Source organism: Coturnix japonica, unplaced genomic scaffold (assembly GCF_054131305.1).
Source record: "Coturnix japonica strain WE unplaced genomic scaffold, WE-NBRP24 Scf041, whole genome shotgun sequence".
NCBI lineage: Eukaryota > Metazoa > Chordata > Aves > Galliformes > Phasianidae > Coturnix > Coturnix japonica.
The window spans coordinates 4,333,044-4,477,222 of record NW_028188944.1 but is presented as its reverse complement, the minus strand read 5'-3'; the positions used below and the strand labels follow the sequence as shown (position 1 = coordinate 4,477,222).

Genomic DNA, 144,179 nt, shown 5'->3' with positions numbered 1-144,179 from the left:
CCATAAGAGTTAGACAGCCTTGCAGAAGAGACACATCATCCCATCCTAACACAGAGACAAATGCTGTCAGAGCCTTCATTAGCACTCTGCTTTGTTCTTCACTAATCAAGTCAGTGTGAATGATGCTGCTCATGATTGTGCTTGATTGTATTAGTGTTACCGATTGAACAGTCCATTTTTTAATCTGCAGAAAGCAGCATTATTGCTGAACTATATTTAGAAATTTTATAGATAGCATGCTCTGTTCTCTTACTGCTTCCTTGTAATAGGATATTACATGTAGAGCCCCAGGGAAAAGGAAATGTGCCCTACACAGGTGGCTGCGAGGTAATTTTGCATGATGAGCATGTACATTTCTGAGTCATCAGTCATTTCACATCTTCCTGTCTGACCAAAGACCATGATGGTTCCATACAAAAACACTGTCACCTCGAATGTTGGTACAGATCCTGCACAGTGGTGGGGGTTGAGGCAGAGCCTGGCAGATGCTAAAGCCCAGAACCCTCTTCTGGAGATTGGTAAAGCCAGGTCAATAACGCAAAGGAGAAGGGAAATTTTATGATTTCTGGTGTAACTTCTAATAGTTTTATTAAACTGCGGGCAGTTTCAATGTCAGAAGGACGGAAGATTCAGTATGCTCTCAACTCCTACATCCCCCACAAAGGTGATGAGAAGATTCTCTTAGTCCCACCTTTGTCAGGTGTCAGCAAGAAATAAGGTCAGTAACTGTGAAGAGAATAACCCTACTCTCATTTTAAAACTACTGTTATTTCTAATGGTACTTTCAGTTTGGTATTTTTGGATTCCTAAAATAAAATTAGGTAAGGTTGATAAGGAATGCACTCATAGGCTGCACAATCGCTGATAGAGGAAAAGATAATGCTCACCTCCATCACACTCTGACTTCAGTGCTGCTAAATAAAACCCAGAGGTGACACTATAGTTTTAAACCTCATAGACAAAATCACATTTTGTAAATCACATCCGCCTTGCCTGCACTTATACTATATCAAAATTAATGGAGACATTTTCTGCTCCAGCAGTAAAAAGTAATTTATACGTCAGGCCTGAAGTTATAATTGCAGGCAAAAAATACGTGAGCACGGGAAGCAGATTTCTATGTAGCTTTAATCACCAGCCATGGTCCTTCGAGGCCACAGAGGCTTGAAGGTGATGGTGCAGCACCATTGCAGCCATAGCAGGATTTATGGGCAGCTCCACATGGTTTCCGAGAGTGGGGAGCAGAGCCCTGGCAGCCCCCTGGGGCACAACTGGAGCATCGGGGCCCCCACCCCATTCTGGCCCAGAGCTCTGGCCAGGGCTGCAGTGTCCCATGGGGAGGGCCTGGAGTGGAGGCACTTCTTTGTGGGAGGGATGGCTCTGACATCTCTCCTTCACTGATGGCCCTTTGGGGGGCTGCCAGGACAAGAACCCCACTGACATGGCTCTGTGGGACCCCCTGCACTGACCACCAAGCACCTGCACCACATCTGTATCACATCCTGCCCTAACACCAACAGTGTGTAGAGGTACAGGTGCCATGGGATGCAGAGCCATACCTAATGCAGCCATGAAGAGAGGGAAATGGAGCGTTTGCCTCACTTTTACAAGGCTCCAGCTGATCCCTTTACACTGAGTAAATTGGTATGTTTGATTCCTCCACAGGAAGGAGCCGATAAGGAGACAAACAAAATCAAAACAAATATGCACAGCCAGAGCAGTAGATTTGTTTGCTTTAAAGAATGGAGACCATGGTTAAGATTCTAGACTATGAAGCTACAGGATGCTTGCAATGACATTAGTTGAATGGTTCATACATTTGCTCCAGTGAGAGGTGGGTACTGACATGTGTGACTCCGGAAGGATGAAGGAAGATCTGGATCCTGCAGCTCAGCAGTGGAGTGGGGGGGGACAGACCCTCCTCAGCAGAACCTGCACACCCACCCACTGCCACTCTGCTCTGCTCAGGCTGTGGCACTTCTCAGCCAAAAAGGGCCATGCAACCATTCTCTAAACATCTTTGTACTCATTTACTAATCCATTTCTGTCAAATATTCTTGCCTGATGTCAAAAGCACAGTTTCTATTACTCTGCTCCTCACATTCACTTTACCTTAATGCTGTCTGTAAATACAGAATTTGCATAATGAATGGTATTTATGAAAACCAATTGCACTCTGTGCGGGTGACTCTGTGACTTCATCACCTCTGAATGCAGAGGTCTGCAGTTACACAACAGTGGAAGGGAGTAAGTGCTGCCAGCACACAGATGGGGCTGCGAGGTGGTGGGGAGGGTGTGACAGACACTAACGGGCTGTGGGAGCTGAATGCACAAAGCCAGTGCCGAAACAACACACAGCTGATGGGATGGGAAAGCACAGTCAGAGACCCACTTCTCAGCGACAGGCAGTTTGTTGCATTGCTACAGCAATTGAAAAGCCATTATTAGAGGATGATGCTTACAGACTTGTGTAACATTCAAGTATTAATGATGCCACACAGAGAAAAGTCATCCAATTTTGCCTCTTTTTCAGAAAAAATGAATTTAGTTGCAAACCGCATTCTGGGCCTAAGACTTTATTCATGCATTCTCTAATTATCTCAAAGTTTGTGAAATCAAGCTTTCTCCATTCATATGCTCATATTTCCTATTACCCACATTTCTTTCTGTCTTTGTCATGCTACAAAAGCCTCAGTCCATCTTTATGAAGTCTCTGAAATAGAAAAAAAAAATGAAAACACCAATGGAGAGGGACTGCACTGGAGTTGGGGATCAGCACTGAACCAGAGGGTCATTTGAGGGGTGGGAAATGGGAGCCAGGACCAGGCCAGGGGCTGAGGTCCCATTGCCTGAAGGCAGTTAATCACAGGGAAATCATCGTATTCTCAGCCCAGGCTCAGTCTTTCAGTGAGAAAGATGTGAGATAAAAATAAATTAAAAACAAAACAAAAAACTAACCAACCAAATAAAAAAACCCACCATAATGGCAGGTTTGGGTTCCTAGTAACTGCTTAGTGGTACCTGCCAAGAGCAATACGCATCTCCTTCATTAAGCTGATCACCTCTGGACTGCACCACAGAACGCTCACAGAGAAGCAGTGGGAGGTGGCAGGAAGGGCAGCCCCCAGCACTGCCCAGACCCAACCCCCTACAAGGTCTAGGAGAAGGAACAAGGCAGCTCAGGGAAGGCAGAGGTCTACCCCCAGTCCCCCCGCTTGTGCCACAGGACCCCAACTCAACCTTCACCCCCTCCCCCCGTTGCCTCTGCAGAAAAGTTCCACAGGAGTCCTTGGGTTGCCCCACCAGGTGTTTCGGATGAGTTTTGCAAGGCTGGGGGCTGCTGTCCTGGAGTGACATCGGGACATGCTCAGCCAACAGGCCTCTATGCGCTGTGCTGCTGCACAACGTCCTTTCCATTTGAAATGCAATCAACTTGCTCTCCCAGTGAAGCAAGAGGGAAGTACAAAGGAAACAGTAAATGTGCACTACTTGTGACACATAAATCACTGAACAATCCTGCAATTATTGTTCTTTCAGATAAGTCATAAATAATATAGCAGAAGGAACGAGGCCTAATGAGAGAAAAGGAATCCGCACTGAGATTGAATTTCCAGGCAAGCAGCAGAGACTGCTTCAAGAAGTGCTGCTGCTGGTCTGCTTTGTTCATGTGCTGCAAGATGCAGTGCAGAATGTTTCTCAATTGTTTTCCTTCCCTCTTCCCATACCTTATCTTTTGCATAGACACCTCTTCCTTGTGCTGAAGAACTCCATTACATTTTGGTTATGTCCTTTGTGAAGTTCACCACCACATTTTCCAGCTTGGCAGGATCATGGCTGCACAGAGCAGGGCAGAGGCCAAACCAGACAGCGCTGCCTCAAACTCTGAGTATTCAATTTGCCTCTTGCTGTCTCCAAGACCTGATTCAATATCAGATATTTGCAGTGATGACATTTCATTTGCTTCTTGCAGAAATACCAGATACCTAGTTATGCACTGTGAACAGTTCACTATAAACCCCTGCCTTTTGTTTCAGCAGTATAAACTTCATCAGTGATTTTATACCTGATTATTTAAAGCTGACACCAAAGGCCTGAAAGAAGGACCTCACACAACTAAGTATCAAGAGAGAAAGTGATGAAGTCCACTAGCAATGGAAGTTTTTCAGCATAGGCTGAATCATCTGCAGGCTTTGTGTTCCCACTGTGTACTGAGTTTTCCAGGTTATCTATTGAAGGAGAAACAAGAATGAAGTGTCCTTGCAAAATAAAATTTGGGAAGGATATGGGGTCCCCACAAAACAAGACATAGAAAAAGCTGAAAAGAAGAATTTCAGTCTCAAGGATCTGGTTAAGCAATCTTATCTTGTAAATATATGGCAGGAAATGCTAGCTTAGCACCTGCAAGTAAATCTTGTTTGCAAGAGCGAGACTTTACAGGATACAAATATGGTTCTAGTTGGGCAAAGCAACAAACTGGTGAATCAAGGAGAACGTGAACCCTGAGTAGCTCAGCCAATGGAGAAAGGGGAAGGGCTCATTAGTGTCCGGGCTCAGGGGACTGTGCTCCCCAGAACCTTGAGGCCCCACAGGGATACAAATACAGAAAGATGAAGGCTCTCTTCAGTCTCTTTCTGGGATTAAAAGACAACTGAGCAAAATGTTTGGAGCTGAAATTTTCCCAACATCTATGAACAATATATACTGAATATATTACGTAGAAACAAAAGACAACAAATGCTCTCTCCACACATCCCACAGCACTGTTACTTTGCAGAGAACATTTGGTGAGAACTTTATAAAAAACTTCTGGAAATCCAAATATGCTACAGGAACCAGGCATCCCTGGGAACATTTATTATTATTATTATTATTTTAATCAGTAAAGGTAAGAGACAGCAGTGCTGCTTCCTGCAGCTCCCAACACACCTCACCCACAGCAAAACACTGACTGTGCTACAGGGCACAGCCTAGGGGAAAGAGTGATGCTAGGACACTGCTAGGACACCACTGGGAGCAAGCAGCACCGTTTGCTACGAACAGACCGCAGGGAAGAACCCAGACCCAAAGCACAGGACAATGAAGAGTGGAGAGCAGAAAGTACACAGATCCCGAAGCACCAGCTAAGCAGAGAGGAGAGTAACAATTAAGGTAACATTATAATATAACATAATTAAGTAACAGCAACAATTAAGGGTTTTATAGCTGCAACTAGCAGGAGCAGGTGTTGTCCATGGGGTCAGGGGATGGCATTAGATTGGGTGGGATCCCAAGCAACAAGGGTTTCCCTGGGCAGCAGCAGCACAGGGTGGGGGAAGCACCACGTGGAAATGGGCAACATTTCTGTGGGGAACTGCATCACAACGATCAGAACTGTGTAAAGTCCATTAAGTGTTACACTTAAAAACTGAGTTTAATTACCACCTTTCAAAATGAAGAACACTCCACATGTGAGTACCAACTTCAGAGGAGAAAATCATGGTTTGTGTTACAACAGAAACACGATAGACAGTGCAGTAATAACAGCACTGTAGGCTGTAACAAAGAGAGATATGCTCAAACAGAGCAGCTGTGTACACAGAAAAAAAAGATAAGAATCTGCCTACTCTTTCAAAGCCTCAACTACACAGCGATCTCCAACAAGAAATACTCACCTCCACTGCCAACCCGTTAATGAGGTCTGGGAAGGGGAGGATCCTAGTTCCACCTCTTTCAGTCAGAGCTCCCCTGGGTTGGCTCTGCATTCCCACCATGTGCTCCATCATTGCTTCAGGCCACTACAGCATTTCCACTACAGCAACAAGTATTATTGAAGTAATACAACTTGTGTATGAGATAATGTTATTTGTTTGCTGTAGTCTTATGGTTCCCAGCAATGTTTTTGCACATGTAGCTGCAGTGGGCATCCTGCCTTTTCCCATGAGTAGTGGGAATGAGCAGGTGAGCGCCTGCTGCAGCCATGAGATCTGGATTATCATGAATCTGATTCCTAAGATTTCAATAATGCTCGGTAATGCCATGGTTTTGGTTATATATGAGGTGTGCCCATGTAAGTACAGTGCACAGCTGGGCTCCAGTAACTTGTGTGACCCTAAGAGCCCTGGCAAGAGCAGCCTTGCCCCAGGGATGGCTCAGGCTACATACACTTACTGCACTTAGTACTCAGGAAACATCACATCTAAATCCCACAAAACTCAGGGGTGAAAACATCATGCCATCTTTGTGTCTTTCTGTTTCAGCAACGATGAACAGTTTCTCAGTTCAGTTAGTGCCTTAATTCTGACAGGACACAGAACTATAATGCTCTTTTGCTCTTTTACTAATGGAGGACAGCTCACTAGCAATTTCTGTCTGATCAGCTGTCTACCTTTACTGCTTTCATGACAGCTGTAAGAAAGTGCTCTTAAATGACAATCAACAGATGATGATTCCCCCCTGACAATGCAGCATAATGAAAGGAAATAATTCTTTTCAGTTTTACTCAGGGCAGTTACACTGTAAAACAGACACCCATGCTATCTTTGGGCCAGACCCTTCTGTCCTAAAAAAGGCAGAAATGGAGAGATGGTGACACTCGGTGAAGCTAGTGTAACTTCTGTGAGGTCAGGGAGAGAGGAAATGGGTTATGGTCCAGGGGATTGGGTGATGATGGGAAGGGGCATCAGCACACAGGGGTTCGTCCAGCTGGACGGCAGTGGCAGAACCAGCTTGAGATAGCCATCATCAGGACATTATGTTGTATAAAAAATAGACTCACAGAATCATTAAGGTTGGAAAAGACCTTTAAGGTCATCAAGTCAACTGTCAACCCATCACACCATGCCCACTACACCACATTCCTACGATAAATACTAAGAAAAGAAAAAGAGAGAGAGAAGAGAAGAGAAGAGAAGAGAAGAGAAGAGAAGAGAAGAGAAGAGAAGAGAAGAGAAGAGAAGAGAAGAGAAGAGAAGAGAAGAGAAGAGGAAGAGAAAGTTGGAGGAAAGGATTCCTCAGTGAGTTTCCACTTCTAGTAAAAGAAAGCTTAAATCAATCAATATTTTTGTTCTGTGTTCTGTTCCTTCCATTTTCTTTTCATCCCTTTTCCATTATGGAAAGATGGAAATGAACTGGGAGAAGCAGGAAATGGTGACCTGAAATTGCAGATGAGAAGGGGATTAGAACTGAAACATTTTCCAAAAAAAGAGAAAATTCTTCCCAAACTCTTGATTCTTATTTAAGCAAAATTTGAGGGAAAAAAAAAAAAAAAAGAAATATGTTATGCTTCATTTTGCTGAATTATTTATTTATCCTGCAGGAAAAAAAATAGTGTGTATTTCTGAGTGGCCGTGGTGGCTTAGGACTTTCAAGGCAACCATGAGACAAATGGGGCCTCCAGACTGCTCAGTGCTGCCAAGCAGAGTTCATGGCATGTGGAGCAGTGATAAATAGTAACTGCTATACAGTGCAGACTGAATAAATGCATACAAATTGGGAAAATAAATAAAGCACAAAGGGGACACCCGAATGGGAAAAACACACAACTTGGAGGCTCATAAAGTGGATTGTGAGCCTTGGGAAAATATGGAGGACAAGTTTTCAGTAATAGTTTATGCGATGTCTGTAATACATCAGATCTTCTTTGATGCATTATTAACTGTACCCACAACCGAAAGCTTGAATTAACACCTGTGCAGCAGTAAGTGTTGGTTCCTGGGCCATGATGCTCCCTGAGCTTCACCCACAGCCACTCTGCCATTCTGTGTGCAATGTGCTGCTGTTTTCATTTGGCACACCCTATGTTAGAGCACAGCAAAGCTCTGCTTATGGAGCTGTTCTGAAAATCACAGGAACATTTTGTATTTTTGGCCTTTTTACTTTTCATTCTGGCTTGCAATTAAAAAGTGTGAAGCACGTAATTAGCCAGAGCAATCCCTTACATGTTTAAGGCTTAGATGCATTATCAGCAGCTCAGCTCAGGGTGAAAGGAACTTCTTCCTGGATGCATTGTTTTGCAATTCTAAAGCAAGAGAACGCAAATGTTTCTGTCTTACAAAGGATTTTTATTATTATTATATTTTTTAATCAAATTGACACTTGCAGAAGAGTCAGCTTTGTGAGGCAGTTGTAGAAACCACTGACTGGGATTCCCCACTGGCTGTGCCCTTCCTCAGGACAGAAGCACCGCTGCCCATGTGAAGCACAGCACTGGGGCTGTGGTGCTATGAGGACAGAGGTGCTGAATGTTCACAGCAGAGGCAGGATCCTGTGCTTTGCTGCCTAATGCACTGGAAGAACACTGGCAATGTTTCAGAAACAAAAGCTCTTCAGATCTGAAACTTCACCAACCGTATCAGTGGTTCTATTAAGAAATAAAATCTCTCAACACATCCTTTATCATCTTTAGTGTTTAGATGAGGGCTGCCATTGCTTTACTTCTGCAACATGGAAAACTAATCACATTTTATGTGTTGCGAGATGCAGCAGATGATGCAATTGGTTCTAATCAAAAGCCCACTAACATCTATCCACTGTGAGCTGAGTCTGAATCGTAGAATAACAAAGTCACAGAAAGGCCTGGGTTTGAAAGGACCATAATGATTATCTAGTTTCAATCCCCCCACCACATGCAGAGCCGCCAGCCTCTAAACCAGGCTGCCCAGAGCCACATCCAGGGATGGGGCATCCACGACCTCCATGGGCAACCTGTTCCAGTGCATCACCACCCTCTGGGTGAAAAACTTTCTCCTGATCTCTAATCTAAACCTCCCCTGTCTTAGTTTAAAAACATTCCCTCTTGCCCTATCCCTATTCATCCTCATAAACAGGCATTCCCCCTCCTAAGTGCTCCCTTCTAGTACTGGAAGACTGCAATGAGGTCTCCCTGGAGCCTTCTCTTCTCTAAGCTAAACAAGCCCAGTTCCCCCAACCTTTCCTCATAGAAGAGGTGCTCCAGCCCTCTGACCATCCTAGTGGCCTCCTCTGGACCTGCTCCAAGAGCTCCATGTCCTTCCTGTATTGAGGGCCCCAGGCCTGGACTCAGCACTCCAGATGGGGCCTCACAAGTGCCAAGCAGAGGAAGGACAAACCTCCCTCTCCCTTCTGGCCACCCCTTTTTTAATGCAGCCCAAAATACAGCTGGCCTTCTGGGCTGCAAGTGCACACTGCTGGCTCATATCCAGCTTCTCATCCACCAGGACCCCCAGGTCCCTCTCCGCAGGGCTGCTCTCAAGGAGATCTTACCTCAGTTTGTATAAATACCTGGGGCTGCCCTGACCCAAGTGCAGCACCCTGCACTTGGCCTTACTGAACCTCATTAATTTTACACAGGCCCACTTCTCCAGCCTGTCCAGGTCCTTCTGGATGGCTTCCTTTCCTTTCAATGTATCGATGGCACCACTCAGCTTGGTATCATCTGCAAACTTGCTGAGGTTGCACTTGATGCCACCGTCTGTCATTGAGGTGTTGAAGAGCACCAGTCCCAGGACTGACCCCTGAGGGATGCCACTTGTGACCGGCTTTTTCAACCTTGAAGATTTTTCAAACTGTATCTGAGAAAACAACCAGAAAATGACTTCAGGTGTTCTCACCACCTCCCAGAATGTTGATGCCACACTCAGCAAGCAGTGCCAGCTCTGTCTGGGAATTGGGTGCTGGGGACTGTGGAAAGGGGCACATTCCCCTCATATGAGTCAGATGGAGAGCAGGGAGGATAGGAAACTCCTGAGGCTGCTTGTTTTCTGCAGCATCTCCCCACATCCCTCCCCTACAGAAGGAGATCCTATCCTCCTGGCCGTACTCAGGTACCAGAGACTCACACAGCTTCCCCTTTGCCCCCACTTTCACAGCTGCAGCTGGAGCTGCTGTTTCCTGGCCTTTACCTGCTTGGCCCTTGGGCTGGGCAGAGGGACCAACACTGTCCAAACAACCTGGTTGCTGATGGCAGGCTGGTGTGCAGCCTGTGCTTAGAGAGCAGACATGATCCTTTGTCACGGTTTGAACTAAAAATCCACCTGCGTCCGTGACAGGGGCCGTGGGCCCCGGAGGGGCCCTGGGCCGAAAGGAAAAAGTTAATTAGGAAAAGAAAACAGCGGCAACGATCTAAGGAGGCACACTTATTTACTAAATACTATATCGAAATACAGGATAATAAAATATAATATAATTGAAAATTGAGCTAACGAATCAGACAAAATAAGAGAGAGAATGAGTCCCGTAACCGAGAGGCCTACTGTGAAATTTAGGCGAGACGGTGAAGGCTCCCACACACTCCCCTGAACGCCAGAACTCGAAAGACGTCAGTCTGTTCTGCGACAGAGTTAATATAGAGTCCAGGTCCCGTGACCCATCGTGTTGTTCCCTGGGAGATGTAGTCTTCTTCTGTAAGTTGCAGATTCAGTAAAATTATTCATGCTTTAAATGATGTTATGATGTGGAATACTGATAGCAAAAATTACAAAATTATTAAACCATGACATTCCACCCCTTATTCTACATCATTACATTATGTTTATACATACATACACACTCATATGTATAATTGTGAATAATCAGCAACCTTATTTTCCTCAACAATTTATATTTATTCCATACAAATCCCTAAGTTGAGAACAAAACTCTATAACCTAACCTACTATTTATTAATTTTGAGAAAATGGCAAAACTGCCAGAAAAGGAAAACACGTCAGCGGTAGAGGGGAAAGGCAGCGCTAGTAGGGCGTCCCCCACATCAAGGTGCACTCATCCTTTCCCAGCCACCACAGCAGATTCCCTTTTGACTTATACTTCTTCCCATGTGTGCTCTACACATGCATGGCCAGTGCAGGATATAGAGTCCAGATGGAAAACTTGCTTACAGAATGCCTAATTAAGGTATATAGAGAAAAGTGTTTCCTTAACATTAATCCACTCTATCTTAAGTCCTATACCTAATTGAACTATTCTGTACCTAATTGAAATATTTTCTGAGACTCTACCTATATATCTACAGGAAAAATCATTGGCTGCACTCCCCCAACATCAAATTCCCTTGTGGTACACATTGGACATTCCCATTTTTGTCCATCACCCACCACGTGCACCCAGGTCCCTGGGCAAAGACAGTACCCCGGAGAGGTTTGCCCTTTCCAGACGCTGGAAGGACCCAAACTGTTTTTCCCAACACACTTTTTATGTGTACTACAGGAACCTTATCTCCCTCCACGGTACGTAGGGAGCTGGATTGGTTAGGACCATTATGATTACTAGATCCTCGAGTGTTGACCAACCAGGTGGCTTCTGCTAAATGGTTCTCCCAGTTTTTGTACGTTCCACCACCCATTGCTTTCAACATAGTTTTCAACAACCCATTGAATCGTTCAATCTTACCAGAAGCTGGTGCATGATAGGGAATATGGTAAATCCACTCAATGCCATGATTTTTGGCCCAAGTGGTTACAAGAGAATTTTTGAAATGAGTCCCATTATCTGATTCAATTCTTTCTGGAGTGCCATGCCGCCACAGGATTTGCTTTTCCAACCCTAATATGGTGCTTCGGGCGGTAGCATGGGGTACTGCGTATGTTTCAAGCCACCCAGTGGTTGCTTCCACCATGGTGAGTACATAACGCTTACCATTGCGAGATCGTGGCAAGGTGATATAATCAACCTGCCATGCCTCTCCATATTTATACTTTTGCCATCGCCCTTCCCCCCAAAAAGGTTTCATCCTCTTGGCTTGTTTAATTATGGCACATGTTTCACAGTCATGAATAACTTGAGCAATAGCGTCCATAGTTAAGTCCACCCCTCGGTCTCTGGCCCACTTGTATGTCGCATCCCTTCCTTGATGACCTGAAGTCTCGTGGGCCCACCGAGCTAGGAATAATTCACCCTTGTTCTGCCAGTCCAAGTCTATTTGAGCCACCTCAATTTTGGCAGCTCGATCAACCTGATGGTTATTTTTATGTTCTTCAGTAGCCTTACTTTTAGGCACATGAGCATCTACATGGCGCACCTTTACAACAATGTTCCTTATTCGGGCAGCAATGTCTTTCCACAGTTCAGCAGCCCAAACAGGTTTACCCTTTCGTTGCCAATTATCATCTTCCCACTGTTGCAACCACCCCCATAAGGCATTTGCCACCATCCATGAATCAGTATAAAGATGAAGCATTGGCCACCTCTCCCGTTCAGCCACATCTAAAGCCAGCTGAACAGCTTTTACCTCTGCAAATTGACTTGATTCTCCTTTACCTTCAGTGGCCTCTGCAACTTGTCGTGTGGGGCTCCATACAGCAGCTTTCCATCTGCGATGCTTCCCTACAATACGACATGATCCATCTGTGAATAGGGCAAATTTCTTTTCGTTTTCTGGTAGCTCATTGTATGGTGGTGCCTCTTTAGCACGTGATACCTCTTCTGTAGGTGGTTTTTTCAATTTTTTTACTCTCAGGCCAGTCCATGATCACTTCTAGAATTCCAGGACGGCTGAGTTTTCCCATTCGAGCTCGTTGAGTAATTAATGAAATCCACTTACTCCAAGTGGCATCAGTAGCATGATGGGTGGAGGGAACCTGTCCTTTAAACATCCAGTTTATTACTGGCAAGCGAGGTGCTAGAAGAAGCTGAACCTCTGTCCCAACTACTTCAGAAGCAGCCCGAACCCCCTCATACACGGCTAAGATCTCCTTCTCAGTCGGAGTGTAGCGCTCCTCAGACCCTTTATATGCTCGACTCCAGAATCCCAGGGGTCGGCCTCGGGTCTCTCCTGAGGCTCTTTGCCACAAACTCCAAGTGGGACCTTTCTCTCCAGCAGCAGTGTAGAGGATGTTCTTCACATCCTGTCCCGTCCGTACTGGCCCCAAGGCCACGGCACGGGCTATCTCTTGTTTTACCTGCTCAAAAGCCTGCTGCTGCTCAGGACCCCATGAGAAATTATTCTTCTTCCGTGTTACCTGATAGAGGGGGCTCACTATGTGGCTGTAGTTTGGGACATGCATTCTCCAAAAGCCCACTACTCCCAGAAAAGATTGGGTCTCTGTTTTGTTGTTGGGCGGAGACATAGCAATGATTTTGTCAATCACATCTGCTGGGATGTGACGACGTCCATCTTGCCATTTTATACCTAAGAACTGGATTTCCTGGGCAGGCCCCTTCACCTTGCTGCTCTTAATGGCAAAACCAGCTTTCAAAAGAATTTGGATTATCTGTTTTCCTTTCTGGAAAACCTCTGCTGCTGTATGGCCCCACACTACAATATCATCAATATACTGCAAGTGCTCAGGAGCATTACCCTGTTCCAAAACAGCTTGGATCAATCCATGGCAAATTGTTGGGCTGTGCTTCCACCCCTGAGGTAAACGGTTCCAGGTATACTGAATACCTCTCCAGGTAAAAGCAAACTGTGGCCTACATTTTGCAGCCAATGGAATGGAAAAGAAGGCATTAGCAATGTCAATGGTGGCATACCACCTAGCTTCTTTTGACTCCAGTTCATACTGGAGTTCTAGCATGTCTGGTACAGCAGCACTTAATGGAGGTGTGACTTCATTCAGGCCACGGTAATCTACCGTCAGCCTCCATTCCCCACTGGTTTTACGCACTGGCCATATGGGGCTGTTAAAAGGCGAGTGAGTTTTGCTAATCACTCCCTGATTTTCTAATTGGCGAATTAGCTTGTGAATGGGGAGCAATGAGTCCCTATTGGTGCGGTACTGCCGTCTGTGAACCACTTTGGTGGCAATTGGTACCACTTGGTCTTTTACCTGGAGCAACCCCACAGCAGAAGGATCATCTGACAGACCAGGTAAAGTTGACAGCTGCTTAACACCGTTTGTGTTAACAGCAGCTATCCCAAAGGCCCATCGATACCCCTTGGGATCCTTAAAATGTCCCATCCTAAGGTAATCGATTCCCAGTATACATGGAGCCTCTGGACCAGTCACAATAGGGTGTTTTTGCCAGTTTTTACCAGTGAGGCTTATTTCGGCCTCCAACATAGTCAATTCTTGAGAACCCCCAGTCACTCCATGGATATATATTGGTTTTGTCCCTTGGTGACTTGAGGGCATTAGGGTGCACTGTGCACCAGTGTCCACCAAGGCTTTATATTTCTGTGGTTGAGATGTGCCAGGCCACTTAATCCACACAGTCCAGTATACACTGTTGTCCCTTTCCCCCCCCTGGCTGGGGGCAGGGCCCCTCTATTGTTTACCTCGGTGGCTTGCAGCAACTGGAACTTTCCCCCTTTTGGAAGAGTTCGCCTTGGTGGTTGTTTTGTACTGTAATTCTTTCACTCGTGCCTGAAGTGCAGAAGTGGATGAATTATACCACCTCTTTATATCCTCCCCATGATTACTCAAGAAATACAACAAAGCAAAACGTATGGTCTTATCGTTGTCATTTGCTTGAATATGAGGACCTCTCTTTTTTATGGTTGAGATTTTCGATGATACGGGTCGAGAGGAACTCATGTTGTTTAGCTTTTTCAATAGGCAATCGTGGGAATCCTGGTCCCCATCATCTGGTACCACCATGGATCCATCTACATCAGGCATGTTAGTCAACATGTCAATAATTTCATTTTGTGTTCCCTCCATTCTGTTTAACCTTTCAGCTATTTTGACAATGGCTGAAGTATAACGATTAACTTCTGTAGTGCTTATAAATAATTCAAGCTCCTGAAGTTTAGCAATTAGTTCATTAACAAGGGGTTTCCTTTCCCCTTGGCCATATACTAATGCAAGTGCACTGGCATGCTTTTCTGGAGCAGCCCTTGTAAAGTCACGCCACATTTGTCGTGGTACACGGACTATCTCAGGATCATGTAATTGGTTCGGGTCATTGCGGTTGAAGTGGGAGCTGTATAGCATTTCCACCAGAGCACTTTCTCTCAAAGTTTGGATGCCTTTCTCTATATCAGTCCATTTCCTTTTCTCAGGCTCCAAGTCCCGTTTAAAGGGGAATCTATCTCTTACCGCTATCAACATCCGCTTCCAGAGGGTGTAGGACTGATCTTGGCATGTGCCAATACCTCTGTCCACACGTGCATCTCTGGAAATGCTACCCAGTTGGCGAGCTTCATTGCCATCAAGCCACACACTGCTGGCACCATTGTCCCAGCATCGAAGTAACCAAGTGACCATATGTTCTTTTGGTTGACGTGTGTAATCCTTTCTTAGATCCCGAATTTCACTCAGTTTTAAAGATCTATCAATAATGGTCGTAATACTTTGCTCACCTTTTGCTCTATCAAGAGTCCCAGGTGTTGATGGTGGTAACTGTGTTGATGAGGCTGCCCCATCTATAAGTTTGGACTCGAGAAATTCTCGTAAAGAAAATCTAACTTTTGGCTCCTCTTCATCTGACTCTGACTCTTGTATTATTTCCTCTAGGTAACCCTCCTTCTTTTTCCTCTCTCCTAACTTCCTCTGCTCCTCATACTTCTTCTGCTCCTCTATCATCTTCTTATACCCCTCTAACATCCTCTGCTCCTCCAACTTCTTCTGGTCTTCTGACTCCCCCTGCTCTCCTGAGTCCCCCTGCTCTCCTGAGTCCCCCTGCTCTCCTGAGTCCTGCTCTCCTAACTCCCTCCGCTCTTCTAACTCCTTCTGCATTTTCTCTAACTGAGTTGAAAATTGTTTTACTTTTCGCCCTCTTACAGGGGCAACCAACATTGTATCTGGTGCCCCTGGTAGTTGGTCAAGGTGTGGTACATACGGTTCAGACTTGGGGATGTTCCCCTTGGACTGGAGGGTGCATAGCTTGGATCGGAGGAGATCGCGCTCGAACTCCAGGGTGTCGAACTCAGCCCTGAGGGCGTTGTACTTGGACTGAATTGTGTCGAACCCGGACTCGAGCGCGTCGTGTTTGAACTGGAGAGTGTTGCGCTCAGATTGGACGGCATCGTACATGGTCTGGAGGTTGTTACGATCGATCTTGATAGCATCGAACTGAACCTTGAGGTCGCTGTACATGGACCGGAGGACATCTCGCTCAGATCGGATGGTGTTACACTCAGACTGGAGGATGTTGTGCTCAGACTGGAGGGCGTTGTAATCAGTCTGGAGGGTGTCACGCTCCGACGGGAGAATGTCGCGCTCAGACTGGGGGCAGCTATTCTCAGTCTGGAGGGCGTTGTGCTCGGACTGGAGAGTGCCGTGCTCGGACTGGAGAGCATTGTGCTCGGACCGGAGAGCGTTGTGCTCGGACTGGAGAGCATTGTGCTCGGACCGGAGAGCGTTGTGCTCGGACTGGAGAGCGTTGTGCTTGGACCGGAGAGCGTTGTGCTCGGACTGGAGAGCGTTGTGCTCGGACTGGAGGGTGTCGTGCTCGGACCGGAGAGCGTTGTGCTCGGACTGGAGAGCGTTGTGCTTGGACCGGAGAGTGTCGTGCTCGGACCGGAGAGCGTTGTGCTCGGACTGGAGGGTGCCGTGCCCGGACTGGAGAGCGTTGTGCTCGGACTGAAGAGTGTTGAGTTTGGATTGCAGGGATTCTTTCTCATACCAATATGTGTCTCGTTGATGTAGGAGGTCTTCTCTCTCAGCTCTGAGACTCTCTTTCTCATACCAGAATGAGTCTCGTTGTTGTAGGAGGTTATTTCTCTCATCAAGGAGACTCTCATTCTCAGCCCTGAGACTCCCTCTCTCAGCATCAAAAACTTCCCTCTCAGAAATGGTATTAAATAAGGCCCGATAAGCATTAGCTAGGCCCCAAGTCATTTGTGCCTCCTGAGATCTGCCTGAGCCACAACATTCCTGTCTCAAATATGCGGTCAAACTCTTGGGATTCTTTAAGTGTTCAGGAGTAAAGCTCCATGACACTAAAGATGTCTGTCTTCTAAAAGTCTCTCCAAAGTCTCTCCACACTCCCTGCCACTCAGTATTCTCTAATTCTAGGGAAGACTTCCTCCTGAGGTTATAAATCCAGATACTGAGTGAGATCACTACAATAACCAACAGTAAATTCAGGGAGATTAATAAGATTGACAGTGTGGTCCACTGGGACAACTGGTCAGCCGAAGACTGCTTAAAGGATGCAAAGAAAAAAGGAAGAGCACGCTCAAAAACCACCATTTCCGTACTATTAGTTGCATTAGTTGCATTAGTTGCTCCCTCTGGAGCTGCATGCAGATACCAAGTAAGCGTTGATAACCATGCTTTCAAATCATTATACATGTTTACAATTCCATAGGAAAAAGTGGCTAGCTTAAACATGCTCCAATATGTTTGGAGCATCACAAAAGAGGAACTAATGAAATGCAGTCCCTGGTAGAACAAACTTACTAGAGGGAACATTTTTTTTCTTTTTTTTTTTTTTCAATAGAGAGAAAAAAAAGTAAAAGAAAACAAAGCTCAGCAGTGTTTATAAAATATACCGGAGTATTGGCAGTCCGCCTGGACTTTCAAGGTCAAGCTCACAGGCGCAGAATCGCAAACCTAAGATAGCTCCTTAACAAAGAAAAACAACTTGTAGCTCTGTTAAAAGCTAAAAGAGCAACAGAAGAAAACACAGAAAAACAGCAACTCAATATGCCCGCATTCTCCACCAAAAATCTGTCACGGTTTGAACTAAAAATCCACCTGCGTCCGTGACAGGGGCCGTGGGCCCCGGAGGGGCCCTGGGCCGAAAGGAAAAAGTTAATTAGGAAAAGAAAACAGCGGCAACGATCTAAGGAGGCACACTTATTTACTAAATACTATATCGAAATACAGGATAATAAAATATAATATAATTGAAAATTGAGCTAACGAATCAGACAAAATAAGAGAGAGAATGAGTCCCGTAACCGAGAGGCCTACTGTGAAATTTAGGCGAGACGGTGAAGGCTCCCACACACTCCCCTGAACGCCAGAACTCGAAAGACGTCAGTCTGTTCTGCGACAGAGTTAATATAGAGTCCAGGTCCCGTGACCTATCGTGTTGTTCCCTGGGAGATGTAGTCTTCTTCTGTAAGTTGCAGATTCAGTAAAATTATTCATGCTTTAAATGATGTTATGATGTGGAATACTGATAGCAAAAATTACAAAATTATTAAACCATGACATCCTTCCAGGAGGAATCCAAGCACTTGAGAGCTATTGCACAAGCCTAAAATTCATTATTAACAATGTAGAATTGCTAATTGTAGAATTGTGATGTAGAATTTGGTAATTGCTTACTATACAAACACTTGAGCAATTTAAAGAACACATCTAATTACTGGCTTTCAACATAATGCAGGCTTGTAATAACACCAGAGCTGCGGAAGAGCACGGCTCAGCATCCCAGCGGACTCTGCAGGTGAAGTCAAGATGAAGTGGATCCGTGCTGAACTAAGAATCCTTCCTCACCCTCCTCTTTCTCAGCCCACTCACACACAGTCTGTGCTGCACAGCAGGATGGGGCAGCCGCATGTCTCCCAGCAGGGCACCTGTACATGTTTTGTGTGAAATCCATGTGTGGTATGGACCTATATCAGAAATGAGACCAGGTGTTTTGTGTGGGTTCTCTTTTGTGTGTTTTGGTGCCCATCATGTTTGAAGATAAAACCAGGAATGGCAAAACTCTCCTCTGCTTTTCTGCTGGAAATATACACAGACTTACTGAGTTGCAATGGTAAATTTATTTTTTAAAAATGATTCTAAAATCGGATAGAGCTAATAAAATCTCTAGGAATGTGGTTAAAGATAATTCTTTCTTCTCTTGTTGTTGTTTGTTTTTGAGAAAGCAAACAGCTGTGTGGATCAGTCCCTGGGTGATGTGTGGCTCTGCAGCAGGGAGCAGGAAAAGCTTTGCCTGCAGTGAGTGGGGCCCACATGCTCAGAGCCTTGGGGATGGGCTCTGAACCAACTACACAGGACACACATTTTTGGGTGTGCTGACTGAGAACATCTTGTCCGTGAGTATCTGCACTTCTCCAGGAGGTGAAAAGCTTTTCTGGCAGCACACCCTTTTGCTATCCAGCCTGAAATCTGAGAGTGGAGTCATAAGAGAATGGACTAAATGGAGACAGTAGTACTTATTTCTTTACTGTACATAGACAGCCCCACTTTGATTTAAAAAAAAACCCTTCCTACTAACATGTAGCTGTGTGCAGCACATTCAGGCTCCTCCACAAAAGGGAAAATTTGAGTGATGGTGCCTCAAATGGATGAATGTTTTAAAGAGGCCATAAGAAATGAGAAAACTTGCAAGAACTGGGGAAAAAAGCTTATTGACCATAGGGAAATGCGTCCAGGATTCAATGAAAATCACAGAGGAAACGAAGGTTTCTAAAAGAAAAGTAAGAAGAGGTTTTGATGGAGCGTGTGAAGTACTATGAGAGAAGTGGAACAGCAAAGCAGGAGTGGAAGAGGGCTAGGGAACATGTTTCAGGTCAGCACCAAAGGGCTGGTGCTGCTACAGCAGAAAAAAGTGAATTTCTGATGTCCACTTTTAACAATAAAAATAATAAAGTCACCTGGGTTTTAGCAAGAGGGTGGGCTGAGGGAGCTTCACACGTCCCTTTCCACCCCTGTGGTTCTGATTTTGTGACATACGTATTCCCCATAGACTGCCCCATGGCAGCCATGAGTAGAAAATAGTTCCAAATAGGCTTTAAAATGTGCTTGCTGCCTGACTACGTGGGAGTGAATCCTCCATTGGAAACACTGCCACAGCTAAACTCAGTAATTCAAGAGTGTTCGGAAATTGCATAGTATCATCTTTATTAGATTTATCTCACAGCTCTTCCTTCCTCCTCTGTAGGGTCCTTTATTCAGAATTTGCTCAAATATTTTTCTTCAGAAGATTTAATATCTCAAAGTGCAAATATCCAAACCTTGTATCATTTTGTAATTTCATACTCCATGGTTCTTTCATATGCATATCACTCATTTGCTATCCCTTTGAAGAATGCAGCTTGAGTAATGGAAGTGAAAGAAAACCCATTCAGTGTTGATTTTAATTGAACAAGCTTGGAAGCTATGGGGATCCATACCAGATTCCAGCTCCCTCTCTTTTGAAGAATTATTACAAGACTTCTTTTGCCCATGTGCCTCTGCATTATTTTTTTTTCCCCATTGGCAAATTCCTGACAATATTAGTTACCCCAGCATCTTTCCATTTCTACTTGTTTGGGATGTTTCTGCCTAAGTCATTCTATCTAACTCCTTTTCCTGCCCAGTGGAATATTCCTTCTCTGGTCAGAAAATCATCAGACAGAATTAGACCCTGCCAGTACCTGTGAGTAAAATTTTGGAGTAACAATTGATTTGCTTTGATGCAACTTTGTCACTGAAGTGTGGTTATGCCAGTGATTAAATTCTGTAATGAAATTCTGCTTTAAGCTGTGACCACAAAGACTGTAAACCGAGTGATTATTATTTATTTTTTTTAAACTTGTGTGCATAAATGGTTCTTCATCCTCCCACTCATCAGTTAATTGAGAGCCTTCAGCTGATTGGGTGGGTATAATAGATAGGACATGCAGAAGGAAGATGGAGCAAGCGGCTCAAATTTCTCTTCTCCACTTAAGTCTTGGCCTAAGGTAAATACTTGAATCAGCAGCTGGGAGACAAGCAAACCATTTTCAGTTCATGCTGTAAACCAGCCCTTCACCTGGCTGCTTCAGAAGCAGCAAGGATGCTCAGGCAGTTCATGCAGGCTGATGATGCTGACTTTGCTACTTCCTATAGAGATGTCATCTCCACAAGGATAAGTCACATAAGGAATAATGTGAATAAGAAAGCATTAAAAAAATAAAAACAACCAAGCAAACAGCAACATGAAAAGAGTGCAAGTGTTAAGGGAGCTCATTAATAACTGCCAAGGGCACACCTAAGTACTGCCAGAAGAAGGGAAAAGGAGATGGGCAATGGAGCACATCCTTAACCCAGATGCTTGGTTTTATTTCATGAGCACAGGGGTGGCTGCAGTGTGTGGGACAGAGGCACTTCACTACAGCTGGGTGCAGCCCGTCCCATCCCATGCACCCCTCACCCAGCAGCTCTGCCTGCCTGAATGCAGTGGGAGTGCACTGACCCTGTGGTGAGCAGGCTGGAAAGATGGACAGTGCTGACGGAGGCACTTGGAGTGGTGCTCTGTGTTCCTCCCCATCCTCCCCGTCCCCCATGCAGCCTGGTGCTGGGGCCACGCTGCTGTCCAACAGGCCTTGTGCTGGTAGTGATCTGCTGGGTGGCATCTGTTAGATAAAAGAGAGATATAAACCACCATTTTGAAAGTCAGGTGCCAATTGGTAGAAATCATTTTATCGCAGACGAGATTTAGAAATCAACCCAAAAGGTGTCAGTGCTTTGTTTTACTTCTTTCTCAGAAAGCGAGGCTGTTAGAGAACAAACAGTATAATACTGTAATCATGAATGTAAATCTAGGCTGAAAAGATTTGTAAAAGATTAAAAAACAAAACAAAACAACAACAAAAAAGCCCAAAACAACCCACAATCAAACAAACCAACAAACCCATAAACTAAGAATCCCAAGGTGCACATCAGCAACCAAGCATCTATTTCACCTGGCTTAGTTTCAGCCAGGGAACCAAGCTGACCTGAGGACCAGCCTGCTTCACCGTCACCCAGCAGTGAAGCACATCCAGGGGCAATAAATGAGTCCGTGCTGCTGCTCGCGAACACGTGTACTGTGGGCTTCCATGCAACGCCAGTCCACTTTACATAGCGTTAGAGCTATTAAAGTAAGGAAGAGGCTTATCCAGCAATCCCTTCCGTGGGCCAGGCTCCCGCGGAGCCATGGCCGGTGATGGATCGGGTGAGCCCGGCCCGGGAGGCTCTCACCGCGTGGAACCGGGAGGAGCAGCCTGCGCGGTTCTTGTGCAATGCAACAGCTCCCCCATCTTACAGACCGCAGAACTGAAACTAAAATAATTTAAACCGTGGGAAACCAACACCGATGAACCTGACGTACCGCGCTGCCGCCGCCGGACAGAGCGTCCCCTGTGCCCGATAACCGCAGTGCTCCCATTGCCCGGCCCTCAGGGGAGGACACACTGCATGCAGCGCTGCCCCGACATTTCCGTCACTGAGGCATTGAGCTTCTTGTAAAAATGAGTAAAAACCGCAGTTCCCAAACGCTTCTTGATTAGCCACAACAGACTACCATAAAAAGAAGCATTTACTCCCTCTTGCTTCAGAGTTCCAACAGGGATGCTAAACCTTGCAGCCACCCATCCATTGCTGTTCTACCTCCCTGCACTGCTGTTGGTCTCCTTTAGGGTGTGTACATAGCACACTGCATTAGCACTCAGAGGTGGTTTTGGTTTGTTTTTAAGCATTTGGCTCAATCCAGACTGTCTCCCTAATCTGTCACTTCCCCAGGCTTGCACACAACACCTTAGGAAAGTATTTCTCCTTCCTTTCCCCAAGAAAAACGCCTGCGTGCCCAGCTGCTGGGCAGCACTTCTAACTGATGGCATCTTCCCCAGCTGCAAGGCCAGCAAGGGGTTATGGTGTGAAGCAGGTGGGGACAAGCAGCCACTGTGCCTAGGGCTGAGTGGGGCACATGGCTCTGGGGGGCAGGAAGCACTTGGGCAGCATGACAGGTACAGCACGTAGCTGCAGCCTTCCATCTTTATTTCAGCCAAAAGAGACCAAAGTGATGTCCGTGAGCCAGTAATGTGCCCTCACAGCCCAGAAAGACAACTGTATCACAGAATCACAGAACTGTAGGGGTTGGAAGGGACCTCTAGAGATCATTGAGTCCAACTGTACCCTGGGCTGCACAAAAAACAGTGTGGTCAGAGACTGAGGGAGGTGATCCCACCCCTCTGCTCTGCTCTGCGAGACCTCACCTGGAGCACTGCTCCATATGTGGAGTCCTCAGTTCAGGGGAGACACAGACCTGATGGTGTGTTCATCCAGAGGAAAATGGTTAAATGGTTTCAAACTGAAAGATGGGATATTTAAATTGGACATAAGTTTTCACAATAAGGGTGGTGTTGGCACTGCACAGTTTGCCCAAAGAGGTGGTGGTGCCCCATCCCTGCAGGTCCTCAAGGTCAGGAAATGGGTTCTGAGCTCCTGACGGAGCTGTGGGTGTCTCTGTGCATTGTAGGGGAGGTGGATGGGATGACTTTCAATGGTTCCTTTCAACTCAAGCCACTCAGTGATTCTATCAAATAATTCTTGAATGATACCTATGAAGGGAGAATATAGGCTAACAAGTGGTCTTCTGCCAGAAAGAAGGCATTTATCCTGTTCCTGAAGGCTGCAGTAAGACAAAGCTCCCTCAAGGGCTCGTGGGGAAGGGTGGGAGTGCAGGTACAGTGGCTGAGCTGTGGCACAGCGGGTGCTCCCCATGGCCACCTGCCTCTCAGCGCTCCCAGACCCTCTGGAAAAGAGCATTTTTCCCTGGGGATGTTACCAAAGCAGCAGGGCCATTTCAGGCCCATGCCCAACATGAATTTTGAGCTGGCAGTAGCCCCTGCACAGCCCTGAGAGCAGAGGGTGCAGGATGTTCCTGAACCTGCCTGTGAGGAGGCAGCTGCTGGGAGGTGCTGTCACAGTACCTGTTCAGAGTGATTCTGACCCAGTCCTGGTGTTTGTGTTGGATGGCAGCAAAGCAGTGCAGCCTCCACTATGAGCCTGACTTGGAACAAGCTTCTCCTGTCACCAAGAAAGTCATACCCAAACATTTGCTTCCTTTCCTCGCACCAGAACACAGCTGGCACCGCTGCTGTGCCCGCCCTGCTGCTCCTGGGCCAGAACGGAGTGCCAAGGCAGCAAATGCTGGGAATGAGAGGCCTGAGGAGGCTGCTCCATGTGGCAGAGGTCAGCCAAGACTGCAGATGCATTACCACAGAGCGCCTTCCTGTCTGTCTGCTCCCCCCAGGGAGCACACTGCTAATGCTGAGCAGGGACAAGCATGGGACTGAGGAACACCAAACACACTCCCTCCAGTTCTAAAAGACAGCAGTGATAGAACTGAAAATTAGGGATGCACAAGAAAACCCCGGCAAAGCCAACTTTCTGACGTGGCTTTTCTCTTAGGGGAGCAGAGGAATCAGTCGCTCCCTTCCTTCATCACTTGGGCCTCTCTGCCCTTGTAACAGCCTGATCCTGATCCATGGAGCAGTGGGCTTGAAAATGGATAGAGGAGAGCTGCCCTCAGTGCCAATCCTCAGTTCCCAGCCCCAGGCAGCAGTTGCTGATAGGGCAGAGGTGGCCACTGCTCTGGGAAGGGCAGTTTTGATGGTCCACAGGCACAAGCTGTGGTGCTGATCTCAAAACAATGCTCCTTTTCCCCCTTAGAGGTTGCAAGAACTGTGTCCTCAGGCTGCACAGAGATGGGTCTGGGAGCAAAGCCGCATTCCCTTTCCTTGCTCACACTGACCCCAGGCGCTGGATCCCAGGGCAGGAAGGTTTCCAGGAGGAAGGTGTGAGGTGCAGCGCTGCAGCTTTCTTCTTCTTCTGGGGCTGTGCTCCCCCCACGTGCGCACCCAGCACAACGCCCAGCACAAGGTATCCAGAAGCATTGCATCCATCCCGGCACAACGATGGGCTGTACCCACCTGCTCCACAGTAACCCTGGCCCCGCGCTCCTCCAGCTGCAGGCAGCATGAGAGTGGGGACAGCCCCAGCCAAGCGGCACCACTGCTGTCCCCACGGGAGGGTGGCCGAGGGGCCAGGGTTCATGGCCAGTGGTGGGGGCCTCTTTCCAGGCGCAGGGTTGCTGCATGTTGGCAAGGTACGGCAGCTCCTCTCCGGGCAGGCAGTGTTTGTCGCGGTGCTCTGCTCGCCGTGCTGTAACATCGCTGTCATTTTCTGAGAAAACCGGACCAAGGTTTCAAAATGTCAGAGCTTCACACTGCTAGGAGTCCTGGAGACAGGAAACAACCTCTAAAACCCTGACGCCTACAGAATTTATTGACCCCGGAGACAACGTAACCTCTCATTTCCGCGCCGGGCTCATCTCCTCCACCCAGCCGCGTGTCGGGGCCGGGGCCGGGCCGGCAGGAGCCCGTTCCGTTCCGCTCCGCGCAGCTCCGCGCTCGGCTTCCAACGCCGCCTCGAATCCGTGCGTGGCTCCTCCTGGCGCCGCAGCCGTTTCTGCCGGTTCCCTCAGCGGAAAAGCCGCTGGAAAGCCGAAAACGCTCCTGAGCGGTGGCAGCAGCATTCCTCTCCGCTCCTCTCCTCTCCTCTCCTCTCCTCTCCTCTCCTCTCCTCTCCTCTCCTCTCCTCTCCTCTCCTCTCCTCTCCTCTCCGCTCCTCTCCTCTCCTCTCCGCTCCGCTCCTCACGCACCCGCCTCCCCACGGGGCCCGGGGTCCCGCGTCCCTCCCGCATCCCGACCCGAGCGTTGGTCAGACTCGTGGCTCCGTGCTCCCTGTCGGCGCTGCCCCGCCCGGTGCGCGGCTGCCCGGCCCGCGACACGTCTGCGCGCGGTCGGGCGGCTGCGGCTCAGCCGTGCGTGCGGGGCGGGGAGCGCCCGCATCCCGTGCCCGCCCCGGCGCGGCGGCGCGGTGCGGGGGAGGCGGCGGCCGCCTCCGTGCTGCATCGCGCGGCGCCGCTGGCGGGGGCCGGGGCCGGGCGGCAGCGCTCGGTGCGGAGGATGGGCGCAGCGAAGGGCCGGGCCGAGCACCCCGCCCTGCCCCACCGCACCGCGCGGCGCCGCGGCTGCTCCGCCTGAGCGCGGAGCCGCATGGCCCTGCCGCCCGCCGCGCCGTAGGTGCCCCCGGGGAGGCTCCGCGCCCCCCCCCCCCCCCTCCAAGCTCCGTCGTTCCGCAGCGAAGCGCGGACACGCAGCGCTCGGCGAGGATTCACCCGGCTCGGCTCCACCGCGAGGTCGGCGGGCGCGGAGCGGAGCGGCGCGGGCTGCCCGCGGCGGGGCGATGCGAGCGGGCTCGGAGGGCTGCGCCGCTGCGTGCCCCGCGCCCGCGCCGCCCCCCCGCCTCCCGCCCGCCCGGCGCGGTGTGCGCGTGTGTGCATGTGCGCTGCCGCTGCCCGCGCCGGAGCCGGAGCCGGAGCCGGAGCCGGAGCCGGAGCCGGAGCCGATCCGCCGCGCTCCATGGGGCCGTCCGTGCGGGCTGCCCTTCCCTCCGCGGCCGCCGGCAGCCGCCACCGCGGAGCCGGTCTAGGATGCGGCTGCTGAGCCATGGCACAGGGCAGAGAGGCGGCCAGCCTGCCTGCTGCGAGAGTCTGAAGCCCCGCCGGAGCCCGGCCGCGGCCGCCGCTGCAGGGGAAGCGCTCCGGACGCCGTCTTTCCCCGAGAGGCACCAGGTAATCGCGGAGCTGGCGGCCGTCGCCCGGCTCCCGCCGCATTGCAGCCGCCGTTACTTATTCATGGGGGAAGGGGCGCGGGAGGGCGCCAGCGGCGCGGTCCCGCCCGGCTCCGTGCAGGGCTCGCCCCGCATCGCACCGGGACGGGACGGGACGGGACGGGGTGTCCGCCGGCGCCTGGGACTCCCCTCCGCTCCTTGGCGCGGTGCTGCCGCCGTCTGGGGAGCGCCGGCACCGCCGGGCCGGGCCGGGGCTGCGCGGTGCCGCCCGAGCCCTGCGCTGCCGGGGTCGCGGCCGTGCCCGCGGTCCTGCCGGGCGCTCGCTCGGGGGCACGGCTCGGCTCCTCCGGCTGCGGGGGGTTCCTGAGCTCCTCCGCAGGGAACGCACCGGGTGTGCGGAGATGCGGCTCCCGGCTCCCTCCTGCCGCCTGCCCTCACCGCGGGAGGCTCCCGTCAGCCGCGCCGTCCCGCTGCCCTCGCCCGGCACACGCCTCTCATTGCACCTCTGTCCTGGGAGGCTGTCGCTTGTCCCCGGGATCCCAGGATTTGTGTTAAGTGCCGTCCCTTCCCCTCCCCTCCTTTTTGTGTGTAGTGAGCGCTCCTCGTCTGCGGGAAAGCAAATGTAGGACACAATCAACCTTTTTTTTTTTTTTTTTTTCTGATGGAAGGTTCCCGTTAGGGGAGACAGCACGGCAGTTGTTGAGGAGCCAGCCGAAACCTTGCAGCCATGTTGATGTCAGGAACAAACAAACCTCCCTGCAGGGATCGGCTGCAGCTGAGGAGGGAGCCACGGAGGGCGGCTACACGGAGGGGCAGTTCAGTGCTGCCACACCTGGGGAGCCCGGGCAGAGGTGGGCGAGGAGCTGTCACAGCCCTTCCTGCTGTTGCTGCTTGCCAGGCGCTGGCTTGGCATCAGCATGGCATCTGCAGATCACGGCCACTGCCCTCTGTCATTTTCTTCTGTGATACAGGGCAGCAGTATTTCCTCTCCTGTGCTGTTGTCTTCTCTCTCTAGCCTGGTCTGTCATGTCTCCAGGGCAGGCAATTTTCATTGCATTGAGCAACTGGAACAGGAGGGTGTGTTGGCTTTAGCTGCTGGTGTGAACATCATCTGACCAGCCCCCAAACCAAGGAGGGGAAAGCTGGGAGCCTTTAGCTGGGGCTGTCCCTGCACGGTCTCTGGCTGTCTCCTACAGAGCTTGACAGCCCAGGATACCTATGCCTTTCTCGTCATGTTGCTGGTTACTGATCTTTCCCATTCACGTTTACATGTCCCCAGAGTAAGGTGGTGTCTGCTCATTCCTTCTGAGAATCCTTGTCTGAATGCTGCATGTCCAGCCCTTTTCAAGTGAAGGTCGACAGACAACAAAGCAGTGGGATGGATGGATCCTCCCTGGGTTGTTGGAGCCTTTTGGTGATAACTGTGTGTCAAAGGGTTTCTACTTCCTTGGGAGGGCTGGGCTGGTTCTGGCAGCACCCATCCTACCTGCAGCCATCGGCAGGAGCACAGTGCCCAGGGCTGTTGGGGCAGTGTGTGCCTCGTGGTGTGGTGGGGCCTCTGCCTGGTTCCATTAGCTTGGAGTCATCCCCTGGAGCCGTGGGCTGTGTGTGGGTCTCCCCTTGGTGTCAGCCCACTGCTGTGTTTTACTGCTGGAATCTGTCCTGGTGGGGTGGAGCCGCTGTGCTCCAAAACGTGGAGCAGCGATTCCTCTCTGTTGGTCTGAGAGTCAGGTTCAATTCTGCAGGAAGAACCATACCAGAAACTGAATGCTCTCAGTGCCCAAACACCTTTCTGATCTACATTTCTAAATATAAGCTGTTCTCAAGGGATTATGCATTTGTTTAAATGCATAATAAATGCATTTTAATGCATTAAGGCTGTATCAAAATGCACACCCAAGCTTGCCAGCTAGGCCTCCAGTCACAAAGCTTACTAAGAAGCTTCCCATGGTATATTAGCTTGCATTTCTTCTTTCAGAAAAAGCAGTTACCAGTTTTCTCATGGCAATGCAGTCAGTGGAAATAAATCCTGGCTATTTGAAGAGTCCCGCATGAGTTAGAAGCTGAGCTGGTCTACCAGTTTTGTGGCTTACTAAAACCTACACAAGTCCAGGAATGGACTCCTTGCACTCATCAATCTCATCTTTGGTTTATGCTCAAGGAGGTGCAGTGTTATTCAGATGGTTTCTTGGGTGCTGTCTTTGAATTTGTTGTACAAATCTTTTGCCTGAAGAGATTTGTATTTGGCTGCATCATTATGAACATTGGTAGATGTTGACCATGAGGTAGAGGAAGAAGGTAAGGTGTTGTCCAACCTAAGAATGGGACTGATGAGGTATGTGGGGCAAAACAGGTGGGAACCCAAAAACAAATGTGTCAGAACAGCACAGAAAGAGGGAAACGGAGCTTCCCCAGGCCAATCTGTAACTGAGCTCCCCACGCAGCTGCCTTGGTGTACATTTTTTTCCAAAAATTTCAGAAGATGGGGATGGTGTTCCCGCTGGTGTGGTCTGGGCAAGCAAAGGTGCCTGCAAGCAGTGGGGAGATGGAGCGTCCGAAGGTACCTGGAGAGCTTGTCGGTCTGTGGGGGCGCATTGGGATATGTTAAATGCTGAAAGGCTAATGGCTTTCCATTGTTGATCAATATTTCCTATGCTTTCAGATGTGGGAACGGGTTTAGTTTATTAGAACAATCTTTGAATATTCTCTAAGCAAGCAACCCATCCAGAAAATCATGCTAATAGCTTTGTTATTAACAGGCCTGGCAGAATTTGAGCCAAGTAGAAAAGGCTTGTCTAAGTGCTGTTGCAGTGTTTGGGGCCAGGCAAATTCCATGCATTAGGAAAGATTTGTACTCCTTTGACCAGACATCACCGACTGTTGTCTATTTATATGCATCTAAATATATCCTCTGCAGACTTCAGACTCTTAGATAGTAGTAAAATTACTTTTCGATATTATGCTATTAAAATGTGCTTGCTGACACTATTTGATGAGTTTTATGCTAAGAGATGTGTGTGTATGTTTAAAATAAAAATTGTTCTTCAAGTTGTTACCTGAAATGCTTTGGAAGTGAAAGCGTGTTATGGTGCAGATGGAGAGCAAAAAGAAATACGGTTGAATTGAAGCAGTACTGGAGACATACTCAAGCCTCTAAGGCCAAATCCAAACAACTACAGGCTTTTGTTGCTTAAAAGTGAGCCATTCCCTCCATAAATATATATAAAATAATTGTTTACTTTGTGATACAATGGGAAGATTTGCTTCTGATTAGTCAGATATACCTTCTGACTACATGGTTCCTGCATGCTGAATACTGTGAAGTTTGAGACATCATTTTGGAAACAAATCCTGGAAGAAGCACCTTCTTGTCTGTTGTAGGTGTGCATGAGGCCCAGGCAGCCAGCCAATGTTCTTCAGTGGTGCTCCTGCTGGGGCCACCCCTCATCCACAACAGCGCTAATGTGGGTACCCACCTGTGCTTGGCAGCAGGGGAGCTGACAGAGAGGAGCATGAGGTTCTCCTGACCAGGTTAACTGATCTGTCAGCTCCTGAGCTCTGGGTGAGTGGGAGCTGTGCTGTATGCTGCCCCAAAGGGACACACCAGGAAGTAATTGCAGGTGGAGGGGCTGATCTCACTGCATGCTGTGGTGCAATAGTAATTGCTGTCCAGGTAGTGTTTTGGAACTGGCAGTACAGATCCAGGGGTAAAAGATGATACTCTAGTTCCAAGCTTTCATAAATGTTCCCAGTTAACGCTGCTGCAAAAGTGGTTGCGTTGGTGATTCTGTGTCTGACTGGCCTTCAGACTATGATGGAATGGTAATAATAGTAATTTTCTGTGGCATCTCTTGCTTATGGTTCTTGAAGTAAGAAAACCTGTAGAGGAATTGAGAGCAATTGGTATCTGTAGGATGTTGAGACGGGCCACAGAGAAGTTAAATGTATGGTTCTCAGAAAAGGTCTCAAGTCTGGTATTTGGTCCCCTGATGCTCAGGGACAGGTACTGTGCCATCTTCAGCTCCTTGAATCATAGGATGGTATGGGTTGGAAAAGCTCTTAGTCATCATCTAGTTCTAATGCTTACATCTTTCTCTAGATCAGGTTACCCAAAGCCCCATCCAGCCTGGCCTTGAACAACTCCAGGGATGGGGCATCCATAGCTTCTCTGAACACCCTGTGCAGTGCCCTTACTACAATCATAGGTGGACAATCTGAGATCCAGACTGTTAGTCAGAGGAGTCCATTGCCCTGCCATGAACTGGGGTCATGGATTTCAGTGACAGCTGTCCTAGCTGCCAAATAGTCCTGTCATTTAGAAGGGTGTAGTGAAGTCTGTGATGCCTAAAGGGAGTAAGACCTAGGGGAAGGTCTGTGTCTGAGTGCACATTGACGTAGTGCCTGGTGCAGAGGAGGGTGGCAGCGCTGGCCACAGGGCTCCATTCCCCCGTGCCTGCCTTGCTGGCTGCCTGCTGCCTGTGGCTTGGGGCTGGAGCTGTTCTGCTGGCCTAAGCCAGTGTAGCAGTTCTCATGTTCTTGTGGGTTAAATCACTCTACAGATAATGTTTGTCCTGAGCAGGCTGAATAATGCAAAAGGTGATTTGTCAAATGGCTAATTCAGTGGCTAATGGGAAACCTCAGTAAAGGCCTCTTTAATTGCATAGCATGGGACTGGCAAACTGAGTGCTTGTATCTGGTTCCCAGTGCTGCAAAACCGTGTCTCATGCTTTATTTTTGAGGTTGCTCTTCCTGCTGAGTTTCTCAACAAGAACTCCTATAAGATCATTGACATGAGAACACACGATTAGCTGACTTGAAAGTTGAATGCCTGTTTTTTCCCTTGAAGTTTTTTGTTGTTGTTGTTCAAGTTTCTCTGTCAATGTCATGTTGGATTGTTGTTTTTGTTTTGTTTTGGTTTGGTTTATTACAGAGATGAATAAAGCTGTTTTCATTGCCAAAGCATTGTTACGTTGCCAGGTATCTGGTATTCCAGTTTATAATTCCTCATTGTCACGGAGTTCTCTCTAGAGCTCACTCCGGGACAGTGGGCACAACCCGGGGCAGCAGGAACAAAAGCCCCCCCCCCTTTTTCTCTAGCGGCACGGCGGCGCGGCCCGGCCACGTGCGTTTAGGGAGACGGGGAAGGGAAGGGAGATTGCGATTAGGTCTAACAAAAAGTAAGGGAGAAAAAAGGTGATCTGAGAACGAATGGCAGTTTAATAACCCAATAATGCTAAACAGCAACAAGAGAGTTTCAACAAAGAGAATACCAAGTCCCAGATCTCACCGATGGAGCTGTGGAAGGCAGGAAGGTCTGACCACGTTGTCTCCTCGCAGGGAGCCGGTCCAGCAACGCCGTCCCCTTCCTCACTTCCCTTCCGGTGCCCCACCCCACATGCTCATTAAGGTAGTTCACAGAAAAAAAAAGTTGTCCCCTTTACTCCCATTATTAGCATGGTGTTCTGATGTGGAATACCAACACCAACCAAATTGCAAAACCATAACATTCCACCCCTTATTACACATCATCACATCATGCCTAACTTTTATCAACATATAAACAGAACAGTAGTTAACATGCATTACATATGTACATACAAATATATATATATATACACACATGGAATCACAGGCTGCACTCCCCCAGCATCAGATTTCCCTGTGGCACACACTGAACATCCCCATCCTTCTGCATCACCCACCAGGTGCACCCAGGTCCCTGTGCAAAGACAGTTCCACGGAGGGGCCTCCCCTTTTCCAGAGGCTGGAAGGACCCAAACCGCTTTTCCCAGCATATTCTTTACATGCACCACAGGAACCTTGTCTCCCTCCACGGTACGCAGGGAGTTGGACTGTGTAGGGCTGTCTCAGTTGGCTGATCCTCGGGTGTTTACCAGCCAGGTGGCTTCTGCTAGATGTTTCTCCCAGTTCTTAAATGTTCCACCACCCATTGCTTTCAGCGTGGTTTTCAGCAAACCGTTGTGGCGCTCGATCTTACCAGCGGCTGGTGCGTGATAGGGGATGTGATAGATCCACTCGATGCCATGTTCTTTGGCCCAAGTGCTCACCAGTGAATTTTTGAAATGAGTCCCATTGTCTGATTCAATCCTCTCTGGGGTGCCATGTCGCCACAGGATTTGTGTCTCTAGGCCTAATATGGTGTTTCTGGCAGTGGCATGGGGTACCGCATATGTCTCAAGCCACCCAGTGGTTACCTCCACCATGGTGAGTACATAATGCTTACCATTACGAGTCTTTGGCAGGGTGATATAATCAATCTGCCATGCCTCCCCATATTTATACTTTTCCCATCGCCCTTCCCCCCAGAGAGGTCTCATCCTCTTGGCCTGTTTGATCATGGCACAGGTGTCACAATCATGGATGATCTGCGCAATAGCATCCATAGTTATGTCCACCCCTCGGTCTCTAGCCCACTTATGTGTTCCATCTCTGCCTTGATGGCCTGAGGTCTCATGGGCCCACCGAGCTAGGAATAACTCTCCCTTATTCTGCCAATCCAGGTCTATCTCAGCCACCTCAATTCTGGCAGCTCGATCTACCTGGTGGTTATTTTGTTGCTCCTCTGTTGCTCGACTCTTGGGCACGTGGGCATCTACGTGACGCACCTTTAGGACCATGTTCTTTATTCGGGCAGCAATGTTCTTCCATAGTTCAGCGGCCCAAATAGGTTTACCTTTCCGCTGCCAGTTGTTTTGTTCCCATTGCTGCAACCACCCCCATAAGGCATTGGCCACCATCCATGAGTCAGTATAGAGGTAAAGCACTGGCCATTTCTCCCACTCAGCAATGTCTAGGGCCAGCTGGACAGCCTTTACCTCCGCAAATTGACTCGATTCTCCTCTTCCTTCCGTGGCCTCTGCAACTTGTCGTGTGGGGCTCCACACTGCAGCCTTCCATCTGCGATGTTTCCCAACAATGCGGCACGATCCATCAGTGAACAGGGCAAACTTCTTTTCATTTTCCAGAAGTTCATTGTATGGGGGAGCCTCTTTGGCGCGTGACACCTCTTCTGCTGGTGGTGCTTCAAACTTTTTACCTTCGGGCCAGTCCATGATCACTTCTAGGATCCCTGGACGGCTGAGGTTCCCCATCCGGGCCCGCTGTGTGATTAGTGCAACCCACTTACTCCATGTGGCATCTGTGGCATGGTGAGTGGAGGGAACCTGCCCTTTAAACATCCAATTCAGCACTGGAAGTCGAGGTGCCAGGAGAAGCTGCGTTTCGGTGCCAATTACCTCAGAGGCAGCCCGGACCCCTTCATATGCGGCTAAGATCTCCTTCTCAGTTGGAGTGTAGCCCTCTTCCGACCCCCTATATGCTCTACTCCAGAATCCTAGGGGTCGGCCTCGGGTCTCATCTGAGGTTCTCTGCCACAAGCTCCAAGTGGGACCTTTCTCCCCAGCAGCCGTGTAAAGGATGTTCTTCACATCCTGTCCCATCCGTACTGGCCCCAGGGCCACAGCACGGGCTATCTCTTGCTTGATTTGCTCAAAGGCCTGCTGCTGTTCAGGGCCCCACGCGAAGCTATTCTTCTTTCGGGTCACCTGATAGAGGGGGCTCACAATGAGGCTATAATTTGGGATGTGCATCCTCCAGAAGCCTACCACACCCAGGAAGGACTGTGTCTCTTTTTTGTCAGTGGGCGCAGACATTGCAGTAATTTTGTTGATCACGTCTATTGGGATGTGGCGACGCCCATCTTGCCATTTCACCCCAAGAAACTGGATTTCTTGGGCAGGGCCCTTCACTTTGTCTCGCTTAATAGCGAAACCAGCAGACAGGAGGATCTGGATTATCCGTTCTCCTTTTTTAAAAACCTCCGTCGCTGTATCACCCCACACAACGATATCATCTATATACTGCAGGTGCTCTGGAGCACCGCCCTGTTCCAATGTGGCTTGGATCAGCCCATGGCAGATGGTCGGGCTGTGTTTCCACCCCTGGGGCAAACGATTCCAAGTGTACTGAACACCCCTCCAAGTAAAAGCAAACTGTGGCCTACACTCTGTGGCCAAAGGGACAGAGAAGAATGCATTGGCAATATCAATGGTGGCATACCATTTTGCCTCTTTTGATTCCAGTTCATACTGGAGTTCCAACATGTCTGGCACTGCAGCACTCAATGGGGGTGTGACCTCATTAAGGCCACGATAGTCTACTGTCAGCCTCCATTCTCCACTGGCTTTGCGCACTGGCCATATGGGGCTATTGAAGGGTGAATGGGTCTTACTAATTACTCCCTGAATTTCTAGTTGTTGAATGAGCTTATGGATAGGGAGCAAGGAATCCCTATTAGTACGGTACTGTCGTCTGTGTACTGTTCTCGTGGCAATTGGTACCCGTTGTTCTTCCACCCGTAGTAACCCCACAGCAGACGGGTCCCCTGATAGGCCAGGCAAATCAGACAGCTGCTTAATATTGTCTGTTTCTATAGCAGCTATTCCAAAAGCCCATCTGTATCCTTTGGGGTCCTTGAAATGTCCCCTTCTTAGGTAATCTATTCCAAGTATGCAAGGAGCCCCCTGGCCAGTCACTATGCGATGTTTCTGCCAGTCTCTACCAGTGAGGCTTATCTCGGGCTCCAATACAGACAGTTCCTGCGAACCCCCAGTCACCCCATGTATATGTATCCGTTCTGTCCCTTCGAAACCTGAGGGTATCAGAGTGCACTGTGCACCGGTATCCACTAGTGCTTTATATTTTTGTGGTTCTGATGTGCCAGGCCACCGAATCCACACAGTCCAATACACTCTATTATCCCTTTCCCCCCCCTGGCTGAGGGCAGGGCCCCTCTATTGGTTGTCTACAGCGGTAGAGGCAACCTCAGTAGTGGCTGACCTCTTTTGTAATTTTCTTACCCGAGCTCGCAGTACAAAATTGGGTTCGTCATGCCACTTCTTCATATCCTCTCCATGGTCACGCAGGTAGTTCCACATGGCACCACGTGACATAGGCTCACTGCGGTCCTTCACTCGGACAGGTGTGCGTTTGCGTCTGACAGCTGAGACTGCCACAGGTTCACTGTGGTTCCTTGCCGCAGACCAGCTCTTCTGCATGTTGTCCTGTCTTCTCTCCATTTGGTCCATTCTATCCACCATTTTACAGATGGCTGCGATGGTGGTACGGTGTGGCAGTAGTGAGTATTCAATATTTTGCAGTGAAAGGATGAGCTCAAAAATTTCAGGTCTCCTATCCAGCTCATCATACCTGTTAGAGTTCGTTAATAGTACACTGGAATACTTCACTGGTGCTGACCGTATGAGTTTCTTGCATATTTCCGGAGTACCGCTCACCTTTTCTGGGTCATGGTAATCCTCTGGGTCCCCAGGGACAAACGTGGGATCGAACAGCATTTCTGCCACAGCCATTTCTCTCAGGTACTGGATACCTTCCTCAGCTGTACTCCATTTTTCCAGTACAGGCTCCAAATCACTTTTGAGAAGACAGGTTGCCTTTACAGCTGATAGAATCCTCTCCCAGAGATTGGCGACTCCATCGAGACATCTGCTGATCCCTCTATCAATAGATGAGTCTCGAGCAATGTTTCCTAATTGACGAGCCTCATCGCAGCTTAGAGACATGCAGGAGGCCCCATTGTCCCAACACCGGAGCAGCCAAGTGACAAGGCGTTCACCTGGGAGTCGGGCAAACTCCTTTCTCGCACTTTGGATTTCAGTAATTTTCAGAGGTTTACGAGTAGAGGAAGCAGTGACTTTTCCCTCATCATCACTATCTTCTCCGCGTCTGTTAGTCTTCTGGGTTGCCTTTCTCAGTGGTTTTGGGGAGGGTCCCTCACCAGGATCTTCCTCTACTTCCTCCATCCGTTCCAGACGTGAGGGCACACGCTCCCATCTCTGGCCTTCATCGTCACTATCTTCTCCATGTCTGTTAGTCTTCTGAGTTGCCTTCCTTGGTGGTTTTGGGGAGGGTCCCTCGCCCGGATCTTCCTCTACTTCCTCCATCCGTTCCAGACGTGAGGACACACGTCCCAACTCTGGCCTTCCACTGGGGCGACTGACACTGATGCTGGTGCTTCCTGTGGTCGGCTGGGATTAACTTGTTGCCTTCCCCTTAGGATTTGGATCTCATTCTCGAGACTCTCTATCTTTTTCATAAGCCATTCGTTCTGAGATCCCCCTGATCTCCCACACTCACTCAGGGGTTCTATTAATTTCCCAAGGTCCCTCTGGTGTTCAGGGGTGAGATTACCTGATACTGGGGGTCCCGATGCTTCTGGCCCTTTTCCTGAGTCTCTCTGCACTATTCTTTGCAAGTCTCTCTGCAATTTATAGTAAACTACTACAATTAGAGAGACTAACAACACAGTATTCCAATTGACACCCCAGTCATACTTAAGGAATTCAGAGCATTCGTGAGCCAGTTCAAGCACGGTGCCTGTGATGTTCGTTAGTCTGGAAGGGAGCCAGGCAGATATCTCTATCCCTGCCAGCCATCGGCTTAATAAATCTACCCCTACCCCCAACATCAGGAAGTCCTTAAGCCAGGACCACAGGAACCTAGGGACTATCAGTCCTACATACAGGGCTGCTGAAAAAGACCACCTAATTACTGCCCAAAACATTGCCCTGAGCTGTGCCCGCATTCTCCACCAAAAATGTCACGGAGTTCTCTCTAGAGCTCACTCCGGGACAGTGGGCACAACCCGGGGCAGCAGGAACAAAAGCCCTCCCCCTTTTCTCTAGCGGCAATGCGGGGCGGCCCGGCCACGTGCGTTTAGGGAGACGGGGAAGGGAAGGGAGATTGCGATTAGGTCTAACCAAAAATGAGGGAGGAAAAAGGTGATCTGAGAACGAATGGCAGTTTAATAACCTAATAACACTAAACAACAACAAGAGAGTCTCAACAAAGAGAATACCAAGTCCCCAATCTCACCGATGGAGCTGTGGAAGGCAGGAAGCTCTGACCACGTTGTCTCCTCGCAGGGAGCCGGTCCAGCAACCCCGTCCCCTTCCTCACTTCCCTTCCGGTGCCCCACCCCACATGCTCATTAAGGCAGTTCACAGGAAAAAAACTTGTCCCCTTTACTCCCATTATTAGCATGGTGTTCTGATGTGGAATACCAACACCAACCAAATTGCAAAACCATAACAAGTGCCTTTTCAGTGCTGCCCATCCCAAGCACAGCCCGAGTGCCCCAGCAGCAGCACCACCATGCAGGAGCAGGTCAGCATCAGTGAGGTGAAGCTGAGCATCTTAGATGGGGACTTAGAGTCAGGCTGCCAGTCCCAGGCACCAGGCAGCAGCACCAGCTCTGAGCCACTCTCATCTTGACAAGAGGGGTCCCATCTTCACCCCTGACCTCTCAAGCCCTCCTGTCTTTTATTGAATAAAGTCACTCATGCTCAATTATCGCCTTGACTGCATTCTGAGTCTTCATTCACAGTGATTGCGATGAATGCAACAAACAGCAAGGCAGCTCAGCTTGCAACACTCTGGCTGTGGGGTTCGTGCAGGCAGAGCTCTGGGTTCCCATTTTGCCTGGCTTTGGGATGTCTGCAGCAAGATCTCTACCATTTTGTATGGGAGCAAATAATCTCTAGCACCAGGTTGCTGCTCATGATAATCCCAGTCTTCCTGGCTGTCACTTTGTGATACTTTTCAAAGCCTTTTGATACTCTTTGATGCCTTGGCTGCTCCCTAACACCTCTGTCCTCCTGCCATGTTGACTCACGTCTCCCACTTTTAAGCTGGCTTTGCAGATCATCTCCAGCCCTGTCATCATCACGCTGCAGCAGGAGGTGCTCACCTGGCCCAGTGTCTGGCAGTACTGCTTGTTCTGCAGATGAGCAGCTGCCTCCTCATCTCTTCAGCTACAGTAGTTTTTCTCAGGGCAGTTAGATGCAGTCATGCTCCTCTGGATTTGGTGTGTTAAATCCATGCTGCATGGCAGCAGTCAGTGCAATACAAAGGTGTTCTGTGTGCCATAGCATTTCTCCAGGGGCTGCCAAAGGTAGAAGCACAACACAGCACCATCCTTCTGACAGTAATGTCTGTGAGTGTTAGACATGTGAGCACTGCATCATCCCCAGCGTGTCAGTGCTTTTCCACACCAACCTGACTCTCACACTCTGCACTGAATGTAACTCTGCTCTTGTGGACACAAATGCTTTCTGTCACATCCTCCATCCCTGCAACCATTTGCCGGTAGGCAGCTCTTGCAGAAGAATCAAGCAGCAGAACCTTGTGCTCACCCTACAGCATGCAAATGCTATGAAAGCAGAAATAACCTGGCATGCTCTGGGTCTGCAAGGCTGCACAGATGGGAGAGGTAGATTGTGTTTTTGCAGTGGAAGTTTCCAGTATTTTCAGTACATAGTGTAGGCCCTAACTGAATGTATAACCCTCTTGTAAAACAGCTGTATAAGTAGTTTTTCCACCAAGAAAGTTGCTGAACAGAATTAAGTTCAGACTGGGGGCATTCTGACATGGGGAGAATTGAGACAAGCACAAGATAAATACACAGGGTGGGTAGAGCCCAGCACAGGACAGAATGAATGTACTGACTTTTGGAAACATTGCCCTTCTCTGTCCGCAGAAAAGTACAAGGCAGACCTAAAAACAAGAGGTTGGTAATTGACCTTATATGGAAATGAAACCTAGCAACAGTCTGGAGGAGTCTGTGAGCCTGAGATGCTCAACCAATGAGAGCCATGAGAGCATCACCTGCATTGGGTTTAGGGCATAGAACAGAATTGATTTCACTGACTGGTGTGCAGTTTCTCCCTTGCCAACAGGGGATGTGCGCGCAGTATTGCAATAATGAATAAGCACTGCTGCTATCGCTGCCATCTTTGCCTAACTAGAAATCTTTGACTTTGAGAGTTTCTCACACAAGGGGAGGGGGTAAGAAAGTAAAGAGGCACAGAAAACTAAGGGAAACTGCTCTTCTTTATCTTATCTATAAAAATTGATACAATTGATGCTGTCGTGCATTTATTTATTTATTTTTAATTTTTTGCCAATGTCAGTTAGATTGTTTTAAAATATCCACACACCAAAATCTGACTACCAAGCAAATGTAATGAAAATGAAATGAAGGTGAGTTAGCGGAAAGCACAAGGCCATATTATATTAGGCTCTAGCAAATTTACAGGCACTCACTGCACAAAGAGGTAGATCTGAGTTGCACATTATATGATTCCCACAAAGATTAAGGAAATCTGAAGCTTTCAATATATTTTTTTTATTCTTTTCTCATTTCATTTTTTAAACACCTGACCCAGACCCCAACCCTCACAGGAGCTGTAAAGATAACAGCAATAACCCGCAATGTAACTCTAATCCTAACCCTTACCCTGATTCTAAAATCGTCCCTAACTCCAAATGCAACAACAAAAATGATGCTAGAAGTTTGTAGCAAAAGGAACCTTTAACCTGATCATAATCCAAAAAACAATCATTAAGGTAACAATAATCTTTACCTTAAAAGTAATATTAATCAGAGCCCAGATGATGCCTGCATCCAATCAGAAGCATGCTTTGTATTATTTAAGAGTTGTATTTTTTCCAATGAACTCTCTCTATTATCACTTTTATAAAGTAACAGAGTCTGTTCTTTTTCTCCTGACACTGTGCCTTACTCCTGACATCCCCTGGAAATGACCCAGATAGGGCACCATTAAAGTAATGCTAATAGTAATGTCAATCCTAAGGGTATCTCTAGCCTCAGTGTTAATGGGACGCTAACAACAATCCCAACAGCCTTAAACATTCTGGTGGTGTGAAAGAGGTGCTGCCTTGCACATGCTGGGCAGTCCCATTGCCTGTTAAATGCAGGCGGCAGCGTAGAAACATGATGCCCGTGGTCAGAATGCCCTGTGGCAGATCCTGGCACCGGAGAACTGGCCGGAGAACCATGAGAGAACTGACAACAAATCACTCGACATCAGAACCGACCCAGTGGTTATTTACAAGCCTTGGGAGACCCAGACAGGATCTCAGAGTGGTGAATGTAGGTACAGAAGTTGTTACTACTCTGTTTTCTTCTAAAAGCTGCTCAGCTGCTTTGCGTTTCAGACCATCCCTGGCTTCACTGTGTGCATCTGTCCAATTGATACCAGGTGTTTCTTCATCTCGGAAGTTGAGGGGGGCGGGGGAGAGTGGAAACAGAAATCAATTCAATTACTCATTTATTTATTGACAGACATTCACGTTTGCTACATTTGGAGAAGTTTTTATTTGTTTGCTGTGGTTTGTTTTTTTCTTTTTTTCTTTTTTTTTTTCCCCCTTCCCTCCTCTTCCATCTTTGTGTTCTTCCCCTATAATCAAAAGAGAACGGATCCCCAGGGTCTGTCCCGCAGACGTTCTTTCCGTGGTCTCTGCTGCCACCTGCTGGCCAATACACGGAACTGCCACTGTTGGGCGTTTGGTGCCGCAGGAAGCACAATGCAGATCTGAGTTCTGACCGGTCTACGCAGCAAATCCGCCAATCTTTATTGTGATAAGCCCTCCACATGGCATTGCGCATGCACTCGAACACGCAACAGGCATAGATTTCTCCTAACTCCTTGAGGAGCAGGCAAGCAGAACAACTGAGCGCAGCACTGCTTGTGATTGGGCCACCCCCATCATAGAGATGTGTGTTAGATCTTTTACCCACCCCTGGACTGGCCTTGTTGTTTAACGATAACCTCTGAAATCTGAGTTACTGGTTCTACCACCTGTAGTGTAGAATAGGTAGCCAATAAATGCTTTTCAACTGTGATGTATCTTTATTCTGCTCCATGCCAAACCTGTGGCCAAAACCTCATAGGGGTTCACAAAGAACTCTGGCTCTGCCAGAGCCCCCATCCAGACCCTTCTTGAGTTACATTCATATCTAGTTTGGCTGAAAAGGTTGGACTATAAATACTCAGTGCTTGGGCCTGTTTAACAGATATTTTTTCCTGATTATGCTGTCCATCGATCTTTTTAAACTGAACTCCTGCTCTAATCTGGTCTTTAAACATTGGTTGTCTCAAGACCCTAATGGGTCCAGACTGGATTACCTTAGGGGCTGGACGCCTAAGTCATGGCAGCAGATGGTTCTCTGACCTTTCCACCACCATTCAGAGACTGCATCTGGCTGCAGGCACTCTTGTCTCCCCATCAATTGGGCAGCCTGTTGTATTACAGCACCTGAGGGCCACTGGGGGCTTCAGTATGGATAACATAGACCCATCCTGATGTAAAGGTGATGGCTGTAGGATGAGATCCCTCGTTCCTGATGAAAAATTTATTGACTGGGCTCTCAAAATCATCTTCATAGATTGCCTCTTTCATGCCTAATTCTCTAATATAATTTTGTTAGTCCTCCATAGAGGACCACAGGCTGATATTTAATGGTGTGTCATTCTTATTTGGCCATGTTATATGACACACAGCCATAAATCATTCACTGATCAAATGGCTATCCTCATTATGTTGGACAGAACATACAGTCTTTGCCTGAGGGCAGGGTGAGTAGTAATGGATGTCAGTTTTGAAATTTCCAGTCCGTTCACCACAGCGCTTTCTGCCTCCATGTCCCATAACCAGAGCAGCTATGCTGGCATGCTCTCTTGGTTTCTGTCTAAACCACTGTACTATATCCATCAGTTCAGCTGCTGTATTATGGGCAGCAGGGTTTGGGGGGTTGGACACTGGTCAGGGCACTCCCACCAGCCTATCCTGCATTTTTTTTTTTTCATTTTAGGGTTACAATCAGTCAGATCTCAAATAGATCTAGTCCAAAGGGAACCTCAAAATCTGACCTTTTAGTGCCTTCATTTACAGAGTCCATTTTATACAGATTCCCTTGTACAGGTTCCCCATGGTCTTCCAGAAAGATGTTCCTGATCTTCCATAGGAGAATGATTGAATTAGGTTTTTTCCCCATCAAAACTGCCACCTGTCTTTCCAGTTTTTCAACACTGTCATTCAATAGCTGATTTGCATCAGCCTGAGCCTCTTCAGTTATGTTCAGACAGTTCAAGGCCATCAGCAGTGGCCATGCCACCATGAACACAGCTAACTGTCATTCTCAAGTTGTACGTATGTCTTTGCTAAGACCATGGAAAGACTCAGTCAGGTGGGCCAGGGACTCATGGACCCTCCCTCCAATCCACACAGGGCCCCATTTTTCAGTGACAGAAGCAATGCTGCATTTTGAGGATCGTAGGAATCCCAGGACATGCCCTGACAAAAGGTCATTCAAAGGGGTAGTCTTTCCTCATCCAAACCACCCCATGATATTCACAGAATCACAGAATTGTAGGGGTTGGAAGGGACCTCCAGAGACCATTGAGTCCAACCCCCTGCCAAAGCAGGTTCCCTACACCACGTTGCACAGCTCGGCATCCAGGCAGGTCTTGAATATCTCCAGAGAAGGAGATTCCACAACCACCCTGGGCAGCCTGTTCCAGTGCTCTGTCACTCTCACCATAAAGAAGTTATTGCACACATTAGTGCAGAATTTCCTATGGTCCAGTTTCTGTCTGTTTCCCCTTGTCACTCCTCCACACACTGCTGACAAGAGTCTGGCCTCACCACTTTGCCCCTCACACCTCAAATATTTATAGACCTGGATCAGGTCCCCTCTCAGCCTTCTTTTCTCAAGGCTAAACAGACCCAGTTCCCTCAGTCTCTCCTCACTGGGGAGATGCTCCAGGCCCTTCACCATCTTTGTGGCCCTCCGCTGGACTCTTTCCAAGAGATCCCTGTCTTTTTTGTACTGGGGAGCCCAGAACTGGACACAATATTCCAGATGAGGCCTCACCAGGGCAGAGTAGAGGGGGAGGATCACCTCCTTCGACCTGCTGGACACGCTCTTTTTAATACACCCCAGTATGCCATTGGCTTTTTTGGCTACAAGGGCACACTGCTGGCTCATGGCCAATCTGTCGTCCACCAGGACGCCCAGGTCCCTCTCAGCAGAGCTCCTCTCCAGCAGCTCTTCCCCCAGCCTGTACTGGTGCATGCAATTATTTCTACCCAGGTGCAAGACTCTACACTTGCTTTTGTTAAACCTCATCCGGTTTCTTACTGCCCAGCTCTCCAGCCTGTCCAGGTCTCGCTGAATGGCAGCACAGCCTTCAGGCGTGTCAGCCAATCCTCCCAACTTCGTGTCTTCAGCAAACTTGCTGAGGGTGGTCATTGATGAAGATGTTGAACAAGACCGGACCCAGCACAGACCCCTGGGGGACGCCGCTAGTTACAGCCCTGCAGTCAGACACTGCACCGCCAACGACAACACTCTGCACTCTGCCAGTCAGCCAATTCTCGACCCACTTCACTGTCCACTCACCTATCTCATACTTCCTCAACTCTGGTATAAGTATGTCATGGGAGACTGTATCAGTTATAGAGGTTATAGAGTTCAATTCCTGTAGTCAATGTGGCGGCCCAGGTGGGACCAGCTCTGTTCGCTGCAGGACCAGCTGAGAGGGAGACACTTTTGGCGCACCCTGAGATTTCTCTGAAGGACTCCCTTCCTCACCTGATCACTGCAGGGACAGACAAGGACCACCCATAGGTGGACCAGGTATGTGTATGGTAAGTGGAGCCCATATGTCTTGAGGAGACATCCTACACAGTTTACAGCCATATGTGCTGCTCCCAGGGAGGTGAGCTCATGGCTTTGGTTGCCAGCTGGGGTAGGAAGACTCCTTGGGTGAGTTCCTATGAAAGGGAACTGTATGTCATATGAATGGAAACAAGAACAAATACTCTCTCCCAGGTAGTTGACAATAGGAGGGACCTAGGTTGGTCTCTCCTACAGGTATGGGATATAGTGGATAGCCTGTCAAATGGTAGCCTGGGTTCTCCAAGTTGTAATCACGGGGCTTATAGGTTGTATGTTCAATATTATCATCTGCTTTAAGTGTTTGGTACCGTGTGTCAAGCCGACTCTGGGAAAAACATTAACGTTTGCAACTGGTCGACCAGAGTATGAGTGTTATTAAGATTCCAGCTAGAAAACGTTGTCAGCATTGTGTAGTATGAATAAACCATGGTTTTTGATCTAAATGTCAGAGTGAGTGTGGTGTGAGTGAGACACAGAACAGCTGCAGGGTGAGTGCCGAGTCCCGATCCATGTTTCCTTCCTCCTGTGAGGGAAATGGCCAGACACGGACAAAGTGAAAGACTGTGTTGTCTGTCCACTCATAAGTACTTTCTGCTTGTATGTAAGAAGACAGGAGTTTGTACTCTGTAGATTAGTAAGATTGTCCTGAGGAGAGGTGTACATTCCACCTGACCAATGAATGTCAACCCATTTATGTAATACTATGTACTTCTTGTGAGGAAGTGTGTGAGGGAGGTGGTTCAATCAGTGCTGGTTCTGTGGCACAGTGTTTATAACTGAAGAATACAGACTGTATTAAGGGAGTTTATGTGAACTGAAGAACTGTACTGTTTGACAAACTGTTTTGATGGTATAAGAAAGTGTAATTGTTAATGATGTTTGCCTTTTGGTACCATGGCAATCACCTAACAGACTATAACTAGTGATTGAAGGGAAAATGAAGGAAAAAGGGTTGATGGATAGGATGGCAGAAAGTCCTTAAATACACTGTCGGTCAGGTTGCACCTTCAGGAAATAAAAATGCAGAGAGGCTTTTATTGTAAAAGTGAGGCTGTAGGGATAATATAACAGAAACTATCAGTGCCTTGATTTGTTTCCTTTGTACTTGCTGTGCTGGAGTCATTTCTGAAAAAAAAAAAATGATGTCTTTTATTTTTATAGCATTCCCTTCCCTTGTAGCCTGGTGTAAAAGGTGCAGCCAACACCAAGGTCATCCCTTCCCCTTCTTGACCAGCAGCAGACAGGGTAGACTGTAACAAGATTAGTGTCTCAGCTGCTCTGTCATTTTGTAGTGTTGCAGGTCACCCCATCGGAGCTGGGGAATTTGTATTGCGGCAGAGTAGGAGTGTGTTTGGTAGAGCAGGCGTTGAAGGCCGTTCTTGAAACGCAGTCCTGTAAATCCTGGCCTCTGGCAGCCCAAGCTGTTTAGTTATGTTTTATGAATCAGGTCATATCGTGTCTGTCACAGCTTCCAGATGCCGAACTCCTTCTGTGACAGCTTTGTCAAGTGTTTTGAAAGGGCAAAAAAAAAAAAAACAGCTCGAGGGTCACCGTGGAGGGTAATGCAACGTGCAGGAATTGTTTTTCACAAAGAGCGACTGGCCAGGGGCAAAAGAAGAGTGAGAAATATGAAGAAAGAGGGGGCCTCGGTGGCTGTGGTGCCCTCACTATCCATCATCTCCCGTGTTTAGCACTAACAGACTGTGAATGAGCAATCCACGTAGTGACGTGGAGTCTCTGTACTAACATAGGTGGCGGGCCTGCAAGCAATGCAGAATGTGGATAGACTTGAAACAGCATCCCTGCTCTTAAGTGGTGACTTGCTGCTTAATTTCCTTTACATCTTCCCCTTGCAATCAGAACGCTCTCTGGGCCCACCTTCAAGCTTGTCAAGTGTCTTTCCCACCAGTTGGGATATTACTTGCAATGCAGATACTGTGACCTTATTTGTTAGCTTGTCAAGATATAACTTGAAATTGGGCTCAGCTAAGATACAATAATTGCTGTTTGCACAGGGGGTGATGCTGGCGAGATGCTCCCCATGAGGCCATCTGCTAACCTGTCTCAAATGTAATTTAATAGAAGTCAAATAAAATAAATCAAATTAAAGCATGCAGCTAATGCATGCAAGCTCTGAAATGAATTTGGATTACAAGCAGGCAGTGAGACTAAATAGTTGGTTTCTTCATCCATGAAGAAGGCATGCTGGATAAGACAGTAAACAGAAATAATTGAAGGAGACTCTCAGATTTTGAGGTTGATGGGATATTAGATGACAGGGAGAGATTACTGATATAAGAAGGTTTTTGTTACTAGTATATTCTTGTAGTTAGAAATCGTGAGTTAGAAGTCTTTACAAACAATGTGTTGATGTGCGAAGCTTTGTTAGATGTAGCAGGAAGATAAATCATCTTTGCAGTGCTTGCTGTTAGCTTGTCACGACTGTGATTTACAGGGATTTTCTTTTATTTAAATAAGTGTTTCCTTTAAAAGCATTCCGATAGTTTACAGAGCGGAAGATGAAGTGGCAGCGAATGCTCTGAAATAGAACTGTTTCATTGCAAGTGCTTCATTTCAAGTAAGGATTTGTTCAGACTGTGAAGAATGGCTGAGCTGCAGTGGAAGGATTCCTTGGCAACATAAATTGGAAGAGTTCTGCTAGGAAAATGTTGGGTTGAATATACAAGGAGGCACCAGAATTGGAGAAACATATCAGGCAGTATCAGCTTCACAAACATATAGTGTAAGTCTGCATTGTTTGTAGTAGGCATCAGAAATTCAAACTGATCAGCAGCCATCATTCATGCTGTTAAATTATTTGACAAAAAAGAACCTTCTGGAGATTGTATTCAAAACAGAATATCACTTATGAAGATAGGAATTAAAGAACAAACTGATCTCTTGTGTGAAAACTCCCACTTTAATGATACATAGCGTGTTATTAAGGAAAAGCAATTGGGTGCTGGACATTGTGTTCACTTCTGTTAGTTTTCCTTCTGGAGCTGATAAGACTGTTTCACAACCTGACTCCTTTATTCAGGTATACCTTTATTCCATGCTTTGTAGCAACTTCTGGGGCAAAAAATTATATATATATATATATATATTTCATTTGTCCAACCTTCCTACTAGTAGACCTAAGAGGAGACAGTTTTCCTCTGCCCAGTAGTCTTCCTGGCTTGATGTTCCACTCCCAATAGTGATTGATGTAGAAAGGTGTGATTCATCAGAAATCTCTTCACTGAATGGAAGATCTTCCTGATCTCATGGTGGCTGCACAGTGTCTTGGCATACACACACTGGTTGAAATTTCCTCATGCTATCTACTTTATTGCAATGGCGAATCTTGCTTTATCTATCTTTCTGCCAAGTATGCTGAGATTCTGATTATGCCATAGGATCTCAGTTGCCTGATCATCTTGATGATATGTAAGTATTGCTTAGTTCTGAGCTTGCCTGTGAGCTCCAAGGTTCATCCGTGTTCTCTTGGAAAACTGATGTTCTGTCCATGATCTAAACAGCTACTGAGGAGCCTTTGATTTGAGGGTTTGAACACAAGCTGTTAAAACACTGCAGTGTTTCCAAGTCGCTCTTTAGCCAGGGGAATACAGATTAGGAGCAGCCACTAACATTGAATTGACAGTTCTCCTAAACACTTTTTTTTTTTACGTGCGTGATCAAGTTCCATTAATCATGTTTTAGACACAAACACTGGCTCATTCCACTTAATTCTTTATCAAGACAACACTGTATATCTAGAAGTAAGCTTGTCCAGGCTGAAGGATACATCAGTCCTCACCATTGGAGGGTGGGCAGCAGGACTCCCTGAAAGACCTTCTACGTTATTCCCCTACTTTCAATTTCTTACTCAATTCTCTGAGTTCATCTGAGCTCTTGCTGTCAAGATAAGATTAATTGTTATGAACTGGGAGACAGTTCTTGCTTATTAGTCTCTTTATATGGGAAGAGAGAATTGCTTTTGGGATATTCTACAATATGGGGTAGGTAGACTTGGACAGCAGTGATTCCCCAATTGAGGTCCTTTATTGAGAAGCTCTTGGTGAAATGAAGTGTTAGAAGGTGTATTTTCTAGACTTTGTTTTCTTTCCTTTTTCTCTTTTCCTATGAGTTTTTTAGGTGTAACAAGACACACAAGTTCATACTCTCCCAGCTTGCTAACTGAGGAGAAATGCAGGATAATATTTTAAGAAACATTCCCTGTCAGAATATTTCTAGAGCGGTGGAGTGATAAATATCAAATCAACTGAAGACCAAGAATTTAATTTTTCCCATCTGAGCCAATCTACGATGCTTTTTATCTTGACAAAAAATTGATATTTTATTCCTTTGATAATGGGAGGCTCTGATTTCACTTCCTTTTAATATATCTCATTTCTTATGAGCCATTCCCTGAGGAAGACCTCAAGTCAGAGGCAGAGATGGATCTGTACCTCTTAAAGACACAACCCATGTTTAAGAATGAGCACTGCTTTATGCTGCTGGTGGGATTAGGTGGGTTTAAATTCTTCTCTTTACTACAGAATGTGTCTCACGTAGAGCAGAAGAGCTCGAGGGACTACACAACACAGCTTGTTTCCCTGTTAAATTTGGCTGGTAGTCCCAATGGTGAAAGAAATAGTGACAGGTGCTCTGTTTTCCACGCCCATCGTAGGGCCAACAGGTATCATTTCATGTCCCACGCTGATCTTAGCTTCATGGAGTAAAGAAACACTGGGCAAAACATTGAATCATTTGCACACCGTTCCTCACCTGCCCAGATTCCCACAAGGTGCTTTTCCAGAAAAAAATAAGGGCTTCAGGGGTAGATCCATAGGAATGAGTAAGAAAACAAATGCCTGTCGGGTTATCTCTGTCTCCAGCCTCTGTGAGGCTGTTATGTACAGAATGGCTTCTAGTGCTCAGGGCAATGTATATTTAATGTTAACTTCTACTTCTCCACGGGGGAAACTCTTCCATATAATTCACTGATATTCAACTTCTGCAAAGTTTCGTCCTGTTAACCCTGGCTTCGCCATAGTTGAGTGTTCTAAGCAACTACTTTTGGTACTGTGCCTGTTCTCTGAGTGATGGCAATGAAGGACAGGGGAATGCTGCACTGGGGTGAAGGCTGTCTCTCATAAGGAGAAGAAATGGGTTGAGGTGTAAGTCAGCGTGAGAGACGTTTACTCCTGGAGTGTGCCCTGGGTGCATCCTATTGTTTGTGATCGCTACTGCAGACTGTCCATCTGCTACCCTTGATTTCTACAGAGAAGCTATTAATGACATCCACAGAGCTGGGGATGTGGCCCATGGGCAGCTTATGGCTCAGAATTCAAAGCTCTGCTGCTCTGCCCTGAAGATGCAAAGTCAGCTTGATCCCTTTAGGGATCTCAGATAGGCAGAGGTTTCTCTAGCTGAGAATGTCACCAGAAAGTGCAGAGGAGTTGTTGTTCTCACAATATAGAAATATGCCCTGCAAATGAGATAGATGGGCTATGAGTGAGCAGTGTATGTGTAGGATAAAATGCAAAATAAAGGGTGAAAATATTGCTGTTTTGAGGCTGAAACCTTATTAAAGTCCTGTCTGTCCGATTTGGGCAAATTCTTTCTAAAGTATCATGTGTCACCAAAATCCCATTAAACTGTCACATAAATTATCAGAGTTTCCTTTTCCCATCAGCGTGGATTACCCAGGGAGATATTTTTATGACAATGGAAACTTTCTCAGTCTGCTTCTCCTGCCTGATTTCATTTCAGATGAAATCCTTCTCTCAGAAAATAGCCAGTGGATTTCATAGCTCTGTGGATTTCTTTGCTTTGCCTTTGCAGCACTTATCCTGCAGGTCTCTGCTGCTCTCGTGTCCTGCCTATACTTCATTTTACGTATGGGACAGTTTAGGGCAATGGTTCCACTGCTTTGCTCATCCTGAATGAGCATATTGTTGCAGTCTGTTTTATGGATCTCCAGTGTCTTCTGCATCTGCTGACTGCATCTTCTACTGTTTCTACAAGGCAATCTATGTTTTTCTCACATAGACTGAAAAACATATGGACTGATGATTAGTAGTAGAAAATACATGCTAGTAGGAAATACTTGGATACCTGAAATTACCTGGTGCTGCAGGAAAAAAAATAATCTCAAGCCAATCTCAGGATCCAAGAGTTGGTTTCAGTGGTATAGAGGGCATTCTTGGACCTAATTTCTAAACCTGTAGCTAGGATGACCTATGTGATAATAGACTTAGCACTGATTCTACTCTGAGCTCTGTGGTGGAGTATCTTCATACAGAACTTTTATAGACAAAGACTAGCGGGAGGGTAGTGTAAATATGGAGGCACACATGAATGCAGTCAAGTTACTGTAGATAGGTTTAGCAGATAGACAATAACACTGTTGTTTCTTCTCTGTTCATCTTTCCTTTTCTAGCTTAAAATCCATTTTCCCTAATTTTCTTAATACACTGTTAACACCAAACATGTTATCGTTCCTTAATGGCTTTTTCACCAGTTTAAATTTTTAAACTTTGGTGGCCAGCAGTAGACACCATACTTAAGCAAGTTGTTTTTGTTCATTGGGTTGAACAAGGTGGGGAAAAAAAGACCAATAGAACAGCATTACTTGTGTTAGCTGAGACATTGATGTTAGTGTGTCCCAGAAGGAGAAATGTCATTTTTGGGAATTTATTTACATCATCAGCTCATCCAGTATAATCCCCAGTTGTTTTTGGCAGTAATCCTTGCTAGCCAGCTGTCCTCCGTCTTAATTTGATTCCGATGGAATTTGTCTCAATACTCTGTCTCTGGATATTGCCGCCAGGCTAGACTGAGAATGTGTGGCATACAATCGTGGATGGGAACGTTCTTACCCTACAGTAAATGCAAGGTTAGTTTGTGATGAGTACCTGTGAAGCTAACATTAGCAGCAATATAATAGGTATGCAGTTTAAATTTTGAAACTCAGTTGTATATGCATAGCTCAGAGGACTGGCAGAGTGAGATAAAGAATGCCAATGAATGTTGAGTTGCATATCTGGTTCAAAATGCAGTGGTTGTAATATCATGCTATACTAATGCAGATGCAACTGCTTAGATGGAGATGTTAGTTAAAAACTTAAACAGTATTCAAAGCATTGAGGACTTTAAGCACTGTGGTTTCTCAGCAATGAGGTTCCTAAGCATTGAGGTTTCTAACCAATGAGGATTCTAAGCTAAGCATTGAGGATTCTACGCATTGTGGTTTCTAAGCATTGAGGATTCTAAGTTAAGCATTGAGTATGCTGAGCATTGAGTATGCTAAGCATTGAGGATTCTAAGTATTGAGGTTTCTAAGTGTTGAGGATTCTAAGCTAAATATTGAGGAATCTAAGTACTGAGTATTCTAATCATTAAGGATTCTAAACATTGAGGATTCTAAGCTAAGCATAGAGAATGCTAAGCGTTGAGGTTTCTAAGCATTGAGGATTTGAAGCTAAGCATTGAGGATGCTAAGCATTGAGGATGCAAAGCACTGAAGATTCTAAGCTAAGCATTGAGGATTCTAAGTATTCTGTATTCTAATCATTAAGGTTTCTAACCATTGAGGATTTTAACCACATAGGTTTCTAAGCAATGAGGTTCCTAAGCATTGAGAATTCTAAGCAAAGCATTGAAGATTTTAAGCATTGAGGTTTCTAAGCAATGAGGATTCTAAGCATTGAGGTTTCTAAGAATTAAGGTTTCTAAGCAAGGAGGATGCTAAGCATTAATGTTTGTAAGCATTGAGGATGCAAATCATTGAGGATGCAAAGCATTGCGGTTTCTAAGCAGGGAAGTTTCTAAGCATTGAGGTTTTTTAGCTAAGAAAACAGGATGCTAAGCATTGAGCTTTCTAAGCATTAAGGATTCTAAGCATTGAGGATTCTAAGCTAAGCATTGAGGATGTTAAGCATTGAGGTTTCTAAACTTTGAGTATGCTAAGCATTGAGGATTCTAAGCACTGAGTAAGCAAGGAGATTTCTAAGCATGGAGGAATCTGAGCATTGTGGATTCTGAGCTAAGCAATGACGATTCTAGGCATTGAGGTTTCTAAGCATTGAGGAATCTAAGCATTCAGGTTTCTAAGCATTGAGGTTTCTAAGCTTTAAGGACTTTATGCATTGAGATTTCTAAACATTAAGGACGCTAAGCATTGAGGATTCTAATCATCAAAGGTTTCTAAGCATTGATGTTTCTAAGCATTGAGGATGCTAAGCATTGAGGATTCTAAGCATTGAGGATGATAAGCAATAAGGACTCTATGCATTGAGGATTCTAAGCGTTCAGGTTTCTAAGCATTGAGGTTTCTAAAAATAAAGGACTATAAGCATTGAGGTTTCTATGCTTTAAGGGCTCTACGCCTTGAGGATTCTACGCCCTGAGGATTCTACGCCCTGAGGATTCTACGCCTTGGGGATTCTACGCCTTGGGGATTCTACGCCTTGGGGATTCTACGCCCTGAGGATTCTACGCCCTGAGGATTCTACGCCTTGGGGATTCTACGCCCTGAGGATTCTACGCCCTGAGGATTCTACGCCCTGAGGATTCTACGCCTTGAGGATTCTACGCTAAGCATTGAGGACTCTAAGCATTGACGTTTCCAATCATTAAGGATACTAAGCATTGAGGTATCTAAGTCATGAGGATTCTAAGCATTGATGATTCTAATCTAAGCATTGAGGATGCTAAGCATTGAGGATGATAAGCAATAAGGACTCTATGCATTGAGGATTCTAAGCGTTCAGGTTTCTAAGCATTGAGGTTTCTAAAAATAAAGGACTATAAGCATTGAGGTTTCTATGCTTTAAGGGCTCTACGCCTTGAGGATTCTACGCCCTGAGGATTCTACGCCCTGAGGATTCTACGCCTTGGGGATTCTACGCCTTGGGGATTCTACGCCTTGAGGATTCTACGCCCTGAGGATTCTACGCCTTGGGGATTCTACGCCTTGGGGATTCTACGCCTTGGAGATTCTACGCCTTGGAGATTCTACGCCTTGGGGATTCTACGCCTTGGAGATTCTACGCCTTGGGGATTCTACGCCCTGAGGATTCTACGTCTTGGGGATTCTACGCCTTGGGGATTCTACGCCCTGAGGATTCTACGCCCTGAGGATTCTACGCCTTGAGGATTCTACGCTAAGCATTGAGGACTCTAAGCATTGACGTTTCCAATCATTAAGGATACTAAGCATTGAGGTATCTAAGCCATGAGGATTCTAAGCATTGATGATTCTAATCTAAGCATTGAGGATGCTAAGCATTAAGGATGCAAAGCATTGAGGATTCTAAGCATTGAGGATTCTAAGCATTGAGGATTCTAAGCATGGAAGATTCTAAGCATTGAGGATTCTAAGCATAGAGGATTCTAAGCCAAGCATTGAGTTTTCTAATCTTTGAGGTTTCTAAGCATTAAGGCCTCTATGCATTGAGGTTTGTAAGCATTTGGGATGCTAAGCAATGAGGTTTCAAACAATAAAATTTCTCAGCATTGAGGTTTGTAAGCATTGAGGATTCTAAGCATTGAGGATTCTAAGCTAAGCATAGAGCATACTAAGGATTTAGGATGCTAAGCATTGAGGATTCTAAGCATTGAGGATTCTAAGCTATGCATTGAGGATTCTAAACATTGAGGATGTTAAGCATTGAGGATTCTAAGCATTGAGTTTTCTAAGCTAAGCATTGAGGATGCTAAGCATTGAGGATGCTAAGCATTGAGGATTCTAAGCATTGAGGATTCTAAGCATTGAGGATTCTAAGCATTGAGGTTTCTAAGCAAAGCATTCAGGTTTCTAAGCATTGAGGATGCTAAGCATTGAGGATGCTAAGCATTGAGGATGCTAAGCAATGAGGATGCTAAGCATTGAGGATGCTAAGCATTGAGGTTTCTAAGCTAAGCATTGAGGATGCGAGGCATTGAGGATTCTAACTATTGAGGATTCTAAGCAATGCATGGAGGATGCTAAGCATTGAGGATTCTAAGCATTGAGGATTCTAAGCATTGAGGATTCTAAGCATAGAGGATTCTAAGCCAAGCATTGAGTTTTCTAATCTTTGAGGTTTCTAAGCATTAAGGCCTCTATGTATTGAGGTTTGTAAGCATTTGGGATGTTAAGCAATGACGTTTCAAACAACAAAATTTCTCAGCATTGTGGTTTGTAAGCATTGAGGATTCTAAGCATTGAGGATTCTAAGCTAAGGCATTGAGGATTCTAAGCATTGTGGATTCTAAGCTTTGAGGATGCTAAGCATTGAGGATGCTAAGCATTGAGGATGCTAAGCATTGAGGATGCTAAGCATTGAGGATTCTAAGCATTGAGGATTCTAAGCTATGTAATGAGGATGCTAAGCATTGAGGATTCTAAGTATTGAGGTTTCTATGCTAAGCATTGAGGATGCGAAGCATTGAGGATTCTAACTATTGAGGATTCTAAGCAATGCATGGAGGATTCTAAGCATTGAGGATTCTAAGCATTGAGGATTCTAAGCATTGAGGATTCTAAGCATTGAGGATGCTAAGCATTGAGGATCCTAAGCATTGAGGATGGTAAGCCTTGAGGATGGTAAGCATTGAGGATTCTAAGCATTGAGTTTTCTAAGCTAGGCATTGAGGATGCTAAGCATTGAGGATTCTAAGCATTTAGGATTCTAATCTAGGCATTGAGGATTCTAAGCATTGAGGATTCTAAGCCTTGAGGATTCTAAGCATTGAGGTTTCTAAGCTGAGCATGGAGGATTCTAAGTATTGAGGATGCTAAGCATTGAGGAAGCTAAGCATTGAGGATGCGAGGCATTGAGGATGCTAAGCATTGAGGATTCTAAGCATTGAGGATTCTAAGTATTGAGGATTCTAAGCATTGAGGATTCTAAGCTAGGCATTGAGGATTCTAAGCATTGAGGTTTCTAAGCAAAGCATTCAGGTTTCTAAGCATTGAGGATGCTAAGCATTGAGGATGCTAAGCAATGAGGATGCTAAGCATTGAGGATGCTAAGCATTGAGGATTCTAAGCATTGAGGATTCTAAGCAATGCATGGAGGATTCTAAGCATTGAGGATTCTAAGCATAGAGGATTCTAAGCCAAGCATTGAGTTTTCTAATCTTTGAGGTTTCTAAGCATTAAGGCCTCTATGCGTTGAGGTTTGTAAGCATTTGGGATGCTAAGCAATGAAGTTTCAAACAATAAAATTTCTCAGCATTGAGGTTTGTAAGCATTGAGGATTCTAAGCATTGAGGATTCTAAGCTAAGCATGGAGGATTCTAAGCATTGAGGATGCTAAATATTGAGGATGCTAAGCATTGAGGATGCTAAGCATTGAGGATTCTAAGCATTGAGGATTCTAAGCATTGAGGATTCTAAGCATTGAGGATTCTAAGCTAAGGCATTGAGGATTCTAAGCATTGTGGATTCTAAGCTTTGAGGATGCTAAGCATTCAGGATGCTAAGCATTGAGGATGCTAAGCATTGAGGATGCTAAGCATTGAGGATTCTAAGCATTGAGGATTCTAAGCTATGTAATGAGGATGCTAAGCATTGAGGATTCTAAGTATTGAGGTTTCTATGCTAAGCATTGAGGATGCGAAGCATTGAGGATTCTAACTATTGAGGATTCTAAGCAATGCATGGAGGATTCTAAGCATTGAGGATTCTAAGCATTGAGGATTCTAAGCATTGAGGATTCTAAGCATTGAGGATGCTAAGCATTGAGGATCCTAAGCATTGAGGATCCTAAGCATTGAGGATGGTAAGCATTGAGGATTCTAAGCATTGAGTTTTCTAAGCTAGGCATTGAGGATGCTAAGCATTGAGGATTCTAAGCATTTAGGATTCTAATCTAGGCATTGAGGATTCTAAGCATTGAGGATTCTAAGCCTTGAGGATTCTAAGCATTGAGGTTTCTAAGCTGAGCATGGAGGATTCTAAGTATTGAGGATGCTAAGCATTGAGGAAGCTAAGCATTGAGGATGCGAGGCATTGAGGATGCTAAGCATTGAGGATTCTAAGCATTGAGGATTCTAAGTATTGAGGATTCTAAGCATTGAGGATTCTAAGCTAGGCATTGAGGATTCTAAGCATTGAGGTTTCTAAGCAAAGCATTCAGGTTTCTAAGCATTGAGGATGCTAAGCATTGAGGATGCTAAGCAATGAGGATGCTAAGCATTGAGGATGCTAAGCATTGAGGATTCTAAGCATTGAGGATTCTAAGCTATGCATGGAGGATTCTAAGCATTGAGGATTCTAAGCATAGAGGATTCTAAGCCAAGCATTGAGTTTTCTAATCTTTGAGGTTTCTAAGCATTAAGGCCTCTATGCGTTGAGGTTTGTAAGCATTTGGGATGCTAAGCAATGAGGTTTCAAACAATAAAATTTCTCAGCATTGAGGTTTGTAAGCATTGAGGATTCTAAGCATTGAGGATTCTAAGCTAAGCATAGAGCATACTAGGGATTGAGGATGCTAAGCATTGAGGATTCTAAGCATTGAGGATTCTAAGCATTGAGGATTCTAAGCATTGAGGATTCTAATCTAGGCATTGAGGATTCTAAGCATTGAGGATTCTAAGCATTGAGGATTCTAAGCATTGAGGATTCTAAGCATTGAGGTTTCTAAGCTAAGCATGGAGGATTCTAAGCATTGAGGATGCTAAGTATTGAGGATGCTAAGCATTGAGGATGCTAAGCATTGAGGATGCTTAGCATTGAGGATTCTAAGCATTGAGGATTCTAAGCATTGAGGATTCTAAGCATTGAGGATGCTAAGCTATGCATGGAGGATGCTAAGCATTGAGGATTCTAAGCATTGAGGATTCTAAGCTATGCATGGAGGATTCTAAGCATTGAGGATTCTAAGCATTGAGGATTCTAAGCCAAGCATTGAGTTTTCTAATCTTTGAGGTTTCTAAGCATTAAGACATCTATGCATTGAGGTTTGCAAGCATTTGGGATGCTAAGCAATGAGGTTTCAAACAATAAAATTTCTCATCATTGAGGTTTGTAAGCATTGAGGATTCTAAGCATTGAGGATTCTAAGCTAAGCATAGAGCATACTAAGGATTGAGGATGCTAAGCATTGCGGATTCTAAGCATTGAGGATTCTAAGCTATGCATTGAGGATTGTAAGCATTGAGGATTCTAAGCATTGAGGATTCTAATCATTGAGGATTCTAATCTAGGCATGGAGGTTTCTAAGCACTGAGGATTCTAAGCATTGAGGATTCTAAGCATTGAGGATTCTAAGCATTGAGGTTTCTAAGCTAAGCATGGAGGATTCTAAGCATTGAGGATGCTAAGCATTGAGGATGCTAAGCATTGAGGATGCTGAGCATTGAGGATTCTAAGCATTGAGGATTCTAAGCATTGAGGATTCTAAGCTAGGCATTGAGGATTCTAAGCATTGAGGATTCTAAGCATTGAGGTTTCTAAGAAAAGCACTGAGGTTTCTAAGCATTGAGGATGTTAAGCATTGAGGATGCTAAGCATTGAGGATTCTAAGCATTGAGGATTCTAAGCTAGGCATTGAGGATTCTAAGCATTGAGGATTCTAAGCATTGAGGTTTCTAAGCAAAGCACTGAGGTTTCTAAGCATTGAGGATGTTAAGCATTGAGGATGCTAAGCATTGAGGATGCTAAGCATTGAGGATTCTAAGCATTGAGGATGCTAATCATTGAGGATGCTAAGCATTGAGGATGGTAAGCATTGAGTATTCTAAGCTTTGAGGATGCTAAGCATTGAGGATGCTAAGCATTGAGGATTCTAAGCATTGAGGATTCTAAGCTATGTAATGTGGATGCGAAGCATTGAGGATTCTAAGTATTGAGTTTTCTATGCTAAGCATTGTGGATGGTAAGCATTGAGGATTCTAACTATTGAGGATTCTAAGCAATGCATGGAGGATTCTAAGCATTGAGGATTCTAAGCATTGAGGATTCTAAGCATTGAGGATGCTAAGCATTGAGGATGCTAAGCATTGAGGATGGTAAGCATTGAGGATTCTAAGCATAGAGCATACTAAGCATTGAGGATGCTAAGCATTGAGGATTCTAAGATTTTTGGATGCTAAGCATTGAGGATTCTAAGCATTGAGGATGCTAAGCATTGAGGATTCTAAGTATTGAGGTTTCTATGCTAAGCATTGAGGATGCGAAGCATTGAGGATTCTAACTATTGAGGATTCTAAGCAATGCAAGGAGGATTCTAAGCATTGAGGATTCTAAGCATTGAGGATTCTAAGCTATGCATGGAGGATTCTAAGCATTGAGGATTCTAAGCATTGAGGATTCTAAGCCAAGCATTGAGTTTTCTAATCTTTGAGGTTTCTAAGCATTAAGGCCTCTATGCATTGAGGTTTGTAAGCATTTGGGATGCTAAGCAATGAGGTTTCAAACAATAAAATTTCTCAGCATTGAGGTTTGTAAGCATTGAGGATTCTAAGCATTGAGGATTCTAAGCTAAGCATAGAGCATACTAAGGATTGAGGATGCTAAGCATTGAGGATTCTAAGCATTGAGGATTCTAAGCTATGCATTGAGGATTCTAAACATTGAGGATGTTAAGCATTGAGGATTCTAAGCATTGAGTTTTCTAAGCTAAGCATTGAGGATGCTAAGCATTGAGGATGCTAAGCATTGAGGATTCTAAGCATTGAGGATTCTAAGCATTGAGGATTCTAAGTATTGAGGATTCTAAGCTAGGCATTGAGGATTCTAAGCATTGAGGTTTCTAAGCTAAGCATTGAGGATGCTAAGCATTGAGGATGCTAAGCATTGAGGATGGTAAGCATTGAGGATTCTAAGCTTTGAGGATGCTAAGCATTCAGGATGCTAAGCATTGAGGATGCTAAGCATTGAGGATGCTAAGCATTGAGGATTCTAAGCATTGAGGATTGTAAGCTATGTAATGAGGATGCTAAGCATTGAGCATTCTAAGTATTGAGGTTTCTATGCTAAGCGTTGAGGATTCTATGCTTTGAGGATGCTAAGCATTTAGGATTCTAAGCAATGTATGGAGGATTCTAAGCATTGAGGATTCTAAGCATTGAGGATTCTAAGCATTGAGGATTTTAAGCATTGAGGATGCTAAGCATTGAGGATGCTAAGCATTGAGGATGGTAAGCATTCAGGATGCTAAGCATTGAGGATGCTAAGCATTGAGGATTCTAAGCTAAGCATTGAGGATTCTAAGCATTGAGGATTCTAAGCATTGAGGATTCTAATCTAGGCATTGAGGATGCTAAGCATTGAGGATTCTAAGCATTGAGGATTCTAAGTATTGTGGTTTCTAAGCTAAGCATGGAGGATTCTAAGCATTTAGGATGCTAAGTATTGAGGATGCTAAGCATTGAGGATGCTAAGCATTGGGGATGCTAAGCATTGAGGATTCTAAGCATTGAGGATTCTAAGCATTGAGGATTCTAAGCATAGAGCATACTAATCATTGAGGAAGCTAAGCATTGAGGATGCTAAGCATTGAGGATGCTAAGCATTGAGGATGCTAAGCATTGAGGATTCTAAGATTTGAGGATGCTAAGCATTGAGGATTCTAAGCATTGAGGATGCTAAGCATTGAGGATTCTAAGCATTGAGGATTCTAAGCATTGAGGATTCTAAGCTATGCATTGAGGATTCTAAACATTGAGGATGTTAAGCATTGAGAATTCTAAGCATTGAGGTTTCTAAGCTAAGCATTGAGGATTCTAAGCATTGAGGATTCTAAGCATTCAGGTTTCTAAGCAGTGAGGATTCTAAGCTAAGCACTTAGGATGCTAAGTATTGAGGTTTTTAAGCATTAAGGATTCTGTGCATTGAGGTTTCTAAGCATTGAGGATTCTAAGCATTGAGTTTTCTAAGCTAAGCATTGAGGATGCTAAGCATTGAGGATTCTAAGCATGGAGGATTCTAAGCATTGAGGATTCTATGCTATGAGGATTCTAAGCCAAGCATTGAATTTTCTAATCTTTGAGGTTTCTAAGCATTAAGGCCTCTATGCATTGAGGTTTCTAAGCATTTGGGATGCTAAGCAATGAGGTTTCAAACAATAAAATTTCTCAGCATTGAGGTTTGTAAGCATTGAGGATTCTAAGCATGGAGGATTCTAAGCTAAGCATAGAGCATACTAAGGATTGAGGATGCTAAGCCTTGAGGATTCTAAGCATTGAGGATTCTAAGCTATGCATTGAGGATTCTAAACATTGAGGATGTTAAGCATTGAGGATTCTAATCATTGAGTTTTCTAAGCTAAGCATTGAGGATGCTAAGCATTGAGGATTCTAAGCATTGAGGATTCTAAGCATTGAGGATTCTAAGCATTTAGGATTCTAATCTAGGCATTGAGGATTCTAAGCATTGAGGATTCTAAGCCTTGAGGATTCTAAGCATTGAGGTTTCTAAGCTGAGCATGGAGGATTCTAAGTATTGAGGATGCTAAGCATTGAGGAAGCTAAGCATTGAGGATGCGAGGCATTGAGGATGCTAAGCATTGAGGATTCTAAGCATTGAGGATTCTAAGTATTGAGGATTCTAAGCATTGAGGATTCTAAGCAAGGCATTGAGGATTCTAAGCATTGAGGTTTCTAAGCAAAGCATTCAGGTTTCTAAGCATTGAGGATGCTAAGCATTGAGGATGCTAAGCAATGAGGATGCTAAGCATTGAGGATGCTAAGCATTGAGGATTCTAAACATTGAGGATTCTAAGCTATGCATGGAGGATTCTAAGCATTGAGGATTCTAAGCATAGAGGATTCTAAGCCAAGCATTGAGTTTTCTAATCTTTGAGGTTTCTAAGTATTAAGGCCTCTATGCGTTGAGGTTTGTAAGCATTTGGGATGCTAAGCAATGAAGTTTCAAACAATAAAATTTCTCAGCATTGAGGTTTGTAAGCATTGAGGATTCTAAGCATTGAGGATTCTAAGCTAAGCATGGAGGATTCTAAGCATTGAGGATGCTAAATATTGAGGATGCTAAGCATTGAGGATGCTAAGCATTGAGGATTCTAAGCATTGAGGATTCTAAGCATTGAGGATTCTAAGCATTGAGGATTCTAAGCTAAGGCATTGAGGATTCTAAGCATTGTGGATTCTAAGCTTTGAGGATGCTAAGCATTCAGGATGCTAAGCATTGAGGATGCTAAGCATTGAGGATTCTAAGCATTGAGGATTCTAAGCTATGTAATGAGGATGCTAAGCATTGAGGATTCTAAGTATTGAGGTTTCTATGCTAAGCATTGAGGATGCGAAGCATTGAGGATTCTAACTATTGAGGATTCTAAGCAATGCATGGAGGATTCTAAGCATTGAGGATTCTAAGCATTGAGGATTCTAAGCATTGAGGATTCTAAGCATTGAGGATGCTAAGCATTGAGGATCCTAAGCATTGAGGATCCTAAGCATTGAGGATGGTAAGCATTGAGGATTCTAAGCATTGAGTTTTCTAAGCTAGGCATTGAGGATGCTAAGCATTGAGGATTCTAAGCATTTAGGATTCTAATCTAGGCATTGAGGATTCTAAGCATTGAGGATTCTAAGCCTTGAGGATTCTAAGCATTGAGGTTTCTAAGCTGAGCATGGAGGATTCTAAGTATTGAGGATGCTAAGCATTGAGGAAGCTAAGCATTGAGGATGCGAGGCATTGAGGATGCTAAGCATTGAGGATTCTAAGCATTGAGGATTCTAAGTATTGAGGATTCTAAGCATTGAGGATTCTAAGCTAGGCATTGAGGATTCTAAGCATTGAGGTTTCTAAGCAAAGCATTCAGGTTTCTAAGCATTGAGGATGCTAAGCATTGAGGATGCTAAGCAATGAGGATGCTAAGCATTGAGGATGCTAAGCATTGAGGATTCTAAGCATTGAGGATTCTAAGCTATGCATGGAGGATTCTAAGCATTGAGGATTCTAAGCATAGAGGATTCTAAGCCAAGCATTGAGTTTTCTAATCTTTGAGGTTTCTAAGCATTAAGGCCTCTATGCGTTGAGGTTTGTAAGCATTTGGGATGCTAAGCAATGAGGTTTCAAACAATAAAATTTCTCAGCATTGAGGTTTGTAAGCATTGAGGATTCTAAGCATTGAGGATTCTAAGCTAAGCATAGAGCATACTAGGGATTGAGGATGCTAAGCATTGAGGATTCTAAGCATTGAGGATTCTAAGCATTGAGGATTCTAAGCATTGAGGATTCTAATCTAGGCATTGAGGATTCTAAGCATTGAGGATTCTAAGCATTGAGGATTCTAAGCATTGAGGATTCTAAGCATTGAGGTTTCTAAGCTAAGCATGGAGGATTCTAAGCATTGAGGATGCTAAGTATTGAGGATGCTAAGCATTGAGGATGCTAAGCATTGAGGATGCTTAGCATTGAGGATTCTAAGCATTGAGGATTCTAAGCATTGAGGATTCTAAGTATTGTGGTTTCTAAGCTAAGCATGGAGGATTCTAAGCATTTAGGATGCTAAGTATTGAGGATGCTAAGCATTGAGGATGCTAAGCATTGGGGATGCTAAGCATTGAGGATTCTAAGCATTGAGGATTCTAAGCATTGAGGATTCTAAGCATAGAGCATACTAATCATTGAGGATGCTAAGCATTGAGGATGCTAAGCATTGAGGATGCTAAGCATTGAGGATGCTAAGCATTGAGGATTCTAAGATTTGAGGATGCTAAGCATTGAGGATTCTAAGCATTGAGGATGCTAAGCATTGAGGATTCTAAGCATTGAGGATTCTAAGCATTGAGGATTCTAAGCTATGCATTGAGGATTCTAAACATTGAGGATGTTAAGCATTGAGAATTCTAAGCATTGAGGTTTCTAAGCTAAGCATTGAGGATTCTAAGCATTGAGGATTCTAAGCATTCAGGTTTCTAAGCAGTGAGGATTCTAAGCTAAGCACTTAGGATGCTAAGTATTGAGGTTTTTAAGCATTAAGGATTCTGTGCATTGAGGTTTCTAAGCATTGAGGATTCTAAGCATTGAGTTTTCTAAGCTAAGCATTGAGGATGCTAAGCATTGAGGATTCTAAGCATGGAGGATTCTAAGCATTGAGGATTCTATGCTATGAGGATTCTAAGCCAAGCATTGAATTTTCTAATCTTTGAGGTTTCTAAGCATTAAGGCCTCTATGCATTGAGGTTTCTAAGCATTTGGGATGCTAAGCAATGAGGTTTCAAACAATAAAATTTCTCAGCATTGAGGTTTGTAAGCATTGAGGATTCTAAGCATGGAGGATTCTAAGCTAAGCATAGAGCATACTAAGGATTGAGGATGCTAAGCCTTGAGGATTCTAAGCATTGAGGATTCTAAGCTATGCATTGAGGATTCTAAACATTGAGGATGTTAAGCATTGAGGATTCTAATCATTGAGTTTTCTAAGCTAAGCATTGAGGATGCTAAGCATTGAGGATTCTAAGCATTGAGGATTCTAAGCATTGAGGATTCTAAGCATTTAGGATTCTAATCTAGGCATTGAGGATTCTAAGCATTGAGGATTCTAAGCCTTGAGGATTCTAAGCATTGAGGTTTCTAAGCTGAGCATGGAGGATTCTAAGTATTGAGGATGCTAAGCATTGAGGAAGCTAAGCATTGAGGATGCGAGGCATTGAGGATGCTAAGCATTGAGGATTCTAAGCATTGAGGATTCTAAGTATTGAGGATTCTAAGCATTGAGGATTCTAAGCAAGGCATTGAGGATTCTAAGCATTGAGGTTTCTAAGCAAAGCATTCAGGTTTCTAAGCATTGAGGATGCTAAGCATTGAGGATGCTAAGCAATGAGGATGCTAAGCATTGAGGATGCTAAGCATTGAGGATTCTAAACATTGAGGATTCTAAGCTATGCATGGAGGATTCTAAGCATTGAGGATTCTAAGCATAGAGGATTCTAAGCCAAGCATTGAGTTTTCTAATCTTTGAGGTTTCTAAGTATTAAGGCCTCTATGCGTTGAGGTTTGTAAGCATTTGGGATGCTAAGCAATGAAGTTTCAAACAATAAAATTTCTCAGCATTGAGGTTTGTAAGCATTGAGGATTCTAAGCATTGAGGATTCTAAGCTAAGCATGGAGGATTCTAAGCATTGAGGATGCTAAATATTGAGGATGCTAAGCATTGAGGATGCTAAGCATTGAGGATTCTAAGCATTGAGGATTCTAAGCATTGAGGATTCTAAGCATTGAGGATTCTAAGCTAAGGCATTGAGGATTCTAAGCATTGTGGATTCTAAGCTTTGAGGATGCTAAGCATTCAGGATGCTAAGCATTGAGGATGCTAAGCATTGAGGATTCTAAGCATTGAGGATTCTAAGCTATGTAATGAGGATGCTAAGCATTGAGGATTCTAAGTATTGAGGTTTCTATGCTAAGCATTGAGGATGCGAAGCATTGAGGATTCTAACTATTGAGGATTCTAAGCAATGCATGGAGGATTCTAAGCATTGAGGATTCTAAGCATTGAGGATTCTAAGCATTGAGGATTCTAAGCATTGAGGATGCTAAGCATTGAGGATCCTAAGCATTGAGGATCCTAAGCATTGAGGATGGTAAGCATTGAGGATTCTAAGCATTGAGTTTTCTAAGCTAGGCATTGAGGATGCTAAGCATTGAGGATTCTAAGCATTTAGGATTCTAATCTAGGCATTGAGGATTCTAAGCATTGAGGATTCTAAGCCTTGAGGATTCTAAGCATTGAGGTTTCTAAGCTGAGCATGGAGGATTCTAAGTATTGAGGATGCTAAGCATTGAGGAAGCTAAGCATTGAGGATGCGAGGCATTGAGGATGCTAAGCATTGAGGATTCTAAGCATTGAGGATTCTAAGTATTGAGGATTCTAAGCATTGAGGATTCTAAGCTAGGCATTGAGGATTCTAAGCATTGAGGTTTCTAAGCAAAGCATTCAGGTTTCTAAGCATTGAGGATGCTAAGCATTGAGGATGCTAAGCAATGAGGATGCTAAGCATTGAGGATGCTAAGCATTGAGGATTCTAAGCATTGAGGATTCTAAGCTATGCATGGAGGATTCTAAGCATTGAGGATTCTAAGCATAGAGGATTCTAAGCCAAGCATTGAGTTTTCTAATCTTTGAGGTTTCTAAGCATTAAGGCCTCTATGCGTTGAGGTTTGTAAGCATTTGGGATGCTAAGCAATGAGGTTTCAAACAATAAAATTTCTCAGCATTGAGATTTGTAAGCATTGAGGATTCTAAGCATTGAGGATTCTAAGCTAAGCATAGAGCATACTAGGGATTGAGGATGCTAAGCATTGAGGATGCTAAGCATTGAGGATGCTAAGCAATGAGGATGCTAAGCATTGAGGATGCTAAGCATTGAGGATTCTAAGCATTGAGGATTCTAAGCTATGCATGGAGGATTCTAAGCATTGAGGATTCTAAGCATAGAGGATTCTAATCCAAGCATTGAGTTTTCTAATCTTTGAGGTTTCTAAGCATTAAGGCCTCTATGCGTTGAGGTTTGTAAGCATTTGGGATGCTAAGCAATGAAGTTTCAAACAATAAAATTTCTCAGCATTGAGGTTTGTAAGCATTGAGGATTCTAAGCATTGAGGATTCTAAGCTAAGCATGGAGGATTCTAAGCATTGAGGATGCTAAATATTGAGGATGCTAAGCATTGAGGATGCTAAGCATTGAGGATTCTAAGCATTGAGGATTCTAAGCATTGAGGATTCTAAGCATTGAGGATTCTAAGCTAAGGCATTGAGGATTCTAAGCATTGTGGATTCTAAGCTTTGAGGATGCTAAGCATTGAGGATTCTAAGCATTGAGGATGCTAAGCATTGAGGATGCTAAGCATTGAGGATTCTAAGCATTGAGGATGCTAAGCATTGAGGATCCTAAGCATTGAGGATCCTAAGCATTGAGGATGGTAAGCATTGAGGATTCTAAGCATTGAGTTTTCTAAGCTAGGCATTGAGAATGCTAAGCATTGAGGATTCTAAGCATTTAGGATTCTAATCTAGGCATTGAGGATTCTAAGCATTGAGGATTCTAAGCCTTGAGGATTCTAAGCATTGAGGTTTCTAAGCTGAGCATGGAGGATTCTAAGTATTGAGGATGCTAAGCATTGAGGAAGCTAAGCATTGAGGATGCGAGGCATTGAGGATGCTAAGCATTGAGGATTCTAAGCATTGAGGATTCTAAGTATTGAGGATTCTAAGCATTGAGGATTCTAAGCTAGGCATTGAGGATTCTAAGCATTGAGGTTTCTAAGCAAAGCATTCAGGTTTCTAAGCATTGAGGATGCTAAGCATTGAGGATGCTAAGCAATGAGGATGCTAAGCATTGAGGATGCTAAGCATTGAGGATTCTAAGCATTGAGGATTCTAAGCTATGCATGGAGGATTCTAAGCATTGAGGATTCTAAGCATAGAGGATTCTAAGCCAAGCATTGAGTTTTCTAATCTTTGAGGTTTCTAAGCATTAAGGCCTCTATGCGTTGAGGTTTGTAAGCATTTGGGATGCTAAGCAATGAGGTTTCAAACAATAAAATTTCTCAGCATTGAGGTTTGTAAGCATTGAGGATTCTAAGCATTGAGGATTCTAAGCTAAGCATAGAGCATACTAGGGATTGAGGATGCTAAGCATTGAGGATTCTAAGCATTGAGGATTCTAAGCATTGAGGATTCTAAGCATTGAGGATTCTAATCTAGGCATTGAGGATTCTAAGCATTTAGGATTCTAAGCATTGAGGATTCTAAGCATTGAGGATTCTAAGCATTGAGGTTTCTAAGCTAAGCATGGAGGATTCTAAGCATTGAGGATGCTAAGTATTGAGGATGCTAAGCATTGAGGATGCTAAGCATTGAGGATGCTTAGCATTGAGGATTCTAAGCATTGAGGATTCTAAGCATTGAGGATTCTAAGCATTGAGGATGCTAAGCTATGCATGGAGGATGCTAAGCATTGAGGATTCTAAGCATTGAGGATTCTAAGCTATGCATGGAGGATTCTAAGCATTGAGGATTCTAAGCATTGAGGATTCTAAGCCAAGCATTGAGTTTTCTAATCTTTGAGGTTTCTAAGCATTAAGACATCTATGCATTGAGGTTTGCAAGCATTTGGGATGCTAAGCAATGAGGTTTCAAACAATAAAATTTCTCATCATTGAGGTTTGTAAGCATTGAGGATTCTAAGCATTGAGGATTCTAAGCTAAGCATAGAGCATACTAAGGATTGAGGATGCTAAGCATTGCGGATTCTAAGCATTGAGGATTCTAAGCTATGCATTGAGGATTGTAAGCATTGAGGATTCTAAGCATTGAGGATTCTAATCATTGAGGATTCTAATCTAGGCATGGAGGTTTCTAAGCACTGAGGATTCTAAGCATTGAGGATTCTAAGCATTGAGGATTCTAAGCATTGAGGTTTCTAAGCTAAGCATGGAGGATTCTAAGCATTGAGGATGCTAAGCATTGAGGATGCTAAGCATTGAGGATGCTGAGCATTGAGGATTCTAAGCATTGAGGATTCTAAGCATTGAGGATTCTAAGCTAGGCATTGAGGATTCTAAGCATTGAGGATTCTAAGCATTGAGGTTTCTAAGAAAAGCACTGAGGTTTCTAAGCATTGAGGATGTTAAGCATTGAGGATGCTAAGCATTGAGGATGCTAAGCATTGAGGATTCTAAGCATTGAGGATGCTAATCATTGAGGATGCTAAGCATTGAGGATGGTAAGCATTGAGTATTCTAAGCTTTGAGGATGCTAAGCATTGAGGATGCTAAGCATTGAGGATTCTAAGCATTGAGGATTCTAAGCTATGTAATGTGGATGCTAAGCATTGAGGATTCTAAGTATTGAGTTTTCTATGCTAAGCATTGTGGATGGTAAGCATTGAGGATTCTAACTATTGAGGATTCTAAGCAATGCATGGAGGATTCTAAGCATTGAGGATTCTAAGCATTGAGGATTCTAAGCATTGAGGATGCTAAGCATTGAGGATGCTAAGCATTGAGGATGGTAAGCATTGAGGATTCTAAGCATAGAGCATACTAAGCATTGAGGATGCTAAGCATTGAGGATTCTAAGATTTTTGGATGCTAAGCATTGAGGATTCTAAGCATTGAGGATGCTAAGCATTGAGGATTCTAAGTATTGAGGTTTCTATGCTAAGCATTGAGGATGCGAAGCATTGAGGATTCTAACTATTGAGGATTCTAAGCAATGCAAGGAGAATTCTAAGCATTGAGGATTCTAACCATTGAGGATTCTAAGCTATGCATGGAGGATTCTAAGCATTGAGGATTCTAAGCATTGAGGATTCTAAGCCAAGCATTGAGTTTTCTAATCTTTGAGGTTTCTAAGCATTAAGGCCTCTATGCATTGAGGTTTGTAAGCATTTGGGATGCTAAGCAATGAGGTTTCAAACAATAAAATTTCTCAGCATTGAGGTTTGTAAGCATTGAGGATTCTAAGCATTGAGGATTCTAAGCTATGCATTGAGGATTCTAAACATTGAGGATGTTAAGCATTGAGGATTCTAAGCATTGAGTTTTCTAAGCTAAGCATTGAGGATTCTAAGCATTGAGGATTCTAAGCATTGAGGATTCTAAGCATTGTGGTTTCTAAGCTAAGCATGGAGGATTCTAAGCATTGAGGATGCTAAGTATTGAGGATGCTAAGCATTGAGGATTCTAAGCATTGAGGATTCTAAGCATTGAGGATTCTAAGCATTGAGGATTCTAAGATAGGCATTGAGGATTCTAAGCATTGTGGATTCTAAGCATTGATGTTTCTAAGCAAAGCATTGAGGATGCTAAGCATTGAGGATGCTAAGCATTTAGGATGGTAAGCATTGAGGATTCTAAGCTTTGAGGATGCTAAGCATTCAGGATACTAAGCATTGAGGATGCTAAGCATTGAGGATGCTAAGCATTGAGGATTCTAAGCATTGAGGATTCTAAGCTATGTAATGAGGATGCTAAGCATTGAGCATTCTAAGTATTGAGGTTTCTATGCTAAGCGTTGAGGATTCTATGCTTTGAGGATGCTAAGCATTGAGGATTCTAAGCTATGTATGGAGGATTCTAAGCATTGAGGATTCTAAGCATTGAGGATTCTAAGCATTGAGGATTTTAAGCATTGAGGATGCTAAGCATTGAGGATTCTAAGCTAAGCATTGAGGATTCTAAGCATTGAGGATTCTAAGCATTGAGGATTCTAATCTAGGCATTGAGGATTCTAAGCATTGAGGATTCTAAGCATTGAGGATTCTAAGCATTGTGGTTTCTAAGCTATGCATGGAGGATTCTAAGCATTGAGGATGCTAAGTATTGAGGATGCTAAGCATTGAGGATGCTAAGCATTGAGGATGGGAAGCATTGAGTATTCTAAGCTTTGAGGATGCTAAGCATTGAGGATGCTAAGCATTGAGGATGCTAAGCATTGAGGATTCTAAGCATTGAGGATTCTAAGCTATGTAATGTGGATGCTAAGCATTGAGGATTCTAAGTATTGAGTTTTCTATGCTAAGCATTGTGGATGGTAAGCATTGAGGATTCTAACTATTGCGGATTCTAAGCAATGCATGGAAGATTCTAAGCATTGAGGATTCTAAGCATTGAGGATTCTAAGCATTGAGGATGCTAAGCATTGAGGATGCTAAGCATTGAGGATTCTAAGCATAGAGCATACTAAGCATTGAGGATGCTATGCATTGAGGATTCTAAGATTTGAGGATGCTAAGCATTGAGGATTCTAAGCATTGAGGATGCTATGCATTGAGGATTCTAAGTATTGAGGTTTCTATGCTAAGCAATGAGGATGCGAAGCATTGAGGATTCTAACTATTGAGGATTCTAAGCAATGCAAGGAGGATTCTAAGCATTGAGGATTCTAAGCATTGAGGATTCTAAGCATTGAGGATTCTAAGCCAAGCATTGAGTTTTCTAATCTTTGAGGTTTCTAAGCATTAAGGCCTCTATGCATTGAGGTTTGTAAGCATTTGGGATGCTAAGCAATGAGGTTTCAAACAATAAAATTAATCAGCATTGAGGTTTGTAAGCATTGAGGATTCTAAGCATTAAGGATTCTAAGCTAAGCATAGAGCATACTAAGGATTGAGGATGCTAAGCATTGAGGATTCTAAGCATTGAGGATTCTAAGCTATGCATTGAGGATTCTAAACATTGAGTATGTTAAGCATTGAGGATTCTAAGCATTGAGTTTTCTAAGCTAAGCATTGAGGATGCTAAGCATTGAGGATGCTAAGCATTGAGGATTCTAAGCATTGAGGATTCTAAGCATTTAGGATTCTAATCTAGGCATTGAGGATTCTAAGCATTGAGGATTCTAAGCCTTGAGGATTCTAAGCATTGAGGTTTCTAAGCTGAGCATGGAGGATTCTAAGTATTGAGGATGCTAAGCATTGAGGATGCAAAGCATTGAGGATGCTAAGCATTGAGGATTCTAAGCATTGAGGATTCTAAGCATTGAGGATTCTAAGTATTGAGGATTCTAAGCTAGGCATTGAGGATTCTAAGCATTGAGGTTTCTAAGCTAAGCATTGAGGATGCTAAGCATTGAGGATGCTAAGCATTGAGGATGCTAAGCATTGAGGATGGTAAGCATTGAGGATTCTAAGCTTTGAGGATGCTAAGCATTCAGGATGCTAAGCATTGAGGATGCTAAGCATTGAGGATGCTAAGCATTGAGGATTCTAAGCATTGAGGATTGTAAGCTATGTAATGAGGATGCTAAGCATTAAGCATTCTAAGTATTGAGGTTTCTATGCTAAGCGTTGAGGATTCTATGCTTTGAGGATGCTAAGCATTTAGGATTCTAACCAATGTATGGAGGATTCTAAGCATTGAGGATTCTAAGCATTGAGGATTCTAAGCATTGAGGATTTTAAGCATTGAGGATGCTAAGCATTGAGGATGCTAAGCATTGAGGATGGTAAGCATTCAGGATGCTAAGCATTGAGGATGCTAAGCATTGAGGATTCTAAGCTAAGCATTGAGGATTCTAAGCATTGAGGATTCTAAGCATTGAGGATTCTAATCTAGGCATTGAGGATTCTAAGCATTGAGGATTCTAAGCATTGAGGATTCTAAGCATTGTGGTTTCTAAGCTAAGCATGGAGGATTCTAAGCATTTAGGATGCTAAGTATTGAGGATGCTAAGCATTGGGGATGCTATGCAATGAGGATTCTAAGCATTGAGGATTCTAAGCATTGAGGATTCTAAGCATAGAGCATACTAATCATTGAGGATGCTAAGCATTGAGGATGCTAAGCATTGAGGATGCTAAGCATTGAGGATTCTAAGATTTGAGGATGCTAAGCATTGAGGATTCTAAGCATTGAGGATGCTAAGCATTGAGGATTCTAAGCATTGAGGATTCTAAGCATTGAGGATTCTAAGCTATGCATTGAGGATTCTAAACATTGAGGATGTTAAGCATTGAGAATTCTAAGCATTGAGGTTTCTAAGCTAAGCATTGAGGATTCTAAGCATTGAGGATTCTAAGCATTCAGGTTTCTAAGCAGTGAGGATTCTAAGCTAAGCACTTAGGATGCTAAGTATTGAGGTTTTTAAGCATTAAGGATTCTGTGCATTGAGGTTTCTAAGCATTGAGGATTCTAAGCATTGAGTTTTCTAAGCTAAGCATTGAGGATGCTAAGCATTGAGGATTCTAAGCATGGAGGATTCTAAGCATTGAGGATTCTATGCTATGAGGATTCTAAGCCAAGCATTGAATTTTCTAATCTTTGAGGTTTCTAAGCATTAAGGCCTCTATGCATTGAGGTTTCTAAGCATTTGGGATGCTAAGCAATGAGGTTTCAAACAATAAAATTTCTCAGCATTGAGGTTTGTAAGCATTGAGGATTCTAAGCATGGAGGATTCTAAGCTAAGCATAGAGCATACTAAGGATTGAGGATGCTAAGCCTTGAGGATTCTAAGCATTGAGGATTCTAAGCTATGCATTGAGGATTCTAAACATTGAGGATGTTAAGCATTGAGGATTCTAATCATTGAGTTTTCTAAGCTAAGCATTGAGGATGCTAAGCATTGAGGATTCTAAGCATTGAGGATTCTAAGCATTTAGGATTCTAATCTAGGCATTGAGGATTCTAAGCATTGAGGATTCTATGCCTTGAGGATTCTAAGCATTGAGGTTTCTAAGCTGAGCATGGAGGATTCTAAGTATTGAGGATGCTAAGCATTGAGGAAGCTAAGCATTGAGGATGCTAAGCATTTTGGATGCTAAGCATTGAGGATTCTAAGCATTGAGGATTCTAAGCATTGAGGATTCTAAGCTAGGCATTGAGGATTCTAAGCATTGAGGTTTCTAAGCAAAGCATTCAGGTTTCTAAGCATTGAGGATGCTAAGCATTGAGTATGCTAAGCATTGAGGATGCTAAGCATTGAGGATGCTAAGCAATGAGGGTGCTAAGCATTGAGGATGCTAAGCATTGAGGATTCTAAGCATTGAGGATTCTAAGCATAGAGGATTCTAAGCCAAGCATTGAGTTTTCTAATCTTTGAGGTTTCTAAGCATTAAGGCCTCTATGCATTGAGGTTTGTAAGCATTTGGGATGCTAAGCAATGAGGTTTCAAACAATAAAATTTCTCAGCATTGAGGTTTGTAAGCATTGAGGATTCTAAGCATTGAGTTTTCTAAGCTAAGCATTGAGGATGCTAAGCATTGAGGATTCTAAGCATTGAGGATTCTAAGCATAGAGGATTCTAGTCTAGGCATTGAGGATTCTAAGCATTGAGGATTCTAAGCATTGAGGATTCTAAGCACTGAGGTTTCTAAGCTAAGCATGGAGGATTCTAAGCATTGAGGATGCTAAGTATTGAGGATGCTAAGCATTGAGGATTCTAAGCATTGAGGATTCTAAGCATTGAGGATTCTAAGCATTGAGGTTTCCAAGCAAAGCATTGAGGTTTCTAAGCATTGAGGATGCTAAGCATTGAGGATGCTAAGCATTGAGGATTCTAAGCATTGAGGATTCTAGGCATTGAAGATGCTAAGCATTGAGGATGCTAAGCATTGAGGATGCTAAGCATTGAGGATTCTAAGCATTGAGGATTCTAAGCCAAGCATTGAGTTTTCTAATCTTTGTTGTTTCTAAACATTAAGGCCTCTATGCAATGAGGTTTGTAAGCATTAGGGTTGCTAAGCATTGAGGTTTCAGAGTAATAAAATTTCTAAGCAATGAGGATTCTGCGCATTGAGGTTTCTAAGCAATGCATGGAGGATGCTAAGCATTGAGGTTCCTAAGCAGTGAGGATTCTGAGCTTTGAGGATTCTAAGCTAAGCAATGAGAATGCTAAGCAATGAGGATGCTAAGCAATGAGGATGCTAAGCATTGAGGATGCTAAGCATTGAGGATTCTAAGCATTGAGGTTTCTAAGCTAAGCACTGAGGATGCGAAGCATTGAGGATTCTAACTATTGAGGATTCTAAGCAATGCATGGAGGATGCTAAGCATTGAGGATTCTAAGCATTGAGGATTCTAAGCTATGCATGGAGGATTCTAAGCATTGAGGATTCTAAGCATTGAGGATTCTAAGCACTGAGGATGCTAAGCATTGAGGATGCTAAGCATTGAGGATGGTAAGCATTGAGGATTCTAAGCATAGAGCATACTAAGCATTGAGGATGCTAAGCATTGAGGATGCTAAGCATTGAGGATTCTAAGATTTGAGGATGCTAAGCATTGAGGATTTTAAGCATTGAGGATTCTAAGCTATGCATGGAGGATTCTAAGCATTGAGGATTCTAAGCATTGAGGATTCTAAGCCAAGCAATGAGTTTTCTAATCTTTGAGGTTTCTAAGCATTAAGGCCTCTATGCATTGAGGTTTGTAAGCAATTGGGATGCTAAGCAATGAGGTTTCAAACAATAAAATTTCTCAGCATTGAGGTCTGTAAGCATTGAGGATTCTAAGCATTGAGGATTCTAAGCTAAGCATAGAGCATACTAAGGATTTAGGATGCTAAGCATTGTGGATTCTAAGCATTGAGGATTCTAAGCTATGCATTGTGGATTCTAAACATTGAGGATGTTAAGCATTGAGGATTCTAAGCATTGAGTTTTCTAAGCTAAGCATTGAGGGTGCTAAGCATTGAGGATTCTAAGCATTGAGGATTCTAAGCATTGAGGATTCTAAGCATTGAGGATTCTAATCTAGGCATTGAGGATTCTAAGCATTGAGGATTCTAAGCATTGAGGTTTCTAAGCTAAGCATGGAGGATTCTAAGCATTGAGGATGCTAAGTATTGAGGATGCAAAGCATTGAGGATGCTAAGCATTGAGGATGCTAAGCATTGAGGATTCTAAGCATTGAGGATTCTAAGCATTGAGGATTCTAAGCATTGAGGTTTCTAAGCAAAGCATTGAGGTTTCTAAGCATTGAGGATGCTAAGCATTGAGGATGCTAAGCGTTGAGGATGCTAAGCATTGAGGATTCTAAGCATTGAGGATTCTAGGCATTGAAGATGCTAAGCATTGAGGATGCTAAGCATTGAGGATGCTAAGCATTGAGGATTCTAAGCCAAGCATTGAGTTTTCTAATCTTTGTTGTTTCTAAACATTAAGGCCTCTATGCAATGAGGTTTGTAAGCATTAGGGTTGCTAAGCATTGAGGTTTCAGAGCAATAAAATTTCTAAGCAATGAGGATTCTGCGCATTGAGGTTTCTAAGCAATGCATGGAGGATGCTAAGCATTGAGGTTCCTAAGCAGTGAGGATTCTGAGCTTTGAGGATTCTAAGCTAAGCAATGAGGATGCTAAGCAATGAGGATGCTAAGCAATGAGGATGCTAAGCATTGAGGATGCTAAGCATTGAGGATTCTAAGCATTGAGGTTTCTAAGCTAAGCATTGAGGATGCGAAGCATTGAGGATTCTAACTATTGAGGATTCTAAGCAATGCATGGAGGATGCTAAGCATTGAGGATTCTAAGCATTGAGGATTCTAAGCCAAGCATTGAGTTTTCTAATCTTTGAGGTTTCTAAGCATTAAGGCCTCTATGCATTGAGGTTTGTAAGCATTTGGGATGCTAAGCAATGAGGTTTCAAACAATAAAATTTCTCAGCATTGAGGTTTGTAAGCATTGAGGATTCTAAGCATTGAGGATTCTAAGCTAAGCATAGAGTATACTAAGGATTGAGGATGCTAAGCATTGAGGTTTCTAAGCATTGGGGATTCTACGCGTTGAGGATGCTAAGCACTGAGGATTCTAAGCATTGAGGTTTCTAAGCAGTGAGGATTCTAAGCTAAGCACTGAGGATGCTAAGTATTGAGGTTTCTAAGCATTAAGGACTTTGTGCATTGAGGTTTCTAAGCATTGAGGATCCTGAGCTTTGAGGATTCTAAGCTATGCATTGAGGATGCTAAGCACTGAGGATTCTAAGCATTGAGGATTCTAAGCATTGAGGATTCTAAGCATTCAGGTTTCTAAGCAGTGAGGATTCTAAGCTATGCACTGAGGATGCTAAGTATTGAGGTTTCTAAGCATTAAGGACTCTGTGCATTGAGGTTTCTAAGCATTAAGGACTCTGTGCATTGAGGTTTCTAAGCTAAGCATTGAGGATGCTAAGCATTGAGGATTCTAAGCATTGAGGATTCTAAGCATTGAGGATTCTAAGCATTGAGGATGCCAAGCATTGAGGATGCTAATCATTGAGGATGCTAAGCATTGAGGATTCTAAGCATTGAGGATTCTAAGCATTGAGGATTCTAAGCATTGAGGATTCTAAGCATTCAGGTTTCTAAGCAGTGAGGATTCTAAGCAAAGCACTGAGGATGCTAAGTATTGAGGTTTCTAAGCATTAAGGACTCTGTGCATTGAGGTTTCTAAGCATTGAGGATCCTGAGCTTTGAGGATTCTAAGATATGCATTGAGGATGCTAAGGATTGAGGTTTCTGAGCTTAGCATTGAGGATTCTATTCATTGAGGATTCTAAGCATTGAGGATTCTAAGCATTGAGGATGCTAACTTTTGAGGTTTCTAAGCATTAAGGACTCTGTGCATTGAGGATTCTAAGCAGTGAGGATTCTAAGCATTGAGGTTTCTAAGGTAAGCATTGAGGATTCTAAGCATTGAGGATTCTAAGCATTGAGGATGCTAAGCATTGAGGATTCTAAGCTATGCATTGAGGATTCTAAACATTGAGGATGTTAAGCATTGAGAATTATAAGCATTTAGGTTTCTAAGCTAAGCATTGAGGATTCTAAGCATTGAGGATTCTAAGCATTCAGGTTTCTAAGCACTGAGGATTCTAAGCTAAGCATTGAGGATGCTAAGTATTGAGGTTTCTAAGCATTAAGGACTCTGTGCATTGAGGTTTCTAAGCATTGAGGATTCTAAGCATTGAGTTTTCTAAGCTAAGCATTGAGGATTCTAAGCATTGAGGATTCTAAGCATTGAGGATTCTAAGCATTGAGGATTCTAATCTAGGCATTGAGGATTCTAAGCATTGAGGATTCTAAGCATTGAGGATTCTAAGCATTGAGGTTTCTAAGCTAAGCATTGAGGATTCTAAGCATTGAGTATGCTAAGCATTGAGGATGCTAAGCATTGAGGATGCTAAGCATTGAGGATGCTAAGCATTGAGGATGCTAAGCTTTGAGGATGCTAAGCATTGAGTATTCTAAGCATTGAGGATGCTAAGCATTGAGGATGCTAAGGATTGAGGATTCTAAGCTATGTAATGAGGATGCTAAGCATTGAGGATTCTAAGTATTGAGGTTTCTAGGCTAAGCATTGAGGACGCGAAGCATTGAGGATTCTAACTATTGAGGATTCTAAGCAATGCATGGAGGATTCTAAGCATTGAGGATTCTAAGCGTTGAGGATTCTAAGCATTGAGGTTTCTAAGCAAAGCATTGAGGATTCTAAGCATTGAGGATTCTAAGCATTGAGGATTCTAAGCATTGAGGATGTTAAGCATTGAGGATTCTAAGCATTGAGGATTCTAAGCCAAGCATTGAGTTTTCTAATCTTTGTTTTTTCTAAACATGAAGGCCTCTATGCAATGAGGTTTGTAAGCATTAGGGTTGCTATGCATTGAGGTTTCAGAGCAATAAAATTTCTAAGGAATGAGGATTCTGCGCATTGAGGTTTCTAAGCAATGCATGGAGGATGCTAAGCATTTCGGTTCCTAAGCAGTGAGGATTCTGAGCTTTGAGGATTCTAAGCTAAGCAATGAGGATGCTAAGCATTGAGGATGCTAAGCATTGAGGATGCTAAGCATTGAGGTTTCTAAGCTAAGCATTGAGGATGCGAAGCATTGAGGATTCTAAGCATTGAGGATTCTAAGCATTGAGGATTCTAAGCATTGAGGATTCTAATCTAGGCATTGAGGATTCTAAGCATTGAGGATTCTAAGCATTGAGGATTCTAAGCATTGAGGTTTCTAAGCTAAGCATTGAGGATTCTAAGCATTGAGTATGCTAAGCATTGAGGATGCTAAGCATTGAGGATGCTAAGCATTGAGGATGCTAAGCTTTGAGGATGCTAAGCATTGAGTATTCTAAGCATTGAGGATGCTAAGCATTGAGGATGCTAAGGATTGAGGATTCTAAGCTATGTAATGAGGATGCTAAGCATTGAGGATTCTAAGTATTGAGGTTTCTAGGCTAAGCATTGAGGACGCGAAGCATTGAGGATTCTAACTATTGAGGATTCTAAGCAATGCATGGAGGATTCTAAGCATTGAGGATTCTAAGCGTTGAGGATTCTAAGCATTGAGGTTTCTAAGCAAAGCATTGAGGATTCTAAGCATTGAGGATTCTAAGCATTGAGGATTCTAAGCATTGAGGATGTTAAGCATTGAGGATTCTAAGCATTGAGGATTCTAAGCCAAGCATTGAGTTTTCTAATCTTTGTTTTTTCTAAACATGAAGGCCTCTATGCAATGAGGTTTGTAAGCATTAGGGTTGCTATGCATTGAGGTTTCAGAGCAATAAAATTTCTAAGGAATGAGGATTCTGCGCATTGAGGTTTCTAAGCAATGCATGGAGGATGCTAAGCATTTCGGTTCCTAAGCAGTGAGGATTCTGAGCTTTGAGGATTCTAAGCTAAGCAATGAGGATGCTAAGCATTGAGGATGCTAAGCATTGAGGATGCTAAGCATTGAGGTTTCTAAGCTAAGCATTGAGGATTCTAAGCATTGAGGATTCTAAGCATTGAGGTTTCTAAGCTAAGCATTGAGGATGCGAAGCATTGAGGATTCTAACTATTGAGGATTCTAAGTAATGCATGGAGGATGCTAAGCATTGAGGATTCTAAGCATTGAGGATTCTAAGCATGGAGGATTCTAAGCATTGAGGATTCTAAGCCAAGCATTGAGTTTTATAATCTTTGAGTTTTCTAAGCATAAAGGCCACTATGCATTGAGGTTTGTAAGCATTTGGGATGCTAAGCAATGAGGTTTCAAACAATAAAATTTCTCAGCATTGAGGTTTGTAAGCATTGAGGATTCTAAGCATTGAGGATTCTAAGCTAAGCATAGAGCATACTAAGGATTGAGGATGCTAAGCATTGAGGTTTCTAAGCATTGGGGATTCTACGCGTTGAGGATGCTAAGCATTGAGGATTCTAAGCATTGAGGTTTCTAAGCAGTGAGGATTCTAAGCTAAGCACTGAGGATGCTAGGTATTGAGGTTTCTAAGCATTAAGGACTCTGTGCATTGAGGTTTCTAAGCATTGAGGATCCTGAGCTTTGAGGATTCTAAGATATGCATTGAGGATGCTAAGCATTGAGGCTGTTAAGCATTGAGGATTCTAAGCATTGAGGATTCTAAGCATTGAGGATTCTAAGCATTGAGGATGCTAAGCATTGAGGATTCTAAGCATTGGGGATGCTAAGCATTAAGGATTCTAAGTATTGAGGATTCTAAGCATTGAGGATTTTAAGCATTGAGGTTTCTAAGCAAAGCATTGAGGATTCTAAGCATTGAGGATTCTACGCATTGAGGATGCTAAGCATTGAGGATTCTAAGCATTGAGGATGCTAAGCATTGAGGATTCTAAGTATTGAGGTTTATAAGCTAAGCATTGTGGATGCGAAGCATTGAGTATTCTAACTATTGAGGATTCTAAGCTAGGCATTGAGGATTTTAAACATTGAGGATTCTACGCATTGAGGATGCTAAGCATTGAGGATGCTAAGTATTGAGGATGGTAAGCATTGAGGATTCTAAGCCAAGCATTGAGTTTTCTAATCTTTGTTGTTTCTAGACATTAAGCCCTCAAAGCACTGACGTTTGTAAGCATTAGGGTTGCTAAGCATTGAGGTTTCAGAGCAGTAAAATTTCTAAGCAATGAGGATTCTGCGCATTGAGGTTTCTAAGCAATGCATGGAGGATGCTAAGCATTGAGGTTCCTAAGCAGTGAGGATTCTGAGCTTTGAGGATTCTAAGCTAAGCAATGAGGATGCTAAGCAATGAGGATGCTAAGCATTGAGGATGCTAAGCAATGAGGATTCTAAGCATTGAGGTTTCTAAGCTAAGCATTGAGGATGCGAAGCATTGAGGATTCTAACTATTGAGGATTCTAAGCAATGCATGGAGGATGCTAAGCATTGAAGATTCTAAGCATTGAGGATTCTAAGCATTGAGGATTCTAAGCTAAGCATAGAGCATACTAAGGATTGAGGATGCTAAGCATTGAGGTTTCTAAGAATTGGGCATTCTACGCGTTGAGGATGCTAAGTACTGAGGATTCTAAGTATTGAGGTTTCTAAGCATTAAGGACTCTGTGCATTGAGGTTTCTAAGCATTGAGGATCCTGAGCTTTGAGGATTCTAAGATATGCATTGAGAATGCTAAGGATTGAGGATGCTAAGCATTGAGGATGCTAAGCATTGAGGTTTCTAAGCTTAGCATTGAGGATTCTGAGCATTGAGGATTCTAAGCATTCAGGATTCTAAGCAGTGAGGATTCTAAGCTAAGCACTGAGGATGCTAAGCATTGAGGTTTCTAAGCTAAGCACTGAGGATTCTAAGCATTGAGGATGCTAAGCATTGAGGATGCTAAGCATTGAGGATGCTAATCTTTGAGGATTCTAAGCATTGAGGATTCTAAGCATTGAGCATGCTAAGCATTGAGGATTCTATGCATTGAGGATTCTACGCATTGAGGATGCTAAGCATTGAGGATGCTAAGCATTGAGGATTCTAAGCATTAAGGATTCTAAGCCAAGCATTGAGTTTTCTAATCTTTGTTGTTTCTAAACATTAAGGCCTCTATGCAATGAGGTTTGTAAGCATTAGGCTTGCTAAGCATTGTGGTTTCCGAGGAATAAAATTTCTAAGCAATGAGGATTCTGCGCATTGAGGTTTCTAAGCAATGCATGGAGGATGCTAAGCATTGAGGTTCCTAAGCAGTGAGGATTCTGAGCTTTGAGGATTCTAAGCTAAGCTAAGAGGTTGCTAAGCAATGAGGTTGCTAAGCAATGAGGATGCTAAGCATTGAGGATGCTAAGCATTGAGGATTCTAAGCATTGAGGTTTCAAAGCTAAGCATTGAGGATGCGAAGCATTGAGGATTCTAACTATTGAGGATTCTAAGCAATGCATGTAGATTGCTAAGCATTGAGGATTCTAAGCATTGAGGATTCTAAGCATTGAGGATTCTAAGCATTGAGGATTCTAAGCTATGCATGGAGGATTCTAAGCATTGAGGATTCTAAGCATTGAGGATTCTAAGCCAAGCATTGAGTTTTCTAATCTTTGAGGTTTCTAAGCATTAAGGCCTGTATGCATTGAGGTTTGTAAGCATTTGGGATGCTAAGCAACGAGGTTTCAAACAATAAAATTTCTCAGCATTGAGGTTTGTAAGCATTGAGGATTCTAAGCATTGAGGATTCTAACCTAAGCATAGAGCATACTAAGGATTGAGGATGCTAAGCATTGAGGTTTCTAAGCATTGGGGATTCTACGTGTTGAGGATGCTAAGCACTGAAGATTCTAAGTATTGAGGTTTCTAAGCATTAAGAACTCTGAGCATTGAGGTTTCTAAGCATTGAGGATCCTGAGCTTTGAGGATTCTAAGATATGCATTGAGGATGCTAAGGATTGAGGATGCTAAGCATTGAGGATTCTAAGCATTGAGTTTTCTAAGCTTAGCATTGAGGATGCTAAGCATTGAGGATTCTAAGCATTGAGGATTCTAAGCCAAGCATTGAGTTTTCTTATCTTTGAGGTTTCTAAACATTAAGACCTCTATGCACTGAGGTTTGTAAGCATTAGGGATGCTAAGCATTGAGGTTTCAGAGCAATAAAATTTCTAAGCAATGAGGATTTTACGCATTGAGGTTTCTAAGCAATGCATGGAGGATGCGAAGCATTGAGGTTCCTAAGCAGTGATGATTCTGAGCTTTGAGGATTCGAAGCTAAGCAATGAGGATGCTAAGCATTGAGGATGCTAAGCATTGAGGATTCTAAGCTATGTAATGGGGATACAAAGCATTGAGGATGCTAAGCATTGAGGATTCTAAGCATTGAGGATTCTAAGCTAAGCATAGAGCATACTAAGGATTGAGGATGCTAAGCATTGAGGATGCTAAGCATTGAGGATTCTAAGCTATGTAATGGGGATACAAAGCATTGAGGATGCTAAGCATTCAGGATTCTAAGCATTGAGGATTCTAAGCTATGCATTGAGGATTCTAAACATTGAGGATGTTAAGCATTGAGGATTTTAAGCATTGAGTTTTCTAAGCTAACCATTGAGGATGCTAAGCATTGAGGATTCTAAGCATTGAGGATTCTAAGCATTGAGGATTCTAAGCATTGAGGATTCTAATCTAGGCATTGAGGATTCTAAGCATTGAGGATTGTAAGCATTGAGGATTCTAATCATTGAGGTTTCTAAGCTTAGCATGGAGGATTCTAAGCATTGAGGATTCTAAGCATTGAGGATTCTAATCTTGGCATTGAGGATTCTAAGCATTGAGGATTCTAAGCATTGAGGATTCTAAGCATTGAGGTTTCTAAGCTAAGCATGGAGGATTCTAAGCATTGAGGATGCTAAGTATTGAGGATGCTAAGCATTGAGGATGCTAAGCATTGAGGATGCTAAGCATTGAGGATTCTAAGCATTGAGGATTCTAAGCATTGAGGATTCTAAGCATTGAGGATTCTAAGCTAGGCATTGAAGATTCTAAGCATTGAGGATTCTAAGCATTGAGGTTTCTAAACAAAGCATTGAGGTTTCTAAGCATTGAGGATGCTAAGCATTGAGTATGCTAAGCATTGAGGATGCAAAGCATTGAGGATTCTAAGCATTGAGGATTCTAGGCATTGAGGATGCTAAGCATTGAGGATGCTAAGCATTGAGGATGTTAAGCATTGAGGATTCTAAGCCAAGCATTGAGTTTTCTAATCTTTGTTGTTTCTAAACATTAAGGCCTCTATGCAATGAGGTTTGTAAGCATTAGGGTTGCTAAGCATTGAGGTTTCAGAGCAATAAAATTTCTAAGCAATGAGGATTCTGCGCATTGAGGTTTCTAAGCAATGCATGGAGGATGCTAAGCATTGAGGTTCCTAAGCAGTGAGGATTCTGAGCTTTGAGGATTCTAAGCTAAGCAATGAGGATGCTAAGCAATGAGGATGCTAAGCATTGAGGATTCTAAGCATTGAGGATTCTAAACATTGAGGATTCTAATCTAGGCATTGAGGATTCTAAGCATTGAGGATTCTAAGCATTGAGGATTCTAAGCAGTGAGGATTCTAAGCATTGAGGTTTCTAAGGTAAGCATTGAGGATTCTAAGCATTGAGGATTCTAAGCATTGAGGTTTCTAAGCTAAGCATTGAGGATGCGAAGCATTGAGGATTCTAACTGTTGAGGATTCTAAGCAAAGCATGGAGGATGCTAAGCATTGAGGATTCTAAGCATTGAGGATTCTAAGCTATGCATTGAGTATTCTAAGCATTGAGGATTCTAAGCATTGAGGATTCTAAGCATTGAGGATTCTAATCTAGGCATTGAGGATTCTAAGCATTTAGGATTCTAAGCATTGAGGATTCTAAGCATTGAGGATTCTAAGCATTGAGGTTTCTAAGCTAAGCATGGAGGATTCTAAGCATTGAGGATGCTAAGTATTGAGGATGCTAAGCATTGAGGATGCTAAGCATTGAGGATGCTAAGCATTGAGGATTCTAAGCATTGAGGATTCTAAGCATTGAGGATTCTAAGCATTGAGGATTCTAAGCTAGGCATTGAGGATTCTAAGCATTAAGGATTCTAAGCATTGAGGTTTCTAAGCAAAGCATTGAGGTTTCTAAGCATTGAGGATGCTAAGCATTGAGGATGCTAAGCATTGAGGATGCTAAGCATTGAGGATGGTAAGCATTGAAGATTCTAAGCTTTGAGGATGCTAAGCATTGAGGATGCTAAGCATTGAGGATTCTAAGCATTGAGGATTCTAACCTATGTAATGAGGATGCTAAGCATTGAGGATTCCAAGTATTGAGGTTTCTATGCTAAGCATTGAGGATGGTAAGCATTGAGGATTCTAACTATTGAGGATTCTAAGCAATGCATGGAGGATTCTAAGCATTGAGGATTCTAAGCATTGAGGATGCCAAGGATTGAGGATGCTAAGCATTGAGGATGCTAAGCATTGAGGATGGTAAGCATTGAGGATGCTAAGCATTGAGGATTCTAAGCATAGAGCATACTAAGCATTGAGGATGCTAAGCATTGAGGATTCTAAGCATTGAGGATTCTAAGCATTGAGGATTCTAAGTATTGAGGTTTCTATGCTAAGCATTGAGGATTCTAAGCATTGAGGATTCTAAGCATTGAGGATTCTAAGCATTGAGTTTTCTAAGCTAAGCATTGAGGATTCTAAGCATTGAGGATTCTAAGCATTCAGGTTTCTAAGCAGTGAGGATTCTAAGCTAAGCACTTAGGATGCTAAGTATTGAGGTTTCTAAGCATTAAGGATTCTGTGCATTGAGGTTTCTAAGCATTGAGGATTCTAAGCATTGAGTTTTCTAAGCTAAGCATTGAGGATGCTAAGCATTGAGGATTCTAAGCATTGAGGATTCTAAGCATTGAGGATTCTAAACATTGAGGATTCTAATCTAGGCATTTAGGATTCTAAGCATTGAGGATTCTAAGCATTGAGGATTCTAAGCAGTGAGGATTCTAAGCATTGAGGTTTCTAAGGTAAGCATTGAGGATTCTAAGCATTGAGGATTCTAAGCATTGAGGTTTCTAAGCTAAGCATTGAGGATGCGAAGCATTGAGGATTCTAACTATTGAGGATTCTAAGCAATGCATGGAGATTGCTAAGCATTGAGGATTCTAAGCATTGAGGATTCTAAGCATTGAGGATTCTAAGCTATGCATGGAGGATTCTAAGCATTGAGGATTTTAAGCCAAGCACTGAGTTTTCTAATGTTTGAGGTTTCTAAGCATTGAGGCCTCTATGCATTGAGGTTTGTAAGCATTTGGGATGCTAAGCAATGAGGTTTCAAACAATAAAATTTCTCAGCATTGAGGTTTGTAAGCATTGAGGATTCTAAGCATTGAGGATTCTAAGCTAAGCATAGAGCATACTAAGGATTGAGGATGCTAAGCTTTGACGTTTCTAAGCATTGGGGATTCTACGCGTTGAGGATGCTAAGCACTGAGGATTCTAAGCAATTAGGTTTCTAAGCAGTGAGGATTCTAAGCTAAGCACTGAGGATGCTAAGTATTGAGGTTTCTAAGCATTAAGGACTCTGTGCATTGAGGTTTCTAAGCAATGAGGATGCTAAGCATTGAGGATGCTAAGCATTGAGGATGCTAAGCATTGAGGATTCTAAGCATTGAGGTTTCTAAGCTATGCATTGAGGATTCTAAGCATTGAGGATGCTAAGCATTGAGGATGCTAAGCATTGAGGATTCTAAGCATTGAGGATTCTATGCTATGCACTGAGGATTCTAAACATTGAGGATGTTAAGCATTGAGAATTCTAAGCATTGAGGTTTCTATGCTAAGCATTGATGATTCTAAGCACTGAGGATTCTAAGTATTCAGGTTTCTAAGCAGTGAGGATTCTATGCTAAGCATTGACGATGCTAAGTATTGAGGTTTCTAAGCATTAAGGACTCTGTGCATTGAGGTTTCTAAGCATTGAGGATTCTAAGCCAAGCATTGACTTTTCTAATCTTTGAGGTTTCTAAACATTAAGGCCTCTATGCACTGAGGTTTGAAAGCATTAGGGATGCTAAGCATTGAGTTTTCAGAGCAATAAAATTTCTAAGCAATGGGGATTCTACGCATTGAGGTTTCTAAGCAATGCATGGAGGATGCTACGCATTGAGGTTCCTAAGCAGTGAGGATTCTGAGCTTTGAGGGTTCTAAGCTAAGCAATGAGGATGCTAAGCATTGAGGATTCTAAGAGAGGCATGGAGGATGCTAGGCACTGAGGATTCTAAGCATTGAGGATTCTAAGCAAAGCATTCAGGATGCTAAGCATTGAGGATGCTAAGCATTGAGGATGCTAACCATTAAGGATTCTAAGCATTGAGGATGCTAAGCATTGAGGATTCTAAGCATTGAGGATGCTAAGCATTGAGGATGCTAGGCATTGAGGATGCTAAGCATTGAGGATGCTAAGCATTGAGGATTATAAGCGTTGAGGATTATAAGCTTTGAGGATGCTAAGCACTGAGGATTCTAAGCATTGAGGATGCTAAGCATTGATGATGCTAAGCATTGAGGATTCTAAGCATTGAGGATGCTAAGCATTGAGGATGCTAAGCATTGAGGTTTCTAAGCACCGAGGATTCTAAGCTAAGCATTGAGGATGCTAAGCATTGAGGATGCTACGCATTGAGGATGCTAAGCATTGAGGATGCTAAGCATTGAGGATTCTAAGCATTGAGGATTCTAAGCATTGAGGTTTCCAAGCAAAGCATTGAGGTTTCTAAGCATTGAGGATGCTAAGCATTGAGGATGCTAAGCATTGAGGATGCTAAGCATTGAGGATTCTAAGCATTGAGGATTCTAGGCATTGAAGATGCTAAGCATTGAGGATGCTAAGCATTGAGGATGCTAAGCATTGAGGATTCTAAGCATTGAGGATTCTAAGCCAAGCATTGAGTTTTCTAATCTTTGTTGTTTCTAAACATTAAGGCCTCTATGCAATGAGGTTTGTAAGCATTAGGGTTGCTAAGCATTGAGGTTTCAGAGTAATAAAATTTCTAAGCAATGAGGATTCTGCGCATTGAGGTTTCTAAGCAATGCATGGAGGATGCTAAGCATTGAGGTTCCTAAGCAGTGAGGATTCTGAGCTTTGAGGATTCTAAGCTAAGCAATGAGAATGCTAAGCAATGAGGATGCTAAGCAATGAGGATGCTAAGCATTGAGGATGCTAAGCATTGAGGATTCTAAGCATTGAGGTTTCTAAGCTAAGCACTGAGGATGCGAAGCATTGAGGATTCTAACTATTGAGGATTCTAAGCAATGCATGGAGGATGCTAAGCATTGAGGATTCTAAGCATTGAGGATTCTAAGCTATGCATGGAGGATTCTAAGCATTGAGGATTCTAAGCATTGAGGATTCTAAGCACTGAGGATGCTAAGCATTGAGGATGCTAAGCATTGAGGATGGTAAGCATTGAGGATTCTAAGCATAGAGCATACTAAGCATTGAGGATGCTAAGCATTGAGGATGCTAAGCATTGAGGATGCTAAGCATTGAGGATTCTAAGATTTGAGGATGCTAAGCATTGAGGATTTTAAGCATTGAGGATTCTAAGCTATGCATGGAGGATTCTAAGCATTGAGGATTCTAAGCATTGAGGATTCTAAGCCAAGCAATGAGTTTTCTAATCTTTGAGGTTTCTAAGCATTAAGGCCTCTATGCATTGAGGTTTGTAAGCATTTGGGATGCTAAGCAATGAGGTTTCAAACAATAAAATTTCTCAGCATTGAGGTCTGTAAGCATTGAGGATTCTAAGCATTGAGGATTCTAAGCTAAGCATAGAGCATACTAAGGATTTAGGATGCTAAGCATTGTGGATTCTAAGCATTGAGGATTCTAAGCTATGCATTGTGGATTCTAAACATTGAGGATGTTAAGCATTGAGGATTCTAAGCATTGAGTTTTCTAAGCTAAGCATTGAGGGTGCTAAGCATTGAGGATTCTAAGCATTGAGGATTCTAAGCATTGAGGATTCTAAGCATTGAGGATTCTAATCTAGGCATTGAGGATTCTAAGCATTGAGGATTCTAAGCATTGAGGTTTCTAAGCTAAGCATGGAGGATTCTAAGCATTGAGGATGCTAAGTATTGAGGATGCAAAGCATTGAGGATGCTAAGCATTGAGGATGCTAAGCATTGAGGATTCTAAGCATTGAGGATTCTAAGCATTGAGGATTCTAAGCATTGAGGTTTCTAAGCAAAGCATTGAGGTTTCTAAGCATTGAGGATGCTAAGCATTGAGGATGCTAAGCGTTGAGGATGCTAAGCATTGAGGATTCTAAGCATTGAGGATTCTAGGCATTGAAGATGCTAAGCATTGAGGATGCTAAGCATTGAGGATGCTAAGCATTGAGGATTCTAAGCCAAGCATTGAGTTTTCTAATCTTTGTTGTTTCTAAACATTAAGGCCTCTATGCAATGAGGTTTGTAAGCATTAGGGTTGCTAAGCATTGAGGTTTCAGAGCAATAAAATTTCTAAGCAATGAGGATTCTGCGCATTGAGGTTTCTAAGCAATGCATGGAGGATGCTAAGCATTGAGGTTCCTAAGCAGTGAGGATTCTGAGCTTTGAGGATTCTAAGCTAAGCAATGAGGATGCTAAGCAATGAGGATGCTAAGCAATGAGGATGCTAAGCATTGAGGATGCTAAGCATTGAGGATTCTAAGCATTGAGGTTTCTAAGCTAAGCATTGAGGATGCGAAGCATTGAGGATTCTAACTATTGAGGATTCTAAGCAATGCATGGAGGATGCTAAGCATTGAGGATTCTAAGCATTGAGGATTCTAAGCCAAGCATTGAGTTTTCTAATCTTTGAGGTTTCTAAGCATTAAGGCCTCTATGCATTGAGGTTTGTAAGCATTTGGGATGCTAAGCAATGAGGTTTCAAACAATAAAATTTCTCAGCATTGAGGTTTGTAAGCATTGAGGATTCTAAGCATTGAGGATTCTAAGCTAAGCATAGAGTATACTAAGGATTGAGGATGCTAAGCATTGAGGTTTCTAAGCATTGGGGATTCTACGCGTTGAGGATGCTAAGCACTGAGGATTCTAAGCATTGAGGTTTCTAAGCAGTGAGGATTCTAAGCTAAGCACTGAGGATGCTAAGTATTGAGGTTTCTAAGCATTAAGGACTTTGTGCATTGAGGTTTCTAAGCATTGAGGATCCTGAGCTTTGAGGATTCTAAGCTATGCATTGAGGATGCTAAGCACTGAGGATTCTAAGCATTGAGGATTCTAAGCATTGAGGATTCTAAGCATTCAGGTTTCTAAGCAGTGAGGATTCTAAGCTATGCACTGAGGATGCTAAGTATTGAGGTTTCTAAGCATTAAGGACTCTGTGCATTGAGGTTTCTAAGCATTAAGGACTCTGTGCATTGAGGTTTCTAAGCTAAGCATTGAGGATGCTAAGCATTGAGGATTCTAAGCATTGAGGATTCTAAGCATTGAGGATTCTAAGCATTGAGGATGCCAAGCATTGAGGATGCTAATCATTGAGGATGCTAAGCATTGAGGATTCTAAGCATTGAGGATTCTAAGCATTGAGGATTCTAAGCATTGAGGATTCTAAGCATTCAGGTTTCTAAGCAGTGAGGATTCTAAGCAAAGCACTGAGGATGCTAAGTATTGAGGTTTCTAAGCATTAAGGACTCTGTGCATTGAGGTTTCTAAGCATTGAGGATCCTGAGCTTTGAGGATTCTAAGATATGCATTGAGGATGCTAAGGATTGAGGTTTCTGAGCTTAGCATTGAGGATTCTATTCATTGAGGATTCTAAGCATTGAGGATTCTAAGCATTGAGGATGCTAACTTTTGAGGTTTCTAAGCATTAAGGACTCTGTGCATTGAGGATTCTAAGCAGTGAGGATTCTAAGCATTGAGGTTTCTAAGGTAAGCATTGAGGATTCTAAGCATTGAGGATTCTAAGCATTGAGGATGCTAAGCATTGAGGATTCTAAGCTATGCATTGAGGATTCTAAACATTGAGGATGTTAAGCATTGAGAATTATAAGCATTTAGGTTTCTAAGCTAAGCATTGAGGATTCTAAGCATTGAGGATTCTAAGCATTCAGGTTTCTAAGCACTGAGGATTCTAAGCTAAGCATTGAGGATGCTAAGTATTGAGGTTTCTAAGCATTAAGGACTCTGTGCATTGAGGTTTCTAAGCATTGAGGATTCTAAGCATTGAGTTTTCTAAGCTAAGCATTGAGGATTCTAAGCATTGAGGATTCTAAGCATTGAGGATTCTAAGCATTGAGGATTCTAATCTAGGCATTGAGGATTCTAAGCATTGAGGATTCTAAGCATTGAGGATTCTAAGCATTGAGGTTTCTAAGCTAAGCATTGAGGATTCTAAGCATTGAGTATGCTAAGCATTGAGGATGCTAAGCATTGAGGATGCTAAGCATTGAGGATGCTAAGCATTGAGGATGCTAAGCTTTGAGGATGCTAAGCATTGAGTATTCTAAGCATTGAGGATGCTAAGCATTGAGGATGCTAAGGATTGAGGATTCTAAGCTATGTAATGAGGATGCTAAGCATTGAGGATTCTAAGTATTGAGGTTTCTAGGCTAAGCATTGAGGACGCGAAGCATTGAGGATTCTAACTATTGAGGATTCTAAGCAATGCATGGAGGATTCTAAGCATTGAGGATTCTAAGCGTTGAGGATTCTAAGCATTGAGGTTTCTAAGCAAAGCATTGAGGATTCTAAGCATTGAGGATTCTAAGCATTGAGGATTCTAAGCATTGAGGATGTTAAGCATTGAGGATTCTAAGCATTGAGGATTCTAAGCCAAGCATTGAGTTTTCTAATCTTTGTTTTTTCTAAACATGAAGGCCTCTATGCAATGAGGTTTGTAAGCATTAGGGTTGCTATGCATTGAGGTTTCAGAGCAATAAAATTTCTAAGGAATGAGGATTCTGCGCATTGAGGTTTCTAAGCAATGCATGGAGGATGCTAAGCATTTCGGTTCCTAAGCAGTGAGGATTCTGAGCTTTGAGGATTCTAAGCTAAGCAATGAGGATGCTAAGCATTGAGGATGCTAAGCATTGAGGATTCTAAGATTTGAGGATGCTAAGCATTGAGGATTTTAAGCATTGAGGATTCTAAGCTATGCATGGAGGATTCTAAGCATTGAGGATTCTAAGCATTGAGGATTCTAAGCCAAGCAATGAGTTTTCTAATCTTTGAGGTTTCTAAGCATTAAGGCCTCTATGCATTGAGGTTTGTAAGCATTTGGGATGCTAAGCAATGAGGTTTCAAACAATAAAATTTCTCAGCATTGAGGTCTGTAAGCATTGAGGATTCTAAGCATTGAGGATTCTAAGCTAAGCATAGAGCATACTAAGGATTTAGGATGCTAAGCATTGTGGATTCTAAGCATTGAGGATTCTAAGCTATGCATTGTGGATTCTAAACATTGAGGATGTTAAGCATTGAGGATTCTAAGCATTGAGTTTTCTAAGCTAAGCATTGAGGGTGCTAAGCATTGAGGATTCTAAGCATTGAGGATTCTAAGCATTGAGGATTCTAAGCATTGAGGATTCTAATCTAGGCATTGAGGATTCTAAGCATTGAGGATTCTAAGCATTGAGGTTTCTAAGCTAAGCATGGAGGATTCTAAGCATTGAGGATGCTAAGTATTGAGGATGCAAAGCATTGAGGATGCTAAGCATTGAGGATGCTAAGCATTGAGGATTCTAAGCATTGAGGATTCTAAGCATTGAGGATTCTAAGCATTGAGGTTTCTAAGCAAAGCATTGAGGTTTCTAAGCATTGAGGATGCTAAGCATTGAGGATGCTAAGCGTTGAGGATGCTAAGCATTGAGGATTCTAAGCATTGAGGATTCTAGGCATTGAAGATGCTAAGCATTGAGGATGCTAAGCATTGAGGATGCTAAGCATTGAGGATTCTAAGCCAAGCATTGAGTTTTCTAATCTTTGTTGTTTCTAAACATTAAGGCCTCTATGCAATGAGGTTTGTAAGCATTAGGGTTGCTAAGCATTGAGGTTTCAGAGCAATAAAATTTCTAAGCAATGAGGATTCTGCGCATTGAGGTTTCTAAGCAATGCATGGAGGATGCTAAGCATTGAGGTTCCTAAGCAGTGAGGATTCTGAGCTTTGAGGATTCTAAGCTAAGCAATGAGGATGCTAAGCAATGAGGATGCTAAGCAATGAGGATGCTAAGCATTGAGGATGCTAAGCATTGAGGATTCTAAGCATTGAGGTTTCTAAGCTAAGCATTGAGGATGCGAAGCATTGAGGATTCTAACTATTGAGGATTCTAAGCAATGCATGGAGGATGCTAAGCATTGAGGATTCTAAGCATTGAGGATTCTAAGCCAAGCATTGAGTTTTCTAATCTTTGAGGTTTCTAAGCATTAAGGCCTCTATGCATTGAGGTTTGTAAGCATTTGGGATGCTAAGCAATGAGGTTTCAAACAATAAAATTTCTCAGCATTGAGGTTTGTAAGCATTGAGGATTCTAAGCATTGAGGATTCTAAGCTAAGCATAGAGTATACTAAGGATTGAGGATGCTAAGCATTGAGGTTTCTAAGCATTGGGGATTCTACGCGTTGAGGATGCTAAGCACTGAGGATTCTAAGCATTGAGGTTTCTAAGCAGTGAGGATTCTAAGCTAAGCACTGAGGATGCTAAGTATTGAGGTTTCTAAGCATTAAGGACTTTGTGCATTGAGGTTTCTAAGCATTGAGGATCCTGAGCTTTGAGGATTCTAAGCTATGCATTGAGGATGCTAAGCACTGAGGATTCTAAGCATTGAGGATTCTAAGCATTGAGGATTCTAAGCATTCAGGTTTCTAAGCAGTGAGGATTCTAAGCTATGCACTGAGGATGCTAAGTATTGAGGTTTCTAAGCATTAAGGACTCTGTGCATTGAGGTTTCTAAGCATTAAGGACTCTGTGCATTGAGGTTTCTAAGCTAAGCATTGAGGATGCTAAGCATTGAGGATTCTAAGCATTGAGGATTCTAAGCATTGAGGATTCTAAGCATTGAGGATGCCAAGCATTGAGGATGCTAATCATTGAGGATGCTAAGCATTGAGGATTCTAAGCATTGAGGATTCTAAGCATTGAGGATTCTAAGCATTGAGGATTCTAAGCATTCAGGTTTCTAAGCAGTGAGGATTCTAAGCAAAGCACTGAGGATGCTAAGTATTGAGGTTTCTAAGCATTAAGGACTCTGTGCATTGAGGTTTCTAAGCATTGAGGATCCTGAGCTTTGAGGATTCTAAGATATGCATTGAGGATGCTAAGGATTGAGGTTTCTGAGCTTAGCATTGAGGATTCTATTCATTGAGGATTCTAAGCATTGAGGATTCTAAGCATTGAGGATGCTAACTTTTGAGGTTTCTAAGCATTAAGGACTCTGTGCATTGAGGATTCTAAGCAGTGAGGATTCTAAGCATTGAGGTTTCTAAGGTAAGCATTGAGGATTCTAAGCATTGAGGATTCTAAGCATTGAGGATGCTAAGCATTGAGGATTCTAAGCTATGCATTGAGGATTCTAAACATTGAGGATGTTAAGCATTGAGAATTATAAGCATTTAGGTTTCTAAGCTAAGCATTGAGGATTCTAAGCATTGAGGATTCTAAGCATTCAGGTTTCTAAGCACTGAGGATTCTAAGCTAAGCATTGAGGATGCTAAGTATTGAGGTTTCTAAGCATTAAGGACTCTGTGCATTGAGGTTTCTAAGCATTGAGGATTCTAAGCATTGAGTTTTCTAAGCTAAGCATTGAGGATTCTAAGCATTGAGGATTCTAAGCATTGAGGATTCTAAGCATTGAGGATTCTAATCTAGGCATTGAGGATTCTAAGCATTGAGGATTCTAAGCATTGAGGATTCTAAGCATTGAGGTTTCTAAGCTAAGCATTGAGGATTCTAAGCATTGAGTATGCTAAGCATTGAGGATGCTAAGCATTGAGGATGCTAAGCATTGAGGATGCTAAGCATTGAGGATGCTAAGCTTTGAGGATGCTAAGCATTGAGTATTCTAAGCATTGAGGATGCTAAGCATTGAGGATGCTAAGGATTGAGGATTCTAAGCTATGTAATGAGGATGCTAAGCATTGAGGATTCTAAGTATTGAGGTTTCTAGGCTAAGCATTGAGGACGCGAAGCATTGAGGATTCTAACTATTGAGGATTCTAAGCAATGCATGGAGGATTCTAAGCATTGAGGATTCTAAGCGTTGAGGATTCTAAGCATTGAGGTTTCTAAGCAAAGCATTGAGGATTCTAAGCATTGAGGATTCTAAGCATTGAGGATTCTAAGCATTGAGGATGTTAAGCATTGAGGATTCTAAGCATTGAGGATTCTAAGCCAAGCATTGAGTTTTCTAATCTTTGTTTTTTCTAAACATGAAGGCCTCTATGCAATGAGGTTTGTAAGCATTAGGGTTGCTATGCATTGAGGTTTCAGAGCAATAAAATTTCTAAGGAATGAGGATTCTGCGCATTGAGGTTTCTAAGCAATGCATGGAGGATGCTAAGCATTTCGGTTCCTAAGCAGTGAGGATTCTGAGCTTTGAGGATTCTAAGCTAAGCAATGAGGATGCTAAGCATTGAGGATGCTAAGCATTGAGGATGCTAAGCATTGAGGTTTCTAAGCTAAGCATTGAGGATGCGAAGCATTGAGGATTCTAAGCATTGAGGATTCTAAGCATTGAGGATTCTAAGCATTGAGGATTCTAATCTAGGCATTGAGGATTCTAAGCATTGAGGATTCTAAGCATTGAGGATTCTAAGCATTGAGGTTTCTAAGCTAAGCATTGAGGATTCTAAGCATTGAGTATGCTAAGCATTGAGGATGCTAAGCATTGAGGATGCTAAGCATTGAGGATGCTAAGCTTTGAGGATGCTAAGCATTGAGTATTCTAAGCATTGAGGATGCTAAGCATTGAGGATGCTAAGGATTGAGGATTCTAAGCTATGTAATGAGGATGCTAAGCATTGAGGATTCTAAGTATTGAGGTTTCTAGGCTAAGCATTGAGGACGCGAAGCATTGAGGATTCTAACTATTGAGGATTCTAAGCAATGCATGGAGGATTCTAAGCATTGAGGATTCTAAGCGTTGAGGATTCTAAGCATTGAGGTTTCTAAGCAAAGCATTGAGGATTCTAAGCATTGAGGATTCTAAGCATTGAGGATTCTAAGCATTGAGGATGTTAAGCATTGAGGATTCTAAGCATTGAGGATTCTAAGCCAAGCATTGAGTTTTCTAATCTTTGTTTTTTCTAAACATGAAGGCCTCTATGCAATGAGGTTTGTAAGCATTAGGGTTGCTATGCATTGAGGTTTCAGAGCAATAAAATTTCTAAGGAATGAGGATTCTGCGCATTGAGGTTTCTAAGCAATGCATGGAGGATGCTAAGCATTTCGGTTCCTAAGCAGTGAGGATTCTGAGCTTTGAGGATTCTAAGCTAAGCAATGAGGATGCTAAGCATTGAGGATGCTAAGAATTGAGGATGCTAAGCATTGAGGTTTCTAAGCTAAGCATTGAGGATTCTAAGCATTGAGGATTCTAAGCATTGAGGTTTCTAAGCTAAGCATTGAGGATGCGAAGCATTGAGGATTCTAACTATTGAGGATTCTAAGTAATGCATGGAGGATGCTAAGCATTGAGGATTCTAAGCATTGAGGATTCTAAGCATGGAGGATTCTAAGCATTGAGGATTCTAAGCCAAGCATTGAGTTTTATAATCTTTGAGTTTTCTAAGCATAAAGGCCACTATGCATTGAGGTTTGTAAGCATTTGGGATGCTAAGCAATGAGGTTTCAAACAATAAAATTTCTCAGCATTGAGGTTTGTAAGCATTGAGGATTCTAAGCATTGAGGATTCTAAGCTAAGCATAGAGCATACTAAGGATTGAGGATGCTAAGCATTGAGGTTTCTAAGCATTGGGGATTCTACGCGTTGAGGATGCTAAGCATTGAGGATTCTAAGCATTGAGGTTTCTAAGCAGTGAGGATTCTAAGCTAAGCACTGAGGATGCTAGGTATTGAGGTTTCTAAGCATTAAGGACTCTGTGCATTGAGGTTTCTAAGCATTGAGGATCCTGAGCTTTGAGGATTCTAAGATATGCATTGAGGATGCTAAGCATTGAGGCTGTTAAGCATTGAGGATTCTAAGCATTGAGGATTCTAAGCATTGAGGATTCTAAGCATTGAGGATGCTAAGCATTGAGGATTCTAAGCATTGGGGATGCTAAGCATTAAGGATTCTAAGTATTGAGGATTCTAAGCATTGAGGATTTTAAGCATTGAGGTTTCTAAGCAAAGCATTGAGGATTCTAAGCATTGAGGATTCTACGCATTGAGGATGCTAAGCATTGAGGATTCTAAGCATTGAGGATGCTAAGCATTGAGGATTCTAAGTATTGAGGTTTATAAGCTAAGCATTGTGGATGCGAAGCATTGAGTATTCTAACTATTGAGGATTCTAAGCTAGGCATTGAGGATTTTAAACATTGAGGATTCTACGCATTGAGGATGCTAAGCATTGAGGATGCTAAGTATTGAGGATGGTAAGCATTGAGGATTCTAAGCCAAGCATTGAGTTTTCTAATCTTTGTTGTTTCTAGACATTAAGCCCTCAAAGCACTGACGTTTGTAAGCATTAGGGTTGCTAAGCATTGAGGTTTCAGAGCAGTAAAATTTCTAAGCAATGAGGATTCTGCGCATTGAGGTTTCTAAGCAATGCATGGAGGATGCTAAGCATTGAGGTTCCTAAGCAGTGAGGATTCTGAGCTTTGAGGATTCTAAGCTAAGCAATGAGGATGCTAAGCAATGAGGATGCTAAGCATTGAGGATGCTAAGCAATGAGGATTCTAAGCATTGAGGTTTCTAAGCTAAGCATTGAGGATGCGAAGCATTGAGGATTCTAAGCGTTGAGGATTCTAAGCATTGAGGTTTCTAAGCAAAGCATTGAGGATTCTAAGCATTGAGGATTCTAAGCATTGAGGATTCTAAGCATTGAGGATGTTAAGCATTGAGGATTCTAAGCATTGAGGATTCTAAGCCAAGCATTGAGTTTTCTAATCTTTGTTTTTTCTAAACATGAAGGCCTCTATGCAATGAGGTTTGTAAGCATTAGGGTTGCTATGCATTGAGGTTTCAGAGCAATAAAATTTCTAAGGAATGAGGATTCTGCGCATTGAGGTTTCTAAGCAATGCATGGAGGATGCTAAGCATTTCGGTTCCTAAGCAGTGAGGATTCTGAGCTTTGAGGATTCTAAGCTAAGCAATGAGGATGCTAAGCATTGAGGATGCTAAGCATTGAGGATGCTAAGCATTGAGGTTTCTAAGCTAAGCATTGAGGATGCGAAGCATTGAGGATTCTAAGCATTGAGGATTCTAAGCATTGAGGATTCTAAGCATTGAGGATTCTAATCTAGGCATTGAGGATTCTAAGCATTGAGGATTCTAAGCATTGAGGATTCTAAGCATTGAGGTTTCTAAGCTAAGCATTGAGGATTCTAAGCATTGAGTATGCTAAGCATTGAGGATGCTAAGCATTGAGGATGCTAAGCATTGAGGATGCTAAGCTTTGAGGATGCTAAGCATTGAGTATTCTAAGCATTGAGGATGCTAAGCATTGAGGATGCTAAGGATTGAGGATTCTAAGCTATGTAATGAGGATGCTAAGCATTGAGGATTCTAAGTATTGAGGTTTCTAGGCTAAGCATTGAGGACGCGAAGCATTGAGGATTCTAACTATTGAGGATTCTAAGCAATGCATGGAGGATTCTAAGCATTGAGGATTCTAAGCGTTGAGGATTCTAAGCATTGAGGTTTCTAAGCAAAGCATTGAGGATTCTAAGCATTGAGGATTCTAAGCATTGAGGATTCTAAGCATTGAGGATGTTAAGCATTGAGGATTCTAAGCATTGAGGATTCTAAGCCAAGCATTGAGTTTTCTAATCTTTGTTTTTTCTAAACATGAAGGCCTCTATGCAATGAGGTTTGTAAGCATTAGGGTTGCTATGCATTGAGGTTTCAGAGCAATAAAATTTCTAAGGAATGAGGATTCTGCGCATTGAGGTTTCTAAGCAATGCATGGAGGATGCTAAGCATTTCGGTTCCTAAGCAGTGAGGATTCTGAGCTTTGAGGATTCTAAGCTAAGCAATGAGGATGCTAAGCATTGAGGATGCTAAGCATTGAGGATGCTAAGCATTGAGGTTTCTAAGCTAAGCATTGAGGATTCTAAGCATTGAGGATTCTAAGCATTGAGGTTTCTAAGCTAAGCATTGAGGATGCGAAGCATTGAGGATTCTAACTATTGAGGATTCTAAGTAATGCATGGAGGATGCTAAGCATTGAGGATTCTAAGCATTGAGGATTCTAAGCATGGAGGATTCTAAGCATTGAGGATTCTAAGCCAAGCATTGAGTTTTATAATCTTTGAGTTTTCTAAGCATAAAGGCCACTATGCATTGAGGTTTGTAAGCATTTGGGATGCTAAGCAATGAGGTTTCAAACAATAAAATTTCTCAGCATTGAGGTTTGTAAGCATTGAGGATTCTAAGCATTGAGGATTCTAAGCTAAGCATAGAGCATACTAAGGATTGAGGATGCTAAGCATTGAGGTTTCTAAGCATTGGGGATTCTACGCGTTGAGGATGCTAAGCATTGAGGATTCTAAGCATTGAGGTTTCTAAGCAGTGAGGATTCTAAGCTAAGCACTGAGGATGCTAGGTATTGAGGTTTCTAAGCATTAAGGACTCTGTGCATTGAGGTTTCTAAGCATTGAGGATCCTGAGCTTTGAGGATTCTAAGATATGCATTGAGGATGCTAAGCATTGAGGCTGTTAAGCATTGAGGATTCTAAGCATTGAGGATTCTAAGCATTGAGGATTCTAAGCATTGAGGATGCTAAGCATTGAGGATTCTAAGCATTGGGGATGCTAAGCATTAAGGATTCTAAGTATTGAGGATTCTAAGCATTGAGGATTTTAAGCATTGAGGTTTCTAAGCAAAGCATTGAGGATTCTAAGCATTGAGGATTCTACGCATTGAGGATGCTAAGCATTGAGGATTCTAAGCATTGAGGATGCTAAGCATTGAGGATTCTAAGTATTGAGGTTTATAAGCTAAGCATTGTGGATGCGAAGCATTGAGTATTCTAACTATTGAGGATTCTAAGCTAGGCATTGAGGATTTTAAACATTGAGGATTCTACGCATTGAGGATGCTAAGCATTGAGGATGCTAAGTATTGAGGATGGTAAGCATTGAGGATTCTAAGCCAAGCATTGAGTTTTCTAATCTTTGTTTTTTCTAGACATTAAGCCCTCAAAGCACTGACGTTTGTAAGCATTAGGGTTGCTAAGCATTGAGGTTTCAGAGCAGTAAAATTTCTAAGCAATGAGGATTCTGCGCATTGAGGTTTCTAAGCAATGCATGGAGGATGCTAAGCATTGAGGTTCCTAAGCAGTGAGGATTCTGAGCTTTGAGGATTCTAAGCTAAGCAATGAGGATGCTAAGCAATGAGGATGCTAAGCATTGAGGATGCTAAGCAATGAGGATTCTAAGCATTGAGGTTTCTAAGCTAAGCATTGAGGATGCGAAGCATTGAGGATTCTAACTATTGAGGATTCTAAGCAATGCATGGAGGATGCTAAGCATTGAAGATTCTAAGCATTGAGGATTCTAAGCATTGAGGATTCTAAGCTAAGCATAGAGCATACTAAGGATTGAGGATGCTAAGCATTGAGGTTTCTAAGAATTGGGCATTCTACGCGTTGAGGATGCTAAGTACTGAGGATTCTAAGTATTGAGGTTTCTAAGCATTAAGGACTCTGTGCATTGAGGTTTCTAAGCATTGAGGATCCTGAGCTTTGAGGATTCTAAGATATGCATTGAGGATGCTAAGGATTGAGGATGCTAAGCATTGAGGATGCTAAGCATTGAGGTTTCTAAGCTTAGCATTGAGGATTCTGAGCATTGAGGATTCTAAGCATTCAGGATTCTAAGCAGTGAGGATTCTAAGCTAAGCACTGAGGATGCTAAGCATTGAGGTTTCTAAGCTAAGCACTGAGGATTCTAAGCATTGAGGATGCTAAGCATTGAGGATGCTAAGCATTGAGGATGCTAATCTTTGAGGATTCTAAGCATTGAGGATTCTAAGCATTGAGCATGCTAAGCATTGAGGATTCTATGCATTGAGGATTCTACGCATTGAGGATGCTAAGCATTGAGGATGCTAAGCATTGAGGATTCTAAGCATTAAGGATTCTAAGCCAAGCATTGAGTTTTCTAATCTTTGTTGTTTCTAAACATTAAGGCCTCTATGCAATGAGGTTTGTAAGCATTAGGCTTGCTAAGCATTGTGGTTTCCGAGGAATAAAATTTCTAAGCAATGAGGATTCTGCGCATTGAGGTTTCTAAGCAATGCATGGAGGATGCTAAGCATTGAGGTTCCTAAGCAGTGAGGATTCTGAGCTTTGAGGATTCTAAGCTAAGCTAAGAGGTTGCTAAGCAATGAGGATGCTAAGCAATGAGGATGCTAAGCATTGAGGATGCTAAGCATTGAGGATTCTAAGCATTGAGGTTTCTAAGCTAAGCATTGAGGATGCGAAGCATTGAGGATTCTAACTATTGAGGATTCAAAGCAATGCATGTAGATTGCTAAGCATTGAGGATTCTAAGCATTGAGGATTCTAAGCATTGAGGATTCTAAGCATTGAGGATTCTAAGCTATGCATGGAGGATTCTAAGCATTGAGGATTCTAAGCATTGAGGATTCTAAGCCAAGCATTGAGTTTTCTAATCTTTGAGGTTTCTAAGCATTAAGGCCTGTATGCATTGAGGTTTGTAAGCATTTGGGATGCTAAGCAACGAGGTTTCAAACAATAAAATTTCTCAGCATTGAGGTTTGTAAGCATTGAGGATTCTAAGCATTGAGGATTCTAACCTAAGCATAGAGCATACTAAGGATTGAGGATGCTAAGCATTGAGGTTTCTAAGCATTGGGGATTCTACGTGTTGAGGATGCTAAGCACTGAAGATTCTAAGTATTGAGGTTTCTAAGCATTAAGAACTCTGAGCATTGAGGTTTCTAAGCATTGAGGATCCTGAGCTTTGAGGATTCTAAGATATGCATTGAGGATGCTAAGGATTGAGGATGCTAAGCATTGAGGATTCTAAGCATTGAGTTTTCTAAGCTTAGCATTGAGGATGCTAAGCATTGAGGATTCTAAGCATTGAGGATTCTAAGCCAAGCATTGAGTTTTCTTATCTTTGAGGTTTCTAAACATTAAGACCTCTATGCACTGAGGTTTGTAAGCATTAGGGATGCTAAGCATTGAGGTTTCAGAGCAATAAAATTTCTAAGCAATGAGGATTTTACGCATTGAGGTTTCTAAGCAATGCATGGAGGATGCGAAGCATTGAGGTTCCTAAGCAGTGATGATTCTGAGCTTTGAGGATTCGAAGCTAAGCAATGAGGATGCTAAGCATTGAGGATGCTAAGCATTGAGGATTCTAAGCTATGTAATGGGGATACAAAGCATTGAGGATGCTAAGCATTGAGGATTCTAAGCATTGAGGATTCTAAGCTAAGCATAGAGCATACTAAGGATTGAGGATGCTAAGCATTGAGGATGCTAAGCATTGAGGATTCTAAGCTATGTAATGGGGATACAAAGCATTGAGGATGCTAAGCATTCAGGATTCTAAGCATTGAGGATTCTAAGCTATGCATTGAGGATTCTAAACATTGAGGATGTTAAGCATTGAGGATTTTAAGCATTGAGTTTTCTAAGCTAACCATTGAGGATGCTAAGCATTGAGGATTCTAAGCATTGAGGATTCTAAGCATTGAGGATTCTAAGCATTGAGGATTCTAATCTAGGCATTGAGGATTCTAAGCATTGAGGATTGTAAGCATTGAGGATTCTAAGCATTGAGGTTTCTAAGCTTAGCATGGAGGATTCTAAGCATTGAGGATTCTAAGCATTGAGGATTCTAATCTTGGCATTGAGGATTCTAAGCATTGAGGATTCTAAGCATTGAGGATTCTAAGCATTGAGGTTTCTAAGCTAAGCATGGAGGATTCTAAGCATTGAGGATGCTAAGTATTGAGGATGCTAAGCATTGAGGATGCTAAGCATTGAGGATGCTAAGCATTGAGGATTCTAAGCATTGAGGATTCTAAGCATTGAGGATTCTAAGCTAGGCATTGAAGATTCTAAGCATTGAGGATTCTAAGCATTGAGGTTTCTAAACAAAGCATTGAGGTTTCTAAGCATTGAGGATGCTAAGCATTGAGTATGCTAAGCATTGAGGATGCAAAGCATTGAGGATTCTAAGCATTGAGGATTCTAGGCATTGAGGATGCTAAGCATTGAGGATGCTAAGCATTGAGGATGTTAAGCATTGAGGATTCTAAGCCAAGCATTGAGTTTTCTAATCTTTGTTGTTTCTAAACATTAAGGCCTCTATGCAATGAGGTTTGTAAGCATTAGGGTTGCTAAGCATTGAGGTTTCAGAGCAATAAAATTTCTAAGCAATGAGGATTCTGCGCATTGAGGTTTCTAAGCAATGCATGGAGGATGCTAAGCATTGAGGTTCCTAAGCAGTGAGGATTCTGAGCTTTGAGGATTCTAAGCTAAGCAATGAGGATGCTAAGCAATGAGGATGCTAAGCATTGAGGATTCTAAGCATTGAGGATTCTAAACATTGAGGATTCTAATCTAGGCATTGAGGATTCTAAGCATTGAGGATTCTAAGCATTGAGGATTCTAAGCAGTGAGGATTCTAAGCATTGAGGTTTCTAAGGTAAGCATTGAGGATTCTAAGCATTGAGGATTCTAAGCATTGAGGTTTCTAAGCTAAGCATTGAGGATGCGAAGCATTGAGGATTCTAACTGTTGAGGATTCTAAGCAAAGCATGGAGGATGCTAAGCATTGAGGATTCTAAGCATTGAGGATTCTAAGCTATGCATTGAGTATTCTAAGCATTGAGGATTCTAAGCATTGAGGATTCTAAGCATTGAGGATTCTAATCTAGGCATTGAGGATTCTAAGCATTTAGGATTCTAAGCATTGAGGATTCTAAGCATTGAGGATTCTAAGCATTGAGGTTTCTAAGCTAAGCATGGAGGATTCTAAGCATTGAGGATGCTAAGTATTGAGGATGCTAAGCATTGAGGATGCTAAGCATTGAGGATGCTAAGCATTGAGGATTCTAAGCATTGAGGATTCTAAGCATTGAGGATTCTAAGCATTGAGGATTCTAAGCTAGGCATTGAGGATTCTAAGCATTAAGGATTCTAAGCATTGAGGTTTCTAAGCAAAGCATTGAGGTTTCTAAGCATTGAGGATGCTAAGCATTGAGGATGCTAAGCATTGAGGATGCTAAGCATTGAGGATGGTAAGCATTGAAGATTCTAAGCTTTGAGGATGCTAAGCATTGAGGATGCTAAGCATTGAGGATTCTAAGCATTGAGGATTCTAACCTATGTAATGAGGATGCTAAGCATTGAGGATTCCAAGTATTGAGGTTTCTATGCTAAGCATTGAGGATGGTAAGCATTGAGGATTCTAACTATTGAGGATTCTAAGCAATGCATGGAGGATTCTAAGCATTGAGGATTCTAAGCATTGAGGATGCCAAGGATTGAGGATGCTAAGCATTGAGGATGCTAAGCATTGAGGATGGTAAGCATTGAGGATGCTAAGCATTGAGGATTCTAAGCATAGAGCATACTAAGCATTGAGGATGCTAAGCATTGAGGATTCTAAGCATTGAGGATTCTAAGCATTGAGGATTCTAAGTATTGAGGTTTCTATGCTAAGCATTGAGGATTCTAAGCATTGAGGATTCTAAACATTGAGGATTCTAAGCATTGAGTTTTCTAAGCTAAGCATTGAGGATTCTAAGCATTGAGGATTCTAAGCATTCAGGTTTCTAAGCAGTGAGGATTCTAAGCTAAGCACTTAGGATGCTAAGTATTGAGGTTTCTAAGCATTAAGGATTCTGTGCATTGAGGATTCTAAGCAGTGAGGATTCTAAGCATTGAGGTTTCTAAGGTAAGCATTGAGGATTCTAAGCATTGAGGATTCTAAGCATTGAGGTTTCTAAGCTAAGCATTGAGGATGCGAAGCATTGAGGATTCTAACTATTGAGGATTCTAAGCAATGCATGGAGATTGCTAAGCATTGAGGATTCTAAGCATTGAGGATTCTAAGCATTGAGGATTCTAAGCTATGCATGGAGGATTCTAAGCATTGAGGATTTTAAGCCAAGCACTGAGTTTTCTAATGTTTGAGGTTTCTAAGCATTGAGGCCTCTATGCATTGAGGTTTGTAAGCATTTGGGATGCTAAGCAATGAGGTTTCAAACAATAAAATTTCTCAGCATTGAGGTTTGTAAGCATTGAGGATTCTAAGCATTGAGGATTCTAAGCTAAGCATAGAGCATACTAAGGATTGAGGATGCTAAGCTTTGACGTTTCTAAGCATTGGGGATTCTACGCGTTGAGGATGCTAAGCACTGAGGATTCTAAGCAATGAGGTTTCTAAGCAGTGAGGATTCTAAGCTAAGCACTGAGGATGCTAAGTATTGAGGTTTCTAAGCATTAAGGACTCTGTGCATTGAGGTTTCTAAGCAATGAGGATGCTAAGCATTGAGGATGCTAAGCATTGAGGATGCTAAGCATTGAGGATTCTAAGCATTGAGGTTTCTAAGCTATGCATTGAGGATTCTAAGCATTGAGGATGCTAAGCATTGAGGATGCTAAGCATTGAGGATTCTAAGCATTGAGGATTCTATGCTATGCACTGAGGATTCTAAACATTGAGGATGTTAAGCATTGAGAATTCTAAGCATTGAGGTTTCTATGCTAAGCATTGATGATTCTAAGCACTGAGGATTCTAAGTATTCAGGTTTCTAAGCAGTGAGGATTCTATGCTAAGCATTGACGATGCTAAGTATTGAGGTTTCTAAGCATTAAGGACTCTGTGCATTGAGGTTTCTAAGCATTGAGGATTCTAAGCCAAGCATTGACTTTTCTAATCTTTGAGGTTTCTAAACATTAAGGCCTCTATGCACTGAGGTTTGAAAGCATTAGGGATGCTAAGCATTGAGTTTTCAGAGCAATAAAATTTCTAAGCAATGGGGATTCTACGCATTGAGGTTTCTAAGCAATGCATGGAGGATGCTACGCATTGAGGTTCCTAAGCAGTGAGGATTCTGAGCTTTGAGGGTTCTAAGCTAAGCAATGAGGATGCTAAGCATTGAGGATTCTAAGAGAGGCATGGAGGATGCTAGGCACTGAGGATTCTAAGCATTGAGGATTCTAAGCAAAGCATTCAGGATGCTAAGCATTGAGGATGCTAAGCATTGAGGATGCTAACCATTAAGGATTCTAAGCATTGAGGATGCTAAGCATTGAGGATTCTAAGCATTGAGGATGCTAAGCATTGAGGATGCTAGGCATTGAGGATGCTAAGCATTGAGGATGCTAAGCATTGAGGATTATAAGCGTTGAGGATTATAAGCTTTGAGGATGCTAAGCACTGAGGATTCTAAGCATTGAGGATGCTAAGCATTGATGATGCTAAGCATTGAGGATTCTAAGCATTGAGGATGCTAAGCATTGAGGATGCTAAGCATTGAGGTTTCTAAGCACCGAGGATTCTAAGCTAAGCATTGAGGATGCTAAGCATTGAGGATGCTACGCATTGAGGATGCTAAGCATTGAGGATGCTAAGCATTGAGGATTCTAAGCATTGAGGATTCTAAGCTATGTAATGAGGATGCTAAGCATTGAGGATTCTAACTATTGAGGATTCTAAGCAATGCATTGAGGATTCTAAGCATTGAGGATTCTAAGCTATGAGGATTCTAAGCCAAGCATTGAATTTTCTAATCTTTGAGGTTTCTAAGCATTCAGGCCTCTATGCATTGAGGTTTGTAAGCATTGAGGATTCTAAGCATTGAGGATTCTAAGCTAAGCATAGACCATACTAAGGATTGAGGATGCTAAGCACTGAGGATTCTAAGCACTGAGGTTTCTAAGCAGTGAGGATTCTAAGCTAAGCACTGAGGATGCTAAGTATTGAGGTTTCTAAGCATTAAGGACTCTGTGCATTGAGGTTTCTAAGCATCGAGGATTCTAAGCATTGAAAATTCTAAGCATTGAGGATTCTAAGCATTGAGGATTCTAAGCATTGAGGATGCTAAGCAGTGAAGATGCTAAGCATTGAGGATGCTAAACATTGAGGATGCTAAGCATTGAGGTTTCTATGCACCGAGGATTCTGAGCTTTGAGGAGTCTAAGCTAAGCAATGAGGATGCTAAGCATTGAGGATGCTAAGCATTGAGGATTCTAAGCATTGAGGATTCTAAGCTATGTAATGAGGATGCTAACCATTGAGGATGTTAAGCATTGAGGATTCTAAGCATTGAGGTTTCTAAGCTAAGCATTGAGGATTCTAAGCATTGAGGATTCTATGCATTCCGGTTTCTATGCAGTGAGGATTCTAAGCTAAGCACTGAGGATGCTAAGTATTGAGGTTTCTAAGCATTAGGGACTCTGTGCATTGAGGTTTCTAAGCATTGAGGATTCTAAGCATTGAGGATTCTAAGCATTGAGAATTCTTAGCTATGTAATGAGGATGCTAACCATTGAGGATTCTAAGTATTGAGGTTTCTAAGGTAAGCATTGAGGATGCTAAGCATTGAAGATTCTAAGCATTGAGGATTTTAAGCATTGAGGATTCTAAGCCAAGCATTGAGTTTTCTAATCTTTGAGGTTTCTAAACATTAAGGCCTCTATGCACTGAGGTTTGTAAGCATTGAGGATGCTAAGCATTGAGGATGCTAAGCATTGAGAATGCTAAGCATTGAGGATGCTAAGCATTGAGGATTATAAGCTTTGAGGATGCTAAGCATTGAGGTTTCTAAGCACCGAGGATTCTAAGCTAAGCAATGAGGATGCTAAGCATTGAGGATGATAAGCATTGAGGATGCTAAGCATTGAGGATTCTAAGCATTGAGGATTCTAAGATATGTAATGAGGATGCTAAGCATTGAGGATTCTAAGCATTGAGGATGCTAAGCATTGAGGATTCTAAGCATTGAGGATTCTAAGCATTGAGGATTCTAAGTATTGAGGTTTCTAAGCAAAGCATTGAGGTTTCTAAGCATTGAGGATGCTAAGCATTGAGGATGCTAAGCATTGAGGATGCTAACCATTGAGGATTCTAAGCATTGAGGATGCTAAGCATTGAGGATGCTAAGCATTGAGGATTCTAAGCTATGTAATGTGGATGCAAAGCATTGAGGATTCTAAGTATTGAGGTTTCTAAGCTAAGCATTGAGGACGCGAAGCATTGAGGATTCTAAGCATTGAGGATTCTAAGCGTTGAGGATTCTAAGCATTGAGGTTTCTAAGCAAAGCATTGAGGATTCTAAGCATTGAGGATTCTAAGCATTGAGGATGCAAAGCATTGAGGATGCTAAGCATTGAGGATTCTAAGATTTGAGGACGCTAAGCATTGAGGATTCTAAGCATTGAGGATTCTAAGCATTGAGGATTCTAAGCATTGAGGATGCTAAGCATTGAGGATTCTAAGCATTGAGGATGCTAAGCATTGAGGATTCTAAGCATTGAGGATTCTAAGCATTGAGGATTCTAAGCCAAGCATTGAGTTTTCTAATCTTTGTTGTTTCTCAACATTAAGGCCTCTATACAATGAGGTTTGTAAGCATTAGGGTTGCTAAGCATTGAGGATTCAGAGCAATAAAATTTCTAAGCAATGAGGATTCTGCGCATTGAGGTTTCTAAGCAATGCATGGAGGATGCTAAGCATTGAGGTTCCTAAGCAGTGAGGATTCTGAGCTTTGAGGATTCTAAGCTAAGCAATGAGGATGCTAAGCAATGAGGATGCTAAGCATTGAGGATGCCAGGCATTGGGGATTCTAAGCATTGAGGTTTCTAAGCTAAGCATTGAGGATGCGAAGCATTGAGGATTCTAACTATTGAGGATTCTAAGCAATGCATGGAGGGTGCTAAGCATTGAGGACTCTAAGCATTGAGAATTCTAAACTATGCATGGAGGATTCTAAGCATTGAGGATTCTAAGCATTGAGGATTCTAAGCCAAGCATTGAGTTTTCTTATCTTTGAGGTTTCTAAACATTAAGGCCTCTATGCAATGAGGTTTGTAAGCATTAGGGATGCTAAGCATTGAGGTTACAGAGCAATAAAATTTCTAAGCAATGAGGATTCTACGCATTGAGGTTTCTAAGCAATGCATTGAGGATGCTAAGCATTGAGGTTCCTAAGCAGTGAGGATTCTGAGCTTTGAGGATTCGAAGCTAAGCAATGAGGATGCTAAGCATTGAGGATTCTAAGCATTGGGGATTCTACGCATTGAGGATGCTAAGCACTGAGGATTATAAGCATTGAGGTTTCTAAGCAGTGGGGATTCTAAGCATTGAAGTTTCTAAGCAGTGAGGATTCTAAGCTAAGAACTGAGGATGCTAAGTATTGAGGTTTCTAAGCATTAAGGACTCTGTGCATTGAGGTTCCTAAGCATTGAGGATTCTAAGCATTGAGGATTCTAAGCATTGAGCATTCTAAGCATTGAGGATTCTAAGCTAGGCATTGTGGATGCTAAGCATTGAGGATGCTAAGCATTGAGGATTCTAAGCATTGAGGATTCTAAGCTAAGCATAGAGCATACTAAGGATTGAGGATTCTAAGTATTGGGGATTCTACGCATTGAGGATGCTAAGCACTGAGGATTCTAAGCATTGAGGTTTCTAAGTAGTGAGTATTCTTAGCTAAGCACTGAAGATGCTAAGTATTGAGTTTTCTAAGCATTAAGGACTCTGTGCATTGAGGTTTCTAAGCACTGAGGATCCTGAGCTTTGAGGATTCTAAGCAAAGCATTGAGGATGCTAAGCATTAAGGACTCTGTGCATTGAGGATTCTAAGCATTGAGAATTCTAAGCATTGAAGTTTCTAAGCAGTGAGGATTCTAAGCTAAGCACTGAGGATGCTAAGTATTGAGGTTTCTAAGCATTAAGGACTCTGTGCATTGAGGATTCTAAGCATTGAGGATTCTAAGCATTGAGCATTCTATGCATTGAGGATGTTAAGCATTGAGGATTCTAAGCATTGAGGTTTCTAAGCTAAGCATTGAGGATTCTAAGCATCGAGGAATCTAAGCATTGAGGATTCTAAGCATTCAGGTTTCTAAGCAGTGAGGATTCTACGCAAAGCACTGAGGATGCTAAGTATTGAGCTTTCTAAGCATTTAGGACTCTGTGCATTGAGGTTTCTAAGCATTGAGGATTCTAAGCATTGAGGATTCTCAGCATTGAGGATTCTAAGCTAGGCATTGTGGATTCTAACCATTGAGGATTCTAAGCGTTGAGGATGCTAAGCGTTGAGGATTCTAAGCATTGAGGATGCTAAGCATTGAGGATGCTAAGCATTAAGGATGCTAGGTATTGAGGATGCTAAGCATTGAGGATTCTAAGCATTGAGGATTCTAAGCATTGAGGATGCTAAGCGTTGAGGATGCTAAGCGTTGAGAATTCTAAGCATTGAGGATGCTAAGCATTGAGGATGCTAAGCATTGAGGATTCTAAGCATTGAGGATTCTAAGCAATGATGATGCTAAGCTAAGCATAGAGCATACTAAGGATTGAGGATGCTAAGTATTGAGGTTTCTAAGCATTGGGGATTCTACGCATTGAGGATGCTAAGCACTGAGGATTTTAAGCATTGAGGTTTCTAAGCAGTGAGGATTCTATGCTAAGCACTGAGAATGCTAAGTATTGAGGTTTCTAAGCATTAAGGACTCTGTGCATTGAGGTTTCTAAGCATTGAGGATCCTGAGCGTTGGGGATTCTAAGCTATGCATTGAGGATGCTAAGCATTGAGGATTCTAAGCATTGAGGATTCTAAGCACTCAGGTTTCGAAGGAGTGAGGATTCTAAGCTAAGCACTGAGGATGCTAAGTATTGAGGTTTCTAAGCATTAAAGACTCTGTGCATTGAGGTTTCTAAGCATTGAGGATTCTAAGCATTGAGGATTCTAAGCATTGAGGATTCTAAGCATTGAGGATTCTAAGCATTGAGGATGTTAAGCATTGAGGATTCTAAGCATTGAGGTTTCTAAGCTAAGCATTGAGGATTCTAAGCAGTGAGGATTCTAAGCAGTGAGGATTCTACGCATTGAGGAGTCTAAGCTATGCATGGAGGATTCTAAGCACTGAGGATTCTAAGCATTGAGGATTCTAAGGCAAGCATTGAGTTTTCTAATCTTTGAGGTTTCTAAGCATTAAGGCCTCTATGCATTGAGGTTTGTAAGCATTTGGGATGCTAAGCAATGAGGTTGCAAACAATAAAATTTCTCAGCATTGAGGTTTGTAAGCATTGAGGATTCTAAGCATTGAGGATTCTAAGCATTGAGGATTCTAAGCAAAGCATAGAGCATACTAAGGATTGAGGATGCTAAGCATTGAGGTTTCTAAGTATTGGGGATTCTACGCGTTGAGGATGCTAAGCACTGAGGATTCTAAGCATTGAGGTTTCTAAGCAGTGAGGATTCTAATCTAAGCACTGAGGATGCTAAGTATTGAGGTTTCTAAGCATTAAGGACTCTGTGCATTGAGGTTTCTAAGCATTGAGGATTCTAAGCATTGAGGATTCTAAGCATTGAGGATGCTAAGCATTGAGGATGCTAAGCATTGAGTATTCTAAGCATTGAGGATTCTAAGCATTGAGGATTCTAAGCCAAGCATTGAGTTTTCTTATTTTGAGGTTCCTAAACATTAATGCCTCTATGCACTGAGGTTTGTAAGCATTAGGGATGCTAAGCATTGAGGTTACTAAGCAATAAAATTTCTAAGCAATGGGGATTCTACGCATTGAGGTTTCTAAGGATTGCATTGAGGATGCTAAGCATTGAGGTTCCTAAGCAGTGAGGATTCTGAGCTTTGAGGATTCGAAGCTAAGCAATGAGGATGCTAAGCAATGAGGATGCTAAGCATTGAGAATTCTAAGCTATGTAATGGGGATGCTAAGCATTGAGGATTCTAAGCATTGAGGATTCTAAGCTAAGCATAGAGCATACTAAGGATTGAGGATGCTAAGCACTGAGGTTTCTAAGCATTGGGGATTCTACGCATTGAGGATGCTAAGCACTGAGGATTATAAGCATTGAGGTTTCTAAGCAGTGAGGATTCTAAGCATTGAAGTTTCTAAGCAGTGAGGATTCTAAGCTAAGCACTGAGGATGCTAAGTATTGAGGTTTCTAAGCATTAAGGACTCTGTGCATTGAGGATTCTAAGCATTGAGGATTCTAAGCATTGAGCATTCTATGCATTGAGGATGTTAAGCATTGAGGATTCTAAGCATTGAGGTTTCTAAGCTAAGCATTGAGGATTCTAAGCATCGAGGAATCTAAGCATTGAGGATTCTAAGCATTCAGGTTTCTAAGCAGTGAGGATTCTACGCTAAGCACTGAGGATGCTAAGTATTGAGGTTTCTAAGCATTAAGGACTCTGTGCATTGAGGTTTCTAAGCATTGAGGATTCTAAGCATTGACGATTCTCAGCATTGAGGATTCTAAGCTAGGCATTGTGGATTCTAAGCATTGAGGATTCTAAGCGTTGAGGATGCTACGCGTTGAGGATTCTAAGCATTGAGGATGCTAAGCATTGGGGATGCTAAGTATTGAGGATGCTAATCATTGAGGATTCTAAGCATTGAGGTTTCTAAGCATTGAGGATGCTAAGCGTTGAGGATGCTAAGTGTTGAGGATTCTAAGCATTGAGGATTCTAAGCAATGAGGATGATAAGCTAAGCATAGAGCATTCTAAGGATTGAGGATGCTAAGCACTGAGGTTTCTAAGCATTGGGGATTCTACGCGTTGAGGATGCTAAGCACTGAGGATTATAAGCATTGAGTTTTCTAAGCATTAAGGACTCTGTGCATTGAGGTTTCTAAGCATTGAGCATCCTGACCTTTGGGGATTCTAAGCTATGCATTGAGGATGCTAAGCATTGAGGATTCTTAGCATTGAGAATTCTAAGCATTGAGGATTCTAAGCACTCAGGTTTCTAAGCAGTGAGGATTCCAAGCTAAACACTGAGGATGCTAAGTATTGAGGTTTCTAAGCATTAAGGACTCTGTGCATTGAGGTTTCTAAGCATTGAGGATGTTAAGCATTGAGGATTCTAAGCATTGAGGTTTCTAAGCTAAGCATTGAGGATTCTAAGCATCGAGGAATCTAAGCATTGAGGATTCTAAGCATTCAGGTTTCTAAGCAGTGAGGATTCTACGCTAAGCACTGAGGATGCTAAGTATTGAGGTTTCTAAGCATTATGGACTCTGTGCATTGAGGTTTCTAAGCATTGAGGATTCTAAGCATTGAGGATTCTAAGCATTGAGGATTCTAAGCATTGATGATTCTCAGCATTGAGGATTCTTAGCTAGGCATTGTGGATTCTAAGCATTGAGGTTTCTAAGCATTGAGGATGCTAAGCATTGTGGATGCTAAGCATTGAGGATTCTAAGCATTGAGGATTCTAAGCATTGAGGATTCTAAGCATTGAGGATTCTAAGCATTGAGGATTCTAAGCATTGAGGTTTCTAAGCATTGAGGATTCTAAGCATTGAGGATGCTAAGCATTGAGGATTCTAACCATTGAGGATTCTAAGCAATGCATGGAGGATGCTAAGCATTGGGGATTCTAAGCATTGAGGATTCTAACCCAAGCATTGATTTTTCTAATCTTTGAGGTTTCTAAGCATTAAGACATCTATGCATTTAGGTTTGTAAGCATTTGGGATGCTAAGCAATGAGGTTTCAAATAATAAAATTTCTCAGCATTGAGGTTTATAAGCATTGAGGATTCTAAGCATTGAGGATTCTAAGCTAAGCATAGAGCATACTAAGGATTGAGGATGCTAAACATTGAGGTTTCTAAGCAATGGGCATTCTACGCGTTGAGGATGCTATGCACTGAGGATTCTAAGCATTGAGGTTTCTAAGCAAAGGATTCTAAGCTAAGCACTGAGGATGCTACGTATTGAGGTTTCTAAGCATTAAGGACTCTGTGCATTGAGGTTTCTAAGCATTGAGGATCCTGAGCTTTGAGGATTCTAAGATATGCATTGAGGATGCTAAGCATTGAGGCTGTTAAGCATTGAGGATTCTAAGCATTGAGTTTTCTAAGCTAAGCATTGAGGATGCTAAGCATTGAGGATTCTAAGCATTTAGGATTCTAAGCATTGAGGATGCTAAGCATTGAGGATGCTAAGCATTGAGGATGCTAAGCATTGAGGATTCTAAGCATTGAGGAATCTAAGCATTGAGGATTCTAATCTAGGCATTGAGCATTCTAAGCATTGAGGATTTTAAGCATTGAGGTTTCTAAACAAAGCATTGAGGATTCTAAGCATTGAGGATTCTACGCATTGAGGATGCTAAGCATTGAGGATTCTAGGCATTGAGGATGCTAAGCATTGAGGATGCTAAGCATTGAGGATGCTAAGCCAAGCATTGAGTTTTCTAATCTTTGTTGTTTCTAAACATTAAGCCCTCTATGCAATGAGGTTTGTAAGCATTAGGGTTGCTAAGCATTGAGGTTTCAGAGCAATAAAATTTCTAAGCAATGAGGATTCTGCGCATTGAGGTTTCTAAGCAATGCATGGAGGATGCTAAGCATTGAGGTTCCTAAGCAGTGAGGATTCTGAGCTTTGAGGATTCTAAGCTAAGCAATGAGGATGCTAAGCATTGAGGATGCTAAGCATTGAGGATGCTAAGCATTGAGGATTCTAAGCATTGAGGTTTCTAAGCTAAGCATTGAGGATGCCAAGCATTGAGGATTCTAAGCATTGAGGATTCTAAGCTATGCATGGAGGATTCTAAGCATTGAGGATTCTAAGCATTGAGGATTCTAAGCCAAGCATTTAGTTTTCTAATCTTTGAGGTTTCTAAGCATTAAGGCCTCTATGCATTGAGGTTTGTAAGCATTTGGGATGCTAAACAATGAGGTTTCAAACAATAAAATTTCTCAGCATTGAGGTTTTTAAGCATTGAGGATTCTAAGCATTGAGGATTCTAAGCACTGAGGATTCTAAGCATTGAGGATTCTAAGCATTGAGGATTCTAATCTAGGCATTGAGGATTCTAAGCATTGAGGATGCTAAGCATTGAGGATTCTAAGCATTGAGGATTCTAAGCATTGAGGTTTCTAAGCTCAGCATGGAGGATTCTAAGCATTGAGGATGCTAAGCATTGAGGATGCTAAGCATTGAGGATTCTAATTATTGAGGATTCTAAGCTAGGCATTGAGGATTCTAAGCATTGAGGATTCTAAGCATTGAGGTTTCTAAGCAAAGCATTGAGGATGCTAAGCATTGAGGATGCTAAGCATTGAGGATTCTAAGCATTGAGGATTCTAAGCTAAGCATAGAGCATACTAAGGATTGAGGATGCTAAGCATTGAAGTTTTGAACCATTGGGGATTCTACGCGTTGAGGATGCTAAGCACTGAGGATTCTAAGCATTGAGGTTTCTAAGCAGTGAGGATTCTAAGATAAGCACTGAGGATGCTAAGTATTGAGGTTTCTAAGCATTAAGGACTCTGTGCATTGAGGTTTCTAAGGAATGAGGATGCTAAGCATTGAGGATGCTAAGCATTGAGGATGCTAAGCATTGAGGATGCTAAGCATTGAGGCTGTTAAGCATTGAGGATGCTAAGCATTGAGTTTTCTAAGCTAAGCATTGAGGATGCTAAGCATTGAGGTTTCTAAGCATTGAGGATTCTATGCATTGAGGATTCTAAGCATTGAGGATTCTAAGCATTGAGGTTTCTATGCTAAGCATTGAGGATTCTAGGCATTGAGGATGCTAAGCATTGAGGATGCTAAGCATTGAGGATTCTAAGCATTGAGGATTCTATGCTATGCATTGAGGATTCTAAACATTGAGGATGTTAAGCATTGAGAATTATAAGCATTGGGGTTTCTAAGCTAAGCATTGAGGATTCTAAGCATTGAGGATTCTAAGCATTCAGGTTTCTAAGCAGTGAGGATTCTATGCTAAGCATTGACGATGCTAAGTATTGATGTTTCTAAGCATTAAGGACTCTGTGCATTGAGGTTTCTAAGCAATGAGGATGCTAAGCATTGAGGATGCTAAGCATTGAGGATGCTAAGCATTGAGGCTGTTAAGCATTGAGGATGCTAAGCATTGAGTGTTCTAAGCTAAGCATTGAGGATGCTAAGCATTGAGGATTCTAAGCATTGAGGATTCTAAGCATTGAGGATTCTAAGCATTGAGGTTTCTAAGCTAAGCATTGAGGATTCTAGGCATTGAGGATGCTAAGCATTGAGGTTGCTAAGCATTGAGGATTCTAAGCATTGAGGATTCTAAGCATTGAGGATTCTAAGCTATGCATTGAGGATTCTAAACATTGAGGATGTTAAGCATTGAGAATTCTAAGCATTGAGGTTTCTAAGCTAAGCATTGAGGATGCTAAGTATTGAGGATTCTAAGCATTAAGGACCCTGTGCATTGAGGTTTCTAAGCATTGAGGATTCTAAGCATTGAGTTTTCTAAGCTAAGCATTGAGGATTCGAAGCATTGAGGATTCTAAGCATTGAGGTTTCTAAGCATTGAGGATGCTAATCATTGAGGATGCTAAGCATTGAGGATTCTAAGCATTGAGGATGCTAAGCATTGAGGATGCTAAGCATTGAGGTTTCTATGCACCGAGGATTCTGAGCTTTGAGGATTCTAAGCTAAGCAATGAGGATGCTAAGCAATGAGGATGCTAAGCATTGAGGATGCTAAGCATTGAGGATGCTAAGCATTGAGGATTCTAAGCATTGAGGATTCTAAGCTATGTAATGAGGATGCGAAGCATTGAGGATTCTAAGTATTGAGGTTTCTAAGCTAAGCATTGAGGATGCGAAGCATTGAGGATTCTAAGCATTGAGGATTCTAAGCCAAGCATTCAGTTTTCTAATCTTTGAGGTTTCTAAGCATTAAGGCCTCTATGCATTGAGGTTTGTAAGCATTGAGGATGCTAAGCATTGAGGATTCTAAGCTATGCATTGAGGATTCTAAACATTGAGGATGTTAAGCATTGAGAATTCAAAGCATTGAGGTTTCTAAGCTAAGCATTGAGGATTATAAGCATTGAGGATTCTAAGCATTCAGGTTTCTAAGCAGTGAGGATTCTAATCTAAGCACTGAGGATGCTAAGTATTGAGGTTTCTAAGCATCAAGGACTCTGTGCTTTGAGGTTTCTAAGCTAAACATTGAGGATTCTAAGCATTGAGGATTCTAAGCATTGAGGATTCTTAGCTAGGCATTGAGGATTCTAAGCATTGAGGATTCTAAGCCAAGCATTGAGTTTTCTAATATTTGAGGTTTCTAAACATTAAGGCCTCTATGCAATGAGGTTTGTAAGCATTAGGGATTCTAAGCATTGAGGTTTCAGAGCAATAAAATTTCTAAGCAATGGGGATTCTACGCATTGAGGTTACTAAGCAATGCATGGAGGATGCTAAGCATTGAGGTTCCTAAGCAGTGAGGATTCTGAGCTTTGAGGATTCTAAGCTAAGCAATGAGGATGCTAAGCATTGACGATGCTAAGCAATGAGGATGCTAAGCATTGAGGATTCTAAGCATTGAGGATTCTAAGCATTGAGGATTCTAAGCAAAGCATTGAGGATGCTAAGCATTGAGGATGCTAAGCATTGAGGATTATAAGCATTGAGGATTCTAAGCATTGAGGATGCTAATCATTGAGGATGCTAAGCATTGAGGAAGCTAAGCATTGAGGATTATAAGCATTGAGGATTATAAGCTTTGAGGATGCTAAGCATTGAAAATTCTAAGCATTGAGGTGCTAAGCATTGAGGATGCTAAGCATTGAGGATGCTAGGCATTGAGGTTTCTAAGCACCGAGGATTCTAAGCTAAGCAATGAGGATGCTAAGCATTGATGATGCTAAGCATTGAGGATTCTAAGCATTGAGGATTCTAAGCTATGTAATGAGGATGCTAAGCATTGAGGATTCTAAGTATTGAGGATTCTAAGCTAAGCAATGAGGATGCGAAGCATTGAGGTTGCTAAGCATTGAGGATTCTAAGCATTGAGGATTCTAAGCATTGAGGATTCTAAGCTATGCATTGAGGATTCTAAACATTGAGGATGTTAAGCATTGAGAATTCTAAGCATTGAGGTTTCTAAGCTAAGCATTGAGGATGCTAAGTATTGAGGATTCTAAGCATTAAGGACCCTGTGCATTGAGGTTTCTAAGCATTGAGGATTCTAAGCATTGAGTTTTCTAAGCTAAGCATTGAGGATGCTAAGCATTGAGGATTCGAAGCATTGAGGATACTAAGCATTGAGTTTTCTAAGCATTGAGGATGCTAATCATTGAGGATGCTAAGCATTGAGGATTCTAAGCATTGAGGATGCTAAGCATTGAGGATGCTAAGCATTGAGGTTTCTATGCACCGAGGATTCTGAGCTTTGAGGATTCTAAGCTAAGCAATGAGGATGCTAAGCAATGAGGATGCTAAGCATTGAGGATGCTAAGCATTGAGGATGCTAAGCATTGAGGATTCTAAGCTATGTAATGAGGATGCTAACCATTGAGGATTCTAAGTATTGAGGTTTCTAAGCTAAGCATTGAGGATGCGAAGCAATGAGGATTCTAAGCATTGAGGATTCTAAGCCATGCATTCAGTTTTCTAATCTTTTAGGTTTCTAAGCATTAAGGCCTCTATGCATTGAGGTTTGTAAGCATTGAGGATCCTGTGCTTTGAGGATTCTAAGCTAAGCATTGAGGATTCTAAGCATTGAGGATGCTAAGCATTGAGGATTATAAGCATTGACGATTCTAAGCATTCAGGTTTCTAAGCAGTGAGGATTCTAATCTAAGCACTGAGGATGCTAAGTATTGAGGTTTCTAAGCATCAAGGACTCTGTGCTTTGAGGTTTCTAAGCTAAGCATTGAGGATTCTAAGCATTGAGGATTCTAAGCATTGAGGATTCTAAGCGAGGCATTGAGGATTCTAAGCATTGAGGATGCTAAGCCAAGCATTGAGTTTTCTAATATTTGAGGTTTCTAAACATTAAGGCCTCTATGCACTGAGGTTTGTAAGCATTAGGGATGCTAAGCATTGAGGTTTTAGAGCAATAAAATTTCTAAGCAATGGGGATTCTACGCATTGAGGTTACTAAGCAATGCATGGAGGATGCTAAGCATTGAGGTTCCTAAGCAGTGAGGATTCTGAGCTTTCAGGATTCTAAGCTAAGAAATGAGGATGCTAAGCAATGAGTATGCTAAGCATTGAGGATGCTAAGCATTCTAAGCATTGAGGATTCTAAGCATTGAGGATTCTAAGCACTGAGGATTCTAACCATTGAGGATTCTAAGCATTGAGGTTTCTAAGCAAAGCATTGAGGATGCTAAGCATTGAGGACGCTAAGCATTGAGGACGCTACGCATTGAGGATGCTAAGCATTGAGGATGCTAAGCTAAGCAATGAGGATGCTAAGCAATGAGGATGCTAAGCAATGAGGATGCTAAGCAATGAGGATGCTAAGCATTGAGGATTCTAAGCTATGTAATGAGGATGCTATGCATTGAGGATTCTAAGTATTGAGGTTTCTAAGCTAAGCATTGAGGATGCGAAGCATTGAGGATTCTAACTATTGAGGATTCTAAGCAATGCATGGAGGATTCTAAGCACTGAGGATTCTAAGCTATGAGGATTCTAAGCATTGAGGATTCTAATCTAGGCATTGAGGATTCTAAGCATTGAGGATTCTAAGCATTGAGGATTCTAAGCACTGAGGTTTCTAAGCTAAGCATTGAGGATGCTAAGCATTGAGGATGCTAAGTATTGAGGATGCTAAGCATTGAGGATTCTAAGCATTGAGGATTCTAAGCATTGAGGATTCTAAGCATTGAGGATTCTAAGCTAGGCATTGAGGATTCTAAGCATTGAGGATTCTAAGCATTGAGGTTTCTAAGCAAAACATTGAGGATGCTAACCATTGAGGATGCTAAGCATTGAGGATGCAAAGCATTGAGGATGCTAAGCATTGAGGATTCTAAGCATTGACGATTCTAAGCATTGACGATTCTAAGCATTGAGGATTCTAAGCGAGGCATTGAGGATTCTAAGCATTGGGGATTCTAAGCCAAGCATTGAGTTTTCTAATCTTTGAGGTTTCTAAACATTATGGCCTCTATGCACTGAGGTTTGTAAGCATTAGGGATGCTAAGCATTGAGGTTTCAGAGCAATAAAATTTCTAAGCAATGGGGATTCTACGCATTGAGGTTTCTAAGCAATGCATGGAGGATGCTAAGCATTGAGGTTCCTAAGCAGTGAGGATTCTGATCTTTGAGGATTCTAAGCTAAGAAATGAGGATGCTAAGCAATGAGTAGGCTAAGCATTGAGGATGCTAAGAATTCTAAGCATTGAGGATTCTAACCATTGAGGATTCTAAGCATTGAGGATTCTAACCATTGAGGATTCTAAGCATTGAGGTTTCTAAGCAAAGCATTGAGGATGCTAAGCATTGAGGATGCTAAGGATTGAGGACGCTAAGCATTGAGGACGCTAAGCATTGAGGACGCTAAGCATTGAGGATGCTAAGCATTGAGGATGCTAAGCATTGAGGATTCTAAGCTAAGCAATGAGGATGCTAAGCAATGAGGATGCTAAGCAATGAGGATGCTAAGCATTGAGGATTCTAAGCTAAGCACTGAGGATGCTAATTATTGAGGTTTCTAAGCATAAAGGACTCTGTGCATTGAGGTTTCTAAGCATTGAGGATCCTGAGCTTTGAGGATTCTAAGCGAAGCATTGAGGATGCTAAGCATTGAGGATTCTAAGCATTGAGGATTCTAAGCATTGAGGATTCTAAGCATTGAGGATTCTAAGCATTAAGGTTTCTAAGCTAAGCATTGAGGATGCTAAGCATTGAGGATGCTAAGCATTGAGGATTCTAAGCATTGAGGATTCTAAGCATTGAGGATTCTAAGCTAGGCATTGAGGATTCTAAGCATTGAGGATTCTAAGCATTGAGGTTTCTAAGCAAAACATTGAGGATGCTAAGCATTGAGGATGCTAAGCATTGAGGATGCAAAGCATTGAGGATGCTAAGCATTGAGGATTCTAAGCATTGAGGATTCTATGCATTGAGGATGCTAAGCATTGAGGATGCTAAGCATTGAGAATTCTAAGCTTTGAGGATGCTAAACATTGAGGATTCTAAGCATTGAGGATTCTAAGCTAAGCATTGAGGTTGCGAAGCATTGAGGATTCTAACTATTGAGGATTCTAAGCAATGCATGGAGGATTCTAAGCATTGAGGATTCTAAGCATTGAGGATTCTAAGCATTGAGGATTCTAAGCATTGAGGTTTCTAAGCAAAGCATTGAGGATTCTAAGCATTGAGGATGCTAAGCATTGAGGATGCTAAGCATTGAGGATGCTAAGCATTGAGGATGCTAAGCTTTTAGGATGCTAAGCATTGAGGATGCTAAGCATTGAGGATGCTAAGCATTGAGGATTCTAAGCATTGAGGATTCTAAGCTGTGTAATGAGGATGCTAAGCATTGAGGATTCTAACTATTGAGGATTCTAAGCAATGCATGGAGGATTCTAAGCATTGAGGATTCTAAGCATTGAGGATGCTAAGCATTGATGATGCTAAGCATTGAGGATTCTAAGCATTGAGGATGCTATGCATTGAGGATGCTAAGCATTGAGGATTCTAAGCATTGAGGATTCTAAGCTATGTAATGAGGATGCTAAGCATTGAGGATTCTAAGTATTGAGGTTTCTAAGCTAAGCACTGAGGATGCGAAGCATTGAGGATTCTAAGCTATGTAATGAGGATGCTAAGCATTGAGGATTCTAAGTATTGAGGTTTCTAAGCTAAGCATTGAGGATGCGAAGCATTGAGGATTCTAACTATTGAGGATTCTAAGCAATGCATGGAGGATTCTAAGCATTGAGGATTCTAAGCTATGAGGAGTCTAAGCCAAGCATTGAATTTTCTAATCATTGAGGTTTCTAAGCATTCAGGCCTCTATGCATTGAGGTTTGTAAGCATTGAGGATTCTAAGCAATGAGGTTTCAAACAATAAAATTTCTCAGCATTGAGGTTTGTAAGCATTGAGGATTCTAAGCATTGAGGATTCTAAGCTAAGCATAGAGCATACTAAGGATTGAGGATGCTAAGCACTGAGGTTTCTAAGCATTGGGGATTCTACGCGTTGAGGATGCTAAGCACTGAGGATTCTAAGCACTGAGGTTTCTAAGCAGTGAGTATTCTAAGCTAAGCACTGAGGATGCTAAGTATTGAGGTTTCTAAGCATTAAGGACTCTGTGCATTGAGGTTTCTACGCATCGAGGATTCTAAGCATTGAAAATTCTAAGCATTGAGGATGCTAAGCATTGAGGATTCTAAGCTTTGAGGATGCTAAGCATTGAAGATGCTAAGCATTGAGGTTTCTATGCACCGAGGATTCTGAGCTTTGAGGAGTCTAAGCTAAGCAATGAGGATGCTAAGCATTGAGGATGCGAAGCATTGAGGATTCTAAGCATTGAGGATTCTAAGCCAAGCATTCAATTTTCTAATCTTTGAGGTTTCTAAGCATTAAGGCCTCTATGCATTGAGGTTTGTAAGAATTGAGGATCCTGAGCTTTGAGGATTCTAAGCTAAGCATTGAGGATGCTAAGCATTGAGGATTCTAAGCATTGAGGATTCTAAGCATTGAGGATTCTAAGCTAAGCATTGAGGATGTTAAGCATTGAGGATTCTAAGCATTGAGGTTTCTAAGCTAAGCATTGAGGATTCTAAGCATTGAGGATTCTATGCATTAAGGTTTCTATGCAGTGAGGATTCTAAGATAAGCACTGAGGATGCTAAGTATTGAGGTTTCTAAGCATTAGGGACTCTGTGCATTGAGGTTTCTAAGCATTGAGGATTCTAAGCATTGAGGATTCTAAGCATTGAGGATTCTTAGCTAGGCATTGAGGATTCTAAGCATTGAGGATTCTAAGCGAAGCATTGAGTTTTCTAATCTTTGAGGTTTCTAAACATTAAGGCCTCTATGCACTGAAGTTTGTAAGCATTGAGGATGCTAAGCATTGAGGATGCTAAGCATTGAGGATGCTAAGCATTGAGGATTATAAGCTTTGAGGATGCTAAGCATTGAGGTTTCTAAGCACCGAGGATTCTAAGCTAAGCAATGAGGATGCTAAGCATTGAGGATGCTAAGCATTGAGGATGCTAAGCATTGAGGATTCTAAGCATTGAGGATTCTAAGATATGTAATGAGGATGCTATGCATTGAGGATTCTAAGCATTGAGGATGCTAAGCATTGAGGATGCTAAGCTCCGAGGATTCTAATCTAAGCAATGAGGATGCTAAGCATTGAGGATGCTAAGCATTGAGGATTCTAAGCATTGAGGATTCTAAGCTATGTAATGAAGATGCGAAGCATTGAGGATTCTAACTATTGAGGATTCTAATCTAGGCATTGAGGATTCTAAGCATTGAGGATTCTAAGCATTGAGGATTCTAAGCCAAGCATTGAATTTTCTAATCTTTGAGGTTAATAAGCATTAAGGACTCTATGCATTGAGGTTTGTAAGCATTGAGGATTCTAAGCTATGTAATGAAGATGCGAAGCATTGAGGATTCTAACTATTGAGGATTCTAATCTAGGCATTGAGGATTCTAAGCATTGAGGATTCTAAGCATTGAGGATTCTAAGCCAAGCATTGAATTTTCTAATCTTTGAGGTTAATAAGCATTAAGGACTCTATGCATTGAGGTTTGTAAGCATTGAGGATTCTAAGCAATGAGGTTTCAAACAATGAAATTTCTCAGCATTGACGTTTGTAAGCATTGAGGATTCTAAGCATTGAGGATTCTTAGCTAAGCATAGAGCATACTAAGGATTGAGTATGCTAAGCATTGAGGTTTCTAAGCATTGGGGATTCTACGCGTTGAGGATGCTAAGCATTGAGGATTCTAAGCATTGAGGATTCTAAGCATTGAGGATTCTAAGCATTGAGGACTCTAAGCATTCAGGTTTCTAAGCAGTGAGGATTCTAAGCTAAGCACTGAGGATACTAAGTATTGAGGTTTCTAAGCATTAAGGACTCTGTGCATTGAGGATTCTAAGCATTGAGGATTCTAAGCATTGAGGATTCTAAGCACTGAGGATTCTAAGCGTTGAGGATTCTAAGCATTGAGGATTCTAATCATTAAGGATGCTAAGCATTGAGGTTTCTATGCACCGAGGATTCTGAGCTTTGAGGATTCTAAGCTAAGCAATGAGGATTCTAAGCAATGAGGATGCTAAGCATTGAGGATGGTAAGCATTGAGGATTCTAAGCATTGAGGATTCTAAGCATCATAATGAGGATGCTTACCATTGAGGATGCTAAGTATTGAGGTTTCTAAGCATTAAGGACTCTGTGCATTGACGTTTCTAAGCATTGAGGATCCTCAGCTTTGAGGATGCTAAGCATTGAGGATTCTAAGCATTGAGGATGCTAAGCATTGAGGATTCTAAGCATTGAGGATTCTAAGCATTGAGGATTCTAAGAATTGAGGATTCTAAGCTATGCATTGAGGATTCTAAGCATTGAGGATGTTAAGCATTGAAAACTATAAGCATTGAGGTTTCTAAGCATTGAGGATTCTAAGAATTGAGGATTCTAAGCTATGCATTGAGGATTCTAAGCATTGAGAATTCTAAGCATTCAGGTTTCTAAGCAGTGAGGATTCTAAGCTAAGCAATGATGATGCTAAGTATTGAGGTTTCTAAGCATTAAGGACTCTGTGCATTGAGGTTTCTAAGCATTGAGGATTCTAAGCATTGAGGATTCTAAGCACTGAGGATTCTAAGCTGAGCGTTGAGGATTCTAAGCATTGAGAATTCTAAGCCAAGCACTGAGTTTTCTAATCTTTGAGGTTTCTAAGCATTAAGGCCTCTATGCATTGAGGTTTGTGAGCATTTGGGATGCTAAGCAATGAGGTTTCAAACAATAAAATTTCTAAGCATTGAGGTTTGTTAGCATTGAGGATTCTAAGCATTGAGGATTCTAAGCATTGAGGATTCTAAGTGAAGCATAGAGCATACTAAGGATTGAGGATGCTAAGCATTGAGGTTTCTAAGCATTGGGGATTCTACGCGTTGAGGATGCTAAGCACTGAGGAATCTAAGCATTGAGGATTCTAAGCATTCAGGTTTCTAAGCAGTGAGGATTCTAAGCTAAGCACTGAGGATGCTACGTATTGAGGTTTCTAAGCATTAAGGACTCTGTGCATTAAGGTTTCTAATCATTGAGGATTCTAATCATTGAGGATTCTAAGCATTGAGGATTCTAAGCATTGGGGATTCTAGGCCAAGCATTGAGTTTTCTAATCTTTGAGGTTTCTAAACATTAAGGCCTCTATGCAATGAGGTTTGTAAGCATTAGGGATGCTAAGCATTGAGGTTTCAGAGCAATAAAATTTCTAAGCAATGATGATTCTACGCATTGAGGTTTCTAAGCAATGCATGGAGGATGCTAAGCATTGAGGTTCCTAAGCAGTGAGGATTCTGAGCTTTGAGGATTCTAAGCCAAGCATTGAGGATGCTAAGCATTGAGGATGCTAAGCATTGAGGATTCTAAGCATATTGTTTTCTACGCTAAGCATTGAGGATGCGAAGCATTGAGGATTCTAACTATTGAGGATTCTAAGCAATGCATGGAGGATGCTAAGCATTGAGGATTCTAAGCATTGAGGATTCTAAGCATTGAGGATTCTAAGCATTGAGGATGCCAAGCACTGAGGATGTCAAGCATTGAGGATGTTAAGCATTGAGGATGCTAAGCATTGAGGATGCTAAGCATTGAGGATTCTAAGCATTGAGGATGCTAAGCATTGAGGATGCTAAGCATTGAGGATTCTAAGCCAAGCATTGAGTTTTCTAATCTTTGAAGTTTCTAAACATTAAGGCCTCTATGCATTGAGGTTTGTAAGCATTAGGGATGCTAAGCATTGAGCTTTCAGAGCAATAAAATTTCTAAGCAATGAGGATTCTGCGCATTGAGGTTTCTAAGCAATGCATGGAGGATGCTAAGCATTGAGGTTCCTAAGCTGTGAGGATTCTGAGCTTTGAGGATTCTGAGCTAAGCAATGAGGATGCTAAGCAATGAGTATGCTAAGCATTGAGGATGCTAAGCATTGAGGATCCTAAGCATTGAGGATTCTAAGCTATGTAATGAGGATGCTAAGCATTGAGGATTCTAAGTATTGAGGTTTCTAAGCTAGGCATTGAGGATGCGAAGCATTGAGGATTCTAAGCATTGAGGATTCTAAGCATTGAGGATGCTAAGCATTGAGGATGCTAAGCATTGAGGATTCTAAGCATTGAGGATTCTAAGCCTAGCATTGAGTTTTCTAATCTTTTTTTCTAAACATTAAGGCCTCTATGCATTGAGGTATGTAAGCATTAGGGTTGCTAAGCATTGAGGTTTCAGAGCAATAAAATTTTTAAGCAATGAGGATTCTGCGCATTGGGGTTTCTAAGCAATGCATGGAGGATGCTAAGCATTGAGGTTCCTAAGCATTGAGGATTCTGAGCTTTGAGGATTCTAAGCTAAGTTATGAGGATGCTAAGCAATGAGGATGCTAAGCATTGAGGATGCTAAGCATTGAGGATTCTAAGCATTGAGGATTCTAAGCATTGAGGATTCTAAGCAATGAGGATACTAAGCATTGAGGATGCTATGCATTGAGGATTATAAGCTTTGAGGATTCTAAGCTTTGAGGATGCTAAGCATTGAGGATTCTAAGCAGTGAGGATTCTAAGCATTGAGGATTGTAAGCATTGACGATTCTAAGCATTGAGGTTGCTAAGCATTGAGGATGCTAAGCATTGAGGTTTCTGAGCATTGAGGATTCTGAGCTTTGAGGATTCTAAACTAAGCAATGAGGATGCTAAGCATTGAGGATGCTAAGCATTGAGGATTCTAAGCATTGAGGATTCTAAGCAATGCATGGAGGATTCTAAGCATTGAGGATTCTAGGCATTGAGGATTCTAAGCATTGAGGATTATAAGCTAAGCATTGAGGATTCTAAGCATTGAGGATTGTTAGCATTGAGGATTCTAAGAATTGACGATTCTAAGCATTGAGGATTCTAAGCATTGAGGATTCTAAGCATTGATGATTCTAAGCTAGGCATTGAGGATTCTAAGCATTGAGGTATCTAATCTAAGCATTGAGGATGCTAAGCATTGAGGATGCTAAGCATTGACGATTCTAAGCATTGAGGATGCTAAGCATTGAGGATTCTAAGCATTGAGGATTTTAAGCAATGAGGATTCTAAGCATTGAGGTTTCTAAGCTAAGCTTTGAGGATGCTAAGCATTGAGGATTCTAAGCATTGCGGATTCTAAGCATTGAGGATTCTAAGCATTGCGGATTCTAAGCATTGAGGATTCTAAGCATTGAGGTTTCTAAGCATTGAGGATTCTAAGCATTGAGGATTCTAAGCATTGAGGATGCTAAGTATTGAGGATGCTAAGCATTCAGGATTCTAAGCATTGCGGATTCTAAGCATTGCGGATTCTAAGCATTGAGGATTCTAAGCATTGAGGATGCTAAACATTGAGGATGCTAAGCATTGAGGATTCTAAGCTATGTAATGAGGATGATAAGCATTGAGGATGCTAAGCGCTGAGGATTCTATGCATTGAGGATTCTAAGCATTGAGGATTCTAAGCATTGATGATTCTAAGCATTGAGGTTTCTAAGCATTGAGGATTCTAAGCATTGAGGATTCTAAGCATTGAGGATGCTAAGCATTGAGGGTGCTAAGCATTGAGGATTCTAAGCATTGAGGATTCTAAGCCAAGCACTGAGTTTTCTAATCTTTGAGGTTTCTAAACATTAAGGCCTCTATGCACTGAGGTTTGTAAGCATTAGGGATGCTAAGCATTGAGGTTTCAGAGCAATATATTTCTAAGCAATGAGGATTCTACGCATTGAGGTTTCTATGCATGCATGGAGGATGCTAATCATTGAGCTTCCTAAGCAGTGAGGATTCTGAGCTTTCAGGATTCGAAGCTAAGCAATGAGGATGCTAAGCATTGAGGATTCTAAGCATTGAGGATTCTAAGCTAAGCATAGAGCATACTATGGATTGAGGATGCTAAGCATTGAGGTTTCTAAGCATTGGGGATTCTACGCATTGAGGATGCTAAGCACTGAGGATTCTAAGCATGGCATTGAGGATGCTAAGCATTGAGGATTGTAAGCATTGAGGATTCTAAGCCTGGAGGATTCTAAGCATGGAGGATGCTAAGCATTGAGGATTCTAAGCATTGAGGATTCTAATCTATGCATTGAGGATTCTAAGCATTGAGGATTCTGAGCTATGCATTGAGGATTCTAAGCATTGAGGATTCTAAGCCAAGCATTGAGTTTTCTAATCTTTGAGTTTTCTAAGCATTAAGGCCTCTATGCATTGAGGTTTGTAATCATTTGGGATGCTAAGCAATGAGGTTTCAAACAATAAAATTTCTCAGCATTGAGGTTTGTAAGCATTGAGGATTGTAAGCATTGAGGATTCTAAGCTAAGCATAGAGCATACTAAGGATTGAGGATGCTAAGCATTGAGGTTTCTAAGCATTGGGGATTCTACGCGTTGAGGATGCTAAGCACTGAGGATTCTAAGCAGTGAGGATTCTAAGCTAAGCACTGAGGATGCTAAGTATTGAGGTTTCTAAGCATTAAGGACTCTGTGCATTGAGGTTTCTAAGCATTGAGGATCCTGAGCTTTGAGGATTCTAAGCTAAGCATTGAGGATGCTAAGCATTGAGGATTCTAAGCATTGAGGATTCTAAGCACTGAGGATTCTAATCATTGAGGATTCTAAGCATCGAGGATTCTAAGCATTGAGGATTCTAAGCATTGAGGATTCTAAGCAATGAGGATTCTAAGCATTGAGGATTCTAAGCATTGAGGATTCTAAGCATCGAGGATTCTAAGCTAGGCATTGAGGATTCTAAGCATTGAGGATTCTAAGCATTGAGGATTCTAAACATTGGGGATTCTAAGCATTGAGGTTTCTAAGCTAAGCATTGAGGATTCTAAGCATTGAGGATTCTAAGCATTCAGGTTTCTAAGCAGTGAGGATTCTAAGCATTGAGGATTCTAAGCATTGAGGATTCTAAGCATTGAGGATTCAAAGCATTGAGGATTCTAAGCATTGAGGATGCTAAGCATTGAGGATGCTAAGCATTGAGGATGCTAAGCATTGACGATTCTAAGCATTGAGGATTCTAAGCTATGTAATGAGGATTCTAAGCATTGAGGATTCTAAGCTATGCATGGTGGATTCTAAGCATTGAAGATTCTAAGCATTGTGGCTTCTAAGCATTGAGGATTCTAAGCCATGCATTGAGTTTTCCAATCTTTGAGGTTTCTAAGCATTAAGGCCTCTATGCATTGAGGTTTGTAAGCATTTGGGATGCTAAGCAATGAGATTTCAAACAATAAAATTTCTCAGCATTGAGGTTTTTAAGCATTGAGGATTCTAAGCATTGAGGATTCTAAGCTAAGCATAGAGCATGCTAAGGATTGAGGATGCTAAGCACTGAGGTTTCTAAGCATTGGGGATTCTACGCGTTGAGGATGCTAAGCACTGAGGATTCTAAGCACTGAGGTTTCTAAGCAGTGAGGAATCTAAGCTAAGCACTGAGGATTCTAAGAATTGAGGTTTCTAAGCATTAAGGACTCTGTGCATTGAGGTTTCTAAGCATTGAGGATCCTGAGCTTTGAGGATTCTAAGCATTGAGGATTCTAAGAACTGAGGATTCTAAGCATTGAGGATTCTAAGCATCGAGGATTCTAAGCATCGAGGATTCTAAGCTAGGCATTGAGGATTCTAAGCATTGAGGATTCTAAGCATTGAGGATTCTAAGCAATGAGGATTCTAAGCATTGAGGATTCTAAGCATTGAGGATTCTAAGCATTGAGGATTCTAAGCATTGAGGATTCTAAGCATTGAGGTTTCTAAGCTAAGCATTGAGGATTCTAAGCATTGAGGATTCTAAGCATTGAGGATTCTAAGCATTGAGGATTCTAAGCATTGAGGATTCTATGCATTGAGGATGCTAAGCATTGAGGATGCTAAGCATTGATGATGCTAAGCATTGACGATTCTAAGCATTGAGGATTCTAAGCTATGTAATGAGGATTCTAAGCATTGAGGATTCTAAGCTATGCATGGTGGATTCTAAGCATTGAAGATTCTAAGCATTGAGGATTCTAAGCATTGAGGATTCTAAGCCAAGCATTGAGTTTTCTAATCTTTGAGGTTTCTAAGCATTAAGGCCTCTATGCATTGAGGTTTGTAAGCATTTAGGATGCTAAGCAATGAGGTTTCAAACAATAAAATTTCTCAGCATTGATGTTTGTAAGCATTGAGGATTCTAAGCATTGGGGATTCTAAGCTAAGCATAGAGCATGCTAAGGATTGAGGATGCTAAGCATTGAGGTTTCTAAGCATTGGGGATTCTACGCGTTGAGGATGCTAAGCACTGAGGATTATAAGCGTTGAGGTTTCTAAGCAGTGAGGATTCTAAGCTAAGCACTGAGGATTCTAAGTATTGAGGTTTCTAAGCATTAAGGACTCTGTGCATTGAGGTTTCTAGCATTGAGGATCCTGAGCTTTTAGGATTCTAAGCTAAGCATTGAGGATTCTAAGCATTGAGGATGCTAAGCATTGAGGATTCTAAGCATTGAGGATTCTAAGCATTGATGATTCTAAGCTGAGCGTTGAGGATTCTAAGCATTTAGGTTTCTAAGCCAAGTACTGAGTTTTCTAATCTTTGAGGTTTCTAAGCATTAAGGCCGCTATGCATTGAGGTTTGTAAGCATTTGGGATGCTAAGCATTGGGGTTTCAAAGCAATGAAATTTCTCAGCGTTGAGGATTCTAAGGAATGAGGATTCTAGGCATTGAGGGTTCTAAGAAATGCATGGATGATGCTAAGCATTGTGGATTCTAAGCATTGAGGATTCTAAGCTAAGCATAGAGCATATTAAGGATTGTGGATGCTAAGCATTGAAGTTTCTAAGCATTGGGGATTCTACGCGTTGAGGATGCTATGCACTGAGGATTCTAAGCATTGAGGTTTCTAAGCATTGAGGATTCTAAGCTAAGCACTGAGGATGCTAATTATTGAGGTTTCTAAGCATTAAGGACTCTGTGCATTGAGGTTTCTAAGCATTGAGGTTTCTAAGCATTGAGGATTCTAAGCTAAGCATTGAGGATTCTAAGCATTGAGGATTCTAAGCTATGCATTGAGGATTCTAAGCATTGAGGAGTCTTAGCATTGAGGATTCTAAGGTATGCATTGAGGATTCTTAGCATTTAGTACTTTAAGCATTGAGGTTTCTAAGCAATAAGGTTTCTCAGCATTGAGGATTCTAAGAAATGAGCATTCTACACATTGAAGATTTTACGCGTTTAGGTTTCTAAGCATTGAGGATTCTAAGGTATGCATTGAGGATGCTAAGCAATGAGGATGCTAAGCATTGTGGATTCTATGTATTGAGGATTCTATGCATTAAGGACTCTAAGCATTGAGGTTTCTAAGCTTTAAGGTCTCTATGCATTGAGGTTTCTAAGCATTGAGGATTCTAAGCCAAGCATTGAGTTTTCTAATCTTTGAGGTTTCTAAGCATTAAGGGCTCTATGCATTGAGGTTTCTAAGCATTAGGGATGCTAAGTATTGAGGTTTCCAAGCAATAAAATTTCTCAGCGTTGAGGATTCTAAGCTATGAGGATTCTAGGCATTGAGGTTCCTAAGCAGTGCATGGAGGATGCTAAGCATTGAGGATTCTAAGCATTGAGGATTCTAAGCTAAGCATAGAGCATACTAAGGATTGAGGATGCTAAGCTTTGAGGTTTCTAAGCTTGGCATTGAGTATTCTAAGTATTGAGGTTTCTCAGTGTTGCGGATTCTAAGCATTGAGGATTCTAAGCATTGAGGATTCTAAGCAGTGAGGATTCTAAGCAGTGAGGATTCTAAGCAGTGAGGATTCTAAGCATTGAGGATTCTAAGCATTGAGGATTCTAGGCATTGAGGATTCTAAGCATTGAGGATTCTAAGCCAAGCATTGAGTTTTCTAATCTTTGAGGTTTCTAAGCATTAAGGCCTCTATGCATTGAGGTTTGTAAGCATTTGGGATGCTAAGCAATGAGGTTTCAAACAATAAAATTTCTCAGCATTGATGTTTGTAAGCATTGAGGATGCTAAGCATTGAGGTTTCTAAGCATTGGGGATTCTACGCATTGAGGATTCTAAGCACTGAGGATTATAAGCGTTGAGGTTTCTAAGCAGTGAGGATTCTAAGCTAAGCACTGAGGATTCTAAGTATTGAGGTTTCTAAGCATTAAGGACTCTGTGCATTGAGGTTTCTAAGCATTGAGGATCCTGAGCTTTTAGGATTCTAAGCTAAGCATTGAGGATGCTAAGCATTGAGGATGCTAAGCATTGAGGATGCTACGAATTGAGGATTCTAAGCATTGATGATTCTTAGCTGAGCGTTGAGGATTCTAAGCATTTAGGTTTCTAAGCCAAGCACTGCGTTTTCTAATCTTTGAGGTTTCTAAGCATTAAGGCCTCTATGCATTGAGGTTTGTAAGCATTTGTGATGCTAAGCATTGAGGTTTCAAAGCAATGAAATTTCTCAGCGTTGAGGATTCTTAGGAATGAGGATTCTAAGTATTGACGATTCTAAGCTCTTATGTGAGGATGCAACACGTTGAGGTTTCTAAGCATTTAGGGCTCTTATCATTGAGGATTCTAAGCATTGAAGATTCTACGTTGAGCATTTAGGTTTCTAAGCAATGAGGTTTCTAAGCATCGAGGATTCGAAGCATTGAGGTTTCTAAGCTTGGCATTGAGTATTCTAAGTATTGAGGTTTCTCAGTGTTGAGGATTCTAAGCAATGAGGATTGTATGCATTGAGGATTTTATGCATTTAGGGTTCTAAACTAAGCACTGAGGATTCTGAGCATTTAGGGTGCAAAGCGTTGAGGTTTCTAAGCATTGAGGTTACTAAAAATTAAGGTCTCTAAGCTATAAAGTTTCTAATCATTGAGGATACTAAGCATTGAGGTTACTAAAAATTAAGGACTCTATGCATTGAGTTTTTTATGCATTGTGGATGCTAAGCATTGAGGATTCTAAGCTTTGAGTATTATAAGCATTGTGGATTCTAAGCATCGAGGAATCTAAGCTAAGCATTGAGGATGCTAAGGATTGAGGTTTCTAAGCATTGAGTGTTCTAAGGTTTGAGGATTTCAAGCTAAGCATTGCGGTTGGTAAGCATTGAGGTTTCTAGGCATTGAGGATTCTTAGCATTGAGGATGCTAAGCATTGAGGATTCTAAGCATTAAGGATTCTAAGCATTGAGGATTCTAAGCTAGGCATTGAGGATTCTAAGCATTGAGGATGCTAATCATTGAGGATTCCCAGCATTGAGGATTCTAAGCTAAGCATGTAGGATTCTAAGTATTGAGGTTTCTCAGTGTTGAGGATTCTAAGCAATGAGGATTCTATGCATTGAGGATTTTATGCATTGAGGGTTCTAAACTAAGCACTGAGGATGCTGAGCATTGAGAGTGCAAAGCACTGAGGTTTCTAAGCATTTAGGTTACTAAAAATTAAGGTCTCTAAGCTATGAGGTTTCTAATCATTGAGGATACTAAGCATTGAGGTTTCTACGCATTAAGGACTCCATGCATTGAGTATTTTATGCATTGAGGATGCTAAGGATTGAGGTTTCTAAGCATTGAGTGTTCTAAGCTTTGAGGACTTTAAGCTAAGCATTGCGGTTGGTAAGCATTGAGGTTTCTAGGCATTGAGGATTCTATGCTTTGAGGATTCTTAGCATTGAGGATGCTATGCATTGAGGTTTCTGAGTATTTCAGATTCTGAGCATTGAGGATTCTAAGCTAAGCATTGAGGGTGCTAAGCAATGAGGATTCTCAGCATTGAGGATGCTAAGCACTGAGGATTCTCATCATTGAGGATTCTCACCATTGAGGTTTCTAAGCATTAAGAACTTTAAGCATTGAGGATTCTAAGCATTGATCATTCTAAGCATTAAGGACTCTATGCATTGAGGTTTCTAAGCTTTAAGGGATCTAAGCATTGAGGTTTCAAAGCAATAAGGTTTCTCAGCATTGAGGATTCTAAGCAATGAGGATTCTAAGCATTGAGGATTCTGCGCATTGAGGTTTCTAAGCTAAACATTGAGGATGCTGAGCATTGAGGATGGAAAGCATTGAGGATTCTAAGCATTGAAGTTTCTAAGCACTGAGGACTCTATGCTTTGAGGTTTCTAAGCATCGAGGTTTCTAAGCATTGAGGATTCTAAGCATTAAGGACTCTATGCATTGAGGTTTCTAAGCACTAAGGACTCTATGCTTTGAGGTTTCTAAGCATTTAGGTTTCTAAGCATTGAGGATTCTAATCATTGAGCATGCTAAGCTAAGCATTGAGGATGCTAAGCATTGAGGATTCTAGGCACTGAGGATTCTAAGCATTGGGGATACGAAGCTACGCAGTGAGGGTGATAAGCATTGAGGTTTCTAAGCATTAAGGACTCTATGCATTGAGATTTTTAAGCATTGATGATGCTAAGCATTGAGCATTTTATGCTTTGAGAATGCAAAGCAATGAGCTCTCTAAGCATTGAGGATTCTAAGCATTGACGATTCTAAGCACTGAGGATTCTAAGCATTGAAGATTCTAAACTAAGCATTGAGGTTTCTAAGCAGTGCATGGAGAATTCTAAGCAATGAGAATTCTAAGCTAAGCATTGAGGTTGCTTAACATTGAGTAAGCTAAGCATTGGGGTGTCTAAGCATTAAGGACTCTATGCATAGAGTTTTCTAAGCATTGAGGATTCTAAGCTGTGCATTGAGGATGCTAAGCATTGATGTTTCTAAGCATTGAGGTTTCTAAGCATTGAGGTTTCTAAGCATTGAGGATTCTCTGTTAAGCATTGGAATTCTAAGCATTGAGGATTCTATGCATTGATTGTTCTAAGCCATTGAGGGATCTAAACATTGAGTGTTCTAAGCATTGAGGATTCTAAGTAAAGCATTGAGGCTTCTCATCATTGAGGATTCTTTGCAGACTTGTTTCCCTATCCTTCGCTATAGGTATGCTTTTGTTTCATCAGGTATTAGTTCACTTGGTTGTTTTTTAGTTGCATCATATGGAATATTAGTCAAATGTGTGTAGAATTTCCATCTGCCTTCAGAATTTGGGATTTTGGGATCTGCCCCAAAATGATTTATAGAACCTGACATTCTAATTTCTTGGAGTTAAGGGGCTGGGGGAATAACCCAGAAAAAGAATAACGAGAATATCCATCTTTAGTAGGATGTTAAACTGTACTATGTCTGGATGCTTTGTACATGTATTGGTCTCTGCAGTCATTTCTAATCATTCTGATTCATTGGTGAGTGAATTCATAAAACTCATCCACTAAGGGATGTTTCCAAGCAACTTGGAGCCTGGAATACCTTCACCCAGCTTTGATGGTAGAAAGCAGTTAACCAAGGTGATTTGTAACATTCACTTCTTTGCCATGAGGACCATTGATAACGCATATCGTGTAAGTGTATTTAAGGGAGGGTTATCTCTCTGATAATTCTGGAAAACAGCAGTGGGCCCTGTCAGACTAGGTAAGCTGCCTCTGCATTAAGATGTGTCTCTTTGAGTAGGATTTTGCCAAATGCAGGGTCAGGAAATAAGGAGGAGGTGGGGTAAATGGAGGAGCATAGTATTACATCGTGGAGTAACTGAAAATGTGACAACTTGGGGAAAGATTTTGGGTGGGGAGCGGAGGAAAGTGACCAACACAGGTTCTGCCTCAGAGCAGTCTCAAGTTTTCTGTGATCTCAGTATTTGAAGTTGTTTTTTTTTTTCCTTCTCCTTGAATATATTTGATGTACATCACACCATATCCTGTCTTTGTCAGACTTTGTTTAACTAGGCAGCCTTGGGCAGTTCAGATGTATCCAAGGCAGGATGCAGCCGTGATACACGCAGCAGAACTGCGTTTGATGCTCTTTTTTACACATCATTTGACTCTCAGAATATGCTGTAGAGGTCACACATAATGAAGTTGGGTGGGAATGTTGGCTTTCTTTGTTTATCTCTTATGTCCAGGGGGTAAACTTGAACCTTTGATCTGTGCAGCTCTCATGATAAAGTCATGTTGTATTTAGGAATAAGGGGGAGTGGAGGGAAGGCCTATGTTTTGTGGGCTCTGGCTTGGGGCTGATAGGATGAGAGGTATGCAGAGGCACAGCCAGAATCATTCCAGTCAAGACCTGGATCTAGGTTGAATTTGTCACACGCTCTTTATGATTCCCTTTGACTCCTAATGAAATCCCAGTCTTGTGTCATTTCAAAACCTTGTTCCCTTTCAAACGCTGTGGCCCAAATAGCAGCTTGACAATGCATAGAATTTTAACCCATGTCAGGGCATCTGGAAGTGCACTTCATTTCCCTTCTGTGCCTCTTTTTATGAGGCGAGACATTGATTTGTTAACGGGGTTTCATTCTTTTATTTCAGATTGATCTTTCCCCAACTGATGTCATGATTTCTAACTTCCAAATCAGATAAAATCAAGAGGAAGATCCCTGCAATAGGCAGGAGATTAAGCAACAAGTTAGCAGTACTGTAGGAACAAAGCTCTTATTTTCATGCATATATCCACAGTTAAAATGAATAAAGAGAAGGGAAGGTGGGAGGTGGTTGATACGTTAGATTTATTACTCAAAGGGTTTTTGCTCCATGTTTTGCAAGAGGCATCAGTGCCTTTAATCTCTCATCTCTGGTTTTGTTAGTGGCACGTTATATCCTGGCCATGTCAGAATGTAGCACAGAGTAATGAGACAAGATCTGTTGGATGGGGCTTTATGTAGCACGAAAAGGTTCCTCTGCTCACTCTTTTTATTATTTACATTCCCAGTGAAGGTTACGTGTCATGTGGGCTTTGCAGAGATAAATGGGTAACCTGAGCTTTCTGGCAGCTTCCCCAGGACTTGGGGAGGATTCAGTGTAAGGACTGACTTGGGGATTTTGAAGCATCAAACTCAGTTCTGGGCCCTGAAGGAAACATAGAAGAACATGTGTCTCGGTGTCCTGAGGAGGTGCAGTGTAGCACAAGGTGGTATCAAGGGGCTCTGGACCAAAATTACACTTCAGAACAGTAGGTGTGTCCCAGAGCAGATCAGCAGCACTGGGGTGGCTTCATCAGCACTGCTGTTATGGGGCATAGTGAATCAAGAATGAAGTGTAGCAGCTCAGCTAAGTGCAGAAATCTTGACTATTGCCGGCCAGTTGGTGCCCGGAGATGTGATTTTGGCATTGCAAATATACCTGTCAGGAGGGGAGTGAAGCTTAGAAAGGGAGTTTTAAGTGGAATAGAGATGTTTCCCCACCTGGATCCTATGGATCCACTATTTCCTGGGGTTTAAAATCAGGACTCTCTAGAAGCTTTTGTCACGTTGAATGTTAGACAGAGGTTTATCAGTCTTGAGGAGAGCAGAATTCACATCTCTGCCAGTCTCACAGTATCCTCAATTAGCTGAATTGTGGCAAACCTTCCATTTCTGAGATGTGAAGACCCTTTCTTGTGGTTTCGTTTTCTCATAGAGTAACTGAAGAAAGAATCGCTCAATTAACATGCTGCATGCTTTCCCAATGTATAGAAGAGACAGGAGTTAAAGCCGTTTTCATCAGTTGCAAGGGAGCATGTTTTATTTTGCTTTGTGCTATTTACAGCTGTTGTCCATTAGGAGTCCTCAAGAGCCTCATTCTCAACTACAACAACACAGTCCCATAAGTTTAGCTCAGCAATGAGCCTGCAAAACAGCACTAAATCATGATGATGGGAGAAAGAAGAAAATGTTTGGAAATAGCAAAATGCAACTGATGCCTTTGTGAAAAGTAGTTTTTGCTTGTTGCTGTTTTAAAGCATTACTAAGGTAGACTGTAATGCACAGCATCTAGCTGGAGCTGAATAGAGGTTGTTTTCTAATATATATATGTTTTTGTAATAAAAAGTAAGCAGAACTCCTAGTATGTCTCTATTGGCTGAAGGGATCTTTTACAGTCCATTAGCGCCTTGGGCACTAATGTATACACAGCAGTGAAAATATACTAATCTCAGGGTAAGGTGCAAGAATGATAAAGGAAAAATAAAGATTAGTACACGGCTATTGAATAGCAGAGTTCTGGTTGCTTTACTGGACCACAGTATGATTGCTCTGTATGAATTCGAGTGGAGACTCTGGTCATGCCCATCAAATGCCTATGAATGGGAAGGGGTGAATGTGGGATTGTTTCCAGACCTGTCTACATCCTTGCAGAGGAGTTGGACCAAGTGACCTTTAAGGATCCTTTCCAACTCAAAAGGTTCTGTGATTCCACCTCTGTGTTTCACATTAATTGAGTAATGATTTGTAAAGCTGTTAGAAAACTGAAGGACTTTAGTACAGCTTTGGGAGCTGAGGACATAGAAGCATAACTTGCTAAATCAGCGTTTGCTTACAAGGATGCTCAGATGATACCTTTGATTGTTTTCTGTCCCTTTACTAGAGAGCCTGTGCTCTGACAGAGCTGCAAAAAACATCATGGCATCGTTGTGATTCCCTGTCAGATAGTGGCTTCCACTAAAGCAAATGTGTCAGGTTGATTTGTGACAGCAGCCTGAGATTGTGAACATTCACAGAAGGATAATTTTAAGACACATCATTGCTTTGTCCTTTTCTTTTATTCTCTATGCTTGGCAGGTGTCTACCTCTGTCTTCTTCCCTTGGCCCATCTGTGGATTTTGCTCAACACAGATGGGATTTTCAAACAATCTGCTGTCAAATTTGGTCTCTTCTGAGCATGTGTATACAGAGAGCTTTTGGAGACGTGTAACTAGGCCAAATGAGGGTGCTTTTTCATGGGAATGGCAAATAACGTATCTGATAGCAAGACAATTTTCTCTGCCAAATTGCTAGTCTGCTTTGCAACAGGGGTTCATTAGGCTCTGTCCATGAACTGTTTAGTAAGATTCTCTCTTAAAAAAAAAAGTTGGCATCGTATCTCTGCAGCTTCTGTGCATAACATCTCCATGCCTTTGCTTTGTTTTACAGACAGTCGTCCTTATGTCTTTCTGATGGCCCGTGTTCATCCTGGTGAAAGCAACGCCAGCTGGGTGATGAAGGGGACCCTGGAGTTCCTTGTGAGCAGTGATCCCATTGCTGATCTCCTGAGGAAATGTTTCATTTTCAAGATTGTCCCCATGCTCAACCCTGATGGAGTCATCAATGGCAAGTGCGTTGTAGTAACATACTTATTGTGAATTTTCACTGGGTTTACCTGCAGGCTTTACTGCTGTATACTTAGCAGGCCTAGTCTTCAGTGTTTTGGGCCAGAATTCCTGTTGCCTTTTGCCTTGTGTTTTATTCATCCTGTGATCAGTCCTGTAAGGAGAATGTAAGTCCTGGATACAGCCCAGTGTGCTGTCTCGTGTGCATCAGATATTCATGGTTCTGTACTGTGTGGGGCCGTAAGGTGTCCCAACTGACTGGGTGAAGTATTAGCGATAGCAGACAAACTGAATCTTACTTGCTGAATGGAAAGTTATCTATTCTGCCAAATCAGCAGGGCAAACTTTATCTGCAAGCTGATATATCTGGGAATAACTGGCTTTAATTAATGCTTTATATAACCTGAATGGGGGAAAGATGTAAGGATCTATTAAATGCTCGTATCTTTATGGAAATGTTTCCGTATAATGAAACTCCCTCCTTCTCCTATCTCCTTTACTCTGTTTCCTCCCACATGCTTCTGAAGAGATTCCAAGTCTTTCTGAGCTTATGAATATACCAGTTTCTTTTTGCATTCTTCAGAGCTGCCTTTACATTGCTCCTACCCACATCATCACTACAACCATTCATCTGGTTTCAGGTCAGGTTGTGCTGATCCGGTGCTGAAGAAACAGGGTAAAGACCTTAAGCAAATCTTGAGCTTATTTGGTCCTAATCTAATTCCTTTCTGTTGTGGTCTGGGCTTCAGCAGAGGGCAGCTTGGAGTGTTCTTAGCCTCTGGTCTGCGACTATGAGCATAGTTTTTTGTGTTCCTGTTCTCCCCAGGACATGAGTGTGTTGTAGTTTAGGCTGTTCAGGGGAGCTGGATGCTGCCCCCGAGTATTGGAAGCTTCTGCTGGCACCAAATGTTTCCTTGATTCTTCCAGACAGCAGAAGCAAAAATGAAAGATTGTGGCTTTCTGTTTTTCCTTTCACTCTGCTTAATTAAAGTTTCCAGCAGATGGAGGGCTGGAGGGAATGTCTGACCTTTTTTCTCCAGCTGTCAGGAGTGAGCATAGCAGAGGAAGGGTCCTCAGGAGGGACAGTGTGGCTTTTGGTGACACCTGGAATGAAGGGTACTGTCTGAGCTCATATCACACAGGAACGTGTGGAGCTTCCACTGTAGTTCAACCTGGTGATGAGTAGGAAAGTTTGGTGTGGGATAGGAGCAGAGGTCCAAGGACTTGGCTATGGCTCTGTAGCTAAGCATGAAGCCTGGGGAAGGGAGAGAACTATTCCATCATGCTCCAATTTAAATGCTGTGCTGTGGGGCCTCCCATGGCTCTGTTGCTCTTGCTTCTTCCCATGTGCTTTTTCAGTGGACTGAGGTGTTCCTGCACAGAAAGAAAAGCTTCTTTTCTTGGCCTAGAGTTTATTGGCAGCTTTTTGGAGATGACTTTTAGTCCCTTGCTGCATGTGGAAGCACATGCAGGTTTCTTTGTCCATTAATGTTCTACTTCATCTAGGTTTAAGTGCTGTATTAAACTCTGTTGTCATTCAAATCACTGCCACAAAGGGAAGCTCTTTTTCCAGGAAAAGGGTCTGTAGGCCATTATTGACTGAGTAGCTGTAAACAGGTCCATACTACTTACTTTTAGGTCTCTGTAGCACATTTCAGGAAGCCACTTATTTGCCTTGAGATTTACAATCACGACTGAATGTGTCAAATCCACTGTTTATTTTGAATCATCACTCATTTCGAATCTTCATGCTTTGAAAGTGCATCTTCTGTACTACCCATCCATCCTTCTGTTATCTGGTATTAATCCTGCTCTAGTCTCGTTACCTCGGTATCTTTATATTTAAAAAAGGGTTGAATTCTTTTCTGTTGGCAGTTCTTTTGAAGCTCCTCACTCTCTCCCTCCTCCCCAGTCCTGTGTGCTGGGGTGTGCATAATGCTTCCCTGCCCGTCACAAAGATGAATGCCATCGCACGGTTACAAAGGATTTCTTCCAGCAGCCCAGCTGTGCCCCTTCCCCAGCTGACTCCCTGCTGCAGGCACAGCTCAGTGGAAGAGTGCTCATCCCAGCAGGATACCGTGCAATCACACTTCGAGAGCCTTGTGCAGCAACAAGACGATCAGGGCCTTGGTATTTGCTTTGGTTAATGTGATCTGAAAGTTGCATGCAGAGAATGTTCCTCTGTCACAGATATGATGGCAGTAATGTGATTATGCTCTGACTGTGTGTGGTTGAGCTAGGAAACAGCCTTCCCTTTCACTCCCTTTCACATCAGTCAGTACTATGAGGATTTATTCCTGTCTGTCAGTGATGGAGAGAGTTGAGTCCTGTTGCTGATGCTAAATGAAGGTAGTGGTGATGCAAGCATGTCTGTATGAGTAAGGCTGTCATCACATAAAAATAAAAATCACTACCCAATATCACATATAATTTGAATTTGTTCAATCCAGAGAGTACTGATGAGCAGTTGTGTTCTGTGCGACTGTTCTCATGGAATCATTAAGGTTGGAAAAGAAGTCTGTCATCTGGTCCAACCGTCCGCCTACAACCAGTATTGCCCAGTAAACCGTGTCCTGAAGTACCACATCTCCATGTTTCTTTAAGGTCTCCAATGGATGGTGACTCCACCTCCCTGGGCAGCCTTTGCTCTGTCCTGAATAGCAGTCAGATGTAGGGTTTGTCAAATAAATTTCAGCTGATCTGGTAGTGGCTATATATTTTAATGTTAGACACTACTTTTTATTAAGTGCATCCTGTGTGTTGTCACACAGTAGTGTTTGACCACTGCTGGAAATGGGATGCTGCCTCTGATAGATGTATGGTCTGACCTGATATAGTTATTTGTGTGTTTTTTTTCTTCTTTACAAGTAAAAGTAGTCTTAATCTCCAAGAACGGTGCTATAAGATGGTCCAAAGTGACAGGCATTAAATTACTAAAGGGAAAGTGTCCTTGTAGGCTGATTATCTTGCGAAGGCTGTTCTGTGAAAACCCAAGGTATTGGTTGGTGTTCAGCTGACTGTTTTCTCTCATCCCTTTATCGTCTTTTTAAATTAAATCACGGATTAACAGGAAAGCTAGAGAAGGAATTCCATTCTACACAGCGGTGGAGAATCCATGAAGGAGCACAGCACTTTGATTAGGAAACTGCTGAGTTATACTGGGTGAGTGAGAGACCCGTGCTTTGTTCCTGGCTCTGCTGTTGATGAAGTATGTGACCTTGAGCATTTCCCCCTCCTTTTTTTTTCTTTCCCCTGAGTTTTCTTCCTGGGAGGATGAAATAATGACACACCACAACCTTCACACAGCTTGAAATGAGTGAAATATGTGTACCAGGAGCATTTTCTCTTCAATCTAGTTCTTCTGATTCATCCACTAAAACCAGGGTCAGGAAAGGAACTTGTAAAAGCTTATGACAGCACAAACAGTTCTGTTACAAAGAAATACCCAGCACTGTTGGCTGTTCACACTGTTCCACATAAGCTCATTACCACACAGTGGAGCAACAAGTTGCCTGTGCACCAACACTTCTCCATGCAGTTGTGTACCATCTTGTGACCTGCTTTTAGGCTGTCTTCTCTGTGCACATGCTACATACCCTTCTGTCAACAGCTTGTGTATGCAGCCATTCCTCAGTGTCTGCTCACACCTGCATATCTTCTGCACCCACGTACCTGGTGCTCCCATGTGTATGTTAGCAGTCACAACGTGGTAGTCAGCATTTTGTGGGGATTTTTTTGGCTGGACTTCTTCAGAGTCTGCAGTTTCATATAAATATTGCTATTTATTACCCCTGAATTTAGGGTTATTAATTATATCAGTATAACCTAATTTATATCACCATAAACAGCAATAATAAATAGTGCCAAATGCTAACGCGCAGTGCTTGCCAACCGTGCCCGTGTTTAATGAGTGCTTCCCCCCCACTTCCCAGAAGTATTAAATTAAAAATGATTCGGCCTTGCGATATGATTGATCAAACAAGAGGTGGAACTCCTAGATAAGTGCTTTTGTTTTAAAGAATATTTCATCTTCAGACTGCCCATGCACTGTCTATTATGAGCATCCACAGGTCTTGAACTGCCCAATCTCTCTCTTCCAAGTTCATGTCTCTCTCCTCCATTGCCACCTTCTTCCTTTTTCTTTACTCCCTTTCATGTTTCCTCTTTCTTCCCTTCTGTCTGCCCTTTTCTCGCTTTCCTTTCCCTACTGTTGAATCAAAGAAGCTTTTCAATGAGAGGAACTTGATGTGTTTTTGTAAATGAATTGAACCAATCAGTGGAGATGGGAGCCGGTGAGTCTATTTTGGTAAAGGAAGATTAATTTTTTTGGAAGCAGTGTGACTTCTTCGAAGGCATGGGGTAACCATAGTAGCTGTTAGGAAGAGGAAATCCTGATTTGCATTTTGGATTATAGCCATGGACTATTCTTTATCTGGTTTAAAAACACCCTGTTCCCTTCTGCACCTGCCTTCCCACAACACAGGCTGAGTAAGCTTTGCTGCTGCTTATAGGTAAGGCAGGTGAGCTGGGCTTTTTGTTTGTTTCTCTTTATTGATATTCACTCTCACTTTAGTCAGGCTGTTTGTTCCATCCTGTTTTACTTACAGGGCTTTGTTTATTGCGCCCTGGAATCCAGCAGAGAAAAGCTTTAACTCTGACAATTACAGAAATGGAGAGATAGAAACGTCCTCTGAAAGCCCTTTCAGAACACATTTCTATTGCATGCTCTCAGAAGGGAAACTATTAACTATTAATGTTTCCCACTTACTTTTTGAAACAAGGGCCTTTTTTTTTTTCTTTTCTTTTTTTTTTGAAGGATACTTGTAGGAAGAACAGAAGCAAGCTAGTTCTTCTACCCAAAAGCATTATCTGTGTATATAACTTCTATTTCCTCCTATATTATTGTGCACTCTCCTGCACTGAGACATTTTGTTCTCCACGTAGTCAGAGGCAGAGCTGGACATAGACAGCAAACAAGCTAAGGGCCGCACTTGAGGACTCACTTGATGACCCAGAACTGCATCCTTGAGGATTAAATCTTGAAGTAGAGGCACACAAAGCCATGTGGCTGTAGACATCCCTCCTACTCTCCCTTCCCTTCTCTTGTTTGCTTCTCTCTGATCAGAGGGTTAAAGAGGAGTTGAATTCTCAGAATCTAGTCTTGCATATCTAAATGGATGCCATGCACTTTGCAAGCACAATTTAAGGGGTCTCTCCAGACTAGCTGATGTGTGATGCGTTCATTTCTTTAAGGATAGTGCCAACGGTAGTTGGGTAGATGCGTGTGGAAGAACATTTTTGCATAAGATTCAGTCCTTACTCATTTAGAATGGCTGTGCTCTGAGCTCTGTGTTATAAGGTGGTCTATTTGCAAGCGCTGACTCGGGACCTCAGAGCAGATGAAAATGCCATGTCTGAGGAATGCTTGTACTGCATCTGGAATGTGGCTCAGGGAAGTGCTATGAACTGTGGGTGAACTTTCTTTGAGTGCAGTAGATGGTTCTTATCTAAGTGCTGCTCTCTTGCCTCTGGTGTTGCCTCAGCTGTCCCCATAAAGAGGACAGTGATCTTGCACTGGTGGTGAGGCATAACTGGTGAAAATGTGCTTCTTGTTGGCCATCACGGTCTTCTCAGCAGGCCGTCCTGAGAATTTTGGGTGCTTGTTCTTTAGTTCTAGTGAAGAGGGTCTAAGACCACTTATACTTCTTCAAGGCAAGCAGCCTTATTGTTCCTGATAGTCTCAGCAGATTCCCTATAGCAGAAGCCCATGATTTGGAAGGTTAGATCTATAGGATGTGAGGTAATGGCCTCAATTTGCACCAGGGTAGGTTCAGGTTGGATATTAGGCAAAATTTCTTTTTAGAAGGAATGGTGGTGTGTTGGAACAGCTGCCCAGGGAGGTGGTGGAGTCACTGTCCCTTGAGGTGTGCAGGAACCGTGGAGATGTGGCGCTGAGGGATGTCACTGGGCATGGTGGGGATGGGCTGATAGCTTGGCTAAATGGTCTTTCCAACCTTAATGAGTCTATGATGCTATGAAATCTGGCTAGTACATGAACAACATAAGATAAAATATGGGTATGTGATTCTTTAAGTCGTTGCAGCTTCTCCCTTGGTGGACCCAGAACCAGAGTCTGATCCTCCACCAAACTCTTCTCAGTACATCAGTATGCTGTGGGAGATGACCCTATTTCAGACAAAGCCTTTGCCCTGTGCTAACATGGCAGTCCATCCTTGGCTCTCCTATGGTAAACCTCTGTTGGCACGCAGCTACACCCCAGGACTCCTGACAGCACTTCTAATGCAGTATTGTTTATTCCTTCCTTTATCAGCTGGAGCTGTTGGGCTCCCCTGAGTTATTAGATCTATTCGCTCATTGTCAGTGTTTCCTCCTTTGTAAATATGTCCCCATATGTCTCTGCTCCTGAGGAATATGCTTTCTTTTCTATTTACTGCTTTTCCCAGGCACCCACCTCCTCATTGCTCTATCCACCCAGTGGCCCAATAACAGCCACAGAGATAAATAAGCAACATAACTCTTCCTAGCTATTGTTGTTATTGTTGTTGTTGCCGCCCTGCATAGTAATACATATAATAACAAGGAAACAAATCTTATTACTAAAGTAATTACAATAAATAAAAAGCTGAGAAGGGAGATGAAGGAAGGGTCTGTCAGGGGAGTGATTGCAGTAGGGGTTTTTAAAATTTAATTTACTCGAGATGTTCTTTGCTGCTTTATTGATACCCTGCTGAGGGGGCTGCGACTAATTAGCAACCAGCTGTTGTTCTAACACACCCTCACCTA

The 144,179-nt window shown here is 42.5% G+C and overlaps 1 protein-coding gene across 1 annotated transcript; it reads left to right on the top strand.

The window, feature by feature from the left end:
- Nucleotides 1–25,585: 25,585 nt before the first annotated feature.
- On the top strand, nt 25,586–138,224 carry LOC146752855 (uncharacterized). Its single transcript, XM_085531301.1, has 6 exons — nt 25,586–25,608; nt 25,656–25,785; nt 26,022–26,163; nt 137,200–137,376; nt 137,959–138,051; nt 138,202–138,224. The coding sequence occupies exons 1-6, from the start codon at nt 25,586–25,588 to the stop codon at nt 138,222–138,224; spliced, it is 588 nt and encodes a 195-aa protein (XP_085387427.1).
- Nucleotides 138,225–144,179: the final 5,955 nt, after the last annotated feature.

Coding starts and splice junctions, on each gene's coding strand:
- LOC146752855 (XM_085531301.1), top strand. CDS start 25,586: ATGGCCCTGCCGCCCGCCGCGCC. Junction 26,164..137,199: donor CTTTCCCCGAGAGGCACCAG/GTAATCGCGGAG, acceptor TTTGTTTTACAG/ACAGTCGTCCTTATGTCTTT. Junction 138,052..138,201: donor TCCGGTGCTGAAGAAACAGG/GTAAAGACCTTA, acceptor TGTTCTCCCCAG/GACATGAGTGTGTTGTAGTT.